The 116264-nt window shown below is 43.6% G+C and overlaps 2 protein-coding genes across 2 annotated transcripts; one reads left to right on the top strand and one right to left on the bottom strand.

The window, feature by feature from the left end:
- Window positions 1–27204: 27204 nt before the first annotated feature.
- On the bottom strand, window positions 27205–77770 carry LOC140917693 (heat shock factor protein 3). Its single transcript, XM_073361004.2, has 17 exons — window positions 77574–77770; window positions 74421–74529; window positions 71516–71643; window positions 69814–69938; window positions 68818–68893; window positions 67393–67454; window positions 66469–66550; window positions 66044–66171; window positions 57653–57901; window positions 53936–54041; window positions 52753–52818; window positions 51278–51341; window positions 35022–35378; window positions 33953–34234; window positions 32871–32984; window positions 29779–29800; window positions 27205–28053 (listed from the first exon to the last, which is right to left on the bottom strand). Exons 1-17 carry the CDS (start codon window positions 77685–77687, stop codon window positions 27840–27842), a joined length of 2298 nt encoding a protein of 765 aa, XP_073217105.1. The 5' UTR covers window positions 77688–77770; the 3' UTR covers window positions 27205–27839.
- Window positions 77771–82172: 4402 nt separating this feature from the next.
- HEPH (hephaestin) lies at window positions 82173–112054 on the top strand. The gene is made up of 21 exons (XM_073361002.2): window positions 82173–82341; window positions 84711–84928; window positions 87536–87780; window positions 88634–88846; window positions 89474–89653; window positions 90066–90320; window positions 90968–91136; window positions 92389–92528; window positions 93631–93762; window positions 94440–94651; window positions 96430–96580; window positions 97057–97269; window positions 98204–98417; window positions 99071–99210; window positions 100005–100136; window positions 101892–101998; window positions 103187–103406; window positions 104609–104748; window positions 105159–105321; window positions 106921–106953; window positions 110930–112054. The coding sequence occupies exons 2-21, from the start codon at window positions 84750–84752 to the stop codon at window positions 111172–111174; spliced, it is 3483 nt and encodes a 1160-aa protein (XP_073217103.2). The 5' UTR covers window positions 82173–82341; window positions 84711–84749; the 3' UTR covers window positions 111175–112054.
- Window positions 112055–116264: the final 4210 nt, after the last annotated feature.

Raw genomic sequence — 116264 nt, 5'->3', positions numbered from 1 at the left:
TATCAGAACTACGTTCCAAAAGATGAAATGCCAAAACATTTCAAAAAATCTCTGAGGCCATAAGGGACAGAGGCTACAGCAGGGTCACAACACAGTGCTGTGTGAAACTTAAGGAGCTCGGACAAGCGTACCCGAAAACCAAAGAATCAAACGGATGCTCCGGGACAGAGCCCCAGACATGCTGCTTCTACGCTGAGCTGCATGCAATTCTAAGGGGGGACCGCCACCACTACCCCACCCCTGTCCATGGACTCCGATGATGGGGTACTCTCCGCCATGCCTGAGGATTTTGTGGACAGGGAAGATGAGGAGGAGGAGGACGAGCTTGAGGATAGCACACAGCACGCTGTTCTCCCTGACAGCCAGGATCTTTTTATCAACCTGACTGAAATACCCTCCGAAACCAACCAAGTCAGAGAAGGGACCTCTGGTGAGTGTACCTTTTTAAATATAATACATGTTATCGAAACAAGCGTTTTTTAATGATTAATTAGCCCTGAGGACTTGGGATGCATTCGTGGCCAGTACAGCTACTGGAAAAGTCTGTTAACATGTCTGGGGATGGACTGGAAATCCTCCAGGGACATCTCCATGAAGCTCTCCTGAAGGTACTCTAAAAGCCTTTGCAGAAGGTTTCTGGGGAGAGCAGCCTTATTCCATCCTCCATGGTAGGACACTTTACCACGCCATGCTAGTAGCAAGTAATCTGGTATCATTGCATGACAAAGCCTGGCAGCGTATGGTCCCAGTGTTTGCTGGCATTCAAGCAACATCCATTCTTTATCTCTCTGTGTTATCCTCAGGAGAGTAATATCATTCATGGTAATCTGGTTGAAATAGGGGAATTTAATTAAGGGGACATTCAGAGGTGGCTGTTCCTACTGGCCTGTTTGCCTGTGGCTGAAAAGAAATCCTCCCCACAGTTAGCCACATGGTTGTGGGGAGGGGGGCATTGGTGCTGAGCTGTTCGCATTTGGCTAGCAGGGATCTTCCATGATACCAGCCATGCGGTGTGGGGAGGGGTAAAGTGATCATCCCAGATAATTGGATGGGGGCGGGGGGGATTAGTTTGGTTTCTGCTGCACATAGACAGGAAAACCGCAGCACTAAATGGCCAACGCAACGGGCTTTGCTTGGTATGGGCGAGGAGGGCGCTGCTGTTATGAAGGTTGCAGAAGCCAAAAGACTATGGCTTACCATGGCTGCCTGCAAGCTGAATTCTGTTGCCCGGCACTGCGTGTGTGATCTCTAACACCAAAGCTGCAGGCACTCGATAAAAGATGCAAAATGAGACCTTGTACCAAAATCACATGTGCTATGTAATGTGAATAGCATTGTTCACCGTGAAAGAGTATAGCCATTGTTCTGTAAAATGTATCTTTTTAAATACTTCACTCCCTTTTTTTCCTCCAGCAGCTGCAAATGTTTCAAGCCTCCCTCCTCCGTCCCAAAGGCTATCTCAGATAAGGTGGTGAAAAAACACACGCGCGATGAAATATTTTCTGAGCTCATGCAGTCGTCCGGCACTGACAGAGCTCAGCAGAACATGTAGCAGAGTACAGGAAAGCAGCCGATGAACGTGAGGCGAGGTGGTGGCAGGAAGATCAGAGGAGGCATGATGCAACGCTGGGGCTACTGCGGGATCAAACAGACATGCTCTGGCGTCCGGTGGAGGTTCAGGAACAGCAGCAGAATCACAGACTGCTGCTGCAGCCCCTCTTTAACTGCCCTCCCTCCTCCCCAAGTTCCATTACCTCCTCACCCAGACCCCCAAGAATGCGGGGAGGGGTGGCTCCAGACACCCAATCACTCTACCCCAGTGGACAGCCCAAGCAACAGAAGGCTATCATTCAACAAGTTTTGAAGTGGCCTTTTCTTTCCCTCCTACCCTCCTCCCACACCCCACCTGGCTACCTTGTGAGTTATCTCTGTATTTTAATAATCAATTAATAAAGAATGCATGTTTTTAAAATGATAGTTACTTTATTTCCTTTAAAAAGAAAAGGAGTACTTGTGGCACCTTAGAGACTAACCAATTTATTTGAGCATAAGCGAGCTGTAGCTCACGAAAGCTTATGCTCAAATAAATTGGTTAGTCTCTAAGGTGCCACAAGTACTCCTTTTCTTTTTGCGAATACAGACTAACACGGCTGTTACTCTGAAACCTTTATTTCCTTTGCAAGCAAGCAGTGATTGAAGGGGGGAGGGCAGGTGGCTTACAGGGAATTTAGAGGCAACCAAGGGGGCGGGTTTTCATCAAGGAGAAACAAACAGAAGTGTCACACAGTACCCTGGACAGTCATGAAACTGGTTTTCAAAGCTTCTCTGATGCGCAGTGCTTCCTGCTGTGCTCTTCTAACCGCCCTGGTGTCTGGCTGCGCATATTCAGCAGCCAGACGATTTGCCTCAACCTCCCACCCCACCATAAATGTCTCCCCCTTACTCTCACAGAGATTGTGGAGCACACAGCAAGCGGCAATAATAATGGGAATACTGGTTTCACTGAGGTCTGAGTGAGTCAGTAAATTGCGCCAGCGACCCTTTAAATGTCCAAATGCACACTCTACCACCATTCTGCACTTGCTCAGCCTATAGTTGAATAGCTCCTTACTACTGTCCAGGGTGCCTGTGTACGGCTTCATAAGCCAGGGCATTAAGGGGTAGGCTGGATTCCCAAGGATAACTACAGGCATTTCAACATCCCCAATAGTTATTTTCTGGTTTGGGAAGTAAATCCCTTCCTACAGCCATTTAAACAGACCAGAGTTCCTGAAGGTGAGAGCGTCATGAACCTTTCCTGGCCATCCCACGTTGATGTTGGTCAAACATCCCTTGTGATCCACCAGTGCTTGCAGCACCATTGAAAAGTACCCCTTGCGGTTTATGTACTGGCTGCCCTGGTGGTCCGGTCCCAAGATAGGGATATGCGTTCTGTCTATAGCCCCACCACAGTTAGGGAATCCCATTGCAGCAATGCCATTTATTATGACCTGCACATTTCCCAGAGTCACTAGCTTTGATAGCAACAGCTCAATGATTGTGTTGGCTACTTGCATCACACAACCCCCACAGTAGATTTGCTCACTCCAAATTGATTACCGACTGACCGGTAGCTGCCTGGCATTGCAAGCTTCCACAGGGCTATTGCCAGTTGCTTGTGAACTGTGAGGGCTGCTCTCATCTTAGTATTCTTGCGCTTCAGGGCAGGGGAAAGCAAGTCACAAAGTGCCATGAAAGCACCCTTACGCATGCGAAAGTTTTGGAGCCACTGGGCATCATCCCAAACCTGCAACACTATGCGGTCCCACCACTCTGTGCTTGTTTCCGGAGCCCAGAATCGGCATTCCACGGCAGGAGTCTGCCCCATTAACACCATGATCTCCAAATTGCCGGGGACCACGGTTTTAGAGAAATCTGTGTTCATGTCCTCATCACCACGCTGCCGTCACCTCCTCACCTGGTTTTTCAGGTGCTGGCTCTGCAAAAACTGCACGATAATGTGCGAGGTGTTTACAGGGCTGCAGTGAGCTGAACGGGCTCCATGCTGGCTGTGCTATGGTGTCTGCTCAGGCAATCCAGGGAAAAGGGCGTGAAATGATTGTCTGCCATTGATGTCATGGAGGGAGGGAGGGTTGACTGATGACATTTACCCATAACCACCCACCACAAATTTTTGGCCCCACCAGGCATTGGAAGCCCAGAATTCCAATAGGCAGCGGGGACTGCGGGAACAGTGGGATAACTACCGACAGTGCACTGCTCGGAATGTCGATGCTTGCCACGGTACTGTGGACGCACACTGCCGAATTAATGTGCTTAGTGTGGACGCATGTACTCGACTTTATACAATCTGTTCCCAAAAATCGACTTCTCTAAAATCGGAGTACTTTTGTAGTGGAGACATGGCCTGAGAAGCTGGTGTTACTCAGTCCAGGCTCCTGAGAGTGCTAGAGAGGTACAGAAGAGGCTCCTCCTCCTCTCTCTCCCTGCAGCTCCCGCTGCTTTCTGTTATTCCCTCTCACCTTTTCTCCTGCCTGCCTGTTATGTCTCTTGTGCCCCCCTTAGTCCAGCACAGCACTCCACCATCTCTGTGCATCTAGAGCAGAGAGAATACATATGCACCAGCAGCAGACACAATTTTTTACACTCTGGGTCCTAGTGGCACCCCTCCACAGTCTGGCACCTGAGGCAGCCGCCTCAGTTCACCTCATGGTAAGGCCAACCCTGCTTGGGAGTTAAAGGAAGTTGCTGGCAGCTCTCTGAGAGCATTGTGAGCCAGCCTCATGCCCAGTCTCTGGTCACCTGCTGAAGCAGATTTGTCTGCACTGCCCTGGAAACAGGTGGTTTTTTTCAGACTCCAGCAGATGCCATATTAGCCATTGCATCAGGTGCTGGGATCACAGCGATTCTTTGGAAGCACCATGGGGCCTAGTTCCTATTCTGGAGAGCACCATTTAATCAGTCACAAAGCATTCTGGGATGCAGAGATAGCAGGTAGGGTGCAGATGACTGAAATGTGGGGTCATGTTCTGAAAAAGAATGAAAAATGCTGATAAAAAGAACATTTGATTTGCGTTTCTAGCTCTCTGCTCTGGACTTACTCATACTTGGGTGTGTTCCCCCACTGCTAAGTACATCATGAGTTAGGATTCAGGGAAGTTCTATCCCTTCCTTTTCTCTTCTCTTGTGACATGTCTATGCTGAAAAGAGAAGACTACGACTTTTGGCTCCACATCATTGCTGCTGGGGAAGGAAAGAGACTTGTATTCTTAATGAGGCAATTGTGGGTTTTAGTGACCCATTCCCCACAGAGCTGGGGAATTTTAGAAAACCGTGCCTTGTATTGTTAGCAAATAGCAGAAATGATTGCCCAGAGAAAGCTGAAATTCACCAGCCTCCCAACCAGATGCCTCTGTTGTGACCACAGTTATAGATACGTGCAGATATTATAGAGAGGGAAGGATTTCTACAGCATCCAAACTTCTTTTTTGTTTTAACTAAAATCAAATTACAAAGTAACTACACAGTCATTTGAACCTAACATTACAAGATTTCTTAATATTTGCAGGCAGAGCCAATCATTAGTGTCTGATGTTCAAATTCATGCAGCATCTCAGATTGTCTTGGTACGTTAATATTTTTAGGATGAAGGTCTCACCAAGATAGTAATTCCATCATGCTAGGTGCTGTACAAACATATATACATATATTCTTTGGGAAGCTTTATGACAGGTTCCCCATTCCATTAAATAGGTATTTTGGTCACACTATAGTAAGGGTACATTTAATAATAGGTTGATAAATGATTAATAGATGCTCTTACCATGTTACAAACAGGAGAAATATGTGCTATAACGGGCTATAAACACATCAGTAAAAGGTATTACAGATGGTTAGAAATCATGGCTATGGACAATCTATTGACCAGTTGGGCACTATAACAAATGATGAACCATTTATTAACACATCTTTTAATAATTTATTATGCCTTTATAAGCTGTTTATAAATGTGCCCGTAATATAAAGTGTGACCAGCACCATCTACTACTTGGGACAATTGGAGGGGTAAGGTCAGTACCCTTAGTTCTTGTCTGGGGGAGAGGGTTCAATAATCTGCACCCTCCTGGCTTGCCTGAATGGAAAGAGAGCAGAGAACAGTAGCCATCTATCATCTAACCCTTGCACTCCTTAGGCAATCTCTCACTGATTACGTTAGGCATGTTTGGGGGTCTACAGGGAATTCAGGATAATACCCTGCTGTACACAAAACCAGAAGCTGCTGGAGTACATTGGCCCTTTTCAGTTGGGGTTAGAGGGTTAACCTAAGTGTAATGTACCATAATTCAGACCCTGCCACAAATTGTCTGCCTGGCGTCATTATTAAGTGGTCTTCACTAAAGCTGAGCTCAGACTGGTCTCTGAACTGCAAACAATGGATCATTCCAGCTCTGCGCAGGATGGTGAGAGACAATGGGACATTTTTCTTCCCTGAAAATCAGCCATTTGGTGAGAGTAGCTGAGGCCCAATCCTCTCATTTTGATCACCTGGAGGAATGTGCTTGTTCAGAAGCGCCACACTTGGACCATTGCATTTGGTTTAACTTAATGATATGTGGAGTTCACTTTAAAATTTGACTCTTCAGTGCACTGGGACCCAGAGGAAGGAGCTGTGTATATAGCGTGGTATGGTGTAGGTGAGCTTGTGCGAGGTTCCAGACTGATGGCCCCTGGAGACTGAAATCCTCTGTGCATCTACAGAAAATGAATAGTGTAGACAGCTCCACTGCAGCATTCTCTCACACTCAGAGGTGAAAGTGGACCGGTACAGCAAACTGGTAAGAAGTGGCCGCTGGTACTGGCCCATACGCAGCTGACATTAAAGCACCGACACGCTTTTATCAAAGGTTTTTTATCTTGCTTTCACCCCTGCTCACACTGCACCCAGGCCAGTGTGCCTAAAGCCTGACTTAGAGGGACAGCTGCACAACCCTGTTCCCTTCTAAACCTCTCTGCTGAACGAACTGAATTGTAGTGGTGGTTTTTAATCACACAGACGATGGCTTGCTACCAGCTGGACCACTTGAAATAGAGTCACAAAGCAATAACTCTATATCTGAATTCTCAGTCCTCATCTTCAAAGGAAACCTGCACACACACATTCAAAAGATGAGCCTGGGAGCCTAAAGTCATGATTTTGCTAGACACAAACAATGGTAGACTGAAGAGAGACACTGGATGTATGGCTTATTACAACTATCCCTCCCAGCTGCTTCCCCCTCCCTGTGACTGGAGGGGTATTAACAAGCCACTGCACCTTGAATGATCCCTTGAAATATGTGTTAACTACTTACACTAAACAATCTGTTCTATCTTGTAGTTAGCTGTGACTCTGAGTAAGTTTCCTAGACCTGAAGAACAGTTCTGTGTAAGCTCATAAGCTTGTCTCTCTCACCAACAAAAGTTGGACTAATAAAAGATATTACCTCATCCACTTTGTCTCTCTAATATCCTGGGACTGACACAGCTACACCACCACTGCACCTAACATCTGCATTTCAGTCATTTCCAACTCAGTGGGAATCAAAATGCTGTTATCTGGGGGAAGCTTGCTGCACCACTCGTCTGCCTCGTAAGAGGATTTCATTCGCACGAGGCCTCAGATGAGGAGGTGAGCCTCTTGTTGCTTTGGAGGATTTCTGCCCACTGATCCCAATTATCAGACGGGTGAGCTCTTTTCCACATCTCTTTGGAGCAGTGGGCGTTGTCTGGGATTCTCCGCTCAGTGTCCCCCCAGTTCCCTTTTATTGAACCTCTATTCTCAATCTCCATTTTCATGTTCATTGCTGTGTCTTTGCGGCCCCTCCCCATTCCTGGAGCGGGGTGCTGCTGCTGTGATGGCGCTCCTTCACAGAGATCAAATAGGTTCTTTTAAAAAATAATAATAGGTCTGCACCTTGCCCCAGAGTGACTCCAGAAAATGGGACTCTAACTGGAATTGCAAAGACATGAGCATGCAACACCTTCCTGTAAGCTTTCAACACTCCAGAAATTATCACGTGGCAATACATTACCCAGTCATGATTTTCAGTTGCCCTCTGGAAAACCCTGCAGTCTGATTGTGTTTTGCAATATCACTGTAATGCATTATTTTGTCCCTTACATGTCCACCATGCAAATAATTCACCATTAATAGCTTCATAGAGTTTTAAGGCCAAAAGGGATAATATAGTCTGATCTCCTGTATATCATAGTGTGACATACCAGGGCACAATCCAGATTAAGGAGTAGCTGCATCACCCCTGCCCTGTAACCTGGGGTACCCTTTACAATGCCCTGCTGCTATAGCCTCTAGCCTGGACTGCTCACGAACATCCTCCAGCATGTAAGTCACTCCCAGCTATGTCTGTGTGTGCTGCAGCCAGCCAGCCACACCTTGGCTCGTACCAGTCTTGGTTATGCTGCAGAGTGACCCCAACGTCCGCCTCACCCTCCGTCCTGGATCTTCCCCCAGAAATGTAAGTCCTGTATTGCCCAGTACTCTCCTGGACAGTACAAATATATTAAGTGTGTTATTCCTTTAAGGAAATAATATGTCAGCTTATTATTTTAAAATAGTTATCCAGTTATTTCAATTTAAACACACAGGATTAGATAAAACAATACAACTACAAAGAGATCAATTTTAAGCGAGTCCAAGTAATGAAAGTGAGAAATGCTTACAAGAAAAATAAAGATAAAACTCTTTCTGGTGCCTGACTTAAACTATATGAGAGTCAAAGAGAAATTCTCTCACCACATGCTTTCAGCAGTCTTACTGACCAAATTCTTTAGGTCAGGACCCCTCTCCCAGGGTCCATCAGCTGCTTCCTTTGTCTTTTCAGGTGCAGAGAATGCGATGGGCAGAGGGAATAGGGAGGGAGAGAGAGAGAGAGAGTCCTGTCCACCCTTTGAGAAGTATTTCCAGCTGGGAGCAAGGTAACAGGCAGTCTGTGTGGAACGAAACTCCATGCTGTTTCTTTTCTAAGATGTAGATTTTTGCCCCTGACCCTTTCCTGCCAAAGATGGCCACTTCGCAGGTAATGGTCCATCAGCCTTTTTTACACCTGGCTAAGGCATCAGCTTGCCCTTTGACTCTGAGGAACTGGTTTGACCACTCCCTAGGTTTATCTGGAAAACATATGTTTAGTCATGATCTCAGCTTGTTTATAACTGCACAGATAATGCTGCTATGTGCATTTTGCCATGCTATTACTGATCATCAAATTATGAGGTATTTAAATGATACCTCACAAGGCATACCGAACACAGGGGCATATTCTGTCACATTTCCCGCTTTACAAAGCTGCAGAAGGGTTAGCCACTGGCTGACCTGGAGACACCAGGTCAAGACCCTCTTTCCTGGGTAGGGCATTTGCCACCATGTTTTTTTCCCTCCTTTATAGACACAATTTCCATATTAAACTCCTGTAAGCCCCTAATCCAGTGTCTGATATAGCGGTTCCCAGTTCAAACACCTTGTCAAAATCTGGACTGGCTAGAATAGGCTTTTTAGACAAGATTTTTTTTACCTTATCAAAACCCTCTTGCCATGCCTTTGTCCATACAGCTTTGGGTTTTTTTACATAGATCTGTGCTTGCAGATACAATGTCACTGAACAGACACACAAACCTTCTGTAATAATTTACCAGATCTATGAAAGACTGGACCTGTTTTTTTGGATGGGGGTATAGGCCATTTTACAATGGCTTCAACTTACCAGGGATCAGGGGATATTTGACCTTCCCCTACCCAGTGTCCCAAATAAGGAACTCTGGCTGATCCAATTTTACAATTGGAGGCTTTTATAGTTAGGCCTGCTTCTTTGAGCTTTGACGGCACAATTTTAAAGTATTTTTTGTGATCAGTCCAAGTATTGCTAAACTCTCCGATGTTATTGACGTACGCCTTTGCAAAGTTCCGCAAACCATTTAACACTTGGTGGACCAGCCTTTGAAAGGTGGCTCCTGCATTAATTAACCCAAATGGTAACATTGTGAATTCAGATATTTCGTTTTGCTTAAAATGCCCAGCATATCATCAATTCTAGTCATGGGATACACATCTGGTACGGTGACAGCATTGAGTTTTCTATACTCAACACAGAACCTTACCATGTTGTCTTTCTTAGGTACCAAGACCACAGGTAACACCCAAGAGCTGTCAGACGCTTTAAATTACTCCCAGTTCTAACACACTTTCTATTTCTATATGAATTTGTTCCTGCACCTTGCCAATGGCTCTGTAGAGTCTGCTGGCAGGCAGCTGTGGTTCTTCTGTAATGATTTTGAGTCAGCAAGTGTGTCTTCCCTGGCTTGTTAGAAAACACCTCTTTGTGTTCTTGCAGCACTGACAACAGCTCTGCCCTTTCAGATGGAGTTAAGGCACTGCAGATATCAATGCTTTCCAGAGTTGAGTCAGTTTGGCATTCAGCCATCAGCTCAAAGAGGCAGCATGCCTCCATTTCCCCATCTGAGCAGCAGATGTTTACCCTGTCATCCCTGCTGAGATCCCTGTCATCCCTGCTTTAAGTCTGTTTACATGTACCGGGTGTGGGACAGCATTACCATGTGACTTTTTAACATGATATGTATCTTCATCTACCTCAATCACCTCAAGAAGTCCTTCCCAAGAATTTTGCATTTTTTTCCACAGGGCTTAATACCATTGCTAAGTCTCTTATTTCAAAAGAGTATTTGCAAATATGTTTCTCATACTACACCTTTTCTTTGGACTGACAGTCTTTGGGGTTAGTTTGTCTCTTCTTTCTTTTCTGAACCTTTGTACATATTCAGTTCCTGGCTCTCCCTCTGCCTCAGAAGTTGCATGTCACAGGCTGAGAACAGGAGAGACCAAGGTGCCACCAATGCCCACGGCACTGCAATGGCAGGGAACTGATTAGACGAGACATTCCCAGATGACACCAGCATGCAAACCATGCCTCATGCTGCAGAGGAAGACTTATAAACCCTAAATAAATTGGTTAGTCTCTAAGGTGCCACAAGTACTCCTTTTCTTTTTATAAACCCTAGAGTCCCTGCAAATCTGATCTGGGAGAAAAATCCCCTGACCCCAGATCTGGAGGTCAGTACAATCCTGAGTATGTAAGGAAGACCCACAAGCCAGGCATCTGGAAAGAGGACTCTCTAATTCACCCTATATGGTGTTCTGTCTCCTGCTGTGGCCAATCTCTGATACTTCAGAGGAAGGTGGAAACAAACCAGTTCCTAGACATGTAGCCAACTGAGCATTGGGGGGAAAATTTCCTTCCTGACCACCTACTGGCTGAAGCCCTAAAGCATTAGATTTAATGATAGACATTATCTTAATGAATACCTGCAAGTGTTATAAGTATGCTGAGGGCAATGCAAGCGGTTCCATTCTCCACTTGGCTCCTGAAGGTAGAGGATGAACAGGAGGATTCAGATTCACAGGTTCCAAGCCCAGAAAGGACAGTCACCACCATCCAGTCTGCCAGGCCACCCCCTCCTTCCCAACCACACAGAGGTCATCGAATTTCCCCAGAAGCTGGATTAAGTCATATGTTTTTAAAAGATACCAATGCTTGGAGTCTTTGACAGGAGAGAAGGCAAGTCCACCACCTCACCTGGTAAGTGTTGGGATTCCCTCCGAGACCTTTTTCCACTGGACTTCTCAAGAACTCACTTGTACTCCAGACTTTGTTACTCTGGTATCTTTATTTGGCATTCAGCAATACTATGCTGAGATGGTCAGACTCAAAAGCAAAGGGTGGATGCAGGATACATCACAGCTCCAAAGTTACACAGTTATATTTCCTTTGTATACATTTACACATCTTATTGCACTTACTTTGCATCACGTCTTTTGGATTGGTTGCTTTGCAAGAACCAATCCCTGTGCAGCATGTGCTGTCCACCCATTGTCCACGCTCATTCCTAATTTATCTTGTCCATTGTTATCTTGTTTGTAGTAAATGGTTCCCTCTTATCTAAGCTGGCTCAGACTTTCAGTCTTTTAGCCTACTAACCTATTTACTTATCTGCGTTGCATAAATGTTCTGTTTTCAGCCTAATGATCTGTTTCCCTCCCTAATTCTATCTTCCAAGAAGTGCTCCCCACATCTGTTACTCACTCATGACAGGCCAAGCCTCAGCTACACTAAACTGTTCCAATGTTTAATTAGCCTCAAAACTAGGAAATTATGTCTTATTTTAAGGCTGAATTTATCTAACTTCATCTTCCAGACATTGGATCTTGTTATGCCTTTGAAACATGAGCCCCGCTCCGCAGTCAAATGTCTCTTCCATGTGTAAGTGCTTACACACAGTGATCAAGTCACCTCTCAACCTTCTCTTCAGCAACCTGAATAGACTGAGCTCCTTCAACCTCATATCAAAGGCTTGTTTTCTAGCCCGGGGATCATTTTTTGCCTCTCCTTTGAACTCTCTCCAGTATTTCCTCAGCCTTCCAGAAGTGTGGACATCAGAACTGGAGATAGTATTCTGGTAGCGATCTTACTAATGTTGTATACAGATGCAAGATCACATCCCTCCTTCTACTTGATAGTCCCCTTTTTAAATATCCAAGGATCTCAAATTTATCCTTTTTGACACAGCATTGCACTGAGAGTTAACAGTGAGGTGATTATCTATAATGACCCTCTAGTCCTTTTCTGAATCACTTTTTTCCAAAAGAGTCTCTCATTGTGTAGGTATAACCTGCATCCTTGGAACCCAGATGTATTACCTACCATATAGCTGTATTAAAACACACTTTGTTGGATTGTGATCAGTTAACCAGGTGATTCAGATCCCTCTGAAATAGTAATCCATCCTCCTCGTTATTCACTACCTCACCAATCTTTGTGTATATATACACAATCTCACACAATTGCCTTTATCAACCAGACCTCTAATCCTATCCTGTTTGACAAGACCTACCTTGCATGAAACTATGCTGACTAGCATTAATTATATATTTATGTTTTTGACCTTCCTTATTGCTTTAAAATCAGATAGCTAATATTTTGTATCTGCTGGAAGTTGCAAAAATGAAGTGGGTCCTATCAATCTCCACAAAACGATCCTCTCTCCTATCAGGTGCAAAATGTCTTGTCAGTGCACTAGCGCCCATCACACACTGGTCCCATCACCCCAGCTAAGTCTGTTGCAACAGTTTTTTGATGCTCTGCTGTATTCCATCAGTAGGCGCAGATGTAGCATTGCCTTTTCCCTGGGTGGTGCCTGACCACTTTCAAAATATCAAGTGTCAAAATATCCTGTGCGAAAGATCACCCTCAGCACTTGGGTTACACCTAAACCTCCAGCACATGCATGATAATACTCTGCAGGGGAAGTTAGCCTTCTTTATACTCTTAGACCGCTTGATACATTCCCTCATGCTGAGCTATTTGCACATGCACCTTCCTGCCTGCAGAATAATGAAAGGCATGACAAACGTGCTGATTTTACAGTCCTAGAATTTAATTACTTCATCTCATGTTCCTCCTTTGCTACCCAACCTACCCACATCCGGAGCATGCTGGTACCAGCAAGCCTGCACATTTCCAAGACCTCATCACCAATAAAAACACTGTCAGCATTTTCTGTTTCCATTTTAAAACCTAGGTTTCGTAGCTCTAGATTTTTAAAACCGTTCTCAAGAAAAGAAATGAAACTTGGAGGGGGAAAAAGTGAAGGAACTGGATCTAAAATATGATGGTGAACAATGCTTAACCCCACTGCTGCAGCCAAACACAATCATGCTTCAAAAGAGATCAGTAGCTGGAAGTGCAGATATTGAAATCAAACCTGTTCAGACTGGAAATGATGCAAGAACAACCACATTTCCTGACATATGTGATTGGTTTGAAATTGCATTAGAACAGCTGGGTCTTCACTAGATTGCTGCTCCCAGCAAAATCCAGACATAGCAAAGATATGTGAAAAATTAAAAAGCAAACCAAAACAAACAAACCCAAGTTTTTTCAAAACCAAGAAATTGGCCCCATTCAGCTACTCCTAAACATCAGCCAGGGGCACTGCATATCCAACAAGTAGCAATTAAAGAGATACAAATGTGAAAGGTCTCGCATCTAAAGGACAGTTACAAAAGTACTGGAATAATTAGCATTTCGAAGGTACTCACCTGTTAGAATATAGATATTCAGGCCTGCCTGTAAAGGTCTATACTTTAAGAACTTAGGTGTAGTTTATCACTTAGCTAATTATAGAGGTATAAAACAAAGAATCAAAATCACGGTCCACCTGTGTATGGGCCTTCTCTCTCTAGGATAGTCTGAAGCCTTGTTCTTAGGCTAAGGTCTTTGGCTAAGCAGCAGGGGCAGCCTTACGGTCACATCCTCACATTCCAAACCAGTCACATTGAAATAAGGTGGTATTGGGCTGTTAGGAAGACAATCCTGTCCTGATAATGCCCATCACCACCAGATAAAGAAACAGATCTTAAGAAAGCATCCTGTCTGGCAAGAAATCACTTATCATAGAATCATAGAATATCAGAGTTGGAAGGGGCCTCAGGAGGTCATCTAGTCCAACCCCCTGCCCAAAGCAGAACCAATCCCCAATTTTTGCCCCAGATCCCAAATGGCCCCCTCAAGGATTGAACTCACAACCCTGGGTTTAGCAGGCCAATGCTCAAACCACTGAGCTATCCCTCCCCCCCAAAAGTGAAACTTCCCATACCGGGAGTTGAACCCAGGCTGCCTGGGTGAAAACCAGGAATCCTAACTGCTAGACCATATGGGAGGCCATATCAATGGTTCTGGCTGTGAAACCCTAATTTCTGTATTGTTTTATCTTTATGGCCCCCACTTTTCTATTGTTAATCTGTCTGGTTCTCTAATTGTTTCTGTCTGCTGCATAATTCATTTTGCTAGGTGTAAATTAATTAGGGTAGTGGGATATAATTGGTTAGAGAATTATGTTACAATATGTTAGGATTGGTTAGTTAAATTTCAGTAAAATGATTGGTTAAGGTATAGCTGCAAATATGACTATATAAACTGGGGTCAAACAGGAAGTGGAAGGGGAAATTGGAATCATGCTTGCTCAGGGCGCGGGACCAGGGACCAGGGACACAGGCAAGGCTCTGTGGCATCAGAGCTGGGAAGGGGGTCAAATAAGGTGTCTAAGACAAGGTTATGGTTTGCTGGTTATGATTATGCTATCTGTGTGCAGGTATCATTTTTGTATTTAAAGTTATAAGTATTGGCTCTATACTGTCTGTATTTCAAACTTGTGATATGCTTCTAGGTGACACCCCAGACAATTTGGTATCTGCACTGCCTAGCCTGCTTGATGGCCCATTAAGGACCATCAGCTATACAACTGATCCATTGAAAGAAGGCAGATATACCTTTGATGCAGCAAGGCATGCAAGGATATGCCTATGGACAGAACTCTAAGGATTTTTCATGCCATGTGCTGGAATGCTTATCTTTGGAACCAAGAAAGAAAGGCCACATGACAAGAGACTATAAAAGGCTGCTGCAGCTCCTCCATCTTGTCTTCAGTCCTGTTTCTTACTTCTGGAGGGACTTTGCTACAAACTGAAGCTCTGAACAAAGGACAGAATGACCCATCCCAGCTGTGGATGTACTCCAAAGGCTTGATTTGAACCTGCAGTTTATTCTATCACTGCTACAAGCCTGAACCAAGAACTTTGCCGTTACTATAAGTAATTGATTCAATTTAACCAATTCTAGCTGTCATCTATATTTCTTTTGTTTATGAATAAACCTTTAGTTTTTAGATTCTAAAGGGTTGGCAACAGCATGATTTGTGGGTAAGATCTAACTTGTATATTGACCTGGGTCTGGGGCTTGGTCCTTTGGGATTGGGAGTACCTTTTTCTTTTACTGGGGTATTGGTTTTCATAACCATTCATCCCCATAACGAGTGGCACCAGTGGTGATACTGGGAAACTGGAGTGTCTAAGGGAATTGCTTGTGTGACTTATGGTTAGCCAGTGGGGTAAAACCAAAGTCCTCTCTATTTGGCTGGTTTGGTTTGCCTTAATAGTAAAGAAACTCCAGCTTTGGGCTGTAACTGCCCTGCTCTAAGCAATTTGTCCTGAATTGACACTCTCAGAAGTGTCCCACGAAGGGCAGCATCGTAACAGGGGGACATGGGGTAAATGCTCTACGGCATCAGAGCTGGGAAGGGAGGACACGGGGTAAATGCTCTGTGGCATCAGAGCTGGGAAGGGAACACTGGGGAACAGACTCTATCGGCATATAGAGATAAGCCCGACTGGCGTGAAGGGCTTCAGAATGTGCTTGCTTGGAAACTTAACCCCACTAAACATCGCATTGTTTGCGCTTTGAACTTCTGGTCTTTTGCTGCTTGCTGTCTGCATGACAAAAAAACAGGGAAGTGAGAGGGTTGAGGGAAAGCCTTGTAACATCTTGGTGCCATGACTCAGATACATCACATTGGACAGGTGAGTGGCAGCCAGGTAAGTCTCCTTCCCCAACAGATCGCACAGCTGCTTGGAGGGGGTTATGGCAGACTCTCATGATGGCAGTTGCGGGTCCTTGCGGGTCTTTTTGGATAAGTGGATACAAAAGAATCAGGCCCAATGCCAGGCATGGGGGGGGTCAACCTGGGATGAGTTTAAGAAGGAACTGGAAGCAGTGTTAGGCGACCCAGAGGGATGGGGGCTGGCTGAGAAACCCACCCTCCTGGGTAAATGGGTAGCAGAAGGAGGGGATAGGATGCCTTCCAGGGAAAGGAGACACTTAAGTCTGCTTGTAAGGGGTTTGAAGTAAAGGCAGTATTATGGGAAGCTGCCAGTAATCTTTCAAGTTTGGTGCTACTTCAGCAAATGCTACTGGAGGATTATAAATTAGCATTGGGGTGGTTAAAGATGATTTGGCACAATAGGGTTTGGAGCCAAAAGCAGAGTTAACAGACCTCCTTAAGAGAGGAGCTGGGACTTGGTCCTAGGGGAGTGGAGGGAAAAAAAGTTTCAAAGTGAAAAACAGCAGGGTTTGCAGGAGCAGATAACAACCCCCACTCTTCTCCCAGAGCCAGGATAAAAACCTGGGGGTAAGGGCTCCCAAGTGTTTAAACTTAAGGAGCCCTATCCTTTGCTCAGAGCTAACTATATCCTTTTCTTCTCCTCTTCAGTTTGCTTAATTAGCCTGTCAAGGTTCCTTCCCCACTCTGAACGCAAGGGTACAGATGTGGGGACCTGCATGAAAACCCCCTAAGCTTATCTTTACCAGCTTAGGTCAAAACTTCCCCAAGGTACAAAATATTCCACCGTTTGTCCTTGGATTGGCTGCTACCACCACCAAACAAATACTGGTTACTGGGGAAGAGTTGTTTGGAAACATCTTTCCCCCCAAATACTTTCCAAAACCTTGCACCCCACTTCCTAGACAAGGTTTGGTAAAAAGCCTCACCAATTTGCCTAGGTGACTACAGACCCAGACCCTTGGATCTTAAGAACAATGAACAATCCTCCCAACACTTGCACCCCCACCCTTCCCTGGGAAATGTTGGATAAAAAGCCTCACCAATTTGCATAGGTGACCACAGACCCAAACCCTTGGATCTGAGAACAATGAAAAAGCATTCAGTTTTCTTACAAGAAGACTTAATAGAAATAGGAGTAAATAGAAGTAAAGAAATCCCCTCTGTAAAATCAGGATGGTAGATACCTTACAGGGTAATTAGATTCAAAATATAGAGAATCCCTCTAGGCAAAACCTTAAGTAACAAAGATACACAGACAGAAATAGTTATTCTATTCAGCACAATTCTTTTCTCAGCCATTTAAAGAAATCATAATCTAACACATACCTAGCTAGATTATTTACTAAAAGTTCTAAGACTCCATTCCTGGTCTATCCCCGGCAGAAAACCAGCATATAGACAGACACACAGACCCTTTGTTTCTCTCCCTCCTCCCAGCTTTTGAAAGTATCTTGTCTCCTCATTGGTCATTTTGGTCAGGTGCCAGCGAGGTTACCTTTAGCTTCTTAACCCTTTACAGGTGAGAGGAGTTTTCCTCTGGCCAGGAGGGATTTTAAAGGGGTTTACCCTTCCCTTTATATTTATGACATAGCCTGTACTTTAAAATAACTTCACTAGGTTAATTGGTTGCTTTCCACGCCACCCCCCTCTCTCACACTTTTGGTTTTGCCGAAGTTGGATTCCGCTGAAGTTTGGATTTCAGCTGGATTCCGCTGAAATTTTTAGAGTAAAAGATCCAGGGGTGACCATGGAGATAAAAGTTTTTTTTTACTGCCTTTTTGAACAATCCCGAAGTAAAGACAGCCCAGGGTAAAAGGCAGTTGTTTGCAGAAATTAATACTACCGTGGGGGGGCGGGGGGAATTTGGAGTGAAGTAAATGGCTGGGAGTTGTGGAAATGTTAAAAGGTAATGGTTGTGAAGATACTAAAGCGTTGTTATAAGAAGGAAATTCCTGGTTTGATGATAAAATCTAGTTATGTAAATGTAATTATTTGTGCAACTCGGTATAGTCACATTGGGTTGAATCATGGTAGTTAAACAAATCACACAAGCAGGTGAGGTGGCTTCTACCACCACCAGGGCCATCCTGAAGCATACACAGCATACCCAGCTGCGTAAGGCACCTGAAAATTTGGGGCACCCCTCGGTCTTAGTGTCCACCCTCCCATTTCTTCCTATCCTTGTTCTGACCCTTCGTGCAGGCTCCCACAGCCGAGTCTTCCTCCGGAGGTGATCTAGTAACTTAAAAGTGAAAAAGCCTTCCAGCCTGCCAGACCTATTAGCAGAACTCTGAAACTGTTAAAGAGCCATTCAAGTGGTAATGAAGCCATTTAACAGGCATTTGCCAACACCCAGGTATATACTGTCAAGACCTTAATTTAAAATTTGCTTTTCAAATATTTCATTAGAACATTGCTGAAGATTATAAAATCACATCTCTAAAAAATCCTTGCATAGATTTTTAGATGCATAATCTGAGTAAAAAGAAAAGGAGTACTAGTGGCACCTTAAAGACTAACCAATTTATTTGAGCATAAGCTTTCGTGAGCTACAGCTCATCTCATCGGATGCATTCAGTGGAAAATACAGTGAGGAGATTTATATACACACACAACATGAAAAAAATGGGTGTTATCATACACACTGTAAGGAGTGATCACTTAAGATGACAGGTTTCAGAGTAGCAGCCGTGTTAGCCTGTATTCGCAAAAAGAAAAGGAGTACTTGTGGCACCTTAGAGACTAACCAATTTATTTGCGCATAAGCTTTCGTGAGCTACAGCTCACTTCATCGGATGCATACTGTGGAAAATATAATGATGATTGTATGTATAAAAACCATGAAAAAATGGGTGTTTATCACTACAAAAGGTTTTCTCTCCCCCCACCCCACTCTCCTGCTGGTAATAGCTTATGTAAAGTGATCACTCTCCTTACAAAAAGTGTATGATAACCAAGGTGGGCCATTTCCAGCACAAATCCAGGGTTTAACAAGAATGTCTGAGGAACAGGGGGTGGGGGGGTTGGGAGGGGTTGGAAAGAACAAGGGGAAATAGGCTTGAATAGAGACTGGGAGTGGCTAAGACATTATGCAAGGTAACCTAAGTTAATTGTATCCAATTTGCAAATTAATTCCAATTCAGCAGTCTCTCGCTGGAGTCTGGATTTGAAGTTTTTCTGTTGTAATATTGCAACTTTCATGTCTGTAATCGCGTGACCGGAGAGATTGAAGTGTTCTCCGTCTGGTTTATGAATGTTATAATTCTTGACATCTGATTTGTGTCCATTTATTCTTTTACGTAGAGACTGTCCAGTTTGACCAATGTACATGGCAGAGGGGCATTGCTGGCACATGATGGCATATATCACATTGGATGTGCAGGTGAACGAGCCTCTGATACTGTGGCTGATGTGATTAGGCCCTGTAATGGTGTCCCCTGAATAGATATGTGGGCACAGTTGGCAACGGGCTTTGTTGCAAGGATAGGTTCCTGGGTTAGTGGTTCTGTTGTGTGGTATGTGGTTCCTGGCGAGTATTCGCTTCAGGTTGGGGGGGCTGTCTGTAGGCAAGGACTGACCTGTCTCCCAAGATTTGTGAGTGTTGGGTCATCCTTCAGGATAGGTTGTAGATCCTTGATAATGCGTTGGAGGGGTTTTAGTTGGGGCTGAAGGTGACGGCTAGTGGCGTTCTGTTATTTTCTTTGTTGGGCCTGTCCTGTAGTAGGTGACTTCTGGGAACTCTTCTGGCTCTGTCAATCTGTTCCTTCACTTCCGCAGGTGGGTATTGTAGTTGTAAGAATGCTTGATAGAGATCTTGCAGGTGTTTGTCTCTGTTTGAGGGGTTGGAGCAAATGCGGTTGTATCGCAGAGCTTGGCTGTAGACAATGGATCATGTGGTGTGGTCAGGGTGAAAGCTGGAGGCATGTAGGTAGGAATAGCGGTCAGTAGGTTTCCGGTATAGGGTGGTGTTTATGTGACCATCGTTTATTAGTGTCCAGGAAGTGGATCTCTTGTGTGGACTGGACCAGGCTGAGGTTGATGGTGGGATGGAAATTGTTGAAATCATGGTGGAATTCCTCAAGGGCTTCTTTTCCATGGGTCCAGATGATGAAGATGTCATCAATATAGCGCAAGTAGAGTAGGGGCGTTAGGGGACGAGAGCTGAGGAAGCGTTGTTCTAAGTCAGCCATAAAAATGTTGGCATACTGTGAGGCCATGCGGGTACCCATAGCAGTGCCGCTGATTTGAAGGTATACGTTGTCCCCAGATGTAAAATAGTTATGGGTAAGGACAAAGTCACAAAGTTCAGCCACCAGGTTAGCCGTGACATTATCGGGGATAGTGTTCTTGATGGCTTGTAGTCCATCTTTGTGTGGAATGTTGGTGTAGAGGGCTTCTACATCCATAGTGGCCAGGATGGTGTTATAAGGAAGATCACCGATGGATTGTAGTTTCCTCAGGAAGTCAGTGGTGTCTCGAAGGTAGCTGGGAGTGCTGGTAGCGTAGGGCCTGAGAAGGGAGTCTACATAGCCAGACAATCCTGCTGTCAGGGTGCCAATGCCTGAGATGATGGGGCGCCCAGGATTTCCAGGTTTATGGATCTTGGGTAGTAGATAGAATATCCCAGGTCGGGGTTCCAGGGGTGTGTCTGTGCAGATTTGATCTTGGGCTTTTTCAGGGAGTTTCTTGAGCAAATGCTGTAGTTTCTTTTGGTAACTCTCAGTGGGATCAGAGGGCTTGTAGAAAGTGGTGTTGGAGAGCTGCCAAGCAGTCTCTTGTTCATATTCCGACCTATTCATGATGACAACAGCACCGCCTTTGTCAGCCTTTTTGATTATGATGTCAGAGTTGTTTCTGAGGCTGTGGATGGCATTGTGTTCTGCACGGCTGAGGTTGTGGGGCAAGTGATGCTGCTTTTCCACAATTTCAGCCCGTGCACGTCAGCGGAAGCACTCTATGTAGAAGTCCAGTCTGCTGTCTTGACCTTCAGGAGGAGTCCACCTAGAATCCTTTTGTAGTGTTGGTAGGGAGGTCTCTGTGGATTAGTATGTTGTTCAGAGGTGTGTTGGAAATATTCCTTGAGTCGGAGACGTCGAAAATAGGATTCTAGGTCACCACAGAACTGTATCATGTTCATGGAGGTGGAGGGGCAGAAGGAGAAGCCCCGAGATAGCACAGCAGAAGCAGCTGTCCTAAGAGTATAGTTGGATAGGTTAACAATATTGCTGGGTGGGTTGAGGGAACCATTGCTGTGGCCCCTTGTGGCATGTAGTAGATCAGAAAGTTTAGTGTCCTTTTTCTTTTGTAGAGAAGCAAAGTGTGTGTTGTAAATGGCTTGTCTAGTTTTAGTAAAGTCCAGCCACGAGGAAGCTTGTGTGGAAGGTTGTTTTTTTATGAATGAGAGTATCCATTTTTGAGAGCTCATTCTTTATCTTTCCCTGTTTGCTGTAGAGGATGTTGATCAGGTGGTTCCGCAGTTTCTTTGAGAGCGCGTGGCACAAGCTGTCAGCATAGTCTGTGTGGTATGTAGATTGTAATGGATTTTACACCTTCAGTCCTTTTGGTACGATGTCCATCTGTTTGCATTTGGAAAGGAAGATGATGTCTGTCTGTATCTGTACAAGTTTTTTCATGCAGTTGATAGATTTCCACTCCATACGGCTAAATGCAGTGCCTTGCATAATGACAGGTTTCAGAGTAACAGCCGTGTTAGTCTGTATTTGCAAAAAGAAAAGGAGTACTTGTGGCACCTTAGAGACTAACCAATTTATTTGAGCATGAGCTTTTGTGAGCTACAGCTCACTTCATCGGATGCATACTGTGGAAAATAGATGATGATTTTAATACACACAAACCATGAAAAAATGGGTGTTTATCACTACAAAAGGTTTTCTCTCCCCCCACCCCACTCTCCTGCTGGTAATAGCTTATGTAAAGTGATCACTCTCCTTACAATGTGTATGATAATCAAGGTGGGCCATTTCCAGCACAAATCCAGGTCCTCCCCCCCCCCCACACACACAAAACCCCACTCTTCTGTTGGCAGCAGGAGAGTGGGGGGGCTACGGGGAGGGGGAGAAAACCTTTTGTAGTGATAATCAAGGTGGGCCATTTCCAGCAGTTAACAGGAACATCTGTAAGCATATTCTTAATAATTGTGATTCTGTTTATAATAAATTGTAAATCTGCAATATTGATAATATTTGTAAATCTGCATTTATAACATTTTGTAATTCTCCTAGGTTCTGCCTATGATATAATTCTTCTATTTGACAAAATTGTAAATCTGCAATATTGATTTACAATTCTGTATTAAAGCTTGCAAACCGTACCTTGCAAGCAGTCAATTGACTCTGCTTTCTCTGAATTGATACTTTTTCCTCACTTGTTATTAAGATTGACGCTTGTAAAGCTAAACCGCCCAATTGACTCTACTTTCTCTGTATTGACGCTTTCCCTTGATTGTAATTGAGATTGACGCTTCTAATTGTAAACCACTCAATTAGCGTTACTTTTTCAAATGGTTATGTTCAATTGGCTCTACTTTCCAAAGGGATACTTTGTGATGGAAATTGACATGCTTTTTTGTAACTCCCGCGAATTGGAGCGGCGTTCATAGAAATGTCACAGAGACTCCCACCGTCTATAGTTTGGATCAGGAATGTTAAAAAACGGGGAGTCTCAAATAAATAACACCTTTGTATGTTAAAAGAAAGTCAATACCGAAGGAATGTTAAGAGACAGGGAGTCTCAAATAAATAACAATACTCGGTGAAATAAGAAATGTGTTTTTATTAAAGTAAAGAATGTATGTGAATGAATGGTGGGTTTTGAATAATAAGGGAAGTGCCAGCCTAGAATTTAATATCAAGTGGCTGAAGACGACACCAGGTGGAGACAACCAGAGAACCCCACCAGAGGGCAAACTGGGATCCACCTGAGCAATTCAAAGGATGAAGAAAGCTGATGAGCACCTGACAGCCGTCCTGGAGCCATCATGACTAACAATATGACAAAGCAAATTCCACGGACTGGCACAGGAAGAAATTCCTATAAAAATGGACACTAAGGACTGAGAACTTTGAGTCTCCAGTTCTGCCACTACCCTTCAGGAGCATCGGATGCGCATCTGACACGGACTCGGCTCCACTCTCATGTACAGGTTACCTGGCCAGTACTCTGTCACGAGCAACTTCCAGGCTGGTAACTATAACCCCTATGCAGAACTGGTATGAATGAATGAATATATAGTTAAGTAAGGAATAAGTAACAATACAATAGTGAGTTTTATATATATTTCTTTTTATTATATTTATAATAAATGTGGTCTCCCCTCCCCCCAGTTGAAGAGAGCCTTTAAAGGGACAACACCCCTTTCCTTGCAGATAGGGCAACTCGTTTGTCCAACTTTGTTTACTTCTGACTATTTGATGAACTAGCTTTAAGAGAACCCTCCAACAAAATCAGTACCTTAGTAAGGCATAAAATTCTTTGTTATGCCTAAAATCTTTGGAAACATTTTTTTAAAGCTGGTGAAATTTCATAAACATGTCTATTGTTATAGAGATTACACAATGTAAATTAGTGTTTCCTTTTTCTAAAAAGCAATGAACATTGTTACGAACACACTAAACCCCTGTGACTGATTAATTTGAAATAATGTCTTTGTTTCAGTGAGTTAGATATGTAGTAATCTTGAATGATTACTTTACGAAGGCTAAATTTAAAATATGAGTACATTTAAAATATAAAATCAGCTTAGAAATACCGATTAAGAAAATGTAAAACAGAGAAGAGCTGCATCATGTCTTCCATAATATTTAATGTTGTATTCAGCAGGACAGCTGACTGGCCCTTACTAGAAAGTTTTTGCAAATAAATCTGACAAACTTCAGGCTGTATAAAAAAACCCATGACTGACATTTTTTTATTCCCAAGTTTAGTGCTTTTAATTGGGTACCTTCTGCATGTCCAGTCTTCAGCAGCTGGCATGCAATGGAAAATATGCTCTATTTTCTTTTGAAAAAAAAAAAAAAAAAGACACCACTTCTGCAATTTCTTCATAGTCATTTGCTTAATTTGGGTTCAGGGATTTGGCTAGAAGAGGGTGATCAGGGAGGGGGAGGGAAGAGAGGAGGGGGGACAGTGGGGAGCGGGCAGGGCCTGGGCAGCGTGGGGGGGGGCTGGAGCAGAGCAGGGGTAGCATATGTACGGGGTCACAGGTGGGCTGAGGAGGTAGCCTCCCCAAGTGGCAGCTTCACCAACTGCCCATGAGCCCAGGTAAGAGGGGACTGGCTCCTGCACAGCCAGTGCGCACTACAGTCTCCGTAGGCAGGGGCCGTATTCACAGAGCCGAATGTGCCAGCACCATGCATTCTGTATGAGGGAGAGGGTACGGGGGTCTCTGCGAGGAACTGACACACTCTGCCACTGTGAGGCGGGCTGGGTGGCTCGGTATCCTTGCTGCCTCATCCCTCCCCCACCAGGCTGCAAGCCCAGGCTGCCGTCAGACACAGTTTAATAACACTGCATAGGGCCCAATAAATCCTAAGGACAGCCCTGACCACTACTATGTTTTTGTCCCCAGGAGCCTTTATAGCTATTCTGTGGGAAAATGGGCCCTTTTCCCACAGAAATGGTCTATAAAGGACTGCTGCATGCAGCCAGATACTCTGATCTATATTATTTGACTATAGGACGAATTAATCAAAATCTCCAAAGGAATGTAAGGGGTTTCCACTAAAACTTGACTGTCTCCGATTGTACAAGATGGGAATGTAATCTGGGTACAGCTGTGTAAAAAGTAATAGAAGCAGTGCAAGGGGTGTTGAGTAAAAGAATTTTTGCATGTGAATCTTTTTGTGTAGTTATGTGAGGTTTTAAGGACTAAACCAATACTCATGGTTTGTAAAATCCTGTTTGTAGGTTTAAGATAATTGGTTTTTGGTTGTTTTTTTTTTAAATAAAGAAAAAACAAACAATGGCACTAAATCTATTTGAATCTCTCATTCAAAGTTGCAAAACTGACAGACACTTTTTGCCAGACACAGGTAACTAGTGTTGTTTGGCTTTGATATTTAGCATTTAACCCTTAAGGTACCTCAATGTTTAATATGTTTTTAAATAAAGACAAAGTCGTGGCTGTGGTGGGAGGCGGCTGGGACCACGGGCTGAGGGAGATATTTTGGATTTTTTTTGTGTGCCCACACAGGAAAAAAGGGGGGGAATGAAGGGAACACTGAGCCTTGGGGTGGCTCTGGGTGATCGGACTGTCACTTTGGTGGGGGTGCAGGAGAAATCTGTGGGCATGGGGGAGACGGTTACACCTTGTGTGGCTAATATAATGTTGTAGAGTTGAACTGTGGAGGGGTGTGCATTTTCCTAGAACATGTGCAGTGTATGTTGTAGAAGAAATGCAAACAAAACATGCTACTTAGTTAAAATTCTATTAGGGCTCCAAAGGGAGCCACAATAGGTTGTGTTTTCTTTTTCAGATGGCTGTGTGTTTTAGAAGCAGAAGTTAAAAGTGAAAAGTAATCGGAACTCTGGTGGAAGTTAATTGTGTCCCTTTTAAGGCAGAGTCTCTGAGCTGCTAATAGCTTTGGATCCAAAAGCAAGCCAGAAAGCCTCTGTGTGGATGCAAATTACCTAGCTGTTAGGGGAAGGAGAGCACTGCCCATAAATGGCGGTACAAAGGAGCTGCAAATAATAAATATACCCGGTCAACAAACAAGCTAGTTGTAAGCAAGAAGACTCAAATTGTGGCCCTCCAGGAAAGGGAGGTAGGAAAACAAGTCAAGCCTGAAAATAAGAGGGTCAGGTAAAAAAATAAGAGGGACAGGCAAGGCTCTGTGGTGTCAGAGCTGAGAAGAGGGACACGGGGTAAATGTTCTGCGGCATCAGAGCTGGGAACAGAACACTGGGGAACAGACTATCGGCATGTAGAGACAAGCCCGACTGGTGTGAAGGGCTTCAGAATATGCTTGCTTGGAAACTAACCCCAATAAACATTGCATTGTTTGTGCTTCGGACTACTGGTCTTTTGCTACTTGCTGTCTGTGTGACAAGAACCAGGGAAGTGAGAGGGTTGAGGGAAAGCCCACAACATCACCCTCTAGGGACAACAGTCTTCGCCCTTAACTCAAGGCTTTGACAACAGGAGGAGCTACAAGCCAGGTTCAAAGAGGTTGGAGCTGCAATTACTGTATTTGAAAATGATGCATCTGGTGTCAAGTCAGTCACCACTGGACTATGTGAAACAGTTCAGTTTAGGGCTATCAAGAAAGTACCTTGGCTTCTTAATTAGGCAAGCAGTTTCATGGTTCAGGGCATTTCAAGAGTTGGGAATGCAAGTTAACTATAAACAATACCAAGTAAGTGATTTCAGAGTAGCTCGACGGGAAAGAATGGCAATTTCATAACAAGGAATTGGTTCTTTGCCTGTCTCTAGCTAGCCCCCAGCTGCTTTGCATCAGCACTGCAGCTACAGGATATTGTTGGTTTAAAGACTATGGGCCACATCCAGTCCTTGCACAAGCAAGTTACATGTTTGAATTCAATAGGATAGTGCTAGGTTATAGCAGGAGCTAAATGTGTCTCTCTCTATAGCTGACCCCAGAGAATGGCCAGAAGGAGAATACAGGAGGGTTGTTTCAGTGCTCTGGGGAAAGATATTTTTGAAAGAAACACCATCATTGCTTTTTTAATATCCAACATGTGAACTGATTTTAAAAGGTACTGAACACATTTTTACAGGCGAAAATATAGTCTTGTAATTATAATCTTCAGGAAGGGATTTAGGAATAGATGACATTACCTAAGGACAAAGTTCTGTCCAAAGTTATGCAAATTCCCTAACAGGGAGTGCCCGGATAAAACTGAGGGCAGAATCAGGCCCAACATCTGAATATGGGTTTGTGAACAGGAGTGGGTGGAAGAGAGGCAGCTACAGGAATAGTTTTAAGTTAGTGGAAAGTTTTTATTAACACAACACTTAAGAGCTGTGGCAAGGGATGGTTGTTACCATATGATGCCATATTAAAAATACCATTTTGCATAGGAAAACACTGTTGCCTATATTAAAGCCTAAGGGCAAAGCAAGGAGCAGAAAAAAAAATGATAGTGGGAGATGCCAACACTCCTCGCCCCAGACATTTTAAAAAGCCTCTTCCATCTTTTCCAAATGTTAAAAATGCAATTCCAGCAGGAGACAAAAGGAAGGGACTCTCTGAAGGAATAGGTCCCAAGTTGCAATTTGAGATACTATATGATTGGATAGCTACTAGCAGCCAAACTTTACTACAGAATACATACAGATTTCCTCTTGCAGTAGAGGTATGGTATAAAAACTATTACAGAGCAAGATACGGATGTAGAGTTTGTTCCTTTCCGCTGGTCCCTTCAATACTAGGCAGTTCTTATTTTGGCCTTGCTCTCAGGTTTTTTTTCCTGAACTCTCCTTGCATTATTAAAGGACCTTCCATTGTCTGTGCTGAACATTAGACCCCGGGGGGAAGAGAGAGCAAGAGAGACACACAGACACACGCACACTTTTCACCTTGTATCATTCCTGGATAGTTTACAGCAGGAAGCTGATCTTAGAAGGTGCTTGAGAACTTGCATGAGAACTAATAGGGCAGACTGGATTCCATGAAGAACCAGAGGGTGATGCAATTGCCCTTCAGCAATTAAACAATGGAGCTTAATATTTTTATGAGAAGATGGAAAGGATGAAGGGCTTCCCTTAATGAATGGTCACCATTCAAGCTCTACAGCCCTACCTTCTGCACTGCTGCTGGTGTGTAAATGCTGGTTTTCTATGGAACATCCCCCAGTTCATATTCAGATGCTGTTGCTTTCACAAGAGTTGCATAGTCATTGTTTTTCACTGTGCCAATAGTCTCATATTCATTCTTTTCCACAGGCTGTGATGTATAGTTGTTTTCACCTCTAGATTTTGCTTCCTCATATGTGCACTTGTCATTGACTCCTGAATAAGTCTCTCCTCTTGTGTGGTTCTTGGAGTTAGGACTGAAACAAAAGTCGAATATTAATGGGAGGAAAGAGCCAGGGGAGACTTAACATCACCCAGTTTCAAGATCCTGGGCAATGGTCCCTCTAATTTTTCCCATCCATGTGTGGAATGAATTTTGTTATGTTCACTAATATGGAGGTGATGTCTGCTGGGGGTGTGGCCGAGGGGTTCAGAGTATGGGAGGGAGCTCAGGGCTGGGGCAGAGGATTAGGGTGCAGGGGGTGAGGGCTCCGGCTGGGGTGGGACCAGGGGTTTGAGGTGCAGGCTGCCCCGGGGCTGTGGGGGTGGGGGGAAGAGAAGAGAGAGAGAGAGAGAACACTCCCCCCAGCTCTCTCTCCTTGCAGCAGCCTCTGGGCTCAGATTGAGCAACTCTCCCCGCCACAGCAGCTGCGAGGCTGGGGAAAAAGGCACCTCTCCACGCCACAGCCCCTGGGTAGGGGAGTCCTCTCTCCCAGTTGCAGCCCCAAAGCTGGGAGGAAGAGGCATGTCTCCTTGACGTGCCGCAGCCCCAGGACTGGGGGAGTTAAGTGCGCAGCCTTTGGTGGCCTCCTGTGCGGCGCCAGACCTTAGTGGGAATTTAGGTCCTGGGGCCAGATTTTAGTCTGCATTGCACTAGCATAAACCTGGAGTCATTCCATTAATGTCAGTGGAGCGACACTGGATTTACAGCAGGGTAGCAGAGATCAGGCTTTAGTCTTCTGCTTTTAAATGACAGTGGAATATTAGCTATGGAACAACAAGACCCCGGATACTAACCCAAGCACATTATGGGAGGCTGAAAAAGTTGTATTAAAAGGAAAAGCAACAATCTGCTAAGTTTGGGACCAAATTCTCTGATGTATGACACTGACCTCAGTGGGGCTATGCCAGCTGGGGATTTGGCCCTTGGAAAATAAAGGACAGAATAAATAGTGGACAAATTGAAACATATGGGCCAAGTACAGCTGATAAAGTTCTCCAAGGTGGCATGTGGCTGGCCACATTTTTTACAATGAAGGTGCAACCAACGAAGAGAAGTCCCAGCATGCAGTGAGCAATGTTGATCAGAGTTAGACCTTATTTTAACATACTGCTGTACAAACCTCACTTGGACAAATTTCATTGGCAGAATACCACACTGCAACATACACTCTTACAATCACTTTATTGGCATCTGGATAAGTAGCTCCCACATTACATGTTGTTTTATTGTCAGGACCTTTAAATTGGCAGCTTGTCTTGTGTATGTGTGTTAGTGAATGGAAGAGTAGGACACAGGGATTCAAATTTAGGATTAGGATGGTCCAGGAAGAAATACCAGGGAGTAATGGAAGGAGGTTCAGCAAAGGACAGTTTTGGATGAACATCGGGAAATGGTTCTCAATTGGGAGACTATCCCAAGGGAAGAGCTAGAAATTCCTGTTCTTTAGATTCTGGACAAAACTCTGTGAATTCACTACAGAGGACAATTGTCACTGGTCTCTTTGGTGAAGGAACAGAGAATCCAATAGGTCTTTTCCAACTGCAATTTTGGTGATTCTAAGATATTCACAAACATTTCTATCGCTGTCCCCTGTGTGAATATCTAATGCTGTCAATCACAAATACCATTAATACCCCCTCCTCCTGTATAACCAAAGAGGACATTCATTCTTCACTTGGCAAATAGCTGTCCTGCCACAGAAATCAATATTACAACCCCAGAAGTTCTTTCAGCATGACAGATAAAGAATCTTACTCACCATGTTACTTCATTCGGATTATCTGAAAACAAGAAAACGAAATGTTTTGTAGTTTTATTCTTCCAAGTGGAAATCAGATTTTTATTTTTAAAGTCTTATCATTGAAAGATGTAATAATAATTGCCCTTACATAACACAGTATGTTTTTATAACACTGTACAATCATAAACTAGTGCATCCATTCCAGGACCCTGTTTGGTTAGTGTTGTTTCCATTTTACCCATTGTAAAACCAAGGCAGAGTGGTTAAGAGACTTGCCAAAACCGGGAATAGAAACAGCCTTGTGTTCAGTCCATTACATCTTGCTGCCCCTTCCTGGATGATGGTTCTACTTAAGAATGGCTGTGAAGGGTCAGACCAATGGTCCATTCTAGTCCAGCATCCTGTCTTCCAACAATGGCCAGTGCCAGGTGCTTCAGAGGGAATGAACAGGAGAAGCAATCATCGAGTGATCTAATTCTTTTTTTGAGCCCTGTGATAGTGATAATTTCCAAAAGGCTTCTGTCACTGAAGTGCCCTATGCTGCAATGAACGCTAAAAATCTCTTCCCATTAGGGCTGGATGTATTAGGCCTGTCCAGCTAGCGAGTAGACACTAAAGTTGATTCAACCAGAACGAAAAATTAAAATTGCAAAATTAGCATCAAGTTTACAAAGGGATTCAATTACATTTATCTGTGAACATACTGCAATGACAAAATAGATACATGACATGACCTCTAAACTAGTAATATGTAGATACTTGATGCTCTGAGAAAAAGTCAGTTTTACAAAACTGAAAACAAATCACAAATCAGCTGGGGGGGAGAGGAAGTATTTAAACAGAAAAATGTGAATGATAATTGGGAACAATTTAAGATGGCCAATAAGCCACAATTGCACCATTTAACACTGGGGGAAGCAGATAGTAACGAATAAAAACAAACAGCTAAGAATTGTAGAAAATTGATTAAGGAAGCAAAAGAAATCTATGCCCAGCAGAGTTAAGAACAATAAGGAGTTTTTATTTACAAACAAGGAACAAAAGGAATCCAGACAATAGTACTGGTCCACTATTAGATGAAAATGGAAGTATGGTCAATAATAATAATGTGGGGGGGAAAAGGAATAGTGTCCAATAATAACTAAATAGCATAATAAACTACTTATGCTAAACAATCTGTTCCACCTTGTATTTAGTTGTGACTCTCTCAGTTAATTTCCCACACCTGAAGATGTTTGCAACATCAGTGTGTCACAGTTAAATACAAGGTAGAACAAATTGTGTAGCATGAGTAGTTAACACATATTTCAAGGGATCAGATCTGTGTAGCTTGAAAGCTCGTCTCTCTCAGTAACAGAAGTTGATCCATTACAAGATATTACCTCACCAGCTTGTCCCCCAGAATTGTTGGCATTTGACTAGAGGCAGCTGTAGGGGTTAGGTGGTTCTCTCTTCTCTCTGCCATGTGCTCAGTGACACAAGCCTTCTTGCTGCTTTATAAAACTCTCTCTCTCCCTTTATTTTTACTCTTTCTGTAACAGGCTAAGAGACTTGCTTTTCTCAGCTGTTCTCTCTCACTTTGTGTCTTATCTTCTCTAATATACATGCTCTATTTATTTCAAAAGACATATTTTGAAAAAAGTGTGAAAAATAATCAATCTAAATGCATAAACAATATTTTCTAAAAACTAATATTTAATACCTTTATTTAAAAAAAATAATTTCTCTGAAAAGACCTCAGCATATTTAAGGGACATATTTTTTGCAGTTTTAAAACACTCTTTTCTGACATTTTTCACTGTCATAGTCCATGTTATTTTGTAAATTATCTAAAAATGCCTATAGAAGTATTTTTCTTTAAAATGTGTGTAAAATACCTGTTTTCTTCTAACCTTAACACGTAAAACTCTCACAAACAGCCCTAAAGTTCCCCATGAAAAAAAAATTCAAAATGGCCAACTGCACCAAAAGCACACATATCCCAATAGGAGACTGGGGCAGAATGTAAACCAAAAAAGGGGCATGGAAACTGGTCAGAGTTATGTGGTGACAAACGCTATACAGTGCTTAGCTATGTAGACCTGAATTATCCCAACACTGGGGCAGTATTTGATCTGGGAGTTTATTATACATTTAGGGGACAATATGGGTCCAGATCTGAATTTCATGTCTGTTCAAACGCGGGGTTTGGGCCTTTCTCCAGAGTGACATAGTTCATTGCCTGCTCATGTCCTGCTCAGTTCTTGGTTGCCCGGTGACTGCTTTGCACCAGCTAAGCTAGTGCAATATGGCTGCCCAGAATACCCCCAGCACAGATGGCTCTCTCTGGCAGATGCTGAGCCATCTCTCTGCCCTTTCATATTTGCTCACCACCCATGGAAGGGGTTGTAATGAATCTGCTAAGCAGGGAACTACCCATTCCCATCAACCACCTCCCCACCACACTTCATTTTCCACAGGCCAGGTAGGAGGAGGGGGCAGAATTCTATTGAAAAAACAGACCAAGGAAGTTCTCTGGCCCTTCTTTGGAAGCAGAGGTGGCATGGCCAGCAGCAGCAGTGAAGCCTAAGGCAGAGGGAAACGTCCAGGAACTATGTACGGAGCAGGCTGCACAGAAACCAGGAAACCACATGTGGAACAGGGGATGACTTGAAGCAGGAAATTCTATGGCTTGTGTTCCGCAGGAAGGCCAAGGCTAGATGATTACAGTGGTCCCTTCCATCATCTACTCTTTCTACAGTCAATAGGAACTGTGCTGAGATGTCAATTGGAAGCAACTTTTATAGAATGAAACCATGTTGACTTCCTAGCAAACAGCTCTGAGGCACACAGCTGCAAGAAGTGCATTCGCACGATTGGAATGGATAGATAAAGTACTGTAGCTCAGTGCTCAGAGAAAAGGAGACTAGCGCAGTGGATTCTGATTACCCTGTCAGTTCCTGTTCTTGATAAACTAAGCCTACCCCTTAGTGTTCCATTTCAAGAAGTGATCTCGATTGACTTATTTTCTTTCATTGCACTGTAGCAATGTTTTTATTTGGCCCCTCTCCAGAAATCTTCAGAAGCAAAAAGCCTGTTCGCCCGGCACGTCCCCAGCGCACCCTACTCACCCTTCTTGGTCTCTCTCTTACACAAGACGACCGCAATGACAACACACACCACAGCCACAGGGAGCACGACAATCAGGATGATGAGATAGAGGGGCAGGCTGGTCCCCTGGTACCCTAGATCAAAACAGCACACTGTGAGGTTTCAAGTAAGGAAGCAATTGTGCTCTGCTGGACTCCCCAACATACTGAATTCTCCCAAACCATGGGAGTTTTGGAGGCAGGAATTTTGCTCCTGATGACTTCATGACGAACCACATGAAATTAAGGAAATCCATGACTCCTCTAGGCATGTCCTTCCAAGTGTTAGGACAGCTGCCATCCCATGGAGTCTGCAACCAAGTAGCCCAATGGCACAAGGTCATGCTTCACAGGAGAGCAGAGGAAAGGGGTGTAGTAGCTAGAACCACATAGGGCAGCAGAGTTCATTTCCAGCAAGTTCTATCAACCTGAGGACTAACTTCTAAAATGGCAGCAAGTGGACGTGTCACATTCAACCCACCCTTCTCCATCATTCACACAGAACCGCAATGAAACCACCACTTCGCTTCCTGTCTCCCAATTGCTTCCAGTTCAGCACTGAGCAGGCCTCACCTCCTTCTGATACCATGGTGTGCACCTTGATCTCAGAGCAAGGCACCATGGTTGCTGATTTTGTGAGGTCTAAGAGAGAAGTGACAAATGTGTCAGACTCTTCCACCCCTTCAATTATGAATTTATAAATTGGATAAATGCAAAAGTTGTAAACCTCCCACGTCTTATAGAGCACTTCTCATCTGTAGATCTCAAAGGACATGACAAAGGGAATGCCCGTTATCTCCAAGGGTAAACTGAGGCACAAGAAGGGGACTTGCCTAAGGTCAGCAAGCTGGCAAGTGGCAGAGCTGGAGGACTGAACATTTTTATGACCCTAGCCAGTGATCAGCTTTGTCCTAACTAGGAAGGCTGAGAGTGACAGCTAGCGAATCTCACTGTTGTTTAGATTCAATCTAAATGTCTAAACCTTTCTTAAACCCGCTTAAGCCATTTGTCTCATTATCACCCAGTGTCTCAGAGATCACCAAGCATTAATTTGGGGCACTTACCCCTCACAGTCAGCTGCACTGCATCACTCTGCCGTATGACTTGTGAGCTTGCTCTGTTTTCTGCTTCACAGTAATATTTCCCCGTGTCAGACGTTTGCAGAGACTCAAACATGAGTACGGCGTGATTGCTCACAGGTACTGCGTTTCCTCCTGGCTCTCCCTTGAACCATCGGTAGATGATGGGTGGGGACCCACTGACAGAACAGGTCAGGCTTGTCCGAGCCCCTTTTGGTACAGTGAATCCCAGAGCGCCTGGTCTGATGATGGGTTTAGTCACTGCAACTGAAAGACAGAGGGAAAGGGATTTGGGTCTGAATTGTCCTGAAGTTGCAGGGTATTTGATCTGGGGATTTGGTCATCATAGAGAAAGGTGTAGGAGTCAGACTTCCCTGAATTCCATGGCTGTTCACCCTTCTCCAGAATGAATTCATTCATGACCTGCTCATATAATCCCCTTTTATACAGAGTTTCTGAGCTCCCTTCATGGTTTCCTTGTGACTGCTTTGCACCAGCCGTGCCAGCACAACGTGGCTACTGCAGGGAATACCCCCACACCACAGCCTGTCACTGTCAGAGGCAGAGCCATTTTTCTGCCCCTCCATAAGCCTTCCACACCAAATGCACAGAGAGAGTTCTGGGGTGTGTTGGGGATGTTCTTGAGTGTGCAGCTGGGGCAATCCTGTACTCCAACTCTTCTGTAACTGCTGCAAGGCCCACAGATATGTTCAGCAGTGAGGCACTTTAAAGCAGTCGTGAAGGCTGTCTTAAGTAGCACTAGTGGCCAAGCTAGATACAAGCCACACCCCCAAATCAACGTCACAGGCATGAATCCCATCCTTTGGTCCATGTCCCTCTAACTAGGATGGGGCTAATGCCAGTGCAGTGAAGACGATGCATGGCACTCGAGAACCCGTGGGAAATGCTGGCCCCAACCCTGTGGATGTGGGGAGTCAGTGGGGAGTGGAAGTCCCTCCGCATAACCCCATCCGAACCAGATCGAAAGCCAGCTCGGGCAAGTGCTTTATGAGTGAGAAATGCCAAGTAAATCACATTTTATTATTGGATTTACCTTTAACGACATTAACTCTAGTGGTTCTCTCCCTTGTTAGCAGGCTCTTGTCCTGGGCTCTCCAGGTGACTTTGCAAGTGTAGTATCCGCTGTCTGAGACTTCAAGCTTCTCAATTTCAAGAGACACATCGCCTGGCCTGCTATTTGGCACGCTGACCCTACCTCTGTACTGTGACAACAGGATGTGATCATCAGAGCTATCCCTTCGAAAGATGGTGGCAGGGCTTTGATCTCGTTCCAGGGTCCAAATGACTGTTTGCTGCACAAAGTCCTGGGAAGGCACGTAGACACATGGCAAGGTGATTGAACTCTTCCATGTCCCTTTAATGTCATAGGTGCCAGTCAGTTCCAGGATGGCTGTAGAGAGGGAACAGGAGATGAGGGGTAGAAATAAAAGAACAAAGGAGAGAATGTCAGTAAGACCAAAGAGTGCTAGAGGCACATCCAGGTGGAGTCCACTAAGCTGCAAGCACACAGACAGCAGTTCTTGACAAACACTACTGCTCGATTTCCCTAGTCGCACCTAGTGGATAGGGCAATGGCTTAGGATGTGGGAGACCTGGCTTCAGTTCCCTGCTCCACTGTGGAATTCATGTGTGACCTTGGGCAAGCCACTTATTTTTTTATTCCCCCCTCTGTAAGATGCAGATAACACCACTTTGCTGTCTCACAGGGGTGTGGTGAGGAAACATACATGAAAAGATTGTGAAGTGCTTTGAGCTCTATTCATGAAAAGGAATTGTGGTTATTGCCTCTCAGATCCTGTCATAACTTAATGTGGCTGCTTAGAAAGTTTTCCCCCCTCTTCCTTAAAGTGCCCCACAAAGCAGAAAGAGATATTCAGAGGCTGATGCACACCAAGGCATGTTGTCCTAATTAGTTCGAACACAAGTCATGTGTTCTCTTAAAATGTCACTGGCCTTTGGGCCATGAACTGGAACAATGGATGCGAAGTTCCTTGAACTTTGGGGAGGTCCAGATCTGCATCTGGTCTTCTTGGTTCATGGCCACCCTTATAAGACAAATCTCAACCAGATCACTGGATCGGAGCTATGGGCAAGTTTGCATTTGGAGCCACATTTCTTATCTCCAAGTTCTGTGAAGCTAGGCTCACTCTTCCAGTATATCAGATCGCCGTCCAAATTTCAGCCTCGAATGGTCTGAGCTGCTGCATCTCATTAGCAAATGACTTCAGAATTTTCCTCAAAGTCCAGCTTTTACTTTTCATCCCCCTGAACCCCTTTTCTGAAAGCCTCCTGTTACTTTTAACTCCGTTTAAAACGGAACTGCAAGTAAGCAACTGAAATAGGAGCTCACATACATCTAAACTTTTCCTTTTGCATCAGAAACCAGGACTGGTGCCTTACTTGACATCCTTTCCTAAAACTGGGTTTCCACACTCACCTTTCAAAGCAGTTTTCAACATTTTCCCTTTATCCTGTTTTCCAAGTTCATTGTCATTCAGTGCAGATTTACTGATAAAGTGCAAGCACATTTCATTTGAAACTGCAGCACGATGTAAAATGACAGCTCAGATTCTGATCTCAATTACACAACTGTAAGATATTTTATTTACACTTATGGAGGTCAGAATCTGTTTGGAGGAGAGTTGTGTGTAGAGCCATAGCTAGCACTGTAATTACGACACCCACTAGTACAGGAGTGGGCAAACTATGGCCCGCGAGCTGTTTTAAGCCAGCCTGCATGCTGCACCAGCGGCTTAGCCCCACTCCACACGGGGCACTGGGGTGGGGCTGCACCACATGGCTCAGCCCTGCTCCGGCCGGGGTGCTGGGTCAGGGGCTGTACCACGCTTGAGGTAAGTGCCGCTTGGAGCCTGCACCCCATAGCCTCTCCCTGTGCCCCAACCCCCTGCCCCAGCCCTGATCCCCCTCCTGCTCTCCAAACCCCTTGATCCCAGCCCAGAGCACCCTCCTTCACCCCAAACCTCTCATCCCCAGCCCCACTCCAGAGCCCACCCCCCCAGCCAGAACCTGCACCCCTTCCTGCACCCCTGCCCCAACCCTGATCCCCCTCCCGCCCTCCAAACCCCTCGGTCCCAGCCCAGAGCACCCTCTTACACCCCAAAATCCTCATCCCCAGCTTCACCCCAGAGCCTGCACCCCAACCCCAATTTTGTGAGCATTCATGGCTCGCCACTCAATTTCTATTCTCCGACATGGCCCGCAGGCCAAAAAGTTTGCCCAACCCTGCACTAGTAGGATTCTGAAAAGCTAAGTTCAAAAAGAATGAACATATTCCAACCACAACATGAATTCTGAAGAAGCTAAAATGCCAGAGAATAAACTCTCCCAGTACCCTGGACAGTCTTATTTTATTCTTAGTCTGAGTACATTAAATCTGACAAATTGCTCAATACTGGGCTGTTTCTTACATTCTCCTTGTTGTATGTGATGCAAATAGCTGAACTGGAAATATACAAGCTGCATTTTCACTCCAGGGATAACAAGCTGCTACTTTCCACATGGTTTGAATTTGAAGTGACTGAAAACCAAGCTGGTAGAACAGAAGAGATACTGGTTTTCACAGCCTTTTAAAGGTTTAATTCTTTTATCAGGTCCATACCTATGTGAACTTAGATTAACTGTCTCTAATATGGAAAATGTTTTCATTTACTCACCACTGCAGAAGGTGAAGGAATTCACAAACACCACTAGCCACACTAACTTTTCCATTCTTCACAGAACCGCAGCTACTTCTCTTACCCTGGACCTCCTCTCCTATCATCAGATGCCAAGTCAGCCATACTTCCTTTCAGCACTCGCTCACTCAGCTAGCATACAGAGTTGCTGCTGCTCTTTTCCTTCCTTTTTTTCACAAAAACCACAAGTATGTTCTTACTGAAAGTGTTGGAGTGATGGTTCTACAGACAGGACGGATCCTAATGAAGGATGAAGTTAGGAAAAAGGCCTAAGGTTTTTTTCCCTCTTTTTCCATTACATATTACCTTTACTTTGAGTCTGCTTTGCTTGCCATTCATTTGATTGGCCAAGTAATTGTTTCCTTTGATTATCTTTTTAACTGGACATTTTTGCCTTCTTTTCATGTTTTGCATTCTTCTCTCAAAGGCCGTATTTTTAGATCATCTATCACACTCAAGTTCTGTTAAAAGCACATTATGGTTGCAAAGAGAAGCACTCAATAGTTAGGAAGTGCCAGAATTAAGATAAATTGATTTTGGCCCAGTCTATATGTATATGCATTAAGGTACAGTATTGAATTATAGGATCACTTTTTTTTCCCCACAGGACCCCTGCCTCGTTCAGTGCACAAAATGGCTGGTGAATGAACAGCTGTTTGATTTTGTTTTCTCCTCATTGTTCAACGTGTGGACTTTGGCTGGTTGAGGAGCTTGCTGGATCATTAATATTGATTTTCAATAAGCTTTGGGGCACTGGGAAAGTTCCAAAAGACCAGGAGAAAGCAAGTGTTGTGCCAAATTTTTATAAAGGGTAAACCGGGTAATCATAGGCCTCTTGGCCTGACATCAATCCCAGCCAACATAATGGAGCAACTGATATGGCACTTGGTTAATAAAGAAGTAAAGAATGACAACATAATTAATGCAAATCAATATGGGTTTATGGGAAATAGATCCTGCCAAACTAACTTGATAGCTTTTTTTTTTTTTAAATGAGATTACAAGTTTGGTTCTTAAATGTAATAATGTTGGCTTAATATAGTAGACATCTTCAAGGCATTTGACTTGATACCACATAGCATTTTGTTAAACAAAACCTATTTAGAACAATATAAAATTAACATGGCACACATTAAATGGGTTAAAAACTGGCTAACAGATAAGTCTCAAAATGTAACTGTAAACAGGGACTCATTATCAAGCAGGTTTGTTTCCAATGTGGTTTTCCAGAGATCGGTTCTTGGCCCTGTGCTATTTAGCTTTTTAATCAATGACCTGTAAGGAAACAAAATCACTGATAAAGTTTGCAGACGATACAAAAATTTGGGGAGAGGTAAATAAGTAAGATGACAGGTCACTAATGCACAGCCATCAGGATTGTTTAGTAAACTGGGGGCAAGCAAGCAAGCAAATATGGGCTTTAATGTGACTAAACAAATGCATAGTCTAGGAACAAAGATGGTGGCCAGGCTCATGAGATGGAAGGCTAGATCCTGGGAAGCAGAGATTCTGAAAAAGATTTGGGGGCTGTGGTGGGGGGAAAAATAAAAATCAGATGAACCAGAGCTCCCCCATTGTGACTCTGTGCCAAAAAAACCCTAATGTGATCCTTGGATGCAGAAGCAGGGGAATCTCAGCTAGAAGAAAGGTTAATTTACCTCTATTTGGTACCGGGGCAACTGTTGCTGGAACCCTGTGCCCACTTTTGGTGTCCACACTTCAAGAAGGATGTTGATAAATTAAAAGGAGTTCAGAGAAGAGCCACAAGAATGATTAAAGTTTTAGGAAACATGGCCTATAGTGAGAGAGTCACGGAGTTCAATCTATTTAGCATAACAAAGAAAAAGTTAAGGGATTACTTGATCAATATATTTGATGATGGGCTCTTCAATTAGCAGACAAAGGTACAACAAGACCTAATGGCTGGAAATTGAAGCTAAACAGTCAGACTGGAAAAAAGGTAAATTTTTGAACAGTGAGGGTAATTAACCATTGGGACAATTTTCCAAGGGTCATGGTGGATTCTCAATCACTGGCATTTAAAACAAATCTAATCTTGACTTTAAAAGATATAGTCTAGTTCAAAATGAATTATTTTGGGGGAGTTCTGTTGCCTGTATTATGCAGAAGGCCAGACAACATGACCACATGGTCCTTGCTGGCCTTGGAATTTATCAGTCAAGTTACTAAGGAGGCACGCCTGAACTAGGATCAGCTAATTCTCCAAGTTACAGAGGAGGAGGAATAAACCAGAACCTGAAAAGGGCTGTCAATGGACAAAAGGGTTTATGAGTTATTGAAGAAGACCCTTGACAGGAGAAACTGAGGCAGGGGATGCTTACACAGATGCCCTGAGGCTTGGAGGGGGCACACAGGAGGCAACCATCTGATGGCAGTGCTCTTCTCAGTGCCAGTGCTGAGTAGCATACAGCCATATGATCTCATGGTCCTTCCCCCAAAGGGAATCATCTTCCCTCGATCTAGAAGGCTGTGAGCAGTCATTCAGATACCACAGACCAAGTGCCAAAGATATAAAATCACAGTCCAGGAGAAGTGACCAATATCACTGCTGTGGCTGGGATTTCTCCCCCAGCCTCCCATTTACTATAATTTTAAAACTTGAATTTGGGGCTCAAAGTACCAGAGACTGACGTTCTCCATGTCCCCCAGAGTAAGTACAGCCAGGGACCAACGCTGTACCTCAGTCACCATTATCCTTAAGGAACACAGGGAAGTTCAGTCCCCAGGCCCCTACAATCCTTATCCTCGCAGCTGAGTCAGAGAGCTCGATAAGTGTCCATTGTACCAATTGTTTCTGTGATGCAAGCACCACTTTGGCTCTGGAATGGGGCTGAAACCCTCCTATTTGTTTCACACAGGCCAACAAAAGGGGGGTGACAAATCAGGAGAAGGTTGGTAGCAAGCTGTTGTCAAACAATCTGCACGCAGAAGAAAGGGCAAGTTATACAGCAAACATTCACACTAAACCTCCCTACTGCCTCCCGTCACAGCTGACTTCTAGAACAGGCTAAAGAGCAGCCACGAAACTGCCAGTTTTAGTCTAGATTTTGGCTGTTACATCAAGAAACTGATGGCACTGGCCATAACACTCAACTATCACAGTCAGCAAACAGTGACACAGAAAATCATAAAACCATGGCCTTCATTCCAGTTAGTGAAATAAAAACCTAATGCAAATCAGCTTGATTCTGGCCATGGTTTCTAGGCCCTTTGGGCTGCTTCACGCAGCAGTGGCTTTCCTGGCGGAGAACCTCCAGGAGACTGACATGAGTTTTGCGTTGTTCATTATCTGAGTCAAGCTCCAGTAACACATCTGGAGCTTCTTTAAACAAACTGATGATGCTATTCTCCCAATGCATCCTGCTGTAGATCACAACCTGGGATAGAAGAACCTGTTTTATAGGGATAGGGAATGGATTCCCAGGTCTGGGCATCTCTGACATTTTGAGAAGTGTCCTGGCATCTCTACTTTCAATCTGAACAGCTTCCAGAGCTGGGCAGAAGGGACACTAGCATGAAATGTTCAAAACGAAGGAAGGAAAGGTGAAGAGACGCCATCTCCCCTTAATTATTTTATCTCATAGTAGCCTGTTATGAGAGATCGCTCCCTATTGGGAAGCTACTAGTAAGATAGCTAAGTTTACGTATAGGGCAATGTCTGGGAACCTACAGAACTACTTTAAGGAGTGCTTAATGAGAGAAGACTGTACATGTGGAGGAAGGAACATAGCCTGAATGTTTCACCTGTCTTGGCTTGCTCTCTTTGTAGGTATGAACACTGAACATGGTGTCAGAAGAGAATTGGCCCCTCCAGGTTCATTCATTCAGAAACTAAGTATATCAAAAAGAAAAACTCAAAGAGAAAAGGATAATCATGGCAGCAAACCAGATTGCTGTCCATGAGCAGATAGAGAAGACAGACAATGGTGTTTCGCAATTGTCCATTCTTTAGATCAGTGCTACTCAAAGTGGTGGTCCGTGGACCGGTGCCGGTCCACGAGCCATCGGCTGCTGGTCTGCGTGCACATTGGGGAAAAAAAATTGCCAGAGCCCACCTCAGATAGCTTGAGAAGCACTGGTCTAGATCCTTTAGATCACAAGGGAAAACTACAAAATTGCAACAAACTGGATAAAAAGGAAAACAAAATAAGAACAGCCTCACTATTAACTGTGGCAGGCAAAGGCCGCCACATGCGCCAAATACTTCTGGACATGTCAGCAGCAGACCCATGTAAAATACTAGAAGTGCTCCAAATGATATTGAAGATCTCTCTTCAACCAGTGTAATCATGAATCTGAACAAACAGATCAATAGTCATTTTCACAGCTTGGCAATCTGACTCATAGGATTATCAAATCTTAAAGAGATAATTACTAATATATTAGTAATGGGAGAAAAGACAAAGGAGCTTGAAAGAGAATGCTCAGAAAGCCCACACTAACTCTACCAAGAGTGAGGGACATGTACAAAGCCAGTGTTCAAGCTCACATCCAAATGCAGAGCATAAGTGGGACAGACAGATTAGTTTACCAAGTAGCCAAGGAAAAGAATAAAAACTACAAGGAAAAATACACCAACATTTGTGCAAAAGCAAATGCACAAATCACAAAGCAGAAGAGAGAAAAAATGCTAAGACAGACCTGGGGGTACTGTCGAGAAAAACATGTTAATGGAAAATGCCAAGTATCTGGGGTCTTGCCAAAATTACGGAATAAGAAATTATGCCAAGGCTTGCAGAAAAAAACAAAAAGAAGTGTACCAGATCAAGGAAGCAAGCAGTGACTCAGAGGAGGGGAGTCTGCACATGACAGTAATATATTGCGAAAGAGCAAAATTAAATGGTTTGTGAAGCTCAAACTAGCAGCAGATGCAAAGAAAAGACAGCAGCACACATGCAGAAAACTGAATGTCAAATAGATGTGGAGGCATCAGTGAATGTGCTAGGCTAAGAAGATTGGTATTATGCAAGAGAAGAAAGTGAAATTGCAACCAAGTGAAGCCAAATTAAAATTAGGCAAGGCGTGATCATAATACACTAGGACAGTGAAAATTACATGCAGAATACCCAGGAAAAGTGATCAGGCAGAAATTTCTGGTAGCACAAACACAGAAACCACTGCTTTGAGCTAGAACAATTGAAGTCTGAAACCTGGGACAAACAATTCATACAACAGACACAAGCAAAAACATACCCAGAGCAGACAATGAACCATGGCAACCCTGCAGCAAAGATGCCAAAAGATTATCAAGCTGGTTTTGAAGGACTGGGATGTCATCAAGGCATGTCACACCCAGAAACAAATAAAACAATTCAGCCACTATCGGCCTCACAGAGTACAGTTTAACATAAAAAGAAAAAAGAATAGAAGCAACAAAACAAACTTAAAAGTCATAAAGCCCCCAAGTTAGATAAACAGCATGACAGCCATTGTGAAGCCCTGCAAGCTGCACATTTGTAGACATCCAAATAGTTTAAACAAAGCACTAAGAGCAGCTCACTACAAAATGCTTACAACTGAAGTGTTACTTGACATTGTAAAGCTCAAAACAGCCTCAGTATTTGCCAAAGACTGATATTGGCAAGTGCTATTAGGTAAGGAAAGCAGCTACCTCACCATATTTTGGACTTCAGCAGGAAGATACAGAGCGCTGAGAATGCTGCTTGGGATCAAAACCTGTAGTGAAGGACTATCAATGCCACCAGCAAGCCATACTAACAAGACTTGCAGGGATAAGCGTCACTCACAGTTGAGGACATTCTAGTATGCAGATGCAGACACAGCATTGCAGAAACTATGGCCGATAAGGACCTCAACCTCATCTCTCTGCTAGAAAGAGCCAAGAAAGTAAATCTGAAAGTGAATTAAAAACAAGTTGTAATTGTGGTTCACTGCAGTGTGATACAGGGTACACTGGTTGACCTCCCAAGAGCGCAAACCACAGAGGCAAGTATTGGACATGGTTACCTTAAAATAATGCAGCCATCACACGCAAAGAACTGGTGCCCAACTTTCCCATCCTGGCATGCTGTGATGTGAACAAAGAGGAATCCAAATAATGTGAGGACAGTGAAAAAGGGGTTGGTGCATGTCTCCTACAGAAGCTTTCACATCAAGATAGCAATCACCAAGGGGGGAGGGGGGAGGAAAGAGAGAAAAGATACACCCAAATTGAAAAGGAACACCTTGCTAGAGCTTCAGAATGAAGTCTATTATTGGAACAGAACATTTCAATTGTTCTTTTCAAAACGACGTTTCATTTTGAAATTTTATTTTTTGAAGAAAGAGGTTTTGATTTTCTCTCAACAGAATGTTCTGATCAACTGAAAATTCCACTTCACAGACAAATTTCACTCTCCCCACATTCAGATATAGAACAAAGATAAAACTTTCAAATCTGAACATTTTTAATTGAACAGAAAGTCCAGGTACCCAACAGCTCTAATGCTGTGTGTGCTGGGTAGAGTGGCAGCTACGTTAACAAGACAGCAGTTATTTGTCTGTCATCACATTGTACCAAATTCAGTGTGTCAATGTTGTCGCTCCTTGTTACTAGGAAATAAACCACATTAATAAGATGGGTGTCAAAATAGAAGGAAATACCCATGTAACTAGCTGTGCCAGCATTTCATTTCTCCCCTTTCTCCTGCAGTGTCCCTCAATTTAATACAGAGATCTTGACTTTTAAGAAAATCCAAATAAAAACAAGTGAAGGGACATGGATGGTTAAGGAGACTGTAAACAAGGAGAGGGTAGGGCAACGGCCCCTCGTAACCTACCAGATGGAGTCTTTCACCTTTGGGTCACAGCCATTCCAGGCAAAATGGGAACTGAAATCTGGGGAAGCTTGCTGTACCACTAACTGTATGGCATCACATCTGCCTATTCTCCAAGGCTGCCACACTAGGTCCTATCGTCCCTTGCATGAGAGGGCCTTCTGTTCCGGTGCTCTCTGTCCACCAATTCCAGTTGTTAAGAACATAAGAATGGCCATACTGGATCAGACCAAAGGTCCATCTATCTCGGTATCCTGTCTTCCAACAGTGGCCAATGCCAGGTGCCCCAGAGGGAATGAACAGAACAGATAATCATCAAGTGATCCATTCCCTGTCGCCCATTTCCAGCTTCTGACAAACAAACAGGCTAGGGATGCCATCCCTGCCCAATCTGGCTAATAGCCATTGATGGACCTATCCTCCGTGAATTTATGTAGTTCTTTTTTGAACCCTGTTATAGTCTTGGCCTTCACAACATCCTCTGGCAAGGAGTTTCACAGGTTGACTGTGCATTGTGTGAAGAAATAGTTCCTTTTGTTTGTTTTAAACCTGCTGCCTATTAATTTCATTTGGTGACCTCAAAGTTCATGTGTTATGAGGAGTAAACACCACTTCCTTATGTACTTTCTCCACACCAGTCATGATTTTAATAGACCTCTCTCATATCCCCCCTTCCTCATCTCTTTTCCAAGCTGAAAAGTCCCACTCTTATTAAGCTTTCCTCATACAGAAGCCATTCCATACCCCTAATCATTTTTGTTGTCCCTTTCTGAACCTTTTCCAATTCCAACAGATCTTTTTTGAGATGGGTCAACCACATCTGCACGCTGTATTCAAGATGTGGGCATACCATGGATTTAAATAGAGGCAATATGACATTTTCTGTCTTATGATCGATCCCTTTCTTAATGACAGGTTTCAGAGTAGCAGCCGTGTTAGTCTGTAGTCGCAAAAAGGAGTACTTGTGGCACCTTAGAGACTAACCAATTTATTTGAGCATAAGCTTTCGTGAACTACAGCTTACTTCATCGAATGCATTCATCCTTCCCTTTCTTAATGATTCCCAACATTCTGGTTTTTTTGATTGCTGCTGCACACTGAGTGGATGTTTTCAGAGGATGACTCGAAGATCTTTCCTGAGTGGTAACAGCTAATTTAGACCTCATCATTTTATATGTATAGCTGGGATTATGTTTTCCAATGTACATTACTTTGCATTTATCAACATTGAATTTCATCTGCCGGTTTGTTGTCCAGTCACCCAGTTTTGTGAGATTCTTTTGTAGCTCTTCGCAGTCTGCCTGGGACTTCACTATTTTGAGTAGTTTTGTATCATCTGAAAATTTTGCCTCCTCAGTTTACCCCTTTTTCCAGATCATTTATGAATATGTTGACTAAGACTGGTCCCAGTACAGATCCCTGGGGACACCACTATTTACCTCTCTCCTTTCTGAAAACTGACCATTTATTCCTATCCTTTGTTTCCTATCTTTTAACCAGTTACCAATCCATGAGAGGCCCCTCCCTCTTATCCCATGACAGCTTACTTTGCTTAAGAGCCTTTGGGGAGGGACCTTGTGAAAGGCTTTCTGAAAAATCTAAGTACACTATATCCCCTTGCCACATGCTTGTTGACCCCCTTAAAGAATTCTAGTAGATTGGTGAGGCATGATTTCCCTTTACTTCCACTTTTTAAAGGATGCTATTTTGTCTCTCACTGCTTTTTACTTTGTTGTTTAGCCACAGTGGCTCTTTTGCGGTTCTCTCTTTTTTTAATTTGGGGTATACATATAAGTTGAGCCTCTATTATGGTGTCTTTAAAGTTTCCATGCAGCTTGCAGAGATTTCACTTTGGCACTGTACCTTTTAATTTCTGTTTAACTAACCTCCTCATTTTTGTGCAGTTCCCCTTTTTGAAATTAAATGCTACAGTGTTGGGCCGCTGTGGTGTTTTCCCCACCACAGGTATATTAAATTAAATTATATTATGGTCCCTATTACCAAGCAGTTCAGCTATAATAAACCTCTTGGACCTGATCCCGTGCACCACTTACACAGTCCTTAAACAGGCTAGCTCCTTTGCACACCTTTTCAGAGTACTTGTGTAGGATCACCTGCTCACTGTCCCCCCTCTCATTCTCTTTCGTTGTACCTTTGAGCTCACTCCCCATTGTCATTTGTCCCACATACTTCATCTTCATGTCTTTGTGGCCCCTTCCCATTCCTGTCCTGGAGGCCATTGATCTTTCTGCGATGGAGCTCTTTCAGAGGTCAAACAGACAGACTTCCTTCTTAACATACTTACTCTTTTTTTTTTTTTTGGTGGGTGGGGGGGAATAGGAGAAGGGAAGTGGGTTAAACAAAAGGTCAGGATCTTACCCCAAAAGGGACTCCAGAAACGGAGTCCTTGAGTGGAACTGCAAAGACAGGAGGATGCAACAGCCCCCTGCAAGCTTTCAACACTTCAGAATTATCATCACTTGACAATGCATTGCCTTCTGGACAACCCTCCAGTGCAGTTTTGCAATATCATTACAATGTGCTAGTTTGTCACTTACACCACCACCTACAGAAACAAATACTCCACGTTAACCCTCATTACTTAAAAGCAGAATGCTAATGTCCTGCATCTGCTGGAAGCTGATAAGACTCGCTTCATTTTTGCGGTTTCCATAATAAAATAAATTTTCCCTAATCACGTGCAAAACATCTCAACACACAAGTTCTAATCCCAGGTTGGTCCCACACCAGACCAACTCTGCTGCAATTCTTTTTTCCTCCCAAGAACACATTTTTACATGCGAAGTAACAAAAGGCATGACAAACTTGGTACTGATTCTACAATCCCAGAATTCAATTACTTCAGCTCATGTTCCTCCCTTGCTACCCACCCTCCCCACATCCAGTATATGCTGGTGCCAAGAAGCTTGCACAAGTTCACACGTTTCCAAGACGTCATCACCAACAAAAAAGCTGTCAGCATTTTCTGTTTCCATTTTTAAACTTAGGTTTTTTGGCTCAAGCTTTCTAACCACAGTCTCAAGAAAATAAAATGTGGAGAAAAAAAAACAAAAAACAAACAAGACATTAACTTGATCTAAACCCTCTGACTGAATAAATGCTGGCACTGCTAATGCAAGGTACATTCATGATGGGAGATCTCAAGAGAGATCAGTACAGGAAGTGAAGATGTTCTTGTATCATTTTGATTTGAACATCGACATTTCCTGAACTGTGTGGTTTGAAATTGCACTAGAACGGTCTGGTCTGTACTATTTTGCTACTTCTGGCTAAATCTAGGGATTGCAAAAATCTGTGAAAATTGAACTAAAACCAAAAATCAACCAACCAAGCTTTTTCAAACCCAAGAAAGAGTTTAATGGGCCAAAACCTTTCTAAAAAGAGCTTGGGATACTGCACACCTAACAACCAGCAGTTAAAAAGATACAAACATGAACCACCACCTAGGTAGAGGACAGTTCAAAATGTTGATTTAGGCCAGTCCTTTTGTAAGTTATGCAACCTTTAGAAACAGCCACTTCCTCATTTAACTCAAGACTCTGAGAACAGGAGCTACAAACCACATTCCGACAGGCTAGAGTTGCAAATTACTCTATCTGGTGTCATTAGCCACTATCCAAATAAATGTGGAACAGTTGTGTTTAGGCCTATCAAACAAACAGCTCGGGTTCTTGATCAGGCAAACACTTAAGATTCAGGATATTATAGAGTGTTGGGAATACAAGTTAATTACAAACTTAACACAAAGTAAAGTTATTTCACAGTAATTGTGATTCTTTCTAATGGAATTACATCATATTATTGAATTGGTTCTTTGTCTCTGGCTAGCTCCCAGCTGTTTTGCTGGTTCAGGATATTGTCCGTGTAAAGACTATGAGCCACAAGCAGGTTAAAAGTTTGCTATCAATGGAAAATCATTCGGTTATACCAGCAGCTAAATGTGGCTCTCTACATCATAGCTGATCACAGACAGTGGCCAGCAGCAGAGTACAGGATGGTTATTTCAGGGCTCAGGAGAAAAATATTTTTGACACCACCCTTGTTTCTTAATATCCAACATGGGAACTGTTTTAAAAGGTGCTGAATACGTTATTTTTACAGGAGAAAATACAGTCTTGTAATTATAACCCTTAGGAAGAGATTTGGGAATAGAGGACATCGGCTAAGGACAAAGTTCTGCCAAAGATGTGCAGATTTCTCAGTACACCATGCCTCAGATGTAGGTGAGGGCAGAATCAGGCCCAATGTAGGAGTGCAGTTGCACGAACAGGGAGATATCATGAGTGGAAGAGAGCAGTGTACAGGATTTTTTTTTAAATTAGTGAAAATCACCATGTGGCTCTTTCAGTTTTGCCCCAAGTGAGCCAAGGCAGAGCTCAAAGTTTTGTAACAGGTGCAGGAAAATGTCAAACTGTGCTCTTTGCTCAGGCAAGGTCAGTTTCTGGACTTTGTTACCTTCTGGACTTCTCAGATCCCCAACTACTGAGGTCAAGTGACCCATGCGTGTGTTATGTGCAAGTTACACCAGAGGAGCTGCCATGTATTGTGCACAAGAAATCAGTTAACTAGCAGAACACTTAAGAACTCTGGTCAAGGGATGATTGTTAGCTTACTAAAAAGTAATATTCCATGTTAAAAATACTGTTTTCTATAAGAAAATAATCTTGCCTATATTAATACCTAGGGGCAAATCTAACATTAGAAAAAAGTTACACAGGCAGATGCAAACAATTGTAGCAACAGACAAACAAAATATATTCCATCTTTTCAAATGTTAAAAAAAAAAACTAGTTCTAACAAGAGACAAACCACTTAATGAAAGAGACTCTCAGAACAAGTCCCATGTTGGAATATTCAATAGGATGTGACAGGACACCTAAAAAAAAAATACAGCCCAACTTTAAAATAGGATACAAATCTCCCTTTTGCAACAATATAAATTTTTTTACATATTACAGTGCAATATATTTGTGACATTTGCTCCTCTTCCAAGGGCCTTCAGTGCTGTGCAGTTCTTGTTTCGACATTGCTTTCAGCTTCTTGCATGAACTGCTCTTGCATTTTTAAGAGACCTTTCATTTCTTTGCATATTAGGCCCGGGGGGGTGAGGGGGGGGCAGGAATAGAAGCTTCTCGCTGAGCCTTGTACCATCTCTATATTTTAGACAAGGAAGCTGACAGATTTTGTACAAGTTCTCAAGCAGTTTCTATCTCAGAGGCCTCTTCTATAAAGTTAGCAACAGGACTGAGAAGCAGGAGGGGAAATAATTTATACTCTCCATTTCCGTCTTCCGAGAGCAGAGGCTGATCATACAGTTCCAATGCATCAAGGGATTCAGCCTGGTTTGCTGGAGCTGCCAGTGGTGAAGCTGCTTCGTTACTTGAGGGAAGAGAGAGAGCGGGTTTCTCCTCCAGTGAGGACAGGAGAAGATCTTTAGGATCCTCTGTCTTCCCTACACCTTCAACAGAAGGCAGTTCTTCGAATAACGAAAGCAGAGGGTTTCCCCTGTATTGTATCAGCTGCATGTCTGTAAGGAAACAGACATTCTAAACTCAGATTCATGACAGGTGTGAGAGCAAGGAGGTCTTATTCAAAAAGGGAAATGGGGTGGGGGGAAGAATTGCTTCAGAAATTCCTTCGCTTCAGATATCATAGAGGTAAACTACCTTTGACCAGCTGTGGGCCAGAAACAAAAAGGATCCTAAGGACTGCACTTAAAGCTTGTGTGAAATGAAGCAGACTTGTCTCCCTTCATCTTTAGGCTGGAGACAATTTGTGGCTGCTACATCACAAATGCATGCAATTAACTTTTTCCAGAATAGCCTGCCCTGACCACTGTAAAGCTATACAAATGGCATTCACCAGCCTCTCAACAACTTACCTCTCCTCATTCTGCTGCTGTTAAAAGTTCCCCTCTTGTCACTCCAAAGATTATTTCCTCTCACTCAAATCCCCTCAGTGGCTTCCTGTCTTTACACTTCGGATTTAAGGTTCAGCCTTTCCTTATCACATAGTGCCCTGAAGGCATTATTGAATCTTTCCTGTACTTCCTCCTACTCTGCTTCTAGATCCATACACTTGGCTGCGTCTTTACAACTGCTCCAATCTCACCCATTGGCCACTCCCCAGCTTGCACCTTTTGCCATGCTGCATCCTCTGTTTGGAGCAACCTCTCACATCTCAATATGCCTCCTTTCATGAAGCCTTCCCTTGCTGTCGCCTCAACCACCTTGTGTTTGAGGCTCCCTTGCATTTCGTATTCATGCCTGAAGTAGAGTGCAATATCATCGGAGCTGGGACCTCATACATTACATGAAGCTGTATGTACACTTACCACGCTCCATAAATAAAGCGGACAGAGCATTACATTCTGGGAGCTGCAGTCTATGTGGGCCACACCGCCACAGTAAAGGGGGTGCAGCTGTGAACCACACTTTGAAGCTCTCCGAATTCCACTTGCTCCCACCACCGCAAACAGAATTATTTAAAAATGCAAAGTCTCCTTGGTAACATTAACACATGGCCAAGGGAGATGAGGAAAAATTAAATCCAACAGCTAAGATGATGGTGCTATATTAAATCCTTAAGGGCTTGACTCAGCTCCCATTAAAGCCAATGGAAAGTCAGGGTCTTAAACAGGAATTGAACTGGGCTCTCAACTATGGAAGTGAGGTCATACCAACACAGGCTGGGAAAGCTAAATTCAAACCCCAGTGCTGTATTTTTAGGGTGGTCTAAAGACTCTGGGACAATTCCCAGTTTTCCCTGCTGCCCACCTTTGTTTTCTGTTTCCCGCTCACTTGTTCTTAGCTCTTCAACACTGTCCGTCAAGTCCTCAATCTAGAGAGGAAGTGAAAACAAAATAAAGGCAGCACATTTAGCAATAGAGAATTTTTAGACTCAAATATTATTGGGACTTCCAGCTTTCTGTTGTTAAGTTACAGAGTCTGAGGGTGGGGGTAGTCATTAACTAAAACCTCCACCAAAAAAAGGCCAAAATGGCATGCATGCACTCTCTCACCCACCCCTCCCTCCTTTCCATTACTAATCTGCACAGCCCTGACTTTAAGGACTGTTGCTGCTTGTGAGGGTGAAAGCTGGCAGTGCAGCAAATAAGAGCTTTCAGGAGCTTCTTGTAATTCAGGTAACTAACATTCCCTGTACAGGTTTGCTGCAGTTGGTTTTTAGCAGATGTTTCCCAGTAAATATTGATCTCACCCAAAACCAAAAGCTCTGCTAGCTCTTTTATTCCAGCAGTGCAGACCATGAAAAGCTGTTTCAATGCTTACAAATTAAATCACAGCTGATGAAAGCTGCCAGCATTTTACTCTGATTAACGTGATCCAAAGCAGGCTGACAGAGAAGCGTATTTAACTAAAGTATATTGTTTCAAGATTTGTAAAATCAGAAGCCATATTTTCCACCAGTTTTCTGTTTCAAGAGAGGAATTTAAGAACTGGATTAAAGAACAGCCATGTTCTTATGTCTCCCTTTAGGAAGCTTCTATGGAGGTGTGTTTGGGAGAAGTGTATTTTATTCAAGTTTTTACATCACTATGAAGAACTGGTGTCAATTCTTAATGAAAACAAATATTCATCAATGCCCCATTTACAGAGTTGAGTGAATAATTCATGAATATATGAACTGAAAGTATTTCTGACTAGGTTTCCCCCTCCCCATTATTCCCTACCTCTATTGACAAAAATCAAAGAGTACGCTACCAAAGGCAAAATGAGAATGGGTGAAAAATGTTTTCCTAAATAGGTAGGAATATTACAAACTTTAAGAGTCAGAGGGGTAGCCGTGTTCGTCTGGATCTGTAAAAGCGGCAACGAGTCCTGTGGCACCTTATAGACTAACAGACGTATTGGAGCATAAGCTTTCGTGGGTGAATACCCACTTCGGGCATTCACCCACGAAAGCTTATGCTCCAATACGTCTGTTAGTCTATAAGGTGCCACAGGACTCTTTGCAAACTTTAAGAGGACACTCAAGACAACTTTCTCTTACTTGCTGCACATAGTAACACCTGAGATAATTCAAATAAATCTAAAGTTCAAGCTCCCCTCCCCCCCATTTCTGCTCTTCACTCTCTTTGGACAGTGAAATAAACTAGAATGGCAGTTTTCATGTTGTATCTCTAATTAATTTCACTTGTCACATAGACAACTTGTTGACTAGGGTCAAACAAAATTCAGCTCCTTCAATACCTTGTCAGTCCTTCCCACCACAAAAATTCCCCAACACTTACATTTTCCATATTGGATGAAGCATCTGTCAAGTGTGTGTCCAGGGCTGGGAGCTCAGGATTGAAAGTCTAAAGGTAAAGAGAAAGAACATACTATATAATATATATTTATGGGGGAAAAAAATCACAAGGACACACATAGCATATGCAGGTTCACAAAGGAAGGGGGGAAAAGGAGGCCAGACAGATTGTGGAGTCCATTCCTCCCCTCTTCAATGGAAGGACACCACCTTTAATAGAGGATGTGTTACATTCAACAATATATAGGGCCTTCCATTTGAGAATCTAAGAGCACCTCATAAGCTTCAGAAGATGCCTGCGAGACAGATTAGTATCCTCCACAATTTACAGGAGCAGAAACTGAGGCACATAGGCAAAGTGTCTTGTCCAGTATCAGAGCATGACAGCAAGAACCGAAAAGAATTCTGATCTCCTATGCCTCAGAACTGTACTGTTGCTAGAAGATGCACCTTATAAACGGATGCTGCTCTTAATCTCAGCCAAAAGGCCCAAAATACTCACGGTCTTTTTTTTCCCCAGAGGAGCTGAGCATCCATAATTCTCACTGATTACAATGAAAGTAGCAAGTGCTCCGCTGCACTAAAATTCAGGCTGTTAGTTTCTTGCATCTTCTGTTCACTGTAGCCCCTCAGGACTTTCCAGCCAACAGATACAAGAAACAGATCGTAACAATGATGCAATGGAAAGTCCCATCTCAGTTTAACATTACACATCTGACCTGATAAACCCTACATATAGTGCCTCTAAAGGCAGTGAACACCAACCAAAAAAATATTTAAATGCTGCATCATCTCCAATTCCTCAAGAGTTAGGGCAGCAAACACAAATATCTAGTGGGTACACAGGCAACTAAGGCATGGCACGAAGGGAGAATGTTCTTGGTTATCAGTCTGTGATGCTAACAGGCATTTATATTTTTATATATAAAAATAGGCATATATTTCTTGTTCCATGTAACACGGGGACGTGTACATGAGGGTAACAAACCATAAGATGGTCTGATAGGAGTCCCTACAGTGACTATTTCATTCTCTACATCTGTATTTATGAGGATCTTCTCCTCTACACACACCTATGGAATAAAAGCCAACAGGAGGAGAAATAATGTAACTGTTTCAATTATTACATCTGAGAAATCAAAGTGTGCAAATAAGGAGACACTCACATCACTAAAGGATTCAGAGCCAAAGTTAAATTTCTTCCCAGACAGCATTGCCTGGAGCTCCTCAAGACTGGCATCAATACAATTCAGAAAATCCTGAATCTCTTCCCTAAAAGAAATAAAATGACAATGTAAAGCAAGATGCATCAGAAAACAAGACATGTGGACTGTACTGCAGGCTGCGAAGAGTCCCGGGGATAATCTAGTGGCCCAGTGATAGCAGGAGAAAAATATGAAATGGTCAGGACCCACAGTGGGCCACTGCAAGTACAAGGTAGGTCTCATTTCCATGCCACAGACCCCATTAAACTGCAGCGTTGACACATACAGCACTGTTTATCTGTCAGATAGTCTTCCTCCTCATGCCAATATACCAATACCTATTGCATCACAAAGAAGCGGGAAAACCATCTTCGATTCTCCCCCTTTCTGCATGTATTTTCCTCTCATTTTTAAATTTCTTCCAAATACTCTCAGGATCCTTCTGTGGTCTGAAATACATGAAATTTCTCTTTATTTTATTCAGGATGAGCAGCTCTTGCCTTTTAAACAACAGTGCTGAATGCAGCATGGGAAAGCAGGTCTGTATGGTTACTGCTTATGTTGTAACACAAGCAACCAGATTCTTGCCAATCTGTACCTGCTTCCTATGGTGGCTGGCAGAACACAAAGAGCCTGACCTCAAATGGAAAGGAAATGTGAAAATAATGCCAGCTAGAATGTAAGCCAGAAAGGAGACCGACTGCAACCCCTCACTGTACACTGAACTACTTTCCACAATGGAAAGATAGATAGATATACATACACACACACACACACACGCACACACACAGCTAAACAAAACTATACAACTGCAATGCAATACTCCAGGTCTTGAGTTCTCAGTGAGGTGATATCCCACTGGATATTGGGGATTTGCACCCACCACTCCAACAACTGTGAATTATTGCTGCTATTCATCCCTGAAGGATAGCACTAAGGTCACTATGAAAAGGAGTTAATTAGACATCATTTTTCCAGTAACCAATCTTGTCAATATGGCTGTCTCTTCTTATGTAACAGAATAAAGGCACATTCAACCTAAAGCAAGAGTTAATTATAAGAGTATGTGCTGCTAGAGGACTGGATGGCAGAGAGACTATCACCTCTAAGTTGATCCAAACCTAGCCTATGTCAGTAGTGACCAACAGTCACTAATGGTTTTCCACATGGCTTATGTGGAGCTAGTCTCAGTCCAGCTTCTATTGGATAGGAGTCCACATTAGATAAAAAGAGAACCCACAAAAATGGCACTATTTGGTCCCCTTATTTGCAATCCCAGCTAAGGCTGAATGGACCATTGAGAATTAACTCTCCAGCTGCTCCAGAACTTGGATGTGTAAACCTTCATGGTCATTGTCACTGAGATACCTGTTCTGTAGGATAAGAAAGCACCTCAGTTTGTGGGGCTGATCAGCCTAACCTCTTTTCCCAGCAGCATATAAATTCACTGCTGACAGCCTCAAACCCCTGCCAGAGGCAAAGGATTTTTTGGGGCGGTTGGGAGAAGTCCAGCTAGATGTTTATTGCTCCCCTCATGTATGCTAACATTCACTTTTAGAATAGGTACTTGCCATGTTATAATATTGACAGATCCAATTAAGTTAGAGATTTCTACCCAGAATATACAATGCTCAGTTTCAGGAAATGAGACCTATTTCCACTGGATCCTGCCAAGTAGTATTAAGCATCACCCTATTCTCGGGCTTATTTTGAGAATGCTGGCACAGATGGAGAACAGACAATACCTGCTTTCCATTAGCCACACATGACCAACAGCTTTCTGTATGATACAGAAGAAAAAAAATTACTTTAGAGGTTCCACCTATTTTTTTCCTTTGAAACCTTGAATAGTTTGTGAAACAATAACTCAAACCACTTATCAATTTGAAGACAGAAGAATTGGTGTGGGTATGTTACAAACTATTGTGTTGAGGAAAAGCTTTGTTTGTTTTTTTTTAAATTTAAGAAGTGATGCAATACTGCTATCCTGTCTTGCAGGGTTTACTGAACACAGCCTACTGCAGCATTCTCCTTACAGCTGTCACATGCTTTTTTTGCCTGGGCTGTCATCTCAGAATGTTTTGATCACATGTATCATAAGGTTGATCTGAGTGTTGTTTTGGACAGTTACTCCTTTTCCACGAGGGCTCTTTCATGCCAGATTCCATTCAGTCCTGTTCAATGTGTATGAGGAGCAAGTGAAAGAGATAGCGAGATTGATTTGGGCTGGGATGCCATCAGGATACTAGAGACACAGATCTGTGTCTAATATTCCCATCAGATCCAGAGGGTTTGGCATTTTTTACTTTCCTAGTGCTTGACTGAGAATGGCATTTGGAGGGGAACAAATTGGCTAAAGCTAACTCTGAACAAGATGCAGTATATGATAGAGGGTTGCAGGCAAAGAATAGAAGTGTATGGTTCCTACCACAACTACTCTGCTCAAGGGATTTGCAGTTGGAGAGTACTTGCATATCACCAGTTACTACTAGCAGCAGTGATAGATGAAGACACCTGCTTTCACTTTAAAGTATTCAGGACCATGTCTCTTTGATCTGGACTTCACGAATGCTGTGCATACCTTTGTGACTTGTAGACTGGATAACTGCAAATGCTCCACAGGGAGCCAGCTTACAAATGTCCCTTAGAGTAGGTCTATACTACCCACCAGATCGGTGGGCAGCGATCGATCCAGTGGGGGTGGGGTGTCGATTTATCACATCTCATCTAGATGCAATAAATCGACCCCCGAGTGCTCTCCTGTTGACTTCTGTACTCCACTGCTGTGAGAGGCACAGGCAGAGTCGAAAGGGGAGCAGCAGTCGACTCACTGCGGTAAGTTGATCTGAGAATGCTGACTTCAGCTATGTTATTCACGTAGCTGAAGTTGCGTAACTCAGATCGATCCCCCCGCCCCTCAGTGTAGACCAGGGCTTAGAAACTGTAGCTGCCTGCCTGATAGCACCAGCTGCATGGAACTATTACACAAAATCTTCAACAACTCCACTGGCTTTCTGATTTCTTCTTGGTGCATTTCAAGTTGCTGACTCTGATTTTTAAAGTCCTACCATGTACAGCATGACTCCTGACTAGCAGGAAGTCTGCCTCTCTCTCCACAAACTGCCATGGTAGTTGACAGCTGGGCCATTTGAGGGGACAGTCCTGAGATTTTTAGTATCCGGAGGGCATGCATTCTCTGTGAATGACTCACAGCTCTGGAATTCACTCCCCCTAACCTAGTATAGATTGTGCTGACCTTCTACATATGGAGCAAGACCCATCTCTTTTCCAAAGCTTCTGAATGAGGAGTGGGGTCTCTGGGTGAAGGATAGCTCAGTGGTTTGAGCATTGGCCTGCTAAACCCAGGGTTGTGAGTTCAATTCTTGAGGGGGCCATTTAGGGGATATGGAGCAAAAATTGAGGATTGGCCCTGCTTCAAGCAGGGGGTTGGACTAGATGACCTCCTGAGGTTCCTTCCAGCCCTGATATTTTTTGTATGTATGTATGATTAATGGAGGGAAGAGAGGGAGGTCTAGGCTTTTCAAAGGTATTTGCTGTGTTCCAATATGTACATACATCTGTAATTAGAAGCATTTTATAAAATTAACACAATGTAATGTCACAAAAATACTAGTATATAGGCTAGTCACCAGAATCAAATATAAAGATACTTTGTACCTCTCCAGAAAAGCATCGCTTTGAGTTGTGGAGTTGCTCTCATTCAAGATGGAGTCAATCACTGATGCAGGATCTTCAGGAGCATTAACTTGAGTGGTATGCAGCTCTACGGCATGATTTCCTACTGCACTGGACTTGAAAGGATTGTCAGCAACTTGGGCTGGATAGTCTGGTTCTGTATGACTTAACTCAATGGGCTGTGATGCTTCATAGGCAGGCAGATCATGTTCTTGAGTGGTCTGGAGCTCTCTAAGAAATATAAGACACATAATGAAAAGTCTCAGGAGAGCTCAGCTACTACAATACTTCATAAAAACATAAGAACATCCATAATGGGTCAGACCAATGGTCCATCTAGCCCAGTATCCGGCCTTCAGATGCTTCAGAGGGAATGAAGAGAACAGGGCAATTAGCGAGTGACTGATTCTCTGTTGTCTAATCTCAGTTTATGGCAATCAGAGGTTTAGGGACACCTGGAGCAGCGGGATGCATCCCTCACCATCTTGGCTAACAGCCATTGATGGACCTATCTTCCATAAACTTAATTCAATTCTTTTTTGAACCCAGTTATACTGCTGGCCATCACGGCATTCCACGGCAACAAGTTCCACAGGTTAGCTGTGTGTTGTATGAAAGTACTTCCTTTGTTTTAAACCTGCTGTATATTCATTTCATTAGATGACCCCAGTTCTTGTGTTATGTGATGGGGTAAATAACACTTCCTGATTCACTTCTTCCACACCAATCAAGATTTTATAGACCTCTATCATATTCCCTCTTGTATGTCTCTTTCCTAAGATGAACAGTCCCAATCTTTTCAACCTCTCCTTGTATGGAAGTTGTTCCATATTCCTAATCCTTTTTGTTGCCCTTCTCTTTACTTTTTCTAATTCTAACAAACCGCTTGAGATGGTGCGACCAGAACTGCACCCGATATTCAGGGTGTGGGTGTGCCATGGATTTATATAGTGGCATTATGATATTTTCTGTCTTATTGCCATCCCATTCCTAATGACTCCTAACATTGTTAACTTTTTAGGCTGACAAAGCACAATGAGCAGACGTTAGAACTACTCATGATGAGTCCAGGATTGTTATCACTCAAGAAAGCATTTAATTTAGACCCTATCCTTTTATATGTATAGTAAGGACTATATTTTCCAACTTGCACTACTTTGCATTTATCAACATTGAATTTCATCTGCTATTTTCTTGCCCACATACCCAGTTTTAGCAGATCCCTCTGGAACTCTTCACAGTCTGCTTTGAACTTAACCATCTTCAGTAATTTTGTATTGTCTGCAAACTTTGCCACCTTATTCTCTACTCCTTTTTCCAGATCATTAATGAATATGTTGAATCGTACTGGTCCCAGTACACATTGTTGGGGGGCGGGGGGAGGTGTCATTACCTGTCTCCACTCTGAACACTGACCATTTATTTCTAACCTTTTCCTCCTATCTTTTAGCCAGTTACTCATCCACTAAAGGACCTTCCCTCTTATCCTATTACTGCTTAGTTTCCTTAAGAGTCTTTGGTGTGGGATCTTGTCAAAAGCTTTCTGAAAGTCCAAGTACACTATATCACATCATAGAATATCAGGGTTGGAAGGGACCTCAGGAGGTCATCTAGTCCAACCCCCTGCTCAAAGCAGGGCCAATCTCCAATTTTTGCCCCAGATCCCTAAATGGCCCCAAGGATCGAAGTCACAACCCTGGGTTTAGCAGGCCAATGCTCAAACCACTGAGCTATGAGCTATATCCGCTAGAAGAGCAGCGAAGAGTCCTGTGGCACCTTATAGATTAACAGACATATGGGAGCATAAGCTTTTGTGGGTGAATACCCACTTTGTCGGATGCACGTAGTGGAAATTTCCAGAGGCAGGTATAAATATGCAAGCAAGAATCAGGTTAGGGATAACGAGGTTAGTTCAATCAGGGAGGATGAGGCCCTCTTCTAGCAGTTGAGGTGTGAACACCAAGGGAGGAGAAACTGCTCTTGTAGCTGGCTAGCCATTCAGTCTTTGTGGAATCCTGAGCTGATGGTGTCAAATTTGCAAATGAACCGAAGCTCAGCAGTTTCTCCTTGATGTGTGGTCCTGAAGTTTTTTTGCTGCAGGATGGCTACCTTTAAACCTGCTATTGTGGGTCCAGGGAGGTTGAGGTGTTCTCCTACAGGTTTTTGTATATTGCCATTCCTAATATCTGATTTGTGTCCATTTATCCTTTTATGTAGGGACTGTCCAGTTTGGCCAATGTACATAGAGGGGCATTGCTGGCACATGATGGCGTATATTACATTGGTGGACGTGCAGGTGAATGAACCGGTGATGGTGTGGCTGATCTGGTTAGGTCCTGTGATGGTGTTGCTGGTGTAGGTATGTGGGCAGAGTTGGCATCAAGGTTTGTTGCATGGATTGGTTCCTGAGTTAGAGTTACTATGGTGCAGTGTGTAGTTGTGGTGAGAATATTCTTCAGGTCTGTGGGCAAGGACTGGCCTGCCTCCCAAGGCCTGTGAAAGTGAGGGGTCGTTGTCCAGGATGGGTTGTAGATCACTGATGATGCACTGGAGAGGTTTTAGCTGAAGACTGTATGTGATGGCCAGTGGAGTTCTGTTGGTTTCTTTCTTGGGCTTGTCTTGCACTAGATCACCCATGTCCACATGCTTCTTGACACCCTCAAAGAATTCTAATGGATTGGTGAGGCATGCTTTCGCTTTACAAAAGCCACTTTGACTCTTCAACGTATTGTGTTCATGCTATGATAATTCTGTTCTTTACTACAGTTTCAATTAATTTGTCTGATACTGAAGTTAGACTTACAGGCCTGTAATTACATGGATTGCTTCTGGAGCCTTTAAAAAAAAAAAACAACACAACAGAAAAACCAGTGTTACATTTGTTACCTTCCCATCTGGCACAGCAGCTGATTTGAGTGATAGGTTACATACCACAATTAGTAGTTCTGCAATTTCATATTTGAGTTCCTTCAGAACTCTTGGGTGAATACCATCTGGTCCTTTTGACTTATTACTGTAACATTAATTAATTTGTTCAGAAACCTCCTCTACTGACATCTCAACTGGGACAGTTCCTCAGATCTGTCATCTAAAAAGAATGGCTCAGATGTGGGAATCTCCTTCACATCCTCTGCAGCAAAGACTAACACAAAGAATTAATTTAGCTTTTCCATAAATGGGTAGTCTTCCTTGAGTGCTCCGTTAGCACCTCAATTGTCCAGTGGCTCACTGGTTGCTCAGCAGGCTTCCTGCTTCTAACATACATAAAAAAAATTTGCTGTTAGTTTGTGTCTTTTGCTAATTGTTCTTCAAATTCTTGTTTGGCCTGCCTAATTTTATTTTTACACTTGACGTGCCAGAGTTTATGCTCCATTCCATTTTCCTCAGTAGGATTTGACTTCTAATTAAAAAAGAAAAATTATTTTTTTTTAAACTCTGTTTAGCCAGGGTGGCATTTTTTAGTCCTATTACCGGTTGGGTTTTTTTTAAAATTTGCATTTAGTTTGAGCCTCTATCGTAGAGTTTGGTTTTTTTAGAAATTTCTGTGCAGCTAGCAGGCATTTCATTCTTATGACTGTTCCCTTTAATTTACGTTTAACCAACCTCGCTATTTTTATATAGTTCTGCTTTTGACATGAAGTACTACTGTGGTGGGTTTCTTTCATATTTTCCACCCTGTAAAATGTAATTACACTATGGTCATTATTGAGTGGTTCAGCTATTGTAGAACTGATCAATGAAATTGTTTTTAATTGTTCACTTTATTAATATAATTTCACAAGCAAAGTTTTATGAATGAAACAACATTCATAAAACCAGTTACCCCAATAACTGGCTGAGTTCCACTTTCAATCCAATTGCTGCTTAAATCGCTGAAACTTACACCATTTCAACATTGTAACTTCTGTTCACTGTTTGCCATTCCTTACACTTGTCCATATTGTAACTCAAACTCCATTTTAACTTGTCCCAAACTCCATTTTAAAATGCTCACTCCATTTTGTAAAAGCTTGCTGCAACCTTCATTTTTGCAAAACCCTGCTGCAATCTTATTAGTTTAGATGTGTGAATGAGGTATGTATGGATGATGGAATCAACCTCTAGCCCCAGCCTGTCCTGATGAAATAAAGTGTAAACACCAACGGCTGAAGATGCAGACAACAGCCCTGACAAAGCAAGAAGAGTCCACCCTAAAAGGAAAAGGGCAAAAGGACAAAAGTACAATTGAAGAAACATCAAAACCAAGTCCTAGGCTGACAGTCATGTCTGCAATTGACGGGTGATCAATCACACCAAAGACCTATAGACTCTGGATTCAAACTAAAGCCTACAAAAAGGATGGGTGAGATGGCAGACTTTGGAGGGTAACATTCTGCTGCCAACATGGAAGGGCATCGGTGTATGCCCAAAAGAGACCCAGCTCTTCCTTGTGCCCAGCTTTCCTGGCCAGTTAGCCACCACAAGCTACGAACCCAAGAAGGCCAATGGCATTTTGGGATGTATAAGTAGGGGCATAGCGAGCAGATCGAGGGACGTGATCGTTCCCCTCTATTCGACATTGGTGAGGCCTCATCTGGAGTACTGTGTCCAGTTTTGGGCCCCACACTTCAAGAAGGATGTGGATAATTTGGAGAGAGTCCAGCGAAGGGCAACAAAAATGATTAGGGGTCTGGAACACATGACTTATGAGGAGAGGCTGAGGGAGCTGGGATTGTTTAGCCTGCAGAAGAGAAGAATGAGGGGGGATTTGATAGCTGCTTTCAACTACCTGAAAGGGGGTTCCAAAGAGGATGGCTCTAGACTGTTCTCAATGGTAGCAGATGACAGAACGAGGAGTAATGGTCTCAAGTTGCAGTGGGGGAGGTTTAGATTGGATATTAGGAAAAACTTTTTCACTAAGAGGGTGGTGAAACACTGGAATGCGTTACCTAGGGAGGTGGTAGAATCTCCTTCCTTAGAGGTTTTTAAGGTCAGGCTTGATAAAGCCCTGGCTGGGATGATTTAACTGGGAATTGGTCCTGCTTCGAGCAGGGGGTTGGACTAGATGACCTTCTGGGGTCCCTTCCAACCCTGATATTCTATGATTCTATGAACCCAGCCACGAACTCAGCTACATTCAGGACTGGTAACTATACAGCAGCTGCAGAACATTTTTATATATATATATATATATAATATATATATTACACATATACACACACACAGAGTTATTAGTCATAAATCAAATTGTATTATAATAAATGTGACATCTTCTCTCGTCCCCTGAAACGATCCTGTTTAGTTTTATCTGTGTAACACTATTAGACCAAATTCTGTTCTCCACTTAGGACTAAATCAAGAATTGAATCATAGAATCATAGAATATCAGGGTTGGAAGGGACCCCAGAAGGTCATCTAGTCCAACCCCCTGCTCAAAGCAGGACCAATTCCCAGTTAAATCATCCCAGCCAGGGCTTTGTCAAGCCTGACCTTAAAAACCTCTAAGGAAGGAGATTCTACCACCTCCCTAGGTAACGCATTCCAGTGTTTCACCACCCTCTTAGTGAAAAAGTTTTTCCTAATATCCAATCTAAACCTCCCCCACTGCAACTTGAGACCATTACTCCTCGTTCTGTCATCTGCTACCATTGAGAACAGTCTAGAGCCATCCTCTTTGGAACCCCCTTTCAGGTAGTTGAAAGCAGCTATCAAATCCCCCCTCATTCTTCTCTTCTGCAGGCTAAACAAGCCCAGCTCCCTCAGCCTCTCCTCATAACTCATGTGTTCCAGTCCCCTAATCATTTTTGTTGCCCTTCGCTGGACTCTCTCCAATTTATTCACATCCTTCTTGAAGTGTGGGGCCCAAAACTGGACACAGTACTCCAGATGAGGCCTCACCAATGTCGAATAGCTTCTCCCCTTGCTGGTTCCAGGACTAGCTGCTCCAAGCAGCAGTCATTAATGGGGTCTTGAAATTTTATCTCTGCGTCCCATCCTGAGGGGACATGTACTCAGTCAATATGGGGCTCATCAAAATCCCCATCGTGCTTTCTGACTTTGCAGCCTCACTAATCTTCCTGAACATTTCACAATCACACTTCCTAGTCAGGTGGCTGGTAGTATATGCCTACTGCTACATTCCTGTTGTTATGATACAGTTAGTGTCAAATATAGTAAAATCATGAATGATTCAACTATATTTGACACTATGCTCTCTTTCACATATATTGCAACTCCCTCACCAGCACGACCTACTCTGTTCATTCCTATATGTTTTATACTCTGCTGTAATCATGTCCCATTGATTATCATTCCATTATCATTCTGTGATGCCTATTAAATGAAAATATTGACATAACAGACACTCTAGCTCATAGTATTTAGATTTCTAGCATTTGTAGATAAGCATTTTTAAAATTTGTCAATATTCAGTTGTCTGCTTCATAGATCACAGAATATCAGGGTTGGAAGGGACCTCAGGTCATCTAGTCCAACCCCCTGCTCAAAGCAGGACCAATCCCCAATTTTTGCCCCAGATCCCAAATGGCCCCCTAAAGGATTGAACTCACAACCCTAGGTTTAGCAGGCCAATGCTCAAACCACTGAGCTATCCCTCCCCCCTATGTAACGTAATAGAATGGAACTCTGCCATTTGACTGACTCTGCCAACTACTATCCTCTCCTCTTTATTAGGAAAGACCATCTCCTTTAATAAATCCTCCCCTAAGGGAAGTCTCTATCTGAATCAGGTGCTCTTCTGCACATGTTGACTTTCCCCAGCCCTTTGTTTTGAAAACTTCTCTACTACCTTTTTAATTGTACATGCCAGCAACCTGGTTTTGTTTTGGTTTAGATAGAACCCATCCATCCTGTATAGGCTCCTACTTTCCCTGAAAACTTCCCCCATTCCTAATAAACCTGAATCCCTCCTCCCAACACCATCATTTCATCCACTCATTGAGATCCTAAAGTTCTACTGTCTAACTGGCCCTGCATGTGGAACAGGAAGCATTTCAGAGAATGCTACCATGGAGTCCTGGACTTCAATCTCTTACCTGACAGTCTAAATCCAGCCTCCATGACCTCTCCCCTACCTTCCCCAACTATCAATATTTCTACTAATCAAATCACCCACTACAATTACCTGTCTCTTCCTAATAACTGGGGTTCCCTTGCCCAGGGGGGTATCCACAGTGTGAAAGGATACTGTGACATCACCTGGAAGAAGGGTTCACTCCATCTTGATGGCCTTCTTCCCTGAGATTTTCATCCTCCTCAACAGCATAGAGGCTGTCAGATTTCCCATTACAAGCTTTAATATCTCAGTTCTCAATGCCTTTTATTTAAGTCTAACAGATTAAATCCTTTGAGTGCTCAATTCATCATTCCAGGCCCTTGTAAAATTAGTGAAAATACCCTTATAAAAGGAGAGGTGGAGAATCACTTATTATAGCTTAGATAATGCACTATAACAGAACATTCTATTTTGAAGAACTGGAGTAGTATCTGAAGACATGAACTGAAAAAAATCCTCCCTAAAAATGGGAGATCATGCTAGACTTGAACTACAAAGCTTTGAAGGGAGACTGCATTTGGTATTGGTTGCCGACAACTGTGTGGCTTAGGACTTTGTAAGACATGCAGATTGAGAGAAAGAGAAACCATGTGTTTCAAAGACTCCATGCTTTACATGGTTCCTCATTCAGCATGCAGGGACAAGGGATTTTCTTTAGGAACAAAGATCTCTTTTCCCTGGGCTGAGACACACAAGAAACATTGACCTTCCTTTTACTTTTGGCATAGTTTCTAAAGACGAAGATTGCCAAATTTACAAACATTTGTTAGGTGACTACATTGGAGTCTTCAGCCAATACAGTAACTGAGTCCCACCTTCAGATCATCATGGCCCCATTTGGCTGTTTTATATTGTTCCTCCCAAATATTCTACAAGAGTCTGAGGTTGCAGGCTGGAGGTTTTCCTCCACCCCACTTATTTAACTGTTATGTAGAATCAAGGTAACTGCCCAGACTTGGGTAACAACTCTAAGGTTTGCTTTAGATATTATCGTACCAGGGCCTCAGCATGTAAGAGCCTGAGCATGTGCTTAATTTTAAGCAGGTAAATAGTCCCACAGAATTCAACTCAAGGTGTTTACTTTGATTCAAATCAGACCATTTCCATGTTTAAAGAGAAGAACCCACTTAAGTGCTTTGCTTAGTGTCCAAATGATCTTCATGTTTTCTAACAGCTTTTAAAAACAAACCAACCTGTAATGCACTGAATATATTTAAAGATTTGTCTAGGCTGTTACATTTTTAGATTCAAGCAGTGCCACTTAGGTTATCATGACAAGTATTAAAAATGTCTGAATACGGTCACATTCTCATTCATACCCATCACTTCCGCTTGTATGCACTAGAGAGAGCAGCTCATCAGTGGCATCATCCACAGTATTGGTGACATCTTGAATAATGATGCCTGTATCATTTTCACCGTTTGGATCATGTTCAGAAATAGCCACCTGCATGCCACAGGAAACAATATAAAGAAAAAAAAAATCAATCATCCGGCATATTAAGGTCTCAGTCTTTAATTCTTGTTGCAATTGGTGTTCCACATTTAGACTTTTTTTTTTTTTTTTTTAACATCAAACTCTGTATTTCCATTGTTTTGAGGACATAGCAATAGCTTTAACATTTTCTATATCAGAATCAGAAATGTTTCACCCAAAGTTGAGCAATCTTGCAACCATAATATCCTCAACAGACCATACAATGACAAACACATCCATTATCCTAAATGCCCCCTCAAAATTTACCGCATTGCCATGCTCCACAGGTAGGTGAATATACTGCCGGCTGAATTTAGAAGGTGAGGCACCTGACGCATCTGTTAGAGATCTGAGAAGAAAAAATATATATATATATATATATATATATAGCTGTAATGCATAGTTAAGAATAGGAGCACAAGTCATAGTAATGCCCGATTTCACATACTTGCTTATGTAGAATAGCAGCAGCATTTGCTAAGGGCACCTAGGAAGGGACTAATATTTAAGAGATTCAAAGCCATCAAACAGTTGGTGTAAAATGCTTGCTTTCATTACTGTTATCCTCATCCTTTGTAGTTTTGTCTCTCTCTCACACACACACTTGTTTTATTGAATAAGAGGGAAAACTCTTGGGGGCAGGCATAATTTTTTCACATGCTTTGCCCAGCATAAACAGGGTTCTGACACTGCAATACAAATGATAATAAATAAATAAGAATGAGAAGGAATTTGCTCATATTTGCTTTGAAAAGAGTCTGGACAGAAAAACTTGGACAGCAACTCTTAGGACAAGCTCTTCATAGCCCCACAACATAAAAACCACAGAATCACAAAGCCGCATTTCAATTAGCAGAGCTACAATTTTAACAGTAACCAAAAAAAAAAAGGGCACATGCAAAATTCAGAAGAAGCCTGCACTGGCAGCACAGTTAGGAAGACACACGTCCCACCGCTGTTTCTTTCTCACATGCATATAGACAGACATGCGCCACCCGTCTTTCTGAGAGAGAGCGGTGGTGTTATGGTCCAAAAAAGTAAAATCTTTCAAAAGTCTCCATTTACGAAATTTGATGACTTGGTTTTAAAAAAAAAAGAATGAGCTAGGAAAGGAGGGGAAAATAATAAAAGTAAGTGTTTAAGGGACCTTTACAAGAGCTCTTTGGCCATCAAATAGTCAAAATTAGTTACCTTTTTCTCTTGACTCCCACAATGTAGTTTCCTCTTATCAAACTTAGTATAAATTGAAGGATCTGAGGAAAGAAAAGAAAATGTGATCAAATGGATGGATACCAAGAATCGACTCAGTATCAATGTATAGGCTTCTCTACAAAATTATCAGCAGAGAGTAGATGTGTTAGAGATAAATACTACCAATTGGCGTGACTGTCTTTAGATTAAGGAAAAAAAAAAATAAGAGGGCCCCCAAAATTAGATCATCCCAGGTAGGTGAATTAACAGTTAAAAAAAATATTTCTTTGAAGTATGAAGTATTAACAATCACCACAGACAGGATACAGACCAGACAGACCATGAAGTTCTTTCAGCAGGACAATTCCTAAATTTTCAGTGTCAAAAATCTTCACTGCCAGAATTTAGCAGCCTTGCTCTCCTGGTCTTCAAGATCCTCCATAGATCTTGTAGCCCACAAAAGCTTATGCTCAAATAAATTTGTTAGTTTCTAAGGTGCCACAAGTACTCCTGTTCCTTTTTCATAAATTTAGTTGTACTCGTTCACAATTTCATGATTTTCTATTCTCCACCAAGGGTCCCTGCAGTTCCCAAATCCCACACTCTGGCCTGATGTACATTTAAAAGCTTTGATGGCATAGCTATCTATTCCAGTTAGGAGTGTAGGAAAGAACAAAAACAAAAAACCACACACATCACATCTCTAATCGACACAGCTATGCCAGCAAAAGTCTTAAGGTAGATGCTGTCCTTTTGCTGGCATAAAGCTGAGGGTGCGCTGGTAGAACTATACCAGCAAACCCTTTCTGGTGTAGACAAAGCCTCTATTCTCCCCATTTCTACTGTGAACAGCAAGGTTTTCTCCCAGGTCCTGTATGGGACAGGCCCAGTGCACCTCTATGCACCACATATACTTCAAATCCCTGGTTTAGGACCTAAACAATCCACCTTCATTCAGCCTCCTAATTTTCCCACATGCTCAATCATTTTCCCTGAAACTTTCCCTGAACACTCCTCTTGAAATTCTCTGCCCCACTTCCCGCTGGATGTATAGTAACTGTGATTGCTTTTCCTAGGGTGGGTTAATATGGCCTGTCTCTTGCAGAGTTAAGACGGGGGGTGGGGGTGTGTGCGCGCAGGGGGGTGAGTTAATATCTTTTATTGGACCACCTTCTGTTGGTGAGAGAAGAGCTGAAGAAGAGCTCTGTGTAAGCTCAAAAGCTTGTCTCTTGCCAACAGAAGGTGGTCCAATAAAAGATATTACCTCACCTACCTTGTTTCTCGAATACCCTGGAACCAACACAGCTACAACAACAATGCTCGTATAACAGCATCATCTGTCATTCTACATAATGAAAGAATGCCATGGAATGTCACCGACAGGCAGGAATAAGGATCGTAGCACTGAAGAGGCTGCAATGGTACCTTAGACAACAGCTTCTGTTGTTGGCTGTGCTTCTGCCTTAGAACAGCCACTTCTTTCCACAGGGCTTTATTTTCCCTACAACACAGAATAAATCAGGTGGGAGGGATGAACAGAGTTTACTTCCTATGCTCTAGTTGCACAGTTTCCACAGTTTATACTAGCCTGAGGGACTGAAGACAACATTCCTTCCCTGTGTAACTGGGAATCAGTGACTCAGACCCACCAATCCAGACTCTGGGTTAAACTCGCTCCATCCTCCATCAGGCTGGACCAACCAATTGGTACTGGGGATTTTCACATCCTCTGCTGCTCAGCCACTCATTTTGGTCTGAGGTGTCCATCCAAAGCCTCCTGAGGTACCTATGCTCATAGCTTTCTTCTAACTGGTCATCACTGTGTGATGCTCAGAGAAGGAGAGGCTCAGCGTAGCAAGGACCATCTCAGAGCAATCTGAATGACTACTTCAAAGAAACACAAAAGAATGTTTAGCAGGGGATGAAAATACTTACCAACTTTGGTTGGTGCTGCTTGCTTGTCAGAGGTCAGAACGGGATAACCCAGTGTCCATAGGAATAGATCTGCAGGAACAGAGAGACTAGGACATGCAAATTCAACTTACACCTGACCTCCTCTCACACAACCACAACTGACCCTGTTTTGTATTTAGGAAGACTAAGTCATTTCCTGCTGCAATCGTCAACTAGAACACAAACATTGGCATGGATTCTGAGACTAGTAATCAAACTGAAATTGCATGAGTGTTAACAGATTCACAGTCCCAGGCTCTGCATACTGGAGTTGCTGAGCCATGTAGGTAAATGAAACACAGAAAACTGGAACATGGATTATTCAAAGGAAAGTATAGGACAATAATTAAGCTATATGCTTTTGATTAATATGAAACTCCTAAGCTAGGAAACTAAAGTTTGGGTCCATTAATTAGATACAATCAATGTCCAAAATATATATTCATCTGAAATATAGACATCATCTACCTCCTCATACTAGCCAGTCTGACATCCATGTTGTTCTGTTGCTCTCTCATTTCCTGGACTTCAGAAAGCACTTTCTGTAAATCTTCCGAACAGACTCGGAGATCCTCTGCTCTCACTGCAGACACCTAAAATGGAATTGGGTTGCAGGTGCTTTATTAAGGTCTATACTTCATGTATTTCATTTTTATAAGGAACAGTACAATTTGATTGATTCTGCAGAAGAACAGTGTCTGGACTGCCCCGATGGATTAGGTAAAACTGAACTATAAACTCATGCTTCGGTGCATGAGAGATCACACCAGTGCAGACACAACCTACTACTGATCATTCACGCTTGTTCCCTAAAGAAACAATATTCCACAATCTTTAGATCCTTTTAGCCTTAAATGCATACAGAATCAGGAAGCCAAAAGGAGTGTGGCTATCATGGTAGGGTGGGTATTTAACACCATGCATCATGCTGAAAGTTTAGCACAGATTCAGTCTTCTCCCCTCAAGGACTCTCTATATTACTGAGATGAAAATTTGCCAATACTGCTAGAGTACAAACCTGCTGTAATCAGAAAGCTACAAAAAAAACCCTTCTTATTGCACATTATAGACTCTGAAACCAGCCCATATCACAATAACAAGGCAGCAAGGTAGAAGTTTACTGGGATCTAGATAGTTGTATTTAGAGTAGCAACTAGATAATCCAGAATTACCAGGTGTGGACTAGAGACTTAATTCTTTCCCATCTCTATGATTCTATGCTAATGTGGCTGCAGATGCTAATAATCAGTAATATACTAGAGATTAACATGCATACTTGGTATCCTGATCAAAATGCATTTTGATCCTGCCTGCTTCATTCTAACCACAGCACCAGTTCCCAGAGAACCTTGTGTCTCCAGGTTAGAGTAACGGTAACGGTCTTAGGAGACGACGTGAGCCAACTATTCCAACATACTCGCTCTGTGGAACCAGAAAATAGGTTTTGCCCAAAAAAGCTAACAATTGTAGGAAATAGGGAGGGCGGGGGTGTGTGTGAAGGGAGGAGATGCCAGATGTGAAGGGAGGAGATACACAGAGAATATGAAAAAAAACCTGGATTTGTGCTGGAAATGGCCCACCTGATGATCACTTTAGATAAGCTATTACCAGCAGGACAGTGGGGTGGGAGGAGGTATTTTTTCATATTCTCTGTGTATATATAAAGTCTGCTGCAGTTTCCACGGCATGCATCTGATGAAGTGAGCTGTAGCTCACGAAAGCTCATGCTCAAATAAATTGGTTAGTCTCTAAGGTGCCACAAGTACTCCTTTTCTTTTTGCGAATACAGACTAACACGGCTGTTACTCTGAAAGACAGACTCAGTGTGCGAGTTTAGTATGTGGAAAAAAGTGCACTAGGTTGATGGCCCTGCAGACTAAGGTCATCTGTTTTTCCTCAGGAGAGGTACAACATAAATGGGGCAAGCGTCCTCTACATTACACCAGGATAACCTGAAGGGGCCGCATGTGGAATTCAGTCTATATGGCAATACCCAATCCTCAGATTATCTGTTGAACAGGGTAGCAGAAAAAAAAAATCTGTGCACAAGTGAGACCGTGCTTTTTTTGGTCATGCAGAATTTGTTGGCTAGGAAGTAGACTAAGACCCAACAGCTTATTCCACATAAACTACCTTTGATAAAAGAATGAATACGCTCAGTGCACTATACCTTTCGTTTGATGTTTTCCAGTAGGTTTGCTTTCCCTTGTTTAAAGAAAGGGTGCTGGAATTCAATGGCTGCATTCTTCTCTGCTGTAATCATACCATTCTCCAAGGCAATCACTTTCCTGAACCCATCTGTTGAGGAAAGATTAGAGCACTAATTTCTCTCAGCAGCCAAAAGGAAATTCAAAACATGCAGTTAAACAATAAAAACCAAATCCAAGTAAGATGATAATAGCTGTAGCATGTAAGAATAAAGTTAACAAAAGCAGGACCTGAAAGAGACCAAATAACCTTTCCCCAGCCCTCAGCCACTTGACCGATGCTGAACTTCACAGCCAGAGAATGCACCTGCAGTACTATGGAGTGTAACGACATGGGCTAACAGATTCCATTCCCAGGGAATGAAAGTGGATGTTGTTTGGAAAGCAGGCATGGTATAGGACTGGGAGGAAAGAGCTGAACAGTGATTTCCAAGGAATCATGGAAGTTAGAGAGAGACATGACCTGTTAGGATACCTTGGGTAAATACCTGGCCCAACTGAAGTATATGGGAGTTTTACCATGGACTTAAATGGAGCCATGATTTTACCCATTGTTCATCTCTCGCTCTTACCCTCACATGGCAACTGAATGCATCAGAAACTGCATCTTCACGTATTACCCTCGATTAGCAAAATAATGTAGGGAAGGGAGAGGAGAACAGCCCAGGGGAGAGTTAGGCTCAGTTTATGTATGAACACACACATGTGCCGCTCTCCCCACATCACTCAGCAGGAAAGCAGCATGTCTGCTCTAAAAATAGCATGGTGGCATTGTGTTCTACTTCCATCAGTGCCATAAATACTATGATGAGGATGCAGAGCACACTCTTGAGGGGTAATATGGGTTCTTGCTACTCCCAACCTAAGTTTCCAACGTAAACAACAACATCGTCTGGTTACCAGGATACAGCTCTCTGGGTAACAAGTCTGAAAACTGCACTCAACGCCTGGCTGGGCCCAGCAGGAATATCAAGCCCCATACATCTGTGTTTCTTTGTGGGACAGGGGAGCTTTTACATGTTTAAATCCAGTCTTGCCACAAGATAACTAGTAACTGTTTATTTAATCCTTGGATGCTCAGAGGTCATCCACTTCACCCTAAATGCCAAGAGATTAACAGATCCCCTCATCTCCTACATCCAATATAGAATCTAACCATCAGAGATGTGGACAAGTCTGTACAAATCTACTCAGCCAAGGGCAGAGTTCCTTCGTCACTTCCCAACATAATCCAAGGGAATGTTGTGAAATGACTAAATCCCAGTATCATTCCGTCAAGCCACTGCAAATCTGTTTCTTCTGCAAGTCTTTTAATCCTTTCCCTTCAAAAAGGGGTCTGAAATAATGAAATACCTTCCTTTCATTCGTGACAAGGGAGGCTCTCCAAAGTAAAGAGTGCTTTTGTTTGCAGTGATCAGGAACATTCAGTAGCTGACTCCTCCAGTTCACGGACATAGTTCCTAAAGAATTATACCCCAGGGAAGGGTCACAGGTAAGCAGAGCTATGTGAGTAACTGATTTTTTGGCTCATTGGCCCAATTGGAGTGGGGAGGAAGAAACACAAGCAACCCTCTCCCCCAAAAAACCCACAAACAAAAACAGTTTGTTCCTGGGTCAAACAACATGTTTCATTGGAGGGGGCGGAGGGTTGGGGGGGGGGGGGGGGGTGTGTGCAAACCTTTAATGAAATTGAAGCAAAATTCTAAATGAAAAGTTGTTTTGAACTGAGAGAAATCAAAACATTCTGAAAGCGTGGAGACACAACATCTTGATTTTTGGATTTTGTTCTTTCCCAATCGAAACAGAATAGTGAATTCAACATGAACTTGTGGAAATGTTTCTATTGACTCAAATTTGCATTTGTTGTCAAAAATAAATTTCATCCAGCTCTTCTGATAAGTCTGGGACTTCCCCATGGTACCCTACTCTTTTTCCTGGGGTTACACAACATAGTCTTACTGAAAATTTTAAAGTGATAAACACTGGAAGTTTCACTAAGGGTAGTTTTTCTATATCGTTTCCATCTCCAGTTGTCCCATGAAGTATTCCAGCTACCAGACAACAACCTGTTTGTTCTGCAGCATAGCACTGTATTGTGTCTTTGGAGCAGAACCTCATTCAGCCTTGGCTGAGGAACTGTATAGGGCATACATTTATGGTGTTATAAGAAGAACAATGCACCATACTTTCAAGGAGGGCGTTAAAAAAAAGCTGCTTATGAATGAGGAACTTAATCCAGCTGATGTATCAATGTGACTAATCCTGTTTCAACATAACCATGCCGCACAGACTAGAACATTTTGTCTTCCAAAAGACAAATGCATGTGTGTACATATAGCCTTTCTTCCTTTTAAATATTTATAAGTTTAGTACTCACGAAAATGCAGTATTAATAGCACTAGCTGGAGCCAAATATAGAATGCAAGCATCCCCTGCACAGCTCTGACAATATACATCATCCCAAACAACATTCTCTGTTATTTTAGCTCTGGATCCTCTTGAGCAGAGACCAACTATAGCACCCAAGTGAGCAGCAGTTTGTGAGGCATACAAGCCAAGTCTGGGATGAACTCCACCACCATACACCTCTTCTGTTGTGAGCCAAGCTCAAGACTAGACTAAAGCCTTGTATGGGACTATTTTGAATACCACTCCAACCATTATGGCAGTCGGTCTTGCATGACCCACAGGATCCTGGTCCTCCCGCAGGCCTCTGCACTAGTCCCACACAGGGCTCTAGATTAGGCCCCACAGCTTCAGGGGTAAAAAGGTCAGAGCACTCAACCCCATTCCTTTGTTTAAAGATATTCCATATTACCTGGTAGCAAACTTAGCAGCATTTGACACACAAGAACAGCCATTACTTACACATATTGAGCTGACGTATGAAGCTGCAAATATTGTTGTGTTTGAAGTATTTGGGAAGTAGCTCTTTAGCAAACCTCTGCTCATTCAGAATGCAAAAGCTCTGGCCATCCTAGAAGCAAAGTAAGGGTACAAATTAAAGAACAATACATTTCCAAACTGCTTAGATGCAAATGCCTTCTAGGCTGGTAACTACCTGAAATGGCTTCTTTAAGGAGCAAGTAAAATAAATTCAGACAGATTTTTAAAGTTGATAGGATCCCTTTGAGTTCCAGTACTACAAGGAAAAGTTTAAAGCCAAAAGATATCCACAGCAGCATTTCTATTGACAGTGAGGTGCTGTAAACCCTTTCCAATTAAATGTTGAGCCTGAACCATTTAAAAGCATGCCTCCCGAATAAGCTGTGATAATATGGCACAGTCTTTCTAAAAGAAAGTCTCAGCTCCTCCAACAAAATATAAGCATCGCTTGTGCGTGTTGGAATTCAGTCACGAGATGGCTCTCCCACTTGCCGCAAAGTCAGGCCTTCTTTCCGACTTCCTTCTTCTGAGGAGGTTCCTCTGCACTCCATTGCTTTGCTCACAATTGTCATCACATATAAATACACAGATTATCTCAAAGAGATACTGAAAGTACAAAGAGCGTAACCCAGTGATAAAAACAGCCATTTTATGGTAGCTGAACTAGTTTTACATTCATTCTATTTCCAAGTTTGGACTTGCTGGGCTGGTCTTTCACTATCCTCCTGCTAAAAGAAAAGGAGTACTTGTGGCACCTTAGAGACTAACAAATTTATTTGGAGCATACCCATTAGTGCACATTCGCTGTTCAAGATTAGGCGTCAGAAGTAAATAGCAACAAAGTTAAATTAGAACCTTTCGAATTTGATGTTCTAAAGCACTAATTGCAAGGTGAGAATTGCTTTTAATTAAATTGTTTGTAATTCTGCATCTGGCTGATCAACACATTTAGGGTATGTCTATACTTACACTTTATAGCGCTCTAACTTGCAGGCTCAAGGGTGAGAAAAATCACCCCCGAGTGCAGCAAGTCTGAACGCTTTAAAGTGCTAGTGGGCTCCCAGCCCTCAGAGCCAATCCCCTCGTGGAGATGGATTACCAGGAGCACTGGGAGAGCTCTCTCCTAGCGCTCACGCGTGAACACACTCGCACTTCAAAGTGCTGCCACGGGATCATTCTCACGGCAGTGCTTTGAAGTTTCCAGTGTAGACATACCTCTCTCCCCCCACTGAATATGAAAAAATACCTCCTCCCACCCCACTGTCCTGCTGGTAATAGCTTATCTAAAGTGATCATCAGGTGGGCCATTTCCAGCACAAATCCAGGTTTTCTCACCCTCCACCCCCCCACACAAATTCACTCTCCTGCTGGTGATAGCCCATCCAAAGTGACAACTCTTTACACAATGTGCATGATAATCAAGTTGGGCCATTTCCTGCACAAATCCAGGTTCTCTCACCCCCTCACCCCCCTCCCAAAAACCACACACACAAACTCACTATCCTGCTGCTCATCCAAAGTGACCATTCTCCCTACAATGTGTATAATTAAGGTGGGCCATTTCCAGCACAAATCCAGGTTTTCTCACATCCCCCCCACCCCCATACACACACAAACTCACTCTCCTGCTGGTAATAGGTATTTTTTCATATTCTCTGTGTATAAATAAAGTCTGCTGCAGTTTCCACGGCATGCATCCGATGAAGTGAGCTGTAGCTCACGAAAGCTCATGCTCAAATAAATTGGTTAGTCTCTAAGGTGCCAGAAGTACTCCTTTTCTTTTTGTGAATACAGACTAACACGGCTGTTACTCTGAAACCTGTAAGGAGAGTGATCACTTTAGATAAGCTATTACCAGCAGGAGAGCGTGGTGGGGGGAAGAGAGAACCTTTTGAAGTGATAAACACCCATTTTTTCATGGTCTGTGTGTATAAAAACATCCTCAATGCATTTTCCACTTTATGCATCCGATGAAGTGAGCTGTAGCTCACGAAAGCTTATGCTCAAATAAATCGGTTAGTCTCTACGGTGCCACAAAAAGAAAAGGAGTACTTGTGGCACCTTAGAGGAGAGTGAGTTTGTGTGTGTATGGGGGTGGGGGGGGGTGAGAAAACCTGGATTTGTGCTGGAAATGGCCCACCTTGATTATCATACACATTTTAAAGAGAGTGGTCACTTTGGATGGGCTATTACCAGCAGGAGAGTGAGTTTGTGTGTGAGGGGGCGGAGGGTGAGAAAACCTGGATTTGTGCTGGAAATGGCCCAACTTGATGATCACTTTAGATAAACTATTACCAGCAGGAGAGCGGGGTGGGAGGAGGTATTGTTTCATGGTCTCTGTGTATATAATGTCTTTTGCAGTTTCCACAGTATGCATCCGATGCAGTGAGCTGTAGCTCACAAAAGCTTATGCTCAAATAAGTTGGTTAGTCTCTAAGGTGCCACAAGTACTCCTTTTCTTTTTGTGACTACAGACTAACACGGCTGCTACTCTGAAACATACCCTTAGTTGCACTATGCTAATCCTAACAACACAAAGGCACTCACACAGTATATGACAGTGGTGCTCAACCTTTCCAGACTACTGTGCCCCTTTCAGGGATCTGAAACCCAAGACCCACCACCGGAGACTGTGTTCTTGGCATATCTATTTACCTACAACTGTGTGTGCATGCGACATATACCCAGACACTCTTTATACATGGGGTAGTCAATTATTTTTTATCAAGGTCCAGACTCCAGAGTAAAGAATACAATTTCAGGGTCCAGTTAAAAAAAAAAAAAAAAAAGAAGTCTGGTGGCCCAGTTTTGGCCCACAGTCCACCTACTGACCGCCCTGTTTTACACACCCACCCCTTCTCAACCAGTGAGCACAAGCTGTATGGTGCACGTGCACACCCAAGGACTACTCGTGCACTAGCTCGAACCCCTGCAAACGCTGCCCCCGTGTGCTGCTACACTGCTAATGAACCACGTCGTACATACTGGGCCCGACCTCCTCCTGGCCCCTGCCTCCCCGCACCTCCCCCTCCCCGGGCACGCCCAGCTGCTCTCTCGCCCCCCCCCCGGATGCTGAGACGAGTAGCGCTGCCGAGCATGCGCCTTGCCCCACGGGAGGGGGGTGGGGGCGCTTACCCGGCCCCAGGCGATCACATCATTGCTGCCCGGGTCCTCCACCAGGGCCCAGAGCTTCGCCAGGAAGCCGGGCACGGGGGTGGCGCCGGGACCGCCGGCCACCGCTTCCTTCATCCTCGCGCACAGATGGGAGACGACGGACCACGCAACGGCCAGCCGCGCGCAAAGGCCTACCCGGAAGCCAACGACGCTACGTGAGGGGCGGGGCCTCCCTTCGCGAGCCTCTTCATTGGCTGGGCCTTGCCGGGTCTGGCCCCGCCCCCTTCTGCGCGCCACCACTCCGAGCGTGGCGGTTGTTGTGGCTCGGAGAGGAACGAGCCGAGGGGCGGGGCCTTCAGGGCCTCGATGACGTCAATGGAATTCCCTGAAGGGGCCAAACAATCTAACGCCGACGTTGCGCAGTTTGGTTGGCAAATGGCCCCGGGCCAATCCTCCGGGGCGGGCGGGCGGGGCCGCTCTTGACGGGGAGGGGGCAGGTTTAGGTGGCGACAGGGTCAAAGTGGGGGCGCTCAGCGCCTGAGCCTCCCGCAGCGGGCCCCCACTTTGGGGGTAGCCGCCCCCCCACGGGCCCAGGGCCCAGCCTGCGGCTGCTGCACTAGTGCCAAGGGTCAGGCTTCCACGGGATGTTTTTCCTGAAAGCTTCTGCGGCTGCTGCCGCCGCCATGTCCTAAGGGGAGACGCCGCTTTCCCGTCCCGTGGGTGGGAGCCACCCAGGGATGGAGGTGGGGGTGCAGCTGAGCAGCTTGGCGGCTACCGCTTCAGCACACGAGAGCGACACACGAAGCCCGAGTTAGGCGCCTGGGCTCCCTTTTCAGCGAATGGGGAGCGACAGGCCCCTAGGAATGCAATCCTCAAAGCCAGCGGATCTAAACTACCTGGCGAGCCGCCTCACCGAGGCAAAGGGCAATGCCAAGGAGCGGGCTGCCTGCTAAGCCTCTCTCGGCTTAGCCATTCACATCGAAGAACCCAGGACCTGGAGTCAGGCAGCTTAGGTGCCTTTTCTGGGGCAGCTACCTCACTCCATGCAAAACAGTAGGAGGAGGTAGTGACAAGGGTGCTGCCCTCCTTATAGGCTTTAGCCTAGTGGTTAGAGCACCTCCCCTGAGAGGTGGGGGACAGACCCCTGATCAAATCCTCCCCCTAACTCTTGCTGTGGTGGGGAATGATCCTGGGTCTCCCATGTCCAAGGTAAGTACTCAAACCAGTGAGCTAAATGTTATAAGGTGGGCACAACTTTTTCCTCCATCTAGATTTTGAATGGGACGTGATCTACCTGATAGCCTCTGTGGTTGCCAGTTTTGGTTGGATGTATTCCTGGAGATTTCATCACATGACAGTCTTTAGTCTTTAATTCCTGGAGACTCCAGGCCGATCTTGAAGGGTAGGTAACCCTTCCTCTGTGCATAGCTACCACATCATGCCCCACCTACAGCTTAGGTAGCCAAATGCCTGTCTTCCCTGGTTGCTGACTTGCTTGTTGGCTTGAGTGAGGCAATACTGTACATGCCAGGACACAGATGTAGCTGCCTAGGGAATTTTGAAAACTTAATGCCTAAACTTACTCAATGCCTTACAGGGTTCAACAGGAATTTTGTAGGTTGCCATGGTGGGATTTAGGTACTCTAATATCTTTCAGCGTAACAGCCCTGTTAGTCCGTATTCGCAAAAAGAAAAGGAGTACGTGTAGTACCTTAGAGACTAACCAATTTATTTGAGCATAAGCTTTCGTGAGCTACAGCTCACTTCATCGGCTTCATACTGTGGAAAGTGTAAAAGATCTTTTTATATACACACAAAGTGTGAAAAAATACCTCCTCCCACCCCACTCTCCTGCTGGTAATAGCTTATCTAAAGTGACCACTCTCCTTATAATGTGTATGATAATCAAGGTGGGCCATTTCCAGCACAAATCCAGGGTTTAACAAGAACGTCTCGGGGGAGGGGGGATGGTAGGAAAAAACAAGAGGAAATAGGCTGGAATAGAGACTGGGTTGCTATATTACAACAAAAAAACTTCAACTCCAGCGAGAAACTGTTGAATTGGAATTCATTTGCAAATTGGATACAATTAACTTAGGTTACCTTGCATAATGACTTAACCACTCCCAGTCTCTATTCAAGCCTATTTCCCCTTGTTTTTTCCTACCACCCCCCTCCCCCTGAGACATTCTTGTTAAACCCTGGATTTGTGCTGGAAATGGCCCACCTTGATTATCATACACATTATAAGGAGAGTGGTCACTTTAGATAAGCTATTACCAGCAAGAGAGTGGGGTGGGAGGAGGTATTTTTTCACACTTTGTGTGTATATAAAAAGATCTTTTACACTTTCCACAGTATGCATCCGATGAAGTGAGCTGTAGCTCACAAAAGCTTATGCTCAAATAAATTGGTTAGTCTCTAAGGTGCCACAAGTACTCCTTTTCTTTTTCCTAATATCTTTGTGGTTCAAGGCCAAAGTTTCTAGTCCTCATTGTGGAGAGCCAGAGTGTGCCCAAAAGACACACATTCACACACACAAACTTTAAACAAAATTCTCCATTATTTTTTCCATGTGTTATTTTTGGAGGATTGACTTATGACTTTTCAGTACTTACACTTAGCAATACTTCACATCTCACGGGTACATTCTTTGTGGGCTGAGTCTAGCTGCAATGCAGAGATAAAGCAAGGTAACTTGTTGAGCTTCAACAGTGAAACAACCCTACCAGCTCTTTTCTAATAGGTCTGTTTTTATAGACAATTAGTACATGAGTCAGCTAATCTGCAGTTGCAACAGTAGACAAGTGTTATAAAAACTTCTAGCCTTATCAGCATTTGAATTCTCTACATCTGTAGTTTCTCTATTAAGCTACACCATTTTCATTGTGTTCTGCAGCCAAGGCTGTGCTAGGGAATTAATTTAAAAACTAGGTTCTGGGACCCATTACTAGCATTAGCTAAGGGAGTTCTGACAGCTCAAGTGGTAGAAGTCTGTGTTTTTGCAGCTGAAGTACCAGGTTATTTAGTCCCAGCTGCCCAGGCTTATGTGCATTATTAATATAATTGTTTCTGTTGCTTGCAGCAAATTAATTTAGCACACTGGGACCCACTGAGGCATTTTAACAAGTACATGCATTTGTATATTTTATATAAAATCCTTGTATTAAAAGCATTTATAGGCTGACTCCAAGAGATATATACTCCGCTGTCCCAATGGAGATCAAATATGAATTTCTGTTCCTAGGCTCAGAGCCTTGTGGAGAGAGTAGCATACTCAACCCCCTATCACTCTGAAGTGATCTCTCCACCTCTGGCCAAGGCACAAAACAGTGCAGCAGTGTTCAGTCCTCAGATGGAGAGTCACCATGGCAGGGCACCTGAAGGCGAAGCAGGAAAGATGAACGAGGGGCAGAGTGGAAGAGGCCCCACTACCCAGTTGGCCTCTAAATGAAAGCATGAGAAAGAAAGAACAAATGAATAGGGAGCGTCTACTGTGTGGTATCTGTTATCTGCACTGCATTTCACCTATCACGTAATTAACAATGTTAGTATCATTTGTTTTCTCCCTGACATAAAAAAAAAAATACCAGACCTGATTTCCTGTTTCATAGTTAATCCTCAGATGTGGTGCCCCCCAGAGAGGTTGCGGTAGCTTTTAAAAGCCCAAAGCAAAACAAACATGGATGTGCAGATATTATTTTTAAATTATTGGTAGGGCCCTACCAGATTCCCAGCCATGAAAAATGTGTCATAGACCGTGAAATATGGTCTCCCCTGTGAAATCTAGCTATTGTAAGCAGGTTGCAGTATTGCCACCCTTACTTCTGAGCTGCCTTCAGAGCTGGGCAGCCAGAGAGCGGTGGCTACTGGCCTGGAACTCAGCTCTGAAGCCATTACTTTGGGGGGTGGGGGTGGGGGCAGAGCCAGCCTTACGGGTGGACAACCACCTAGTGGTCACACCTTCCCCACCCCATACACACAGCCAGTTCAAGGCCTCTTTAAACACACACACGAGCTCCAGGAGGGGCAGGGCTAGGGGGACACTCCAGCCGGGGCTCCTACCCTGCGCCAGCACCAGCTGCTAGTCCCAGCGGGACTGCAGAGGGACAGGACTTCCTCTTCCCCTGCATGAGCTGCTCCCAGGGCCAGGTCAGACCCATTTCCAGCAGCAGCATAGAAGTAAGGGGGGGGGGGTAGTACCATACCATGCCACCCTTACTTCTGTGCTAGGGCTGGCAGCAGCATTCCCTTCCGAGCTGGGTGCCCAGCCAGCAGCCACCCTGCTCCGACCACACAGCTCTAATGACCGTGCTGCCGCTGGGCACAGCACAGAAATAAGCGTGGCAATACCACAATCCCCCTACAACAGCCTTGATACCCCCATGGCCCCCTTTTGGAGCAGGATCCCCACGGTTACACCACCATGAAATTTCAAATTTTTAAAATCCTAGGACCATGACATTTACTAAAGTGGACTGTGAATTTGGGAGGGCCCTAATTAGGGGTGATGCCTACATGGGGCATTTCTATAGTATTTGTGACCTGAATATAGCCAGTCAGGCTGCTCACATCGTGACTATTCAGTGTCTAGAACATTCCTGAGACAACCCACGGCTCAGACCTATCCATTAAAGGGCAGGCATCTCCCTTCTTTATGACCTGGACTTTGCCCCCTCTGCATATATGGATATTTCCAGGTTCTACAGGGCTCTAGGCAGTTAAAGAAGAGAGTCTCAGAAATGACTAACCTGTTCAACCTTGCCTGTTTCTAACCCAGCTCAACAGAGTAAGTAAAACAGCAGATAAGTTAATTTAATACTTCTTTTTCTTGGGGAGAGGTTTCTTAGTGGTGGAAGGGTGACAGTCAAGACAAGGAGTGATTTAAACTTGATAATATGGAGTTTCACATGCCGCAAGGAGAGAAGTAAAGAATAGTAGTTTTCTTCCTTTATATGCATTTCTTATAGTATCAGAGAACAACATCTGGCTTTAAGAGGTTTAATGTATGTTTTCGTGTCTAAACAGATGTATCTGTTTCAGAGGGGATTAGAATAAGGGAGTTGAAATGTCTGTTTTCTCTCCTTCAGTTCACAGACCCAATTCTGATTTTTTTTTTTTACCAGAGTGTAAAATCAGGAATAACTCCTTAGAAGTCAATGGAGTTGCACCATAGTAAAATATGTGTGAGTTATAGCAGAATCAGGCCCTTTGAATCTTAGTTGAGATAAGCTGCTTCACCATTTCATAGAAATGGAGCACAGGAAAGTATAGTATCCTAAATCAAACCCCTACTTTGCTCCTGACCTGATCTTTGAGATTACCTCTCTTTGGGATCTTTCAAAGATTCCATTTCAGGTTTTTGCATTAGGCTTGGAAAATTCACTGGAAGTTTAGTTTTGGGTGGACATCCATGCAAGTAAAATGTATTCAGTAAACCAGCTAATGCTGTCATACTGGGTTTCTAGAACAAGTGACTCATCTGTAAGTGGCTCCTTTCCCAGTCTGCTTAAAAACCACTAGCCATACTTGATATAAAGTCCAAACTCACCCCCTTCCTGAAATCTGGTTTTGTGAACAAAGTATAAAGATTAGCCCAAACCTTCTCCCCACATTTAACTGCTCTTAGATATCCTCCTTCAGGACTGCTGAATCACATCCCAGAAATCCTTTCCCCTAGAGGGCCCCTGCCACCTCATTTATATCCAGGTGGCTAATAAGCCACTTCTTAGATGAGTCAACAGATTACCCTTTCTCAGTAATCAGTGTTAATAAGGTAAGAGGTTTCAGGCTAATCCAGTTTTTTACACCATCTATGCCTCCTCTTGACTGGTCACTGCTGCCTCTCTCTATTCAACATGATATTTGTGTGTGTGTTGAATAGCACATGTACAGGTTAGTTAACAAATTCGTTTGAAACCTATTTTAAAGAACAGTGTGAGTGTATGTAAACACAGTCCTTTCATTTCCAAGTAGCTAATAATTACCTTAATTGTGGCTTAGTGGATGGAACAGTAGCATGAGACCTTTGTTCTAGTCTTAGCTCCGCTAGTAGCATGCTGGGAGGCCTTGGGAAAGTTATTGCACTTCTCTATGCCTTTGTTTCCCCACCTGTAAAATGGGTATAATACTTATCTCCTTTGCAAAGTGCATTGAAAGCTACTGATGAAAAACACTAAGAGACCTACATATTATTGGATTGTAGAGTAGAAATGTCTCACGAGTTCAGAGACTGCTCTCATTTGGAGCAGAGGAGTGTGTGGGAACAGTTCACACATTTGGGTATACCACAAAGAGGGGTTTTCCAAGTTGAGTACCCAGGAGTGAAAAGCTCAGCCTTGTAAACTGAATGACTATCTGGGATTGATTAACAATGCTATCTGCCACTTACCATTAATTTCTGGGGACAAATGAATTGGTTCAGGATTCTACCCGTTAGCTCTCTCTGTTAGCACAAGAGATAGTTGGAGGGCTAGTAAAGGCAATGATAACTTATAGTGGTTTTTATTCAGAAGGACCCCAAAGCACATGAGAAACAGATTTACAAGGACCACTTAACCCACCAAGGCAGTACAAACACCCACAGTGGAGCACAGTAGTTTTACAATGCACAGCGACATGACGCAAAACTATAGGACAAGCAGTTTAGGAGAATGCTACATCCAATGAAACACCTGAGAAAGTTGGCTAGGTCAGCAGGAGAGATAGTCAGGATTTTTTAGGCATGCCAAGCCTCTCTCCACCCTATAGGAAATACCCCAGTATGACAGGCCAATTGTCAATAGTCCATTGCTCTGTCTCCTTCAGTGGCCAGTGTCAGATGCTGTTGAGAAAGGTATAACTCCTTCAGTACCCTTTGTTGTATATTAATAGACCAGGGTGTGTGTCGGGTTGGGGTTGGCGGATGGAGGATTTTTTTTTTCATCCTGAAGCCAGTGACTACCTTATACTTGAAGCATGGGAGCTGAGAATCCTTGTAATTTTCCCATTCATTCTGGTATAATTAAATGGTGACCCCAGAAGTTTTTACATGTTGATTCCTTCCCATGTTCTCAAAACATCCCGTACCTTCAAACCACACTGCTTCGGACTAAGTTATGAGAGCGAAAGCCTGATTGTTGTCCCATTACTTCAGACTCTTTTTCTTTTCCAAAAAAGCGGTTGCCTGCTCCTGAAGAGCCTTCACCTTGAGCTGGGATGGAATCTTGTCGGCAACTGCTGCCTCAGTCTCTGTTTTTCCTTCATTTGCTGCTGCTGCTGCCCTTCTTTGCTGAAGGTGCCACCAGAGTCTATTACCTGGGTATCTGTGAGGTGGAATGGAATTATGCTCCAACAGGGAAGAACATAATCACAGACCGAAGCATTAAAGATGAACCGTATGTTTAACAACTATAAGTATTTGAGTCTAAAAAAGCTAATGGCTCAGGAGGTTTATGCAAGAAGTTTTATTAAGGAAGCAGGTGATGTGGTGCCATATCTCATCTTTATTGGCTTAATGGTTAACCTGTTTTTATCATCGGAACATAGAAATTATCACGTTGGGACAGGCCAATGATGGATCTAGTTCAATATACATTGATCAATTCCAGATGCTTCTGAGGAAAGTGCAAACCCTTTAGAATGCACCCCATTGCACAATGCTATATCATAGGGTTTATTTCTTCCTGACCCTAGCTGGTGATCCATTTATGTGCCTTGAAGCCTGTGAATTTTATGCCATTATGACACAAGCGGTTAGAGCTGGTCAAAAATGTATTTTGACAAAAAATACCTTTTTGACTAAGTAGAAATTTTTGCAAGAAAGCTTATGTTTTCATCAAAAATGTTCAGAGTTTTGTTGAAAACCCAAAAGCCTAAAAACTGAGAAAAAATGGTTTGCAATAATAAAAAACAAAAACATATTTGGTTTCTGGTTTTCAAAAACAAAAAACTAAACCAAACCAAGTCTTTTAAATGGCAACTTAAGAAAAATTCTGAAAAAAGCATTCTCTGCAAATGAAAACTGTGCATTTCCTGTTGAAATTTTTCATGGTAAATAAAATCCATTTCCTGGCCAAGCTTTCTCAGTGCTACACTGTCACTATGAATTCTTTATACAGTTGGGTCATTTATTTCAAAAAGCATATAGCAGAAATAGAAATGGTTCAGAGAAAGGCAACAGTAATGATCAGAGGCTAGGAAAGATTTTCATATGTGGAGATATTTAATAGGTTGGGACTATTTAGTTTATAAAGAAAACAAATAAGTGGGGACATAATAGAAAATACATATAAAATAATGAATATTTTAGAGAGAGTAAATCTTGTGTTTCTATTCACCTTCTCTCATAATAATACAAGAACAAAGAGACAGTCACTGAGATTAAACATAGAATTAGTCTGTGGAACTCATTTCCTCAGGGAAATAAATAATAAAATTAGTTAAAACATTATGAAGGAAAAGTTTTTTAGTTGAAAATATGGCCCCGGTTTGAAAACGAAACTAGATTTGCAGTAAACAGATTTTTTTAAATAACTATTTAGATCACGTGCATCAGGCTGGCAAAATGTCAATATTTTTCAGACACATTTTGAATATATATTATATATTGTAAAATAAATCACAAAAACTATTGAAAGAACTTCAGGGCTTTTCATTTTGAAATGGAAACAGCTTCAACCTTCTGAGAGAGAGAGAGAATGTGTTTGTGCGCCTGTGCTTTTTGCCGGGCATGTCCCTTTCCCTCCCTGTGCCTCTAAAACAGGGATAATGATACTGATCTCCTTCATAAAGCACTCTGAGATGAAAAGTGCTAAATAAGAGCTACCATTGATTACACTACATTGTATCATTTTTATAAGATTTCATAAAATTTAAGTCACTGCCAGGTTCTCTTATCCCTTTTTAAAACATCTGTTCTGGCCCAGCTACATAGAAGGGCTGGCTGCAGGAGTGACTTTGTGGATGTAGTGTCGCTCTGAGCTGCATACCTACAGCCCTAACCCTCTCTATTGCAGTGAATGACAAAGCTCGGGGTTGACTTCAGGGGTACAGCACTGAGCCCATAAAGAACAGTTTTTCTATTTGCCCATGTACCACAACTATTTTTGTTGCTGCAGCAATGTTGATTCCTAGGAAAAAATATCTTCTCCTTCCATTATGACCTGATACACTAATACTTGAGACAAGATTCACCTCTCATCTGGTAGGAAATGATAAAAAAAAAAAAAAGCAATCCACTATTGTATTGACTTTTGGACACTTGTAAGAGGTTTCAACTCTGAAGGTTAGATATGTACTGGGGACACATCAGCCTGAGCTGACTGCTCTTTCCACTAATATTTCACATCAGCTTTTGACTAGAAACTCACCCTTTTTTCTTGTGTTAGTCTTTGTGAGAGAGCTCAGGAGATTTTTTTCCCCCTTGCAACTCACAGAGCATAGCTCCCGTCTGCACTAGAATTAAGCACTGAAATAGATTTAAAGGACTAGAACAATAGGTAGGATAGCAATCACTAGGGCTCTCGACTTTCATCCTTTAGTGCATAAAATGATCACCAGATAAGAAAGAAATTTTCCCCCATCCCACCATTGTATAGCATCTACAGTTAAATACATTTATGGGGACTGTGTCAGGTCTTTCCCTGAAGCATTCAGCACTGACCATAGCCAGAGACCTAGTCTCAATCTAGATGGTCTGCTGTGCTGATCTATTACATTGTGTCAGTTCCTCTCATATTTTACAACACTCAAAAACCAGACAAGAGTAGAGAGGCCAGTGTTATTGTCCAGTCGGATTGCATTCCCAGAGCTGCCATAGGGTTCGGGAAGAGGAAGCACAATGCTGGACTAGGAGCAGGGATAGAGCGCTGGCACAGCAGAGGCTCTAGGAGTCAGCTGAGAGAGCTACATTAGGTGTCTCTGTTATCACTATTCTCCATGTTATGCAGCTGTAGTAGACGGCACATTATTCACGATCTGTTATCCTGTTTTGAATTTAACAGAGAAGCCTCTACGTTCCTCCAGCCTGGCAAGGACAGGGTGGGAAGCACTTACAAAAAATCTGTGTATAAGCAATACTCAGACTCCACGTATACAACAGAGATCCCCAAACCTGCCTGGCTGGGATTTCTTGGGCCCATCATACGAGCAGAAGTGGGTGACACCATTACCGTGCACCTAAAAAACTTTGCCAACCGGCCACACACAGTCCATCCTCATGGCGTCTTCTACAAGAAGGACTCAGAAGGTAAATGAGCCCCTGCTGAGTTCAGATTCAGTTTCCCCACTGTGAATTTAGGAGTATATAAGAAAGCAAAGCCAGCTGAGAAGGGGACATGTTTGGGTTGGCTCAAAGCAATATCACTTGGAAAACTGGTATAGTTAGGTAGGCTTTTAGCAATACCACCGGATGCAGGGTTAGTGGATTTCTAAGCAGTATGGTACCATCTGAGTTGGACGCACTTTTTCCAAACATGAACTCCTTAACGGAATGTCCAAATTCCTTCCTAAAGAACACAATATCAGTAACACTCTCATTGCCAGAATACAGGAGCTGAGGACCAGTAAGGTAGTAGCTAATGAATGTTTATATTATGTATATATATTAATCATATTATATTATATAGTGCTACGCATATTTAGATGTCTTTAACGTGATGAATCTTGTAGGTTCCACGGGAATGACAGAATATCAGAACAGAGAGTCACTGTTTGAAATAGTCCCAGAGAATTTAGAAACGAACTATTTCTGGCATACTGCAGATTTGAACTGAACACTTAGCACAGTTCTCTGTTTTCCAATGAGACTATAAAAAAGCAATTATTAGAACATGGGACCATGAGTCACCTTTCTGGCTCAGCCACCAGTATACTGGGCAAAGTCACTTAACAACTTCTCTGAGCCTCAGTTTGCCCATTGGAAAAATGATGATTACATTACTTACGTGGTGTGAATTTTAACTTGAAAGGTGCTACAGAAGTGGAAAAAGTAACTTGCAGCTATCTGTGCTGTATCTAGTGTGAGAAATGCAGTACAGCTTTATACGTTATATATTCTCTGCCAAACTTGAATGGATGCTGTGATTGCTCAATTATTCCAGGGTCCCTGTACCCCGATGCATCCTCACAGGATCATAAGAAGGATGATGCTGTTCCACCAGGAGGGAATCACACATATACGTGGACTATCACTGAAGATTACCGCCCGATGGCTGACGACCCAACCTGCTTGACCTGGGTCTACCACTCTCATACTGATGCCCCGAAGGACATTGCTTCTGGGTTGATTGGGCCATTACTGACATGCAAAGAAGGTAAAACCTCAGGGGAAAGACAGCTCAGAGTTACAACTTCACACAAACTGAAGACTTTGCAATGATCTTAGTTATGGTAAGGCAAGCAGTGATGCATTGTTAGACAGCTATCTAGTTAATGTGGAACTTATATGCAATCTGAGATAATTCTCAATTTCTAGATTGATTCTGATTGTTATTTCTCTGTGGCTTAGAGAGTCAGTACATTAACTTCTCAGCTCTGTGGATCAGTTCAAATGCACAAGTGGAAAGTAGTGCAGGGATCTCATTCAAGACCCCATTTGTACATATTAAGAAAAAAAAAGAAAGAAAGAAAGACAAATCCCTCAAACCTCCTCCAAACCCTACAGGATTTCAGCAAGAATGACAACACTATTGAAAGATCCAGGACTGCAGGGGGTGCTGTAAATCAGAAGTGAGACACATTGGAATTTAGGAATGGAATAGCAGGGAATACTGCAGGTCTAGGGTGAGGTGCATTGGCAGACTTCAGTGATAGTCTGGCCTGGAAAATCAGGGAGAACAGGAGTCTCATGCTGTTGGTGAATTAACAGCGCTGATCTCACTAAATCCATTGACAGATCTCTGCTTTGCAGTGGGAGTCACTCATCCTCTCTCTTGCCCTAGGAGCTCTGACTGGCACAGCTCAAAGACGGCAAGACGTGGACCTTGATTTCTTTCTCATGTTCAGCGTGATTGATGAGAACCTGAGCTGGCACCTGGATGAGAACATTGCATCATTCTGCACAGACCCAGAATCTGTTGATAAGGAAGATGAGGAGTTCCAAGTGAGCAACAGAATGCATGGTGAGTGCCACCTTTCACACTGGCTTTGTCCAGTCAATCTATGCCTGGGGATTTCCTTCCCTGATACCCTGAAGTGCAGTCTCATCTGATGTGTGCAGGGATGGTTTGAGAAGCCAGTGAGACCTTGTGCTGAAAGATGCACCATCAAAACAATCATAATTTTTGTCAGGGTTTTGGCTTTTACCTTCAGTGAACGTGTGGCCATTAATCTGATGTCCAGAATAAGATCCATCTTAGAAAATGATTTGTGGAAGCAGGCTCCCCAGGATTGGGCAGGAGAAGGGAAAGGTGTTCTGTTGAGACCTGTTTTCTGAATGTCCTGTGTTTCTATAATGGGACCTGCAGGATGGAGCTGTGAACCCCACCTCCACCCCCTTCCTGATCTCTGCTTCTCATTCACTTGGTTTTACAGCTATTAATGGTTATGTGTATGGGAACCTACCTGAGATGACAATGTGTGCTGGGGATCACGTGGCATGGCACCTCTTTGGGATGGGCAGTGAGACTGACATTCACACAGCCTTCTTCCATGGACAGACACTCACCATCAGAGGCCACAGGTCCAATGTGGCCAGCCTCTTTCCAGCCACTTTTGTTACAGCTGACATGATCCCCAGTAACACTGGGAGATGGCTTCTGAACTGTCAAGTCAACAATCACCTGCAAGGTAAGGCACAGTCTGGAATCTGTCCTGCACTCTGTGGCCCCCATTCACTTCCCCACTGTGGCCCCTTGACATTACGGGATGAAGCAGAACAGTCTTGTGGGCAATGCCCCAAGGTAAAAGGACTTCCCCTGCTGTGTAATCAATGATTTGATCTGATGGCTCCCCCTATATTGCATAAAACTGGTGAGTTACAGCCACCCTGGTCTTTAATATGTAGGTGCAACCTACAGGGATTACAGATGCCAGATGTGACATCTCTTGTTCAGTACTGAATATCACAGGACTGGAGCAGCTGGTGGTGCTGCAGAAGGCGCTATACATCAGAGTGGAGCACTGCATGCTGGGACCTGTAGTCTCTCCAGGCTGTACCTGTATGGTACACATGGGAGTGGCTGAGGGCTGTTTTTGTCCACCAACCACCCTAATGCAATGTCCTGTATTTAGGTAGGCCTGCTGGAAAAGAAAAATCTCATATGTGAAGCAATTGCCTAAACACTCACTCACAGCCATGCATAATTTGGGACAACTGGGCTCAATGACTTGTGCAAAGAGAATGGGTGGTGCACTGTGGAAATAGGTCCCCTGTCCACCTTCCATTCAGAGTGGCAGACAGGAGTTAAGTGTGCATTTGCTTCTCCCATGTACAGCTGGAATGGAAGCAGTCTACGAAGTCAGACAGTGTTCTCAGAAAGCTCCAGAGTCCTCCCTGAAAGGGACAGTTCGGAGATACTATATAGCTGCAAAGGAAGTACAGTGGAATTATGGACCTTCAGGGCTTGACCAGAGCACCGGGAAAAGTCTTCAGGAGCCAGGCAGGTAAGAGGATTTTTGCATGCAAGGCACTGTACTAAAATCTGTAGCCACTGTCTGGAATAAAGCTTGACAGAAACACTCTCAAGGAAATTTGGAATGCCTTTTTCAATGGAATGGTTTAACATGCGATTCACATAACATACATTCACAAAGCTTTCAGGTGTCCCAGCATGCTGTATGGTTGAGGGACACATCACAGTTGCCTCCAAGTTCCATCTCCACTCACTGTACCTGACTTAGCAAGAAGCCTGCGAGTTTGATAAAAGAAAGTAGCTACGATTAAAAAAGCAAATCCAGTGGCAGACACAGGGTGGCATAGATGTACTACAGATTTACATTCAGCTTCCATCTAGCCTTCTACGTGAAATCTAGCAGCAAATGCAGAGCGATTTAAATGAATAGCTCTCTTGAGAGTTTTACATCCTTTCATTCCAAACAACTGAAATAATACTTAGCATATAAGGGTGTTTAATATTTTCAGAACACGTTGCAAATAGAAACTAATGAATTCTCACACTCATCCCTAGGAGGTGGTAAATGTCATGCCCATTTTACACATGGGAAAACTTGAAATGCACAGAGGTTAAGTGACTTGCCCAACAAACCACACAGTGAGCCAGTAGCAGAGCCACAGTTCGACCTCAAGAGTCCCAGGCTCTGTGCTCTCACCACTAGACTCTGCTGCTTCTCCTGCAGGGCACATTTTGGAATGCAGGCGAGGGGACGGCGAGAAGGAATTAGTCTCTTTTCATTTCATGTGTGTTTCTTTTAGAGTTAGGATTGCCACTACCCAAAACATCCCAGTTCTCATAGCGCTTTCCCAAGACCTCCATGGAAAGTTGTGCTGAAGTGGTGTTGGTTCAATAGAGGGCATCTTTCCCTCTGAGTCAGTACTGCAGTTTCATTTGGATATACTAGTCTGTGAATCCTGAGCCCAAACTGTTGTACAGAATTGCTGTATAACTATTAAACAGTGGCCATGTTCCAGCACAGAGTTGGCTGCGTTCCTGCGGAGAGTGAGGTGATCCCTACATAAAGTCTGCCTATCAGTTTGTAAAGGGCTTTGTCACACTCCCGGATGAAAAGTGCTACCTAACGGCATTACTATACTTGGCACTGCTGGGTTTTCAAAATCAGAGGTTTAGACTCAATTTAAAGGGCTGCAGAGCTGAGAGCTGCTGCTGTCACTACCCTGATGGGGGCAGGGGAGTTTGCCTCTTTGTAAAAGGACATGAAATTTGTTCTCTGTGTTTAGTTCTTCTGAGCAGTTCTTCAAGCATAGCGTCAGGCGGATTGGGGGAACCTACTGGAAGGCCAAGTATGTGGAATATACTGATGCAACGTTCCGGCTAGAAAAACAACGGTCAGAAGAAGAGATGCACCTTGGGATACTTGGTAGGGATTGTCTGGCAACATAAACCCTCTTACAGCACCTTCTAGAATGATCTATCAGCACCAGAGAAATGCTGATTGGCTGGCACTGTCAAATAATTCCTAGAAGTAATGCCCTCTGTGGTGGAGGTGCTTCCTGGATGACATTACACTGCAGCTCTTTAGAGCAAGGAAGACCTATACTGGGGGGGCTGGTGGTCTTGTGATTGGGGGGCCCCAGTATTGTTCTGCCACAGCAACCTTTGGAAGCTACCAGGAAGGGGCAAGGAACACATTATTCCCCTATCTCTGACTAAACAAATCACAGCAAAGCGCTCGTCTGCCTGAGCTTCTGATTATGTGTTTCTGACTGTGTCTTCAGGACGCAATACGAACCCCACTTTCTACTTAGAAACTTCTTCTCGGGAGGAGCTGGCAGTGCTCTTTGTGATCAGATAATGATGAGACAAAAAGAGTGGGACTTGGAGAGCGAATGAATGGGCACAGCATTAATTCCTTTGAATTATTTTAATACCATCTATAATTTGAGCATTTGATGCCTAGATAATACTCTGGTGAGAGACACAACAGGAATGTGATAGGTCAGATTAGATTAGATTAGATTAATAGATCGATTAGTCTGGCTGGTTGGGGTTAGTTCTCATACAGGCCATTAGGGAGATGAAAGGCCTGATCCGATCACACTGACGGCAATGGAACTTTGGTCATTGATTTAAAGTAGGATCAGGGGTGGTGAGTAAGCACAGGACATAAATCAGGAGGGGGAATTCTCACTGCACCAGCTAAGGAGTAGGGGGTAGCTCTCCCTCTCCCTCCCATTTAATCCCAGCCTTTTGGGTCTGGAGTAACCTCTTCACTGAATTCTCTCAGTTAGACTTCAAGCTGTTTTACTTTTAAATAGTTTCTCCCTCCCTGCCTCGAATGCCAGTCTGCCTGAATGGCTAGCAGTCCTACTTAGCATGGCCAAAACCAGACAGCTGGTGGTTCTGCTATACCCATTGCTGTTAGTCATCTGTGGCTGTGAACTCTGGGTAGAAAATGGCCATGGATAGCCTGTTTTGTCCAGTTATCTTGGAAATCACTCCATTATCCTCTTTCTCTGCAGGTCCAGTGATAAAAGCTGAAGTGGGAGACACCGTCTTGGTGACATTTGCTAACAAAGCCTCTTGGCCCTTCAGTATCCAGCCCCATGGTGTGTTTTATGGAAAGGAATGGGAAGGAACGCTGTACCACGACGGTTTGTTACTTCATCCCACCCCCTCTTTCTAAACTGAGGCAATGACAACCCCTGTGGTATGGTTCCACAGTCTGCAGCCTCACTCCACTGGGTGGTGGTCCTCTCCAATCTCACTAGCTGAGTAAAGCGGGGCCTGCTCAGCTAGTGTACCATGAGAAGTGAGCTGGTGATGCAGTAGGGGATGTTCTTCCCTTTGACCTATCATTGAACCACTGCCCAGCGTGGCACCAGAGAGGAGGTGGTGCTGGAGCTACTATCTCTTGGAGGAGAGATGAAATCACGGTGCTGACCATTTCTGGCCCCTAAAGATCCTGTGATGGTTGTTTCAAGAGCAGAGGTTTATATCCCTGTTCACACTGTAATTTGGGTAGCTATATTCCACCTACCAAAATTCTCCTGAGGATTTAATTGGATATATTTCTTTATTTCATGCCATGAGGCCCACCTCTGTCTGACACCTACGCTAAATTTGCCCACACATGTATGTCCAGTAATCTGTAAATATTCCCCTACTGTATTTCTGAAATATATATAATGGCTGCCCCATTCTACCCCAGAGGTGGCTGCCCTTTGGTGGTGAGTGAAATGAATCACAGTAGCAGATGACACTAACGAGCTGCAGAGCTTGCAAAAGGGGCTGTATACATGAATACATATCAGCATTTTGTGTTTTAAAGGTCTGTCATGGAATGGGGCTTCAGTTGAGCCTCTCCGTAACTTCACATACCACTGGACTGTACCACAGCACGTTGGACCCACAGCCAATGACCCTCCTTGCCTGACCTGGATGTACTCCTCTGCGATAAATCCCATCCAAGATACCAGTTCCGGCTTAGTGGGCCCTCTGGTGATCTGCAGACCTGGGACTCTCAACACCAGCAACAAGCAGGTAGAGTCAGCTCTCCCACTGCAATGTTTCAGGCTCTTCGTCCTTGGGGAAGAAATAACTAGAGAAAGGAGACCCCAATAAAACCTTGGTAACTGAAATGTAATTAAAAATATATGGGTGAGGGTGCCCCACAGATTAGAATAAAAGCATCTAGGCAGAATATGGGCGCTGCCTCAACCGTGCAAACTTCATGCATCGAAGTGTCTTATGGGAGAAGCCTAACACGTTGGATTCCTGAGGTCTTTGACTAATCTTTGACTAATCTAATCTTGGGATTTAATTAAAGGGAAAGGGAAACCTTTTGCATTTTGGTGGATCTTGTCAAAATCCTTGGTCTGATCCTGTACTGACAGTTATGGGATTACACAGGGATACATTTGTCCTAATATATGTAGGGCAGAATGCCCCTATTCTTTTTCTTCCTCTTCTTCCTATTATTAATGAGAGGTGTGTGAAAAATTCACCACAAAATTGAAAATATTGAAAATCATTTTCATACTAAGTTGAAAACAGTCCCCTTTTTGCTAAAGGTTTGTGAATTTTTTGCTTGAAAGATGAAACATTTTGAGTTTCAAATGGAGCTAGGTTCTACTCTAAACTCAGCCCATTTTGAGAAGAATTCAAATGAAGGGGTGATTTTACAACAAAAGCACATAAAATGGATGGTGTTCTGCAGGCTTTTGTGATGTGGAGATAAGTGAAATCATAGGTCGGACTAACACTTTCCCTTGGAATTTAATGAAGAAATGTTCAACACTTTTTCACAGGTGTTGCCAAAGTAGCACAATGAGTACACAAGGGAACAAGGCAGCACTGAAGTAACAGGCCCACATATGACAAACAGGGGGCAACAGAAGACAAAACCAGCTGCATGATTGTGAATACATTGTAATGTGGATTGGGGAATTGCTGGTGACTCTGCAAAGCAGCTGCTTTAAAAGCCTCCCTTGAAGATCTTGCTTTCTGGATCAGAATGATGTGGCTAAACTAGATAGAGTTCAGAAGAGACCAATAAACCCGGTTAAGGGGCAGGAGAGTTTGATTTTGAGGAAAGGTTAAACTATGTATAACTTGGCAGGTGGAAGGGAGGTTATAATGATAAACAATTTACAGGTATTTGAGGGTGTAAATAAATCCTAGGGTCAAATAATTAAGAGTGGTCCAAGGGGGTATTAGTAAGAATAAGGGGAGGAAACTGAGCAAATGGAAATTTTGGCTAAATATCAGCTAAAGAGCTCCTAATAGGGAAACATATTAGTGTGTGGAATAGGTTCCTCAGGAGAAGTTGTGGAAGTCTCATTGCTTCTGTCAGTTCAAACTGGACTCGACAAAGTTTTCAAGTCTTGATGGTAGGAAACAATCCTGCATTGTGATCTTGTATTAGGTGGGCCCAACTCCAGACCCTGCATAGTGGGGAATGTTCGGATTTTGACCCTATTGGAAACTGGTGGGGAGTGTCCAGCACCCGAATTTATGGATTGTGGGGGAAGGAGAGAATGGCTTTTCAGTCTGGGCAAAATTCTGATCACTTTACTCATGCTTTACTCATACCTTTTTTCACATATGGTCCCAGTGCTGCTCTGGGACCACTTTTAAAGTAAGTGCTACTCAGCATGAATAAAGACATCAGAATTTGGCCCCCTAAGAGGTGGAAGTGGACAACTTAAGAAACAAAAAATTAGAAATTGCCATCATGCAAAGCAGCCTGTACTTTAACAGTTAACGGGTGATCCGTGTGTTTTTAAAATGAATGACCATTATTGTGATTATTATTGTAGAAAGGGATCGACAAGGAATTTTATCTCCTGTTCAGTGTATTTGATGAGAACCTCAGCTGGTATTTACCTGCAAATATAAAATACTATTTGAGGACACAAGAGGCTTTCGTGAAAAAGGATGAAGACTTCAAGGAGTCCAACAGGATGCATGGTATGGCCCTATTCTCTCTTGAACGTAGGCAGTGAGAACAGAATTATGAGCTTTGGGTCCAGAACTATGAGTCCTAGCCTAGGTCCATCTTTAACTGGTCCTAAAAACTCTGGAATAGCTAACTACTGCCATGGCACCTATGGATCCCAGTACAGGTACCTTCGACATGCCATGTGGAGAGAGAGAGAGATCAGGTGGACTTGGGAATGAAATTTCTGATTTGCATCAAAAGGCATCTCTTTTGAAAATTCTCTACACAGCATTGTCTTGGAGAATGGGTCATGGGACATGAGGTCCTCTTGTGCCCAAAAGCATGTCTCAAGCAAATACCAGGGGTGAATTGCTGGTGAGCTGTACTGAGGAATACACAGCAATATGCAATTCCCATAGGTTTCCCTACACTGTAGGTATGTGTAAATAGAGGTGACCTCTTGGCTGGTGTGTAACTGTGTGGTTTTAATTCTTTTCTGTTGCAGCGATTAATGGATTTATGTTCTATAACTTGCCCAAGCTGGAAGTGTGTAAAGGGGACACTGTGTCTTGGCACTTTCTGGGTCTGGGCACTGACACAGATGTGCATGGAGCTGCGTTCCAGGGAAACACTGTTCAGATGAACGGGATGAGGAGAGATGCAACCAATCTGTTCCCTCACTCGTTTGCTACTGCCCTCATGCAGCCTGATCATGAAGGTAGATGTCTGCACAGCTGACTGGGCATCAGAGAAGTTATCTCAAATGTTAATATTTGTTCTCTTGTGCTGATTTGTCTACAAGCAGTGTCACAGTTATAGGGCGAGCTGCACTTTAGACCCCTGTCACTTCCTCTTGAGTGTACCCCTCCAGGGACAGCACTGGCTTCCTGCCCCTCACTCTGGGTGGAACCACCCAGCCATACCACTCATAAACTAGATCTTTGGGCTGTAGCACTCATTTCCCAACTGCGTTAACCTGACAGGCCCAACTAGATTTGACACTGGTAGGTCCTCTCACTCCGGCAGCCTGTGACAGGATAAATTTGCAGTGACACAGAAAGAGCCTCTTCAAAACAAAGTACTGTATTGATTTGCCAAAGGGAACACCGCATTTAGGAAAATGACTTTAAAACAAAAGGTCGTATATGCATCTTATCATACCTAAGCTTAGTATCTCTCGCTTTTGCTCAGGTAGGCCCAGTTTATCCCAGACTTCCTTTCTGAATCTGAGGGTTTGTTTTCATCCCTGCAGACCCTCTCACTGTGTCAATCCTTCCTTCCCCTCCCTTTCTGCAGGATGAATCCTTTAACTGTTCAGTGTCTTTTGATCTCTCAGTTTTCACACTTGGCAAAACAGCTGTGTAACTTTGTTGGCACCAAGCAGCTAGCTTCTTTACAGCTAATAACTTGGCTGGTGTGTGAGTGCTTGCTGGGATGTTCCTTATCTAGGCCATTGTTTTGCCTTCCTGCTTGGCTCCTCTAACAACAACGCTGGATCTGACCCCACAGCAAGAGACACATCATAAACACACACAGAAGTATGCACCATAGCCATAAGAAATAATACAGCTATTTCCCAGTTCATCTCACATGACAAGGAAAGGACCTACTTAGATCTTTAGAGCTGACCTTTTTGTTTGTGCTGCCCCTAGGCACGTTTCAGATCTACTGTCAGACTAGCAACCATTACCAGTCTGGGATGAAGGCGCATTACTCTGTTTCAAAGTGTGGCAAAGGGGCACCTGCTCCTGACCCCCAATACGAGGAGGTGCGGACACACTACATCATGGCACAAGAGGTGGAGTGGGATTACTCACCAGATCGCAGCTGGGAGCTGGACCACCATAACATCTCTGGGCAGGAAAGGTAAAGAGGGCACCTTGGGGAAGCCTGTGGCACCTTCAGGCAAAGCTTTGTAGAACCCATTAAAACAGGGGAAGTGGCTTTTTACTGGAGAAAGCCAAACCTCTGCTGATTGGACGGATACTGGCTGCCCACACCATGGTACTGAAGACGGCCCTCATTGGTGTTTGGGGGGCAATTGTCCCCTTTAATCCAAATGTTGGGAGTGTTTTTCCTCCCTGTATGCTGCAGCTCCTTGCATATCTGTATGTGAGAGGGAAATTCCATCTCCGTGCCCCATTTGTATTACTGGCCACCCACTGGCGCCAGCTGAGGTGGTGGTTTTTTGATACAGACATCTGTCCACTGCCAAATAGACTGATCTTCCCCTAACACCCTTCAAGCCAGTGAGCAGCCATCCCTCATAAGGGAGTGAGGTAACTTTGATCACTATCATCCCAAGACAGATTCCAATGGGTGGCTTGGAAGTGTGTGGCTCTGTATCCTCTTATCAACTCCCAGAGCCATTCAGCTCCCTCAGCTGATGTCATATGAAACTGGAGACTCTTCAGAGAGGAAACTGGTTCAGTTAATGAACCCTCTCCCCACAGAGAAGTGCTGTTTCTTTAATGCAAACACAGCAGTGTTAACGTAACACAGCACTCTGCATTTCTTAGCTATGGCAACCAATTTCTCAGCAATGAGAATGGACTCCTGGGCTCCAAGTACAAAAAGGCAATTTACAGGGAATACACTGATGGAACATTCAGAATACCCAAGAACAGGACCAGCGATGAGGAACATTTAGGGATATTGGGTAAGCAATTATTTGAGTGGTGCATCTTTCCCTCAGACAGGGCTGAGACTTAGTCCTGAAGAATGAATCAAGGAACTGGGACTTGGGAGAGCTGAGTTTGACTCTGCCTCTGTCTGGCTGTGGCCAGGTCAGTTCTCACATCTGTTCCCCCTCATCTGTATAATAGGGATAAACCCTACCTTTGTAAAGCACTTGGAGAGTTATGGATGGAAATCGCCAAGTGTGAAAGAAACCCCTCTGTGTAGAATCATTAAAGAAAGAACCAGGCACCGTGAAGCAGAGGAGCAGGCTGTGGATTCTTATGAGACTCTAAGGAGGCAACAGCTCCAGTGCCTCACTCCAGGATATTTCAGTACAGCACAAGCAACGTGAGGCAGCACATCCAATCTAAAAGAGCAGGTGACGGCTGTGAGCCGTCACTGTGTCAGGCCATTTCACATTGTCAGGTCTGGTTAAACCAGACCATTGAGGATTGTAGTTGGAGGATGATGATGATATATCATTTGCATTATGGTAGCACTCAGAGATCAGAGCTGGGTCCCGCTGTGCTGGGTGCTGTGCTCATAACAAGACACGTTCCCTGCCCTGAAGCGTTAACAATCAGAGTTTTCAGGATCTTCCTGAATGTGGGTTTAACTCTGATTCTTTACTTTGGGGAATAGAGGAGGGATACGGTGATGTAGAATTCACCTCCCACTCTCACGTTAAAGTGTTTTCAATAAATGAGAGACAGAAATAGTCTCTTTTGGCCATTGATGGGAGCTGCACTCACAATATGATCTTCCTGTCTCAAGGTCCTTTTATCTGGGCAGAAGTTGGAGATGTCCTCAACATTGTGTTTAAGAACAATGCTACACAACCCTACTCCATTCATGCACATGGGGTACTGGAAAGGAATGATGGACAGGTGGAAGCTGCAAAGCCTGGTGAGTCAGTAATCAGCTATTAGTTGGGGTAACTTCTGTTTCCACAGGCAATGGCGACTCAACCCATTAAAAAGGCCCAGCTAGGAGGGTAGAAGTTATTCTGGTGTGTTTGTTTTAATGTGATAAGTAATTGGAGCTGACAAGGAACCAGACTTTCATGTGCAATTTGTTTTTGTTGTTCATCTAATGGGCTGGCTTGGCAGCCCTGGACGATAACATCCTCTCTTTATCCACAGAAGGCACACAGCCTGGGTAGAGGCAGTGCAAATTCCCTCCCATAGGTTACTCACCACCAGCACACCCCTACCCTGGAGGGTTCACCTCTAGAAATGAGAGGGACTGTGCACCCTGGGCACTATTAGCATCAGTTAGGATCCTCTGGAGAAGGCCTGAGTGGTCCAGGGTGTGCCTGATTATTAGGCCCCACTAGGGCTAGAAAGCAAATGAGCTAATTAGCACATGAACAGGCAAGCAAGGGCTATTTCTCTGCAAGGGCAGGGAAATCACTGGAAGGTCTTCAGGAGCTCTCTTTGCCATTGCAGGGTTCCCTCCATCACCCAGACTGCCAAATCCCTACACCATCCATCAAAATGGATACAGGCAAATCTCAGACAAGCCCCCTGTTGTAACTGGGCAGCATGCTACACTCCCACCTTGTCCACAAACACAGACTGCTCTGAGACTCTCTTGCTTGTAAACACCACCATGTCTCTGCTCTTTTGAACTGTATCCAACCTTCTAATCCCTTCTCCAGAATAGTAGGGGTGGGGGCAGGGAAAGTAAGGCTGCTCTGCAAATGCCCTTTGTCAGTCTGACCTTGCCTTCTGTTTCTCTTCCTCTCTTTCTGCTTTCTTAAGCTCTTTTTAAACCACTTGTCTGTTAATAGGCTAATTAGCTCATTAGCTTCCTAACCCCAGTGTGGCCTAATAATCAGGCACACCCCTGACCAATCAGGCCTTTGCTGGGAACCAAAGTGGTGCTAATAGTGACTGGAGTGCTGGCTCTCCATCTCTCAGCACTCTGTCACTGGGATGTTTAGTGTCCAGAGCTTAGTCAGTGCTTGGCCATGAGACTGCCAATGAGGGGACCAACTAGTGACATTTGGCAGTGATAGTGTTTTTTTACAATGTGGACAACTATCTGCTAGGAACTTCTGAGACCACCAACTCCATTTCCCTGCACAGCCCTCACTCAAGGTAACAACTTTTGGTCTCTGCCACCGCAGGCTTGACTGGAGCTGGCATTTCATAGGCTCTGTATCCGGACTACGCAGCCCCTACAAGCCATCCAGACTCTCAATCAGCTTCTATTTTTAAAACTGTGTATAATATATAACAAAAAGTTGAATCTGAATGAGAGTGGCAGGCACCTCTGTGAATATACTTCAACGTTTCCAAAGGTCACCCCAAGTCTCCCAGGAAGTGAGCCAGAATTTCCCTGGAGAGCTCTAGTCCTGGTTGATGCAGGTAGAGATGAGGTGATTTTCCACAAGTTGGAGTTCAGATCCTTTTCCACTCCCCATCCCCATCACGCCACCTCCTTTGTTTGTAAGAGGAGGAAAGAGTCTCTAGTCTCTTGTACACAACCAGGGAAAGAATCTGCAATGCCTATGAGACTGCCATAATATCACTCTTTGGGGCAGGCACCATGTTTTTGTTCTGTGTCTGTATAGCGCATGGGGGTCCCGGCCCAGGGCTGGGGCTGCTGTAGTACAAATAGCAACTACGACTACTGTCACTCCTTTTCATCTCTCAGGTGACATTGTAACTTACCGCTGGGACGTTCCTGAAAGATCCGGTCCAGGACCAAATGATTCTGTCTGCGTTTCTTGGGTTTACTACTCTATGGTGGATCCTGTAAAGGTAAAAGGTGGTTGGAATCTTAGAATAAAACAAGTTAGAGATGAAAAAGCCTCAGAGATCATTTAGACAGTCTCCTAGGAAACAGTCTGGGATTGTTCCCTGTAGGATATATTTTAGAGTTTGGTCCAGTTTAGAATGCAGTGTCCCATGTGATAGAGCTTTCACCATTTCCCTTAAGGAGACAATTCGACAGGTGGATAGATTTCATTGTTGGGAGGTTTATCCTTGATATTAAGCGTAAATTCTCCCTTTCTTAATATAGTCCCTCATAAAATAATTCCTCCCGCTCCTTGGCGTTAACACGCTTCAAATATTTATACGGTGTTATCACATGCCCCCACCCCATTAGTTATGGCTTTGCCTAGCTAGACAGCTCAGAGCTAAATTTGGAAAGGTAGAAATCATCCAGAATTAGTCAATCTAGATAATTCAGAGAGCATTCAACATTTATAGCATTTTATGGTGTATGGATTTATTTAACAAAGAAAAAGCAAAGCCCCCTAAACTTCAAAATACTTTAATTAACTGAGAATCCTCCCTGTACAGTATCTCATTTAGCCACAGAAACCATTTGTGTTTTATCTCCAAACCCAGGTCTTTGTGCAGTCAGTACATTAAATGGAAAATATGTTATTATTTCGCTAATATATGTCTGTTGATTTGCATACTATAAAGCACCTATCCTTGGCTCTGTTTGGGGGTCCAAGGAGCCCTCCCCTGGCATCATCTGGCATCATCTGTGCAGGGGTCAGCTGCAGTTTCACATTTTGCTATTTCCTACCCACTCCAGCCCCCAGGACAAATAACGGGGCAGGGAGGAGGTAAGGCCATTCTGCACTGCCACATAGAGCTGGCCAGCTATGGAGCAGATGCATGTACCTCTTAAGGGGTGGCTTAATGTCCCCATGTACTGTCAGTAGGAGAGTCACAGCTCCACATTGCACCCAATGCACAGCAGTAATTAACTGTTAACATCTGGCCCTGCACTTGTACTTTCTGTTAACTATTTCCAATAGACCGTATTTCACACACAGGACTGATTATTCAGTATCTTGCAATGTATTTTATGGAGAGTACTGCAGGGAGCAGCAAGCCAGGGTGCTGAATGATAGCAGAACTGTGTGCAGGAGGGATGGGAGGAAAATCCCCATCTCTGAACACCTCAGACTTTCTTCTCTTTCCTATTAGGATTTGTACAGTGGCCTGATAGGCCCCCTAAAGGTCTGCCGTAAAGGGGCGCTGGGCTCTGATGGGAGGAGGAAGGGCATCAACAGGGAGTTTGCACTCCTCTTCCTGGTTTTCGATGAAAATCAGTCCTGGTACCTGGAGGAAAATGTGAAAACGTATGCACATGGGAATCAGAGCAAAATGCAGGATGAAGAATTTGTGGAAAGCAACAAAATGCATGGTGCGTGGCCTTCACTTCACATATTTTACTGGGTCCCATTCAGAGCTGCCCTTGCCATTTGCATGGGCCTAATCGACAAAGGTGCAGAGATAGGGAAAGTCAGTTCTCGACCTGCATCTCCTTCTGGCCCCACTACCAGAATTAGAAATCCAGCCGGGAGCCATTTCCTTTTGGATGTGTAGGTGTTATTTAGATTGCTAACTGTGTACGGTACATTGTACATTGGCTGACAGATGTTAAGGGCCTGATTCCTGCTGAGTGCTTCCTTTAGCTTTAGTGGTGCTCAGCACCACACAGAATCAGGCCATGTGTTGCTGTTATTACTGTGGCATTTATAAGGCCCCAGTCACAGATGTATGTAGGTGACAGCTAATCATTACTATTGTCCAAGCAAAAGAGCCAGAACAGAAAAGTACAGGTGCCAGAAGTTCCTGGCCTCAGAACATGTCTATCTCCAGCATGTACCCTCTCCCATCACCCTCAGTGGAGATTTCCCTATGTGCTGCCTTGCTTTATTAAGCTGTTCTTTCATTGGTTTGGATGCTTATTTCCTTTGCAGACAAAGGTGCTGCTCTCATTATTGCTGTGCTAATTGTGAAATGAAATCCCACCGAATAGCAGTTTACAAATGACCAGCACCTGAGAGTAATGTACGACAACATATAATATGCTGGAATTTGCCTGTTGACGGGGACCTGTAATGTTTCCGCTGCTCAGTAAGTGCATGAGCAGTGGATTTTAAAAATGTGTAAGTGCAGTTAGGCTACAAAGACTATATTTACATGTCCTGATCTTCAAAAGCACCCAGCTGCTCCTGCTGACTTCAGCTCTTAGAGATGGAGTTTTCTTCAGTAGTAAAAGCAGACGAGCAGGAAGGAGGAGGGTTCTGAGATTTCACCAAGCTACATCACTGACATAGTGTTCCCTTGGGACAAGTCATTTTACCTTTTTATGACTCAGTCAACCCAGCTGAAAAGCAGGTGCAGTAGCTGAGTTGGGAGGAGACTGACAAAACGTCAGGAAATCATGTTGTGTGGGAATCTCACAACAGAAGAGAAATGTCTGATTTACTTGACCCTAGTTGAGCTTTGAAAGGTTTAACCTGCCTTGAGGGAAAGTGTTTTTGTACTGACATGTTGTGAGGTCCTTATCATCCACATAACAGGCATTTCTGCTTTCTCAACATGTTGTCTACCTCACAGCCATCAATGGGAAGCTCTACGCAAACTTGCATGGATTGACCATGCACCAAGGAGACTGGGTTAACTGGTACCTGCTGGGAATGGGCCAGGAGATCGATGTGCATACAGTCCATTTTCATGCCGAGACCTTCACATACAGGGTGAGAATCTCCTGCTGATTGCAGAGACCAGCAGCAAGGGAAGGCTGGGGCTGGGATACCATTACATTCATTTGACCCCTTAACTAACTTCATGCAGTTGGATGTGTTTGCAGCACTGTCATGTAACCAGCAAGAGTAGATGATTTTACATGCCCAAAGCAGACCCAGGGGATCCCAGTATTGTGTTGATTTCTCTATCGAACCAATCTCAAGATTAGCCTTTAGCAGATTACACTCCTTTTCCAGTTTCCTGGGGTTGCTTTTTGTAACCTTTTGTTACAACTCTTATGAACTACTGTAGTATCACCAAGGTTTCCAGGCCGAGGGATCCTGCCCCCCAGATCTAGACCAGAGTTCTTTAAAGATACATGAACCATTCCATGCTAACATCTCCTTTCCCCTTTTGACAGAATGGCAGGAGTTACAGGGCAGATGTTGTGGATCTGTTCCCTGGGACCTTCATAATGGTGGAGATGGTGGTTGGGAATCCTGGGACGTGGTTGCTTCATTGCCATGTGTCAGATCATATTCATGGTGGCATGGAGACACTCTACAGAGTCTTACCCAGACCAGGTAGGGAGAGAGCAGCAGCCATCTCTATGCAGTCATCTTCATAAATAACTTAAGTGTACTTCCAGACAATGATAATGCTTAGCACTTATAGTGCTTCAAAGTGCTCTACACACACAGTAATTAACTAACTAACTAAAGTATTATTAACTTAAGCTGCTCCTTGTTAACACCATATAAACAGTATTTGGGGCTAATAAACACATTGGACCCAGAGTTTACATGGCCCTAGATATTATTATTAGGTTTATGTTGTTGTCTATCCTGGAAGCACTGTACAGTGATCCTCCAGCTATTGTTATTAGTAGAAGTGCTAGCTACATTACAGATGCACACTGAAAGTGTTCTGATCTAATCACAAAACATTAGAAGCTATTTTGTGATGAACGGTGCTTAAGGGCATCTTGTCATGCGCTTGCCTTCTACAATCAAAGGATTATGTACCCCACTGGAGTCTCTGGAGCCCTATTTGGCTAGCCCTGGTGCCTGAAATGAACAGAGACTTGGGAGTGCAAAGGTGCTCCCCTGGATGGACGGTAGGTAGGAAGGAAGGAAGGAAATAAATCAATCAATTAATCTAGCAAGTGCTGAAAAATACTCACCATGTTTTAATAAAGTCAGGGTCTGAGCTGGAACCCAGGAAACGGCGTGAAGTAGTATGTGACATTCACCACACAGACATAATACTAAAAATAATTAGGAAACAGATTTTTAGAGGCAGATTTTGCAAGGACATTCTGCTTGGCCTCTTTTCCTTTGGAGGAACAATTTTATGCCCGCCATGATCTGTGGATATACAATTACATCTGTAACAATGGCTTCCATTTTTAAAGTAGTACTTATCCCTTCACAAAACACAAGAATCAAAGATCACCCAACAAAGTTAAAAGACAGCAGGTTTAACACAAGTACTTCTTCACACAGTACACAGTCAACCTGTGGAACTTGTTGCTGGGGATGTTGTGAAAGCCCAAAGTATAACTGGGTTCAGAAAAGAATTATATAAGTTTATGAAGAATAGATCCATCAGTGCTCTTAGGCAAGATGGCCAGGGATATCAGACCTTGCTTTGAGTGTCCCTAAGTCTCTGACTGCCATATGTTGGGGCTGGACAACAGGGGGTGGATCACTCAATAATTGCCTTGTTCTGTTTATTCATTCTGAATCATCTGGCATTGACCACTGTTGGAAGACAGGATACTGGGCTAGATGGACCATTAGCCTGACCCAGTATGGCCGTTCTTATGTTCTTATTATTAATATTTGTTCTTGTTATCTAAGTTCTTGCTCTAACTGTCCAACTGGTTTCCACTCTCTTCTACTAGCCTTGTGCCGTAGGGGTCAGAAGTAGCATCACTGATTAGCGTGCATGGCATTCTACAGGCATTTACAACAGAGTATATAGAGGAGCTAACTTTTTCAAAAGCACCTAATTGACTTAGGAAACTAACTCTCTTTGAAAATCATTGAGACTTTAGTCACTAGGTGCTTTTGAAAATTGTACCCAGGATAGATAACAATAGCCTTGCCATATAGTCTACACTGATTGCTTTTTTCCTATGCAGCATAACAATTTATCACTAATTTTTTATTCTCTTTCAGAGCCAGTGCCCATAACCTTAGAGACAAAAGGAGGTATGATTTGCATTACACTGCTGAAACAGTCTCTTGCATTGTGTGTTGATACTGGTTGAACTTACCCTACAGACAGAAGATTTGGATTAGGTTGTGGTTGGATCTGTGTGTGGGGCAGGGAGGCAGGGGACAAGAAACCATATCTCACCCCATTTCCATGTGCCTCTGGGCTGGGGTGTATCCACATTCCAGTCTCTGTGTTCCCCAAGTATAAATATGGGGGGAGTTGTGTTAGTGTGAGGTATGACTATAAAGAACGTGAATGGTAGGGGGTGGGCTCTGCCTGCGTGTGTGTTGCATCAGTAGAATTGCCCCTCCTCCATAACCTCTCTATCCTCCACATGTCTGTGCTTAGTTAAGACACAATCCAGCAGGTAAAAGTGACCTGCAAAAGAAAGGGCTTGTACCCTTTTTGCTTCTTTATGACCACTTAAAAAGAAGGCTTGAAAGATTTCTTTGTTTTTTAAAAAGGGTGTTTTTGCTGTTCTGTTATACATTAGAACTTCTTACTTTATCTATCCGGTAGACTGTGTGGCAACTTGAGAGCTAGTGAAATTGTACACTCACAAGAGTGAACAGACAGAGTAAGCAAGGGGAGAGGAGTTCAGTCGGATTGTCTAAACCTCCTTGGGTTTCTTTTGTTTGTTTTCAGTAACACCTAATTAACTCAAATGACAAATTAACAGCTTGGAGAAAAATTGCCTTTGTTAAAGATTCAGCACCCTCTCCCTTAAGTCAAGGTGTAAAAACTCACAACACACATGCTCTTAAACCCGTGTCTCCAGCAATCCAGGGGATAAGAGACTTGACATTTCGCAAGTAAAACCCAAACAGAAAAACACAAACATCCCTTCAGGTGGTCTTTAACTATCATAAAGACGCAAGGAGGGCAGAAGCCCAATGCTCTGCAGTCCACCTTTGATTACCAGGTGTTTAGAGTATATTCTAAATGGAGATTTTTGACTCACCTGAATCATATTGCTGGAGCATCTGAGTTTGTCTCTTGTGTTTGGGAAGGTATTGGTTTATAATATCTCCAAATACATCTGCTCTATGCAGTTATTAGATTGAATTGCCTTTCACTTCAGAAAGGGTCAGCTCCTCTTCTTGCCTACTCTGTCCTGTGGTTTCACAGGCCTCTCCACCAGAGGCATATAATAACTTCCAGCTGGAAGTTACTATTTTGTAGCTCTTGCATTGTGTAAGATGCTCTTGTACTAGGAAGGTGTGAATTATCTTGGCTGTGCTGCCCAGTGCTTGAAATGACAAAGGAGAAGAGTGAGATGATTTAAAAAAATCAGAGGTGCTTTAGCACCTGTTTTCATTTTTGCTTTGCATTTTCTGTACATCAGGACTAGTAACAAGGTGGCGTTTTCAGAATCTCACCATGTGTGCTCCTCCCCCACCAATGAACCCGTTTGATTTACAGAATCACAGATCAATCATACAGTTGGAAAGGGCATTTCAAGCCCTCAGGTCTCATATACTTTAAGGCCAGAAAGGACCATCACGATAATCTAGTCTGACCTCCTGGACATCACAGGTCACAAAATCTTGCCCACCCACTCCTGTAATACACCTATAACCTGTGGCTGAGTTATGGAAGTCTTCAAATCATGATTTGAAGACTTCAAGTTACACAGAATCCACTGTTAAATTAGTTTAAACCTGCAATTGACCCAGGCCCCATGCTGCAGAGGAAGGCGAAAAACTACCAGGGTCTCTGCCACTCTTATTTGGGGGAAAATTCCTTCCCAACCCCAAATGTGGTGACCAGTTAGACCTGAGCATGTGGGCAAGACCCACCAGCCAGACACCTGGGAAAGAATTCTCTGCAGTAACTCAGCGCCCTCCCCAGCTAGTGTCCCATCACCAGCCTTTGGGGATATTTGCTGCTAGCAGTTGCAAATCGGTTTACACACCATTCTAGGCTGTCCCATCATACCATCCCCTCCATAAAATTATCAAGTGCAGTCTTGAAGCCAGTTAGGTTTTTTACCCCAACTGCTCCCCTTGGAAGGCTGTTCCAGAACTTCACTCTTCTGATAGTTAGAAATCGTCATCTAATTCCAAGCCTAAACTTCTTGATGGCCAGTTTATATCCATTTGTTCTTGGGTCCACATTGGTGCTGAACTTAAATAACTCCTCTCCCTTCCTGGTGTTTATTCCTCTATGTTTTATAGAGAACAATCATCTCCCCTCAGCCTTCCTTTGGTTAGGCTAAAAAAAAGGTCAAATTCATGCCTAGCAGAGTGCTGCCCTCAATGAGGTTGTACCTCAGATAAATTTGCCTCTGAGGCCAACCCACTGAACAGAGAACAGAAGGATCATAGACTCATAGAATATCAGGGTTGGAAGGGACCTCAGAAGTTCATCTAGTCCAACCCCCTACTCAAAGCAGGACCAATCCCCAATTTTTGCCCCTGATCCCAAATGGCCCCCTCAAGGATTGAACTCACAACCCTGGGTTTAGCAGGCCAATGCTCAAACCACTGAGCTATCCCTCCCCCCCTCTCCCACTACATTGTATTTATCATGTACTTATTCATCTGCACAGGGATTTCAAGCTTTCAACCAGTATAAAGATAGGAAGTTGGGGTGAGGATAACTTCCCTTGCTCCATCAACCAAACCCAACAGCTTTTGCAGACGCATTTGTAACAGTCTCACTCTTCTTATAAATGACCACAAGAGCCCTCTAACTGAGGGACACCGTCAATGTCAAACATGAGCTTTATTTCCCCATTAAATGTACAGCATGTATTTTCTTGTCCATTTCTTCCAAAAAGGAGCCTAAACATCCACCATCACAATTTTTAACATTAGCTCAGGGAATTTAATTGTTTTCTGAAGTGATTCAATAGAACTAATAGGGGAAAGAAGTATTTAAAGGTTCAGAATCATCTTATGTATGAGCTTCTTTTAAAATGGTCTGCCACAGGGAGTTCATTGAAAATTGACTTTGGGCTGCTCTCTCCCTTCCCTTTTCATACTGTATCAGAATTACCACATCCAAAATATATGGGCCAGATCTGTAGCTGGCATGAATGGACAGAGGAGCTCCATTGTCTTCAGAGGCAATTTAGACCAGCTGAGGATCTGGACCTATATTTCCAACTTCTCCCTCTTGTCCCCACCATCATTTCAGAGCTATCAATTTACAAAGCATATTTTCCTTGCTCAAAATGAGCCCTAAGAAGAAGAGAAATAGAAAACCTGCCAGGAGTTATAGGAGTAAGCAGTTAATTTTATACCAGTCTCAAGCAGTTACATGTTAATCAACCCCCGTGGTCTACAGTTGTTCTTCATGCAATTAGCCAAGCAAGTCTTGCTTCTCAAAAGCTTTTCACGTCCTTGCAGAACAAAAGCAGCAACAGCAATATTGGGAAGCATAAGATATTTAATGGCTCACCATGGTCATTTAGCTGCCAGGGGCCAGTGACTTGGAACAGCAGCAAAAATGATGCAGGATGAGTCTCGTGTACCCCAGTGATACCAGCCCGAGCGGTGGGATTAGTGAGCTGACAGCAGCAATAGCTGTGAAATGTTTTCTAATGCTTACTGCATAGTGACCAAGGGACAGAACACCTGGGTTTTATTCCCATCTTTGCTACTGACTTGCTGTGTGACCTTGGGCAAGTAACTTTTCCTCTTTGTGCCTCAGTTTCCTTATTTGTAAAAAGGGGGATAATGATACTTGCTAATAGGGATGTGTGAGTTTTAATGAGTGAATGTTTGTGAAGTACTTTGAGATCCCTGGATGGAAGGGGTTACAGAAGGGCAAATTGTTGCTCACTCTGCGAATTCCTTCACAACTTGAAGGATGAGGGACCTGTGGGATTGAGCAACAATTGATAGGCCCCTCCCATATATTTGAATCTCTCCTTCCCCTCTACTCCCTTTTCTCCGTGTTTCTCAGATGCCTTAAATCACTTCCCCCCGCCAATAGTCACCTTCTCCTTTTGTTTGCTCTCAGAGACCTCTCCTGAGGATGAGGACGAGTCCCATAAGGTCGTTGTGTTTGGAGCTAAGATGGCTCAGGAGCAAGTGGAGATCACAGTCATCGTTCTGACTGTTACAGGGATTGTGCTGTTCCTCGTTGCCAGCTTCCTGCTGGGCATAATCATCCACCTCGAGAGGCAAAGGAGGTTAAGACGCAACAGGAGGTCCATACTGGATGACGGGTTCAAACTCATGTCTAAAAACAATCAAGTAATTTAGGAGCTGTGGAAGGTCTTTTATCCACAAGCACGGATCACAACCCACTGCATAAAGCCAAGCAAGGAGCCCTGGAGCTCAGCTCCCTCCATAAACACCTCAGTGCTTTGTCAACAAAAATTCCTCCCATAAGCGTTCCTCAAGGCCCTTTCAGCTAGGTGAAGAGAAGCAGTGGGAGTGAGAAGGATCTCCAAGTGCTTTCCTTTTCCCAAAGGGGGAGAAGCAATTATGGAGATGGTTTTCTGACAGCAAATTCTCTCTCCACTGAAGCAGCTTCACTTGGTCGAGTCTTCTCTTTCTAATGAAGGAGAGAATGAGGAGACAAGAGCTCTCAGGCTGAGTTCTATCTCTGCCCAGCTACCAGAGTTGGGCTGGACATTGTCTCCCTACATGACTATGAACCAGGACCTTGCACTGAACCCAAGTAATCTGAGGAAAAAGATAATCATTGGTGCTTGTGAATACACAGGAGAAAGCACTTCATTTAGATCTGATTTCTCTGCTTTTTATGAGAAGCTGGAAGAACACATACAGTGCACTGTGTCACAGTGTCTAAGGAAATCCATCAAGAACATAACAGTAGCTGTGGTTCAGTCTTCAGCACTGCTGACACATCACAGCGCATATGCATGCTACAGGGAACACATCTGAGTATCAGGCTTTTAAGGGTTTGCTATAAGTGGTTGGGGGTGGAGCTTTTACAGATGCTGCAAAATGGCTTGACAGTTCCCTGCATTAAAACTCTGTGAATCTGTAAGTGTATATTGAGGTGCAATATTCAAGTGTTTGTACAGTTCCTAGTAGAGTGGGGAGCTGATATGCTGCGAAGCTTTGTGATTTATTTTCATGTCCATTGATGCTCTCTCTTTCCACTCTTCATATCAAAATACATGTTGTTTTATTTAAGCTACCCTAGCATTTTTGACTGTTTCAGAGTTATCGCTGTGAGCCAGGCTGGGGGAAAGGCCAGTATGCTCTGAGGAGAAGCCGCAGGAGCATACTTAAAGTGGGATTTATATTTTAGCTCAACTGGGGTTGTCAGACAAAGACACGGATCAGGTATCTCATCGTGTGCCATGAAGTTGTATTGAAGCACAAGTGAAGCCTAAATACCATGAAGGGAGAGACAGGTTTTCACATGCTAAAGTGCCAGTAGCAGAGTTTGTTGAGAACATCAATGCAAGTTTATCCTTCATGCTCCCTACGGTTAATGAGGTTTGAGACTGCCTGGGCCTTGAGATTAAGGGAACTCCTGAAGCAAAGAAGGTGGCAGTTGCAAGTAAAGTGGGCAGGATTTACCTTGCCTCCTGTACATCTCACTCATAAACTACATGGAGTCAATGGTATTAGAGATGGAAAGGGCCCTCTAGGTCAGTGAATCCCTTTCCATGCACATGGAGAGTTTTCTGTACTGGACATTGTGCTATTATCACAACTCTGGTTTCTGTGGGTTGAGGGGTGGGTAATAAAGTACTAGGCTGATAGCCTGGAAGATTCAAGCCTCTGTTCAGACACAGGAGAAATACAACCTGGTTGCTGGCATGGCAAATTTCCCCCACATGCTGCCATCCACCTTTCTCCCTCAGTTCTGACCCAGAGGGGCTGCCTTTGAGGTGAGAGGAGTCTCATGGCACTTTCAGCCTCTCTGCTTAGACAGCTGGCCCCCTGTTTTGCCAAGGACTAAACTAAGACCACCAAGGCCATTTCATACAGGCCACTGAACAGCTCTCAAAGGCAAGAACTTCGATTGCATACTATCTGGTTGTGTTTAAGCTACTAACCTCTCTTCCATTACCATTGCTCTGAGCACTCAGACCCCAAGTGTCTCCTGTTATCACACACATGGACCTGGCAGGGAAATTGCATCCAGAGAGGATCCCATTAACAACACATGTTTAAAGGATGGGGAGTGGAAGAGAATCCTTTTTGATGAGTGGCTGTCAGATTTCAGAGTAACAGCCGTGTTAGTCTGTATTCGCAAAAAGAAAAGGAGTACTTGTGGCACCAATTTATTTGAGCATAAGCTTTTGTGAGCTACACGAAAGCTTATGCTCAAATAAATTGGTTAGTCTCTAAGGTGCCATAAGTACTCCTTTTCCTTTTGTCAGATGTCAGAGGCAGAAACAGCTAAATGGACCTAATGCCAGGTTATTTATGTTATTTAAGCATATCAGTTCAGTTTTATTCAGAACAACAATTATAACACAATCACGTTCAGCTCATGTGGAATCCCTGCTTTTCTCGAATGCTTCTTTGCTTTGGTGGTGATCTTCTATCTGATGATTTGAAAGCACTCTACACCCACTAAGGATTTAGGCAGGTAGGTACCTTTGTATCCCCATTACACATATGAGTGTTATGGGATACATCTTCTAAAGGTATTTGTGGGGGCAATTTGTTTAGTGGGGGACAGGGACTACAATGGTACCCAGCTGCTGCACAGGGAGATATGGGGAGGGAAAACTCCTAGCTGCCCTACCTCACCTCTCTGCACACCCACGTGGGTCATACTCAACCTAATCCTTAATGTTCATCCAGCATTTGAAACATAGAAATGGCAGCATTCAACTCTCTAGCTTTCTAGGACAGCATTGAGTGTGGAGGGTGTGCTGGCACTCAGAGCAGTATTGTGAGGCCTGGAGAACCGTGTTCATACCTCAGAGGAATCCTATTAGTTGATTTACTGCAATGAGAAACTTTCAAAAATAAGTACAGATATTTGCTGCATTCTCCTTTTGTTTACATCAGTATAAACCCTGAGTAGCTCTATTGACTTCAGTGCCAATGAGAGGAGAATTTGCCTCCTTGGCTCATTACATTTCTTTTGGCATATACCACCATCTTATGGGCCAAACATAAAAAGAAACTAGTGGCAGAGGTTCCTCTTACTTAGGATACTGCATTTTGCTTGCAGTTTAGAGGTCCCCCTGAATCAGCAAAGCACATGTGTGATTGTGAGTAGTCCCACTGATGTGTGGGAAGTTCTGCAAGTGCTTTCCTGGAACAGGGTCATCCTCTGTAAAGAAAATTCCACTGTTCTGTCTAAGCAGCAGCACTTAACTTTTGCTGCGGGTTTGAAATCAAAAGCTCTTTATTTTGTTAGTGCTTGGTCAAAATTACTTCCTAAAGTCCATAATCAACCACCACATTTCTCCAAGTAGGCGGACATCTACTTTCCTTCTTATTAACCATGGTCTACGCGCCAAACAACGGAGTTCTTTTATATTGTTCTTAATAGCTTTGACATATAGTCAGCCAAAATGCCTGTTTTGTTTTTGCGCTGTTTAACAGTGACGTAGATTATACTTTGGCTTAATTTTTTTTAAAAAACCACAAACGCTAATGCCAAATAACCTAAGGCATAGTATAAAAATGTCAAGGTAATGGCCTCCTCTGCCAGTGAAGAGAATTGGTGTTGTGTATGTCTGAGGCGTAGTTAGCTCTGTGCAGTGGTTGTAGCTGCTCAGGCACCATGTAATAGCTGCTGACACTAACTCCAGAGGTACATTGGTATTTGTAATTTGCATGGGGGAAAGGACCTTTAGCACAATGGATAGGAAAACCAAGAGGGTGTGAGGGATCACACTCTACTGGAAGTTGAAGCAGAGACCTCCAAATCTAATAATTCAGCCAGAGGCATATCGTCTTTTAGAAAAGGAGCGAATGAATATGTGACTCAGTTTCCCCACTCACTTTTGTTTTGCTAACCCACCCCATATTAAGGGGTTAATTTATTTTCAGAGACAGGGGAATAAGTGGGATTGACTGGGTGTAGGTCACACATACATACCTGGGTTGGTATGAACGGTCTGTCAAGAACTAACAGCATGTGAATGAAGGCATCTTTGAGATAAAATGGAAACCAGCAACTGGGCCATCAATTTTTAATTACTGCTGGCCAAGGAGACCAGATAGGCAACTGTAAGTCTGACCACAACCCCTCCCCAAACATGGTGGGGGAAGTGGGTGGGTAGGGGGCAGTATACATGCAAACAAAGAGAGTGGAACTTGAAACAAAGGAGTAAGGTATTAGGGGAGTGGGATCAGAAGCCTGCTGTCCCAGAAGAGGGGTAATTGAATCCAGGATAGTTCAGTAAGGCCTAGATGATTTGCTACCTTCCCACCAGGCCAGGACACAGAGAGGCCCACCTCACCAGGCAAGAAGCTGACAAGTTAGGTCAGAGATGTGCATTTAGGCTTTCCTTTACCATTTTAACCTACTGTCCCCAAATACTGTATTCCTGGCAAAGGCCACTCTAGTCATAGTCAAGCTGGGCAGCTGCCTAGGGCAGCAGATACACAGAAAGCGTGGGGTGTGATCTATCCTGCACTGACCTGCTGCACTGCAGACTGTATTATCTCCCCATTGTTCCATTCAGTCCCCATCCTTCCCTCAGCCTATCGGGACCCCCCCCCACCCCTTGCCTGCTGCAGCTTCCCCCACACCTTATAATGCCTTTGGGGTTTGCTCAGGATGGGTGGCCAGGATTAGATGGGGGACTCACAGGAGATGGCGTTCCATGCCACAAGTCCCCACACATGATGCTTAGAGGTAGATCCCTAATGCAGGGCTGGGCAGGGCTGCTCAGGGTAAGGGACCCCAGTGGCGTCCTTCCAGGGAAGACTGTTTATAGAGGGGCACACTGTTATATTTGCCACTCTGCTAAGGAAGCTTAACTGAGGTGGGTGGGAGGGGGGCTGGGGGTTTGTCAGGAAGCTGCAGAGGGGCAATCTTGTCTGTATGGAGCACCCCTTTTAAATGTGGGTGCTGTTTTAAAGGAGTCACTTAGGTCCCACATACATTTTATATCAGAATTCGGTCGGGGTGCGGTGGGGTCATTTACCCACTGTGACGGGGCAAGGCCGGATGGCTATAGAAAAGTAGTAGGAGATAGATATATTAGCTCCAGGCTAAACAAATCCCTGATACCAGGTTAAGTGAAATGGAAGCTGCTCCAGGTCAATTAAGACACCTGGGGCCAATTAAGAACTTTCCAGAAGGCAGGGAGAAGGCTAGGTTGATTGGGACACCTGAAGCCAATCGGGGGCTGTCTGAAACTAGTTAAAAGCCTCTCAGTCAGTCAGGTGGGGGT

Source organism: Lepidochelys kempii, chromosome 9 (genome assembly GCF_965140285.1).
Source record: "Lepidochelys kempii isolate rLepKem1 chromosome 9, rLepKem1.hap1, whole genome shotgun sequence".
NCBI classification, from domain to species: Eukaryota; Metazoa; Chordata; order Testudines; family Cheloniidae; genus Lepidochelys; species Lepidochelys kempii.
Note: the sequence above shows the minus strand (reverse complement) of the source record. Positions and strands in the feature narration are given on the sequence as shown.

What these genes read in the sequence shown, in the direction of transcription:
- LOC140917693 (XM_073361004.2), bottom strand. Translation starts at nt 77,687, where the DNA reads ATGAAGGAAGCGGTGGCCGGCGGTCCCGGCGCCACCCCCGTGCCCGGC. An exon ending in CTTCATCCAATATGGAAAAT is followed by an intron (nt 51,342 to 52,752) that starts GTAAGTGTTGGG and finishes CTTCCTCTCTAG; the next exon opens with ATTGAGGACTTGACGGACAG. An exon ending in AGTGCAGCTGACTGTGAGGG is followed by an intron (nt 32,985 to 33,952) that starts GTAAGTGCCCCA and finishes GTTTTGATCTAG; the next exon opens with GGTACCAGGGGACCAGCCTG.
- HEPH (XM_073361002.2), top strand. Translation starts at nt 84,750, where the DNA reads ATGGAATCTTGTCGGCAACTGCTGCCTCAGTCTCTGTTTTTCCTTCAT. An exon ending in CTACAAGAAGGACTCAGAAG is followed by an intron (nt 87,781 to 88,633) that starts GTAAATGAGCCC and finishes CAATTATTCCAG; the next exon opens with GGTCCCTGTACCCCGATGCA. An exon ending in GGTGGAAGCTGCAAAGCCTG is followed by an intron (nt 100,137 to 101,891) that starts GTGAGTCAGTAA and finishes TTCATCTCTCAG; the next exon opens with GTGACATTGTAACTTACCGC.